Raw genomic sequence first — 144,179 nt, 5'->3', positions numbered from 1 at the left:
AGCCTGCCGTGAGGCAAGGCCAGTGATGGGGTCCCGAGGCCGGGATAAGAACCTACTGAGGGGTTAGGCTGGTGTCAGGGCCAAGGGCCAGCATTGGAGCCTGCCATGAGGTAAGGCCGTTACTGAGGCCTCCGAGGTTGGATCGGAGCCTGCCAAGGGGTTAGGCCAGTGCTGGGGTACCAAGGCCGGCATCGGAGCCTGCTGTGAGGCAAGGCTGCTACTGGGGCCCCTGAGGTTGGGATCGAAGCCTGCCAAGGGGTTAGGCTGATGTCAATGCCAGCGACCAGCATCAGAGCCTGCCATGAGGCAAGGCCAGTGCTGGGGCCTCGGAGGCCGGGATCGGAGACTGCCGAGGGGTAGGCCAGTGCCGGGGCCAGGAAGGCTGGGATCGGAGCTCACTGTGAGGCAAGGCCAGTGCTGGGGCCTCTGAGGCCAGCATTGGAGCCTGCCATGAGACAAGGCCGGTGCTGGCCTCCAAGGCCAGGATAAGAACCAGCCGAGGGGTTAGGCGGGTGCCAGGGCCAATGGCTGGCATTGGAGCCTGCTGTGAGGCAAGGCTGGTACTGGGGCCTCTGAGGCTGGTGTTAGAGCCTGCCGAGGGGTTAGGCCGATGCTGGGGCCAGCGGCCAGCATCGGAGCCTGCCATGAGGCAAGGCCGGTGATGGGGCCTCCGAAGCCGGGATAAGTGCCTGCCGAGGGGTTAGGCTGGTGCCAGGGCCTATGGCCAGTATTGGAGCCTGCCATGAGGCAAGGCCGGTGCTGAGACCTCCGAGGCCGGGATTGGAGCCTGCCGAGGGGTTAGACCGAGGCTGGGGCCAGTGAGGCTGTCATCAGAGCCTGCCGTGAGGCAAGGCCAGTGCTGGGGCCTCCGAGGCCGGGATAGGAGCCTGCTGAGCAGTTAGGCCAGGGCTGGGGCCAGCGAGGCCATCATCGGAGACTGCCATGAGGCAAGGCCGGTGCTGGGGCCTCCAAGGCCAGGATAAGAGGCTGCCGAGGGGTTAGGCCAGTGCTGGGACCAGCGAGGCCGGCATTGGAGCCTGCCATGAGGCAAGGCTGGTGCTGTGGCCTCCGAGGCCAGGATAAGAGCCAGCCGAGGGGTTAGGCTGGTGCTGGGGCCAATGGCTGGCATTGGAGCCTGCCGTGAGGCAAGGCCGGTACTGGGGTCTCCGAGGCTGGGGTTGGAGCCTGCCAAGGGGTTAGGCCGATGCCGGGGCCAGCAGCCAGCATCGGAGCCTGCTGTGAGGCAAGGCCGGAGATGGGGCCTCTGAGGCCGAGATAAGAGCCTGCCGAGGGGTTAGGCCAGTGCCGGGGCCAATGGCCGGCATTGGAGCCTGCTGTAAGGCAAGGCCGTTACTGTGGCCTCCGAGGCTGGGATCGGAGCTTGCCAAGGGGTTAGGCCAATGCCAGGGCCATTGGCCAGCATCGGAGCCTGCTGTGAGGCAAAGCTGGTGCTGGGGCCTCCGAGGCCGGGATTGGAGCCTGCCGAGGGGTTAGGCCAGTACCGGGACCAGCAGCAGGCATAGGAGTCTTCCATGAGGCAAGGCCACTACTGAGGTATCTGAGGCTGGATCAGAGCCTGCCGAGAGGTTAGACCGGGGCTGGGGCCAGTGAGGCTGTTATCAGAGCCTGTCGTGAGGCTAGGCCGGTGCTGGGGCCTCCGAGGCCGGGATCGGAGCCTGCTGAGGGGTTAGACCAGTGCCGGGACCAGTAGCAGACATCGGAGTCTTCCATGAGACAAGGCCACTACTGAGGCCTCCAAGGCTGGATCAGAGCCTGCCGAGGGGTTAGACCGGGGCTGGGGCCAGCTAGGCCATCATTAGAGCCTACCATGAGGCAAGGCCGGTGATGGGACCTCCGAGGCCGGGATCGGAGACTGCTGAGGCGTTAGGCTGGTGTCGGGGCCAGCGAGACCCGAATCGGGGCCTCCCATGAGGCAAGGCTGCTGCTTGAGCTAGTGAGGTCTGGATCAGTCCACCGGGTAGCCAGGCCACTACTGGGGCCATCAAGAGTGGGATTGGTACTTGCAACGCGGCATGCACAGTGAAATATCGCAGAAAATATAAATCAGATGCTTCCCCTAATCAGCGATAACTAGGAGGAAAGGGGCAACAGGAAGTGGTCGAGCTATAGAAAGGGCCCTATAGTGAAGCAACTAAGGTGACCAATCAGAGGGTATGGAATAGGGGAGGATGGAGCCTCTTTAAAACGCAGGAGGTACATAAACATATGTATCAAAGTTAATCACCAAACAAGCATGGGATCCAGGGAGGGGGAGGGAATGGGATGGGGGCTGCATGAGGGCTAATTGGATGATGTGTGCTTGTATATCCTCTAAAGTCTTGTACTCCACTGTGATTGATATATGACTACAATGCACCAATTAAAAATAAGTAAATAAATAAATTTACAAGCAAACAAAATAAGGGTGGTGGGTGCAGCTCAGAGGCAGAATGCTTGTGGATTCAATCTGCAGTAACACACACACACACACACACACACACACACACACACACACCTGTAATTTCAGAATTTGCAAACAACCCCTGTCCTGTTCCTTCTACAAAATAGACAACCAGGCTTAAGTCCCATCAAAAAACCTAATCTTGTGGTGCATTCAACATTATTCTTTGATACACCAGTTAATTTATCTCAGAGATACATCGGCTTTAGTAAAAAGCTATCAATGTGAAATAGATTAAATGCAAAAGAAAATGTATAATCATGTCAATAGGTTACAAGAACACATCTGACTGAATTCAATACATTTCCCGAAAACAAAGAAAACCAAACAGAAAAAAAAAAAAGTCATAGGTCCTCCCTCAATAAACTAGACATGACATAAATTTCCAGAAAAGGTTTATCCACTGATTGTCTTGGCCAAAAATTCAAACCAAGAACCCTGCTTAGATTTTTTTTCTTAATGGTATTAGGGATTGAATTCAGGGGACATTCTACCTTTAGGATATATCTTCAACCCTATTTTATTTATTATTTATTTATTTATTAATTAATTATGTTGAAACATGATTCCGCTAAGTTGCCGAAGCTGGCCTCAAACCTGCAACTCTTCAGTCTCAGCTTCCCAAGCGTGGGTATTACGGGCCTGTGCCACTATGCCCTGCTTCTCTTGTGCGTGGGCTTTGGTTTTCACTGACATTTAGAATGGTCATTAAAAATCAAGGAATACAACTTCACCCCCAGCCTCCTGTCTGGAAGGTCATCTCTATTTTACCAAGAACCACCTCTGTTTTCTTTCACCAGGAACATCTGGGCCAATCCCAGGTCTTGCCGTACTGCTTCCAATTTTCTTCTATTGGGAATCTCCCATCTTAGCCTGATACCAAACTGAGATCTCAGACTGGCCTCTGCTGGGCACCACTCTTCCCTGGGAACTGACCGAATCATCAGAGAGAATACCACACCATTTCCCAGAAACTGCAAAGGAAATATAGCGTGTGAAGAAATCTCCAGTCACACCTGGGATTAAAAGTGTACACCAGAAGGAGGCAAGATGGCGGCCGCCGAATAGGACATGCATTCCTCTGAGAAGCCCTGGACATCAGATTTTGGTTTAATATCTGATTGGGACAACTTAAGGAGACATTTCCAGCCGTGACTTTTTATCTAGAATACAGGAGAGAGAATGGATAATGGCAGAATTAGAAGCAAGATGACAAGGAGGCGCCCGCCACGCAAGAAAAGTGATTTTTGGAAGAACATCCCAGAAGAGATTAGAGAAAAGACCGCTTCAGCCGCGTGTGCTGGGGAACTCAGTGCAGCTGGCCGCCGCGTTCCTCTATGCTGCGCTTGGGACCTTGGTGCGCTCGGAACAGAAGATCCTTCTCTACGTGGTGAGGCTGTGGGCCTCCACTCTTGGAGGGGAGATAAATTCCACTGCTGCTAAGTGCTCGATCTCACAACCTCTTCAAAAGACACATACTGTCTTCTTTTATTAAAAAATATCGAAGAGAGGTCAAGATGGCGGCGGCAGCAGCCAGTATTCAGGAGATGCAGACAAATCCTATCCAATCCACCTTGAACTTTTGAAAAAATCTCCGTGAAGGGGGGCTGCTCCTGCCGCACATGCTTAGGAATTCTGGACAATATACTGCGTGGGAAATTTGTTTGGGAGAGAACTGAGATGGTGGCGGCGGCCAGTATTTGGGAGAGGCAGAGATCCGATCCCATCCACCTTGAACTTTTAAAGAAATCTCCCCAAAGGTAAACTGCGACCACTGCGCATGCTCAGGAATTCTGGAAACATGCTACGTGGTAAAAGTGTTTGGAGAGTGTCAGAGGGAGCCCCTCATAGCCGAATTGGGCCGCCCTGCAATGCAGTGTCCACAGGGAGATATCACAGAAAATAAAAAATCAGATGCTTTGCCTAATATGCAAAAACTAGGAAGAAATGGGTAATAGGAAATCTAGTTGAAGAAAGGGCCCTATGGAGGAGCAATTAAGGTGACCTATCTGAGGGGATGGGAGGGGGGAAGATGGAATCTCTTTTTTTTTTTTGGTGGTACTGGGGTGGAACCCAGAGGCTTTTCTACCTTCGGGCTATACTCCCAGACCTTTTTTTTATATTTTATTTAGAAACAGGGTCTCACTAAGTTGCTGAGAGCCTCACTAAGTAGCTGAGGCTGGCTTCGAACCCGTGCAATCCTCCTGTCTCAGCCTCCCAAGAGCGGGGATTACAAGCGTGCGCCACCACGCCCGGCTGGAATCTCTTTAAAGCACATGATGTACTGAAACAAATATATCAAAGTCAATCACTAAATCAAGCATGGGATCGAGATGGGGGGCAGTGGGATGGGGACTGGATAAGGGCTAATTGGGTGATGTGTGCTTATGTATCCTCACAAGTCTTGTATTCCACTGAGATGTTTGAGTACAAAGCACCAATAAAAATATATTTTAAAAAATGGTGCGCCACTATGCCTCGCTCTCTATATATAGTGTTTTTCCTTTTCTTGATGTCACGGTTGAATTAGGTAGGCAGACTGGGACCCAGAGCCCAGATACTCAGAAAGGTAAAAGGGCAGGACCTTGGGCATCTCTTCCTCCCATAGATAATTCTACTTTCTCCTAAATAATTGCTATATTCCAATAGTATAAACTATAAGAATTGTCAAATTGTTATCTAGTTTAGAACGTATTCTTATCATGATAGAGCGTGGAATATAGAAAACTCCTTAACAGAAAATCCCAAATTAGACTCATCCATCTATCTATCTATCTATCTATCCATCCATCCACGTAATCTATTAGTGCATTATAATCTCCCATCATAATGAGGTTCTGAGTGATAGGGACAGATATGCACACAGCACTTGGCGAGCTTCCCCAGCTCACTCCCCACGCCCTCCCTTGCTGTACATGGTCCTGAGCTGGCACTGGTCATTTCACAGACATACATGATGTAGGTGGAAGTGTTGCCTTCATAACTTCTCCCTCCCTGCCACCCTCTCTCTCCTACTAGCCCCCTCCCTGGCTCCACTGGGGTTTCTCCTCTGTTATCCTAAGACCCTCTTGTATCCAATTACGCTCTACCTTCTGCCTATGAGAGACTCTGTGACCAGCTGATTCCACTTAAGGGCATGTTCCCCAGGTTTCCCCATTTTCCTGCAAAATGGCATTCTCTTACTCTTCTTAATGGCTGAGTAGACTTGTGTTGTGTGTATCTCCCGTACTTTCGTAATCCATTCATCTGTTGATGGATATCTAGTCTGGCTGCAAGATTTGGTTACTGTAAAGTATTTTGCATAGATATGAAAACATAGATATGCAGATAACACGATTCTGTTCTGGTTGCAGTTACTTTGGAAAGATACCCAGGAGTGGTATAGCTGTCGGAGCTCATTGTGGCCCAAGCCAGTTTCTCTGTTACCAACAGAACAATAATATTCTCCCTCGAGTTCTGTGTTGGGAACACTGTAAGAGCAGCATTTTGTTTACTCTTTGAGTTTTCATAATTCTCAGACAGCGGTGCCTTGAACCATTTTTGTTATTAAATAGATCAGAGATGCAGGGCCTAATTTAAAAACTGTCACTCACGTGGATTTTAATTATGTGTAAATTAAAACAAAAAGGAAAACTGTTATTCTCCCTCCCCTGACGATAATTCTTGACATTAGTAACATCTTTCAAAACCTGACATATTTCACAAGTCTCGGTGGAAGGGGTCTAACTCTAGGAGCCTCAGGGGCCTGCTCCTTGAAGAATAGGGTCTCCGAGGCTGTGACATGTCCGCTCACTGAATTTATGTCTCCCAGCTCCCCTGACACACATTCCTGCTGGGGGGTTGTGGATTCCAGGAGCTTTCTCCCGTTTGCTACACGTCTTGTTGCTCCTCTTCCTTCCTTCCTCCTTCTTCCTTGCCTCTGAGTAGATGTGCCTCAGGACAGAATGGCAAGGGATGGGAGCAGAAGAGGGGACAACCAGCATCTTCTCTCCCTCCCTCTGCTATAGGCATCAGCAGAAGACAAGACCAACACCAATACTGATTTTACTTATTCATTTATTTATTTATTGTGGGTCTGGGGATGGAACCCAGAGGCATTTGACCTCCGAGCTACACCCCCTGCCCTATATTTTTTTCTTTATTTTGAAACCGGGTCTCACCGAGTTGCAGAGGGCCTCACTAAGAGGCTGAGGCTGTCTGTGAACTGCGATCCTCCGGGCTCAGCCTCCCAAATGCTGGGATTACCAGCGCGCGCCACCATGCCCGGCTTTATTTTATTTTATTATCTTATTATTTATTTATTTATTTTTGCGGGTCTGGGGATAGAACTCAGGGGCATCCGACCTCCGAGGTATACCCACTGCCCTGTTTTTTATTGTTTATTTCGAAACCTGGTCTCACTAAGATGCGGAGGACCTCACTAAGTAGCTGAGGCTGACCACGAACCACAATCTTCTGGTCTCAGCCTCCCGAATGCTGGGATTACAAGCGTGCGCCACCAAGCCCGGCTCCAATACTGATTTTAGAAAGAAATGATCAAGCTGGGCCTGGTGGGGCACATATGTTATCCCATTACTTGGGAGGCTGAGACAGGAGGATCGCAGGTTTGAAGCCAAACTCAGCCACTTAGTGAGGCTCTTAGCTACTTAGATAGTCCCTGTTTCCTAATAAAAAATAAAATAGAGGTAGGGGTATATCCTGGAGGTAAAAGGCCTCTGGGTTCCATTCCTCGTACCCATTAAAAAAAAGAAAGGGAGGAAGGGAGAAAGAAAAAAGGAAAGAAAGAGAGAGAGAGAGAGAGAGAGAGAGAGAGAGAGAGAGAAAGGAAGGAAGGAAGGAAGGAAGGAAGGAAGGAAGGAAGGAAGGAAGGAAAAATGAATTACGTTGGGCATAGTGGTGCACACCTGTTATCCCAGTGCTTGGGGTGCTGAGACAGAAGGGTCGCAGGTTTGAGGACAGCCGCATCAACTGTAGTGAGACTTTTAGTAATCTAGTGAGACCCTATTTCAAAATAAAAAAATAAAATTGGACTGGGGTTGTAACTTGAAGGGAGAGCATCCCTGGGTTCAATCCCAGCACCACACACACAGGGGAGGAAGGAAGAAAGGCAGGCAATACAATTGAAGCCAGCAAATTCCTCCTCCTCCAACTCTACAACCCTTGATTCTACTTGGCAATGGCCACTTTTCTCAATCTAGTTTAGCATTCTTGGCGGCTACCCAGTTTGGTGGCTACCTAGTATGGACAACATAAAAACTTAATCAGGCCATCTACAGAGCAAAGCGTATGCGCAGGGAGGAAAATTTGCCTGTGGACTCAGATGTACCAGCCCTAATGTTACCATTACTTCTTTAAAAAATTAAAGCAACCCTTCGTTTCATTCTGTTTTACGTTACTTAGCCCAATAAATCATCTGCCACCACCAGTGTTGAATCACTTAACAGACTTCATCATACAAACTGGTCAATCTTAAATTGTTCAAACATTATTTATTCTAACTTTGGAAACCGGCCTAGTAACTACTTCTCTACTGCCCTTCTTTCAAAAACTCCATCCTTATAATTACCATCGATTTCCAACGTGACAAGGTATTTAATTCTATCAAGTGGCGAGGCTTGCCAAACACATAAAAATGAATTTGCCTCTAATTACTGGTTTTGATAATTCCCAACTCCATCCATCGCTCTCCAGTGGCAGAGCCGTGCCAGGCACACTTTAACAAGATCAAAGAATTAAAGGGAAATTAGCTGCGTGCTCAGAGAGAGAATCGGAATGCGGACGGGGTTCATGGGAAGCTGTGAGTTAAATTCACACCTTTTTCATTCAGCAGAGAAATATCAATTTTCGGTCTTTGTCTTCTGTCTACACCGGTCTCAGTAACCTTTGGGCAAAGAACTTCAGTTTCTATTCAAGAAACATTAGATGTTTTGTTTGTGTGGTTCTGAGGATTGAACACAGGGGCATTCTACCTCTGAGCTACACCCCAGAACTATTTTATTTTTTAAATTTTGAAACAAGGTCTCTCGCTAGGTTCTGAGGGTCTTGATATGTTGCTGAGGCTGTCCTTGAACCTACGATCCAATTGTCTCAGGCTCCCAAGGGATCACAAGAATGTGCCACCACACCTGGCTGCATCAGACAGTTTTAACCACTAGAGTCTAAGCTTTCTGAGGGTGGATATTTGGGGTTTATGAACTATGGTGGGTTCTGGCCATTTCTTCTAGCTGGAGCAGCCCTATCTGGAGTCATATTCTGAAGCTGTAGTAACCCAGACAGAGGTTCCAATGTGAGCCGCTAGGGGGCACTGCACTTCTTTAAATTTTCCTGCAAACATCTAAAATACTTGACTGTCCTAACCAGCTCCCAGGAAAACATTCATTTATTCCTCAGAGAACATCGGAGCATTTCCTTTGGAAAACATTTGAAAATGAGAGCCCAGTATTCCTCTCTGGAAGAGAGAATGCAGACTGCAGGGATATTTCCTTCAGAGAAGCATTGTTTTTCAGTAATTGAGAGACACAATGCTTCGTTTGGCAATGACTCAATCCAACAGCACTGAAGTTTTAAAACGTGTTTTCATAGTTGAAGGTCGCCAGATGCTTTAATCAGATTGTTCAGACCTAGGCTGAACAGAGAAACACCCCTGCATGCCCACTGACTCTTCAAGCATCTCTCCCAGTTCCAAAAGACCCACCTATACTACAGCCCCATTGCTGGGGGAGGGGTATTGACTTGGAAATGGTATGCATTAGCACAACAGAGGCAGCCTCTCTTTCATTACAATGGGGCTAACAATGGGTACTGATTTCCAATTGACAGGTGGAATGAGAGTCCCCATAAAAAAGGTCCTGGGCTAGGGCTAGGGTCTCTGTCCAAGGCCAGGTGTCTAGGAGGTGCTGTATCCAGAAGCAGGTGCTTCTGGCTCCAAGGGCAGAGGGACTGAGCAGCTGTCACTTGACCTGATAAGTCAAGGTCCAGCTCCAGGCTGAAGGTCCAGGGGAGACGTAATCCAGCCTTATCTTCTACCCTTTTCGGTTTTGTGACTATACAGAGTTTTGTTTTTTGTGCCCTCGTCTGGGGAAGGAGAGCTCTAGTTTCTCCCCTTTCTTATTATTAGAACAGTATGCCCAATGTGGGGGTCTTTGTCCTCAAGACTCTCCCAAAACCTATTACCTCCCAGGGACCCCACCTCCTGACCCCACCCCATAAGGGCTTCAACCCACCAAGTCAGAAGGAACCTAGCACGCAGCCTGTAGCAATGCACACAGTTAATATATGGCTGGTTGCGTCTACCTGTGGTGTGTGTGTGTGTGTGTGTGTGTGTGTGTGTGTGTGTACCTGTGTGGACCCATATAAGAAAAACCCAGAACAAGGTACAGAAACCACAGAAAACGTTTCCAACATTTCAAGTGATTTTGCATTTAAAAAATCAGACACGAGATTCTTCACATCTGTCCAAATAAGGCTGGAGATACCGTTAGGAATGTCTGATTGTCTCAACACCGTTGCTTCGTGTGTAGACGAATATTTATTCATAGTAAACTACATTTTTATTTTGCTAAGCTAGGGAGCCTGATTTTTATGTTTGTTTGTTTGTTTACTTACTTATATATTGTGGTGCTGAGGATTGAACCCAGGGGTATTCTATCTCTGAGGAACGCCTCCAACCCTATTTTATTTTCCTTATTTATTTTTTCAGTGATACTGGGGTTCCTGGAAACCCTTCTACCTCCGGGCTACTATCCCAGACCTATTTTATATTTTTATTTGGAAACAGGGTCTGTTAAGCCAGCTAGGCTGGCTTCTAACCTGCGCGATCCTCCTGTCTCCGCCTCCCTGGGGGTGGAACCCAGGGGCCTTCTACCTCCAGGCTACACCTCCCCGACCTATTTTACATTTTATTTGGAAACAGGGTTTCTGAAGCCACCCTACGCGATCCTCCTGAGGGAGAGGGGGAGAGAGGAAGGAGAGAGAGAGAGAGAGAGAGAGAGAGAGAGAGAGAGAGAGAGAACACATCTCAACACTTTGTTCTTGTGGTTACTCCTGATCCTTCATGGGGCTGGCCTACAGGCTTGCAGCATCTGAGGGTCCCTGCCCTTGTTCAGTGATTTTGGACTTATCTTCCTGTTCTGCCCTCTATCCTCACACCCCGGTCCCCACATCCCCCTGGCCTTAGGTTCCTAGGGTGTGTCACTGCATAATCCTTCCCTTCTACTTCCTGTTTTTCCCAAGTTCTTGGAGATGTCATTCTACAGCAAAGAAGCCACAAAGGGAAGAATATATATAGTACTGAGGATGGAACCCAGGGACCTTCTACCTCTGGGTTACACTCCCAGACCTCTCTATTTTATATTTATTTGGAAACAGGGTCTCTTAAGCCAACGAGGCTGGCTTCGAACCTGCGTGATCCTCCTGTCTCCGCCTCCCAAGCAGGGGGTGGGGGTTACAAGCTTGTGCCACCATGCCCGGCGGGAAGAGAATTTTAAACAACCTCCTCTTAAAACTGTCATCTGTCACCTTTAATCTTAAAGAAAAATAAATCAAACATGAGGCTTATGTAGAACCCAAACCGCAGTGCAAAATCAGTTATTTAATAAATGTCAGCTTCGAAGACTAGAATTTTTAAGGAGGTAACATAAATACTTTATGTTCCTATGAATGGTGTTTTCAAACATTTCAAGTCAGTATAGGATGTAAATAAAGTGTAAATGAAGTAGACTAATATTGGGGAACTAAGTAACCAAGAAATACTTTTTTTTTTGCTAGTAGGGTTTGAACTCAGAGGTATTTTACCTCTGAGCTACACCCCAGCCCCATGTTAATTTTTTGTTTGTTTTCAAACAGAGTCTTGCTAGGTTGCCGAGAGGTTTGCTAAGTTGCTGAGGCTAGTCTTGTATCTGCAATCATCCTGTCTCATCCTCCCAAGTACTGGGATTCCATGCATGCACCACTATGCCCGACCAGAAATACTTCTGAATAGGACTCCCTTATAAACATAAATAAAGCCGGGCGTGGTGGCGCACACTTATAATCCCAGCATTCAGGAGGCTGAGACAGGAGGATCGCAGTTTGTGGACAGCCTCAGCTACTTAGTGAGATCCTTTGCAACTCAGTGAGACCCTTTTTCAAAAAACAAAAACTAGGGCTGGGGGTATAGCTCAGAGGTAGAATGCCCCTGGGTTTCATTCCCAGTACTACAAAAAATAAAATATAAATATAAATAAAGGTGATCACTATGTATTTTCAAAGGTATAGAATTTTGTGGTGGGCATGGGGTTTTTTAATGCCATTATGTATTATGGGGGGATGGTACTGGAGATGGAACCCAGGGGTCTTCTACCTCCAGGCTACACCTCTAGCCCTCTTTTATTTTTTTATTTGGAAACAGGGTCTCACTAAGTTTGCGGAAGACTTTGAGAAATCGTTGAGCCTGGCCGAGAGCCTACGATCCTCCTGTCTTAGCCTCCCAAGTACTGGGATTATAGGCATGTGCCGCCTGCCCTGCTCTCTATGTAGCTTTAAGGAGATTTCCAAAGGCGACCAAATTAAATCAAAGAAAATAAATCATTATAATTACACTGAACAAAAATAATTTGAAAAAGAGCTTGCCTTTCGCCACGCACACTGCTAACATGTTTTATCAGTGTAATCAGCTCATGGATTCCCTGGGCCTAATTTTCCGTAGGACAATTATTTATGTGAAAGAATCCTTCTCCATTCAATTGAAAGAAGGCCTGCCACACACCTGCTAATTGCCTACAGCTATTTTTTCTCTGGAGGAAATTGTGCAGAGTTCAGTAGGAAGATGGAGGTCAAAACGTGCTTCTCAGGTATGCCACAGGTATGAACAGCCTTCTGCCAATCATCGCTGACAAGTCAAGGGGCTCTCAGGATGGGGAAAATGAACAGGCAGGACACAGCACGGAGGAGCTAGAGTGTACAGAACACATTTTAGTAAGCGACAGTGAGCAGGAATAAGGCCTGTGAGAGGCAAGATGGACCATTGCCCAGCCTGTGGCCACACACAGCAAACCCTAATCAGTATGATTGACTGGATGGCCAAAGTGGGACCAGCAAAGACCTTTCCAGGAGATGAAGAAGGCTGGGGAGTCTCCCCCGGAGACATGGATGATGATTCCTGAGCAAATCGTATGTCGATGGCAGCAGGGATGCACCCTCAGATTCGCTGGGAAGGATTTGGAGGGTTTTATTCTGACTTCTTAGAGGGAATACAAGACACATCAAGACATTGCATGTGTTGTGGGGAAAGAGGGGCATTCAGATTCCTCCTGCTTTCCTCTTACTGCTGTGACTTCTTGTACCCAGGAACCAAATATCGAATGGGCCTTGCCGCCATCTGACTGCGCACTAGCATGAGGTGACCAGGAAAACTAGCTCCCTCCGTCCTTCATGGGGTAAGAAGAAAAGTGTGTTCTTAGGCTAAAGCTACAGGAGAGGAGCAGATTCAGTGACATCCAACCTGCCGAAGGCACGTGCTGGGGACAGAGAAATGTTTGCACATCGTGGAAAGAAAGCCTGAAAAGTCAGATAGAAAGGCTTTGGAAAATGTCTCTGGATAAAGTCATGTAACAAGGGAAGAAAGGTTTCGGAGAAAAGCAGCTCCAGAGCGCAGCACGGTGCAGAAAAAACTACAAATGAATAAAAGAATCGAAGTCTGGCCTAGCAGGGCATGCCCATAATCCCAGTACTTGGGAGGCTGAGATAGCTGGATCGAAGGTTCAAGGCCAACCTCAGCAACCTTGTGAGCCCCTCCACAACTTCGTAAGAGCCTCTTTTCAGATAAAACAGAAAACCAGGTTGGGGGTGTAGCTTGGAGATAGAATGCCTCTGGGTTCAATTCCTAGTTCCATAAAATAAATACAATTCAATAATTGGTAATCCCCATGACATCACGTGTGCACGTGAGCGCGCGCGTGCACACACACACACACATCGCACTTTGTTCCCCATACCCAAGCTGCAAATATAGAGCCTTCTTTGAAAGGATGAGAAACGGCTAAAACAAAGTTATTAAAAAGAACCTAACACACTTCTAGAAAATGTAACAGAATAGCTCTTTTTTTTTTTTAATTTTTTGGTGGTACTGGGGGTGGAACCCAGGGGCTTTTCTACCTCCGGGCTATACTCCCGGACCTATTTTATACTTTATTTGGAAACAGGGTCTCACTAAGTTGCTGAGAGCCTCACTCAGTAGCTGAGGCTGGCTTCGAACCTGTGCGATCCTCCTGTCTCAGCCTCCCAAGCACGGGGATGACAAGCGTGCGCCACCACGCCCGGCGAATGGCTCATTTTTAATCAGGAGCAAGATAAATGCTTCCTGCCATGATCTGGCAGCTCTTCCTTGTTGAGGTGTGTAGAATTCTCCAGATGGATGCTGTTGGTTGCTTTATTTTATTTTGCCTTTTGTTTTGATTTTCTTTTCTGGTACTAAGGGTTGAACACAGAAGTGTTCCATTTCTAAGCTACACTCTCAGCCCTTCTTATTTTTACTTTTTTACTTGAAAACAGGGTCTTACTAAAGTTAAGTTTAGTGAGGCTACCTCACTAAATTGCTGAAGTTGGCCTCCAACCTGTGCTCCTCCTGTCTCAGCCTCCCAAGTACTGGGATTATAGGTGACCGCCACCACAACCGTGTCCTGTTTTTAAACCTGAAATGAATTTAGGCCCTGTTCAACATGGTCAGTTTCTCTGCTGTGTAGATGACATAAAACCCCAGAAAGAGACTAGAATAAAGGAACAGCATAAAAGGTGATAGAATAGCTCAAAGGAATACTACTTTGCCTTGAAGGTAAGGTCAAAGAAACACGGCTCCAGTCCAAGACACGCTCGTCCTTTCTGGAAGGTACAGCCAGCTGTTCTGGCTACAGAATCCAGTGGATCCAGTCATTGGCGATGTCTTTCCTGCCTTGGCTACCCCACTTGCTGAAGTCAGAGACAATCCGGTAGATCGGAGACAATCTGATAGAAGGGTCCTCTCTCTGCGATACCATGATTCTATGTCAAAAACGGAAGGGATCAGCCGGGTGTGGTGGCGCACGCTTGTAATCCCTGCGCTTGGGAGGCTGAGACAGGAGGATTGCATGGGTTCGAAGCCAGCCTCAGCTACCTAGCGAGGCTTTCAGCAACTTAGTGAGACCCTGTTTCCAAATAAAGTATATATTTTAAAAAAAAAAAGGTCTGGAAGTATAGCCCGGAGGTAGAAAAGCCTCTGGGTTCCACCCCAGTGCCACCAAAACAAACAAACAAACAACAAAAAAAAAACCCGGAAGGGATCACTTCCAGAAACAAATTCCTAATGGAAGAGAAATTGGAGCTGTATTGAAAGTCAAGAGCAGAGAGGAAACCCGTTCAGAACACGATGTCTAGAGCCAGAATTCTAAGAATGGAATCTGTGAGTTTATTGTATGAAAATGTTAGGAGGAAAAAAAAATAAAGAAAAGCAACTCTCTCAGCTTGGAGTGAGTGGGAATGAGTTAACTAGCAAATCTGAGAGACAGAAATGACTTCTGGAATTATGAGGCCCCGGCAGCTACAGTGGAGAGTTGTACTACCACAGCAATTTAAAAAATGACATCTAATTTTCTGTGTCATTTCTTGCTGCTTCTAAAAACTAGAAGAGTGGGTGGAGCTGGGGACAGTCTTTCTGGCTTTCTTAAAAGTCCACGGAGATAGTGCAAATTCCACCCAAGCAACAGACGGCTGGTGTGACTCACCAATTCCTGCCTGGGGATGCTGACAGACACCCAGATGTGTGACATCCTGGCAGACACAGGTAGCTGGGGGACCCTGCAGGCTGAGGGTGGTCGGTCTCACCCTCGGCCTGTGTCCAGACGGGTGGTGACCAGTCTTCTCTGTGTTCATCCCTCTTAGAGATCCGGAGCTAGCCCTAACTCTAAAGAAGTGACCCCTATAAAATAGAGGCAGAGCTCTGATTTTCTGCTAATGTGCAAAAGATAATTCCTAGCAAAATCAAGTTAAGGTTGTGGCATTCGACAAAGGGCAAGGCTGATGGAGATAAATTTGTGTGATTTGGAATAGCAAAAAAAAAAAAATTGAATACGAAACGGGAAGAGATGACCGCTTTATAGTTCACGGTGAATTATCTGTGGATGGTGGCAAGTTTTTTGTGCTTTGGTTTGCTTTCTCTGTATCTCCCTTCTAAACCTTTTATAAAAGACAATAACAGCTAGAGGGTACGTTTTCCAAAATGCAGTTAAGAAAGAAACATGTCCTTCTGTAGCGTCCTTGATATTTTGTCAATAGAAAGAATATCATTACGTATGTGGAATTCATTTAGTGTTAAGCCTTCAGATTATACCAGAAATTTACTGCTGTGCAGGAACAGATCATTTTACCTGAACTCAACGACAGCTAATAAATAGGATGAGATAATAAATAGGGGCAAAAGTAGTAAAACACAGGTAAAATGCCACAGGAGCCACAGGACACAGTCATCATTGGAAATGTCAGGGTGAAAAGATCATGTTGTAGCCAGATCATGGGGTACTTGCCTGTAATCCCGGTCCTCGGGAGACTAAGGAGAATCACAGCTTTGAGGCCAGCCTCTCCAATTTAGTCAGGCCCTCAGCAACTTAATGAGACCCTGTTTTGGAAAAATGAATAAATGAATAAATGGATACATTAATAAATAAATAAACAATAGGGCTGAGGGTATAGCTCGGAGGTAGTAATGCTCCTGAATTCAATCCCCAGTACCAAAACAAACAACACAAAAAGATTATAGGGTTATATTGTCATCAATACACATTCAGAAGTCCCTTTTGTCTACTTGCTGAGTAAATTCTACACAGAAGAGGCCATTTTTACCTATCTTTCATTCAGGGTCATTAATCTTAACAAGATGTTAGCACGTTGAGACCCAGGGATTAATTATCACCAGCTCAGCCCGGAATCCCATTCAAAATCAGTGAAAATTCAGAAGGGACCATAAACATTTTCAACATGTTCTGACCTCTGCCCCCGCCATATTGGACACAGTTGTAAAGGTTTCTTGATTTAGACAAAGCTCGTTTTAAAGCTAAGGCTCACTGAGAGACACACTTGCAGCCTGGGCTGAGGAAAAAGTTCACAAGGTCTTTGTTTTCTTGCTTGACCTTTTTATTTTTTCCATAGTCTCTATCTCTCTGTCTCTGTCTCTGTCTCTGTCTGTCTCTCTCTCTCTCTCTCTCTCTCTCTCTCTCTCTCTCTCACACACACACACACACACATACACATCAAATAAAAACTCTTTTATTCAAACTGTGCCCAACTGAGGGCATTAAAGTTGCCCTTTGTCATCATAAATAGATAGGGTTGACTTTTTATGTCTTCTTGAGACTGATTAGGTATCACCAATAGTGGGAGACTCCACAAGCAGGGCTAGCCCAGAGAATCTGACAATAAATTCAGTGATGAGTAATTTATGTGATAGGTCGGGTCCCTCCCTTCCCCCGCGGGACCCTGCGGCAGGGACAGGATGCAGAATCCCGGAAGCCAGAAGCAGAGATATCACGAGAATCCAGGTGCCTCGAGACTCCAGGCATCGCGAGGCAGAACCCAGAAGTTGCGAGACTACAGCTGTTGTAAGAGGACTTGCGTTCTAGCCTCATCCCAAGACCCAGCTATATAGTACCCTGACTTCTTCTCCGCCATGCGACTCTGCTGGCCAACAGGGACTACACGCGACTCTTTGGACCGCGTGTGGCTCGTGGGTCCCTTCCCCCATGGCTGGCAGACCTCGCCCAAAGGCGCTGGGTTTGATTGAAGCAGCAGTTTTTGATAGCCTGGCTGGTGTTTACCTCCTTTGCGACCCCCAGCTCAATTTTAACATTACACTACGAGGTGAACTGGCTCACAGGAACATTTTGCAGGAGATTATAGGTGGTCTCTAGGAGCCCAATTATCCAGACGTTTCCCCCAGGTTCGGGAGACCTGCATTTGGAAAAGATGGCAGTATGGACATGGGTAACAATTTTCACTTTGTCCTCAAACATCACTAATAGTTTATTTACTTATTTTTGCTCTTGCCGTGTCTTAACTTTAATTTTTAAATTTAATTTTGTGAAAATCTGAAACAATTTCAAAAAAGGTCCAGGCAGCATCCAAGTGTCTTCTGTAACTTGAAGGATTAAAAAATAGCATGCTTCATGAGGCTTTGAAATCCTCAAATACAACGTGGATATCCCTTTACATAGCTTGATCTGTGCTTTTAAAAAAATCAGAAAGTTGGCACCAATTTGTTACCCTCCATTACTCCTCTTAAGACACGTCTGTGAAAACTGGCAGAAAAAGATAAGTTGAACATTGGCCTCTGGAGAAAAAGAAAAGGTCATTATAATTGGCAGTTAAGAGAAGGTCGAAATATAATATCAGAAAGTTTATAAGCCGGGCATGGTGGTTCATGCTTGTAATCCCAGCATTTGGGAGGATGATGAAAGAAACAGTAGGATCATGGTTCGAGTACTTAGTGAGGCCTTTTGCAACTCAGTGAGACCCTGTTTCAAAATAAAGAATTAAAAAAGGTAGGGCTGGGGGTGTAGCTCAGAGGTAGAATGTCCTTAGGTTCTATCCCCAGTACCGCAAAAAAAAAAAAAAAAAAATGTTTATACTAGAGACACATACAGAGTGAGAAAGATATTTATAAAGAGAGAGAGAGGAGAGAGAGAGAGAGAGAGAGAGAGAGAGAGAGAGAGAGAGAGAGAGAAGGAATAGATAGAGAAAGGGCACAGGAAAAGAAGAGAGTAGTGTAAGATTGAGAGTGAAATTAAAGTTTATTAAAAAGCCAACTAGAAGCCGGGCATGGTGGCGCATGCTTGTAATCCCCACGCTTGGGAGGCGGAGACAGGATGATCGGGCAGGTTTGTAGTCAGCCATGCTGGCTTAAGAGACCCCGTTTCCAAATAAATAAAAAATATAAAATAGGTTTGGGAGTGTAGCCCGGAGGTAGAAGGGCTTCCAGGAACCCCAGTACCACCACCACCACCACCACAACTACTACTACTACTACTACTACTACTAATAATAATAATAATAATAATAATGATAATTTAAAAAGCCAACTAGGAAACAGAGCTGGTATACACTGTAAATCTGGGCATCTTCATGAAAATCTTTTTTTATTTTTCCCCGAGGAATAGGTTCCATGACATGAGATGCAGGATCCATGAGGCCAGCCCCTCTGAAATATCAGCAGTACTACTGCTGAGATACTATAGTTATAACTGAAATCATTCTATTTAGATTGTAAATTATATGGATCAGTGGGCTTTGATAAAGAAAATTGTTCTAAAAGCATATACTGGGTGAGGAGAGAAAACCATTTCTAAACCAACCAATAGAAAATCAGATTTCCTAACTGTAGGGAGTTGGTAGAGGACACACTTTGGATCTGGGCTGGGAGGTTATATAACGTCAGAGCAGATGACCTATGCCAGGCACTGACCATTGAAAAACACTTCCTTCTGACCACACAAGGCAAAACAGAAATGAAAGATTACTAGTCTGCACATGGAAAGGCTTTAGAAAGAAAAAAAAGAGCAGGTTTTCTAAAAGAGCCAAAGTTCATAATAGAAAGTGAGATAATTGAGAGAGAATTGAGAGTATGATTTTTCTTTTCTTTCTTTCTTTTTTTTTTTTTTTTTCAGTACACCTGATGGAACCCAGGGTCATTCTACCTCCAAGCAACAGCACCAGTCCTATTTTTTATTCTTTATTTTGAAACAGGAGCTCACTGAGTTGCAAAGGGCCTCACTAAGTAGCTGAGGCTGGCTTTGAACCTGCACAATACCCCTGTTTCAGCCTCCTGAATGCTGGGATTACAAGCGTGCACCATCACACCTGGTGAGAGTATGTTTTTCAAACTCAAGGAATGTCTCCCTTCTTTTGCAAAGGTCAAACGGTGTTTTGGAATTCCAAGACCATTTTTCAGATGAGAAATCTTGGAGACACCAGCTGGCGTGTATTGTCAGTTAAAGCAGGAACCTCCCAGCCCAATTAGGTGAGCAGGGTCCCTCACCACAGGACCCTGACCGGCTGATGACGTGCCAATCCCAGGTGCCAGTGTACACCTGCTACATAAATGCTCTTATTTCATCAGGTGGGTGTGTGGACTGTTTTGAAATTTTTTCAAGAGACATCATAAATCAATTATGTGAAATTTCTGAAATCTTAAATTTTGCAACTATTCCAATTATTTTTATTATGTGGTTCAGGCCTAATTAAAGACCTCCTGTCCTGCTGAATATGGCCTGATTACAAATTATATGCTTCATCTTTGTCACCTGTGAGGTCTTCAATACAAATGCTCCAGGGCTCTGAGGTCAGGAAATTACAGACTTAAGAAGGGGTAGTATGGGCCCGTGGGCTTAACACAATGATATTTTATTTCTTGCCCAAGTTTTCATCGAAGGCAGGGGATTGGGGAGATTCTCCTCTGGGAATTTACTCAGGACCAGGTACTCTGGATCCTTCTGTCTAGGATCCTTCTCTCTTTGTACGCTCTGTAATTAAGCACCGAGAGGAAACGAGAGGTGATGTGGAGTTTGCGTTTAACTCTCTCAGTCACTTCCGTTCTGCCTCTGTCTCTCAAAGATCCAGTGGTTTTATTTTAACTGTTTTCCATTTTGCAATGCTGGCATCGTAACCACTTGGCTTCCAAGTTACTGAGAGAAGCGTAAGACGCTAAGCCATCAACCTCAAAGAGATTTGGAGACCAGACTTAGAAGAAATGAGCATCAATTTGTCCCTATTCCTCTGGTCAGAACAGGGCATGTAGTATCACCCAAACTGAGAAAAATTTATAGTCCCACTAAGCGCCTATGATTAAGAGCCAATTTATGCTATAAACAGAAAAGTGAAGAAGCCTGCATCTTTAATAACTAGAGATGCCATTAATGGCCCTTGACTATTGGTCTCTGCCCTTCAACATAGGTGAAAATAAACTTCAGCAATCCTTGAGGGCTAATAAAACTCAAAGTATACTTACTTCTCAGTGATAAGTTGGGTCCCTCCCCACGTGATCCCTCTGCGGAACCCCGGAAGCCAAAAGCGGAGATAATCGTGAGACCCCAGGTGCCTCGAGCCTCCAAACATCGCAAGACTACAGATGTCGCGAGAGAACCGGCATGGCTATAAAACAGCGGTGCCTCCGATCCCCCACGTGACTCAGCCGGCCAATCAGGACTATGGACAACTCTCCAGACCTGTGGCCCATTGGTCCCCCCCCACCCTTGCTGGCTGACTCTCCAGAGGGTGCCGGATCCGAATAAAACAGCAGTCTCTGATAACCCGGTTGGTGTTTTTACCTCCCTCCTAAACCCCCTAACTCTATTTTGAACTTAACACTCAGCAGTTTTAAGGGAATAAAAACTGGCATTTTTTGGTCCAGAAGAAGAGAACTGGCTTTTACACCAGTTCTTTTGTTTTCAAGATGGCACCACACGGCAATAGCCCTGAGATAAAAAGGGGGCTTGGATCCCACCATCACCCCAAGAACACTCAGACTCAAGTACGATCATCCTCAAGGTGTAAAGATTTTAATGAAACTCTCAGTGGCAACTGACAATCTGGCCGTGTTTCTGCAGAACTTCCACACACGTATCCAGGCATATTCTATATAATGACTCCCAGGTTTGGTTCTTGTCTACACAATCCTGTTATTTATTTTTTTCTCTGCATCTTATGACCAATAAAGAGGACCCTGATGGTATCACAGAGGATTGTAGAACCATAAAGTGAGAGGTTCCCTGAGTCAGTCTGTGGAGCAGAGAATCCAGCCTCCCGTGCCGCCATCTTACCATGGGAACCATAACAAGGGACCTATCTGGTCCTATAGCTAAACACTAAGATATCGTTCCCCAAATTTAAAATACACTAAAACATACTCTCAGGGGTGAATTAAAATGCTTACCTCTAAGTAATGAGCAAACAAAACACAACACAACCAGATACAAAGCCAAGTATGTAACTCCAGACATTTAAAAAGATTATTCTAGGGCCGGGCGTGATGGCGCACGCTTGTAATCCCTGCGCTTGGGAGGTGGAGGCAGGAGGATCGCGCAGGTTCAAAGCCAGCCTCAGCTGGCTTAAGAGACCCTGTTTCCACATAAAAAAGTATAAAATAGGTCTGGGAGTGTAGCCCGGAGGTAGAAGGGCTTCCAGGAACCCCAGTACCACCAAAAATAAAAAAGATTATTCTAATACCCCTTCTCCTCAAATTCTGGTCATCAAAGTTTAAAACTTAACTGTGAAGATGCCAGTGTTACGTAGTGTAAATAAGTAAAAACAAAGGTTGTAGGAACTGATAAAAAACAAAATTCTTAATATTACATACCAGTTAAAATTTTCATAAATGCCTTTATGAACCCTCTTTTTCTTTCAGTACTGGGGATGGAACCAGGGGCATTCTACCTCCAAGTTACATCCTCAGCCCTATTTTTTATTCCTTATTTTGAAACAGGGTCTCACTGAGTTGCAGAGGTTCTCACTAATAAGCTGAGGCTGGCCGCAAATGGCGATCCTCCTTTCTCAGCCTCCTGAATGCTGGGATGACAAGCGTGCACCACCGCACCAGGCTATGAACCCTCTTTCAAGGAAAATGCACTAATCATCATTTATTGTCTGCCCTGGTATGTGGAAATTGCAATGTTTGAATATTTAAAGTTTCTTGTGAAAATGTTTTGTGTGGGTATTTTACTCCTTTTAAGCTACAAGGAGAAAATGACCTGTCCCATTAACTCAGAACCAAAATATGTCTCTTCTACAAGCTCCCACCCTTTATAATTGGTGCTCCCCAACTGAAGCTAGTAATTCAGCTCCTCTCTCTAATGTTCTCCAAATGCCAATCACTTACTATCTTTTCATACACTGTGAAATGTCACAGGAGGTTAAAATATGTTGATGGTTATTAACTATTCAATTGATAAATTTTCTAAAATGGGATCAAATGCAATTTAGCAAAGCCTTAGATCTGAGTAGCCTTGACCTTGTATTTCCTAATGCCTGTGTCTCATCGTAAGAGAAGGAGAGGAGAATGTCTTTTTTTTTTTTTTTTTCTTTCTTGTGGTATTGGGAATTGAATGCAGGCACATTCTATCTCTGAGAAACACACTCAGCCTTATTTTATTCTTTTTTTTTTTTTTTTTTTTTTGGTGGTACTAGGGTTTCTGGAAGCCCTTCTACCTTCAGGCTACACTCCCAGACCTATTTTATATTTTTATTTGGAAACAGGGTCTCTTAAGCCAGTACAGCTGGCTTTGAACCAACGCGATCCTACCAGCACGATCCTACCAGCGCGATCCTCCTGTCTCCGCCTCCCAAGCGCCAGGATTACAAGCCTGCGCCACCACACCCGGCCTTATTCTTTATTTTGAAACAGGGTCTTACTAAGTTGCAGAGGGCCTCACTAAGTTGCTGGGGCCGGCTGAAAACCTGAGATCTTCCTGTTTCAGCTTCACAAATACAGGAATTACAGGCGGGTGCTGCCACAACTGGCTGGGAAATGATGTTTGTACTTACGTTAGATGATATCCAGGTTTGGCAGGTCGTGTATGTTGACAAGAAGATATGTACATCTTGGATTCTTTGCTATCTGCAGTGAGACCTTGGGGAAATCCATTGTCCTTCACTAAGCCTGCCTTTCTTCATTTACAAAAAGGTAATACTTTTAATAATGTGTGACTACCAATGGTGTCAACGAGATGCAATATACATCTTGATGGTTTCAATGAGATGAAATATACAATGGCTGGGATATAGTGCTTGTATCATACACCAATATTAGATAGCTTGCAAATATCTCTGTGTACTTAAACAGCTCCATGTGTGTATATCTACAGGAGAAACAATTATTGGAGCACTCTAGCTTCCTCCATCAGTTGCAAGGAAACAAGAGCTTATTTTCTTGTAAAGAAGGTGAGAACTTGCTGCTGCACAGCTCTCTGGGAAATAAGATGGTGCCCTGCGGCAACAGCCATGGACGACAACAGGGTTTATATGATACATTCCCTTGTTTCATCCCTTCTACAGATATATTGAATGTCCACCGAGTGCCAAGATCTGACAGTAAAACAAAAATACCTAACTTTTCTCCCGTCTCCAAACAGTGGCTTGAAGAGGTGGGGAGGGAGAAATTCCCCATGTAGATGTCTCCTTCTATTGAAATTTTAAGAATCAAATGAAACTTGTCTTTAGATGAATTTTACATAGCTTCTAAAATTTTAAAGACTTGTCAATGTGCTTCCCACCCAGGGGAATTTGCCAGGCAGAGGGTGGTGGAATGTTCCAGAAACATAGCATGAGTTTAAGACATGACCCAGATGGTAAAGGCTGGTGGGGTTAAACAGAGCACAGGCTGCAGACGTAACTCAGATGGCATCCCCAGCAAAGGAACACAGCTTGCTGCTAATCTGACTGTGTTTTAGACGTATCTTCTATTTATATCCCTCCTTTTCTTTATTTCTAGAAAACATTTCAGGAGGAAGAGGGTGAATGAAGAATTGTGTAGATTTAAATGGGTTTCTTTATTTCAGGACTTTTCAGAATCATTGATGTATTATTTTGGTGGTACTGGAAATTGAATGCAGGGACAGTCTACCTCTGAGCTCCACCCTCAGCCATATTTTATTTTGTAGTTTGAAAAAAAAAATCTTGCTAGGTTGCTGACGGTCTCGCTGCATTGCTGAGGCTGTCCTCCAAATTGCAATTGTATCAACCCCCCCAGTTACTGAGATGACAAGTGTGCATCAAGCCGGGCGTGGTGGCACACACTTGTAATCCCAGCATTCGGGAGGCTGAGACCGGAGGATCACGAGGACAGCCTCAGCTACTTAGTGAGGCCACCCGCAACTCAGTGAGACCCTGTTTCAAAATAAAGAATAAAAAAATAGGGCAGGGGTATAGCTCGGAGGTCGAATGCCCCTGGGTTCCATCCCCAGACTCGCCAAAAAACAAACAAACAAGTGTGCATCGCCAACACCACCCATCATCGATATGTTATAACACTTAACCAAGCTGGAGAGGGGGATATAGCTTAAAGCATCTTCAGTGCTGATGGGGAAGAGTGTGGGTTTTCCCAGGATTCTGATACAAAGGTCACACAAGCAGGTGGGGGACCCGGGTCTCCACAGCCCTCTGTTTCACTGTTGAGGAAAACAGGATCCCAGAGGAGGAAAGATACTTAATCCCTCTTCTGCGATGCAGGGTAAGATGTGGAAACCATTCTTGTCTGCATTTAATATGTTATTTATTTTGTAGCTCTACCAATCTCAGAAATATCCAACTTCACCTACAAGGTCTTGTCGCCTAAAATAAGAAAAATAGGACCCATCTCTTACTTGATCTTGGTCAGAATGCCCTGCCTAAGAAAGCCATTCCCCAAGGATGGTCCTTTTCCAGTTATGTGATTCGACACCGGGGACAACTGTTTTTCACAACTTGACAGTGGAGGGGAAAACAGCTGTTTCTCTGATCACACTTGAAGTCACTCTGGTGGTTGTTTCATAATGAATGTTCTGTTCATGTCAAGCTCAGTGTTTCGTGTCTTCTTTTGGGATGGAAGAGGAGACAATACTCAAACAAATATATAAATACATATATAATTTTTTCTTCCCGGCACAGGAATAAACAAAAAGCATCTGGGACCTAAGAACGTAAATTAGAATTTTGTACACAAAGACTCACTCTGGGTGCTCTCTGGGGGCAAAAAGAGGAGGCGTTCACAATAGTATAAATTGATAATCCAACATGAAAGTCTTCCATTATTTATGATCTCTGAAACGACGCCCTGGATTTAAGGGCTGTAATTAATTATGGGCAATGATGAATGGTCACAGAAGAGCCAGTGGCGTGGCCCCGGTGGTGACAGTCGACTGTGATTTGAGGACATCTTGTCACATCCCAGCTGCTAATTTATTAGCATTCCGTCTCACCCCATTGATCTTCCGAAGAGAAACGACTACAGATGTGCAACAACTTCAGAGAAATCCATCCCAGGGAGATGAAAAGCCAGAAACAATGATCACAAACTGTGGATTTTACAAGTTTGAGGGCTCTCAGGCCATTGCTTCCCTCAGATTTTGAACACTTTAGGGGATGATCTGGGGCGTGGCATGTCCTTACAGCCACACACAAAGCCAAGCTCGGGGATAGACATCAATTAATTTGAAATAATTCTTTGAAGGAACGGAGCTAGGTAGGATGTAATTAAGTGTAGGGAAAAGTGCCAGACAGATGTGATGGTACACGCCTATAATCCCAGTATTTGGGAGACGAGACAGGAAGATCTGAGGTTCATGGCCAGCCTCAGAGTTTAGCAAGGCCCTCTGCAACCTAGTGAAACCTTGTTTCAAAATAAAAAATAAAGATAAAATAGTGCTAGGGGTGTAGTCCGGAGGCAGAGCACCCCTGGGGTCAATCCCCAGAACCTACACACACATATGCACACACAGAGTACAGAAAGCAGCGGTCCCCAAATCCTAGGGTGAAAGCCACGCTCCCATTTTGAGCTGATCAGTGCACAATTGTTTAGCTTAGAAATGTTGACGCAGAAGTGGAACCGGGCAGGTGGGTGTGGAACGGATCGCCTAAAAGATCATATATTCCACAGAGTTCATGCTCACTGTAGAATCTGAGAGCCAGAGTAGGAAAGGATTGTTTCTCATTTGATTTTGAAGAAGAGCACAGAGATCTCCCGCAGGATGTGATGTCCCTCTTAAAGCTCAAGGAACGGCTTCTGAGAAAAATCCTTATTTACCTGTAATTTTTAAGGATGGAACTGTCACCTTCATTTGTGTTGAGAGATGTGACGGACAAGGTGGCCCGTTTGTCCATCCTCTTGGGTCCGCCCGAGCTTAAGTAGCTTCTCTGTTCCTTGAACCTAAGATTGTGCAAAAGACAAAAACAAAGATGGCAGCTTTGGCACCGGAAGAATTACCTGGTGAAATCCTCCTGAAGACCAATGTCAAAGACAGGGTTCAAACTGAGGCTCTTCTAACTATGGAGGGGCAATCACACACTTTGAGTAATTAATTGCAAGTGGAGACTTGCAATGAACTCAAGTTTTCACTCTGACTTGATCTAGCCACAGCCATTTGGGAAGCAGGACACTGACCAATGAGAATTTGCGGGTGAGGGTCTAAACATAAGTTGGGTAGGCAGGCTCCACACCAGGGGAGGACCCTCCTCTTCTCCCTTATGCTTGAGAGTCTCCCTTATCCTGCATCCTGGTACAAAGGTTGGCAAAGGGAAGGAAGATGTGACCTGGGATACGCACTTCCCAAATAAATGGTAGAGCCAGCAAGTAGCGTTGACAATGAAGTATAATCAGCCATAAGTGAGGGCGCCAACTCCATTTCTGATACCACCGGGCTCAGCAGAAGTCCACGCAACTGAGGTGTTCTGCACATCCTATGAAAATGAGCCCTCGAACAGCACCCCCAGCTACATCTAGATGAATAAAATGCCCAGTAGAAGCAAGAAACACTCACCCAGGGCAGTCAGTGGCTAGCACCGTGTCAGGAGCTGAGATCCTAGATGGGAGAGGAAGATCAGGTTAAGGTTAGAGTCAGGATCTAAGGAGATTCCCTTGCATGCTGAAAGTTTAATTTTCCATCTAGTCATGTAGGCAGCTCTGGTGCAATTAGGCATCAATTAAGCAGATTCTGATAATGACGATAATAATAACGATGATGCAATCATTATTCCTGCTCCAGAGCAGTGAAATGCATGCAAACTGTTTACAAAATCACCTGCAGGAGCCCAGATACGCCACGGCTCCCCGTCAAACTTCAAACCAGTGATCATCATCATTAGTAATTTTGCAAATTTTGTAAAGCCACATTAATTTTGAATCCACTATTGGCACAGAATGTGTGGATGATTGTCTTCACCTGGAATGGGCTGGACCTTCATCACCTCTGAGATAAGAGGGTTTCCGGGACCAGCGACTGAACCATGGAAGAATTAAGGTGAAAACATGTTGGAGAATGGCGTGTTATTTGTGTATAAATACTCATTATAACTATAGAACCTCGTGGTCCTGCCAATCTTCCTCTCTCAAAACATCGCCAAGTTCTCTGCCTGGACGGCACTTTGTAAATCTTCATGTCCATCCAGAGTTGACATCCCAAAGTTCCCAATGTGTGTTTCCTTGTGCGACTTTTCATTAATGCCAGGGGGCCTTTTGATTTCATTATTCTGCATTTGGTTCTGACAGTCCCATCTCCTGGAAGAGAAGTTCATGGCAGTAGTGAAGGTCCTGGGATCCCTTAGCCTGGAGCCAGGGACAGGTCCTGCCTTTTCCTATTGGCTCTGTGAACTGGAACCACATGATGAAAGTCTCTGGGGCTTACCATCTTCCTTTGTCTCTGGGGCTCACCATCTTCCTTTTTCCAAATGAGAATGGTAATACCATGCCCAGCCAAGAGCTTGCTGGGATTCCTAAATGAGCCACTGTTGAGAAGCACAGTCACTGCCCTGAATCAAAAAAAAAAAGCTCATTATTAAAATTAATTCCATTTTATTTGCATTCTTGGTCATGAAGATGCTGTTAATGGCTGTTCTCCTGGTCTATCTGCCAATGAAATACCTTATTATATCATTTGCTCCTCTTAGAGACTATTTTCATTTGCTACTGCTGCTGGAGCAACCAGCTTAGTGGCTTAATGACAACATAAATGTATTCCTTTAAGAAGACTGGAAGCCCTGAGGTCATGGTGCAGGCAGGCAAGGCAGTTTCCTGCTGGAAGCTCACAGTGATGGGTGGTTTCCTGTTCTCCAGATTCTATAGACATGGCTTTGGTTCTTTTCACATTGTGACCTCAGCATCCATTGTCATACCTCTTTCTCTTGAGTGACCCTTTCACCTCTGTCTGATAGAAACCTTGTGAGTTACTGGCTCCACCCAGATGCCCCAGGACCATCTTCCCACCCCAAGTTTCCAGACTTCTGCACATCAACAAGGTTCCATCTCCCATATAAAGTGGCATATCTGCAGGTTCTAGGATCAGGAAATAGATATCTTTATGGTGCCAGTAAATAATCACATACCCTTGCCATTCTCTGCCCTTAATTTCATCCCATTCTGCTAAACCTGCTTCTCCAGTTCTCATCCTAGAGAATAGCAGCAGCTTTAAAAAATGCATTTTAATTACAAAAAGAAAAAAATGGCCGTAACTCTAATACATTTCCCAAGTCATGGCAACCTTGATTGGCATTTCTAAAAAAAACTTGCCTATTAAGCAAACGCACATTAAAAAAAAATAGGGGAATAAACAGATGTCTCTCATTAGCAAAATAAGGGGTTTTATTTTTACCCAACTTCACTTTTCTTTCTTAATGCTCATCCATAAATGAGCTAAAATGAAAGCCTGAGATAAATAATTTAAAAAATTAAGTTTTAAGACATGGAGAACTCTGAAGAGCTGAGACAAAGTAGCTTGGCCAGTCTTTGGACAAGGAGGCAGCACCATATTTCACTTGCTCTGGGGTTTCATAAACTTCTGACATCATATCCAAGTGCAAGGATGTCCCTGAAAAAGACGGCATCCCTCCAACCAGGATTTGAAGTGTCCCAAGAGCAAGCGAGGTCCAGCTTGACCTTGAGGCCACCACCATCTCTACACCTGACTCCATAGCTCAAAGGATTTGCGGCGTCCCTGGGCATCTCACTGCCAAAGACTCCCCAGGTCCTTGAGGGAGTGATGGAAACCCAGTGAGGCTTACTGGGGAACTTCCTCTGGATCATATTTTTCATTTGCATGATAAATACTTTCCCAAATAAAGGTGAGCTTTCTCACTTCCCTTAGACATTGCTGGCTCTCTGATTCTATCTTTTGTTTACCCACTTTGGATAAAGGCACAATTTCTGTAAAAACTCCTCTTAACTCTGTGTCTACACCTCCCGCTGGTCCCTCATCCTCTCACCCTATGGGCAATGAGTGGGATGTGGGGCTATGCATTAATTGAGGTTCTCTCTGCAAAAGTAGCTCAGCCTGCATTGCACACTTTGGCTGGCTTCTGGGCAGGAACAGGAGGCCGTGGTCACCAGAGCTTCCATTCTCAAAAAAAAAAAAAAAAAGATGGGAACCTGCATCTTTATCCAACATCTCTGATGCAAAGGCCTTGAGGTAGGAACGAGGTTGACTTGTAGGATGAATAGCCCTGAGGCCCTGAGGTTCAAGAGCAGTTACAGAATAAGAAAGGTCACAGAGTGCCCAAAATGTGGTACCTGCTCCAATTTTCCAGGTCAAATAATTGGGACAAGACTTTGGGGAAAAGAAAATAATTTTATGGATTTGCAAGAAAATCGGAGGAACCAGTGAACCTACATTCCATACCAAAAAAAAAAAAAAAAAAAAAACAAGAAAAAAAACTGGATTTCCCCCCAAAAGGACAGGGAAATTTTCTTTTACATCCACCAACAGATGAATGGATTACAAAACCATGGGATATGTAAGCAATGGAATTTTACTCAGCCATAAAGAAGAACAGAATGACATCATTTAAAGAGAAATGGATGGAACTGGAGAGCATTATGCCAAGTGAGGTTAGTCAGTCACAAAAGGTAAGAAATCAAATGCTTCCCCCAGTATGTGGAAGCTAGGGAGAAAAAGGGTCATAGGAGAAACTCTAGATGAGGAAAGAGAAGCCACAGGTGAGCAAATAAGGCGACCTAACTGAGGGGAATGGGAAGGAAAGAGGGAAATTTCCTAATGTACATGACGCACATTCACAAACATATCGAAGTCCATCATTAAACTAAACATGAGAAGGAGGGAGAGGGAGGGAATGGGGTGGGAACTGGGGAAGGGCTAAATGAGTGATGTGTGCGTGTGTGCCTCTACCATCTTGTGCTCCATCAAGATGTATGACTACAATGCACAAATAATAATAATGATGATAATAATAACAACAACAATAATATTAAAGAGATCTCTTCAGGGTCCCACTGGTAGATGTATAAGAAAGACATATTTAGCGCCGGACATGGTGGCACACGCTTGTAATCCCCATGCTTGGGAGGCAGAGACAGGAGGACCACGGAGGTTCAACACATTTATGTGTATGTCATCCTTGAGTTGATTATTTTTCAGACCCATAGGTGCCAGCCCTCCATTCTGTTGGTCTGTAAACTATTTGTTCACAGTGGGAGAAGGTAGGACCAACGAGGGGAAGGAGGAAAAATATCAGTTTTGAAATAGGCCAACAGTTAGCTGCCAGGGTTAGAATCTGCAAAGTGGGTCCCCTTTACCCTGGAGAAGAATACCCCAGCCATTTCCACTATTGACCATGAAACCTACCCGAAATGAGGACAGAGGCCTGGGAAATTGAGTCTGCAAGAACCAGCCGCTTTTGTAGGGACCAGAAGAGAAGAACAAAGGTCAGTTGCTACCTGCTCACATCCACAGGCTGGTCAAATTTAAGCTATTTCTTTTGCTTACTCCAGGGTCATCTATCTTCTGCTCCACCAAGGAGGGATGTTCTGCAATCCCTGTCCCCGGAAAGAATGTCTGTTCTCTCCATCCCTGGGTTTGCAGGCCGTGTGGACATCTCTAGAGTGTGTTGGTAAATGGTTGGACGTGGTGCAGAAGGGTGAGAGTGGAGGGAAAATCCTGAGATTCTGGGGATGCAGCCAAAACACACCGTGGCACATAACTGTGTATTTCTCCACTCTCCTCAGTGAAGCAAGGCTGGGGTCCAGGATGCACATGGGAAGAGCTCACACACACACACACACACACACACACACACACACACACACACTCACACACACTCTGGGTTTTCAGGATACCTCTAGGGCTGACATTATTCTCAGGCTGAGAGCGGTAACAGTTTGCACCAACAGTGTGCTTCCGCATTTGAACGTGACCCTTGAGAACTAAAAACCACCAAATAATAATAACACGGGAGTAGCAAATCCTTCACAGTCAGGACAAACACCCGCCAAATTATTGATCTTTTAGGAGGGACCATAAATTCTCTGGTAGTAAAGTTTATCAAGGTTATCCACTCTCATCAAATTACACGAGTGATAATTTAATGCACATCAGAAAGAAAGAAATCAGCCAGGAATAGGGCCATTGGGTGCCACATAAAAAAAGCTAGAAGCCTGCTACCTTTCTTTACTCTGTGGAACGCCATGAGGATGTTTGCTATGCTACCCAGGAAAATTCCATGTGCTCCAAATACTCTCTTGACAGCAACTATTGGATAAAAGATAAGCAAACTCATGTGAAGCACGCTATTGGCACATTATTGAAGATGAGAAGAAAGCTGGGTGTGGTGGTCCAGGTCTGTAATCCCAGTACTTGGGAGGCCGAGACAGGAGGATTGCAGGTGAGGCCAGCCTCGGCAGCTTAGCCTGACTCTTAGCAAAATAGTGGGACCCTGTTTCAAAATAAAAAATAAAAAGGGCTGTAGTATAGCTTGGAGGGAGAATGCCGCTGGGTTAAATCCCCAGTACAAAAGAGAATGACAATGAAAAGTCTCCATCTCTACTCTTTGTGACTCCTGGATTCACCTTATGAGATTTGAGTCAATAACTGGTGTTTCCTCTTCTCTCTGTCAGGCAAAACACTGATTTAAATTCCATGCACAGTTTTGCAGCCATGTGAAGGCCCATGCCCATCACCCCGGAGGCACAGTGGTTGACAGATGCCAGGCGGCTGGTCCCAGTGCCTCCCCTTAACACCACTGTGGATGTGAAGAAAAACATTACTGGGAGCATTTGTAATTCCCAGCAAATGTCCTCAAAATGCCCCCTAGGATCACATATGGATTTACTAACTGCCTTTCCAAGCGCGCAGAGTAAGTAACTGAAATGTTTATCTCCAGTTATAAATTAACTTGGGGAGTTTGGAAATATCCCACAATATCTGCGAGTTGGAGATAATCTGTGCGTTTCAATCTGTCGATAGTCACAGATAATTCTGAAGCTTTTAAGAGACACAGAATCAGGAGCTCCGGACATCTGGTCTACCAGCCATACTCCCTCTGGCTCGGAGGCTGGGGGCTGTGGTGATCTCAGACGGGGAGCGCGTTCTGCTGCCTGAGTCGAACCCATTTAACGCGATCAATGGAGTTATTGTTCTGAGGCCCCAGCGTCCCCATCGCATATCCTCACTTCACCATCTCTTATTATACAAGTGTGATATTAATTTCTAGCTCTGAGTGGCAGAGGCCTCCCTGCACGATAAATAAGATAGAAGAAGTAAGAGGAAGTCAGCCCAGGGCTCCTCAGACACCTCTTCTCTCTTCACCCACCACACCACTGCACCAAAACAAATATCACAGGCTTGTGTATAGCTCTGTACCTAACCCAATAACTGGCCAGATCTGTCTGTCTCCTGCAACTTTTACATAGTGAGGGACAGGAAGTATTTCCTGATGCTCATTCCTCAATTCTTTGTGCCACTGAGACACAAAAATAAAAGCCTTGAGCCAGTCGTGGTGATATATGTCTGTGATTCTAGAACTTAGAAGGCTGAGACAGTAGAACCACAGGTTCAACTTTTTTCCTCTTCCTCTTCTCTTTTTTGCTTCATTATCCAGCCCTTCCAACCTCCAGCTACAAGAGATTAGACAGACTCTGCGCCTGAAGAGTCCAAAGAAGATTTCTGAACAGTGAACACCCACAAAAGCATTGCACTTTTATTACAGGTTCAAGGCCAGCTTCAGCACTTTATGAGCGCCTCAGTAAGAGTGAGACACTGTTTCAAATAAAGTGGAGCCAGGCATGGTGTTGCATGTTTGTCATCCCAGCATTTGGGAGGCAGAGACCGGAGGATCTCAGTTCATAGACAGCCTCAGCTACTAAGCGAGGCCCTTCACAACTGAGTGAGACCCTGTTTTGAAAATAGAATAGCCAGGCGTGGTGGTGCAAGCTTGTAATCCCCGCCCTTGGGAGGTGGAGACAGGAGGATCGCGCAGGTTTGAAGCCAGCCGTGCTGGTTTAAGAGACCCTGTTTCCAAATAAAGTATAAAATAGGTGTCTGGGAGTGTAGCCCGGAGGTAGAAGGGTTTCTAGGAAGCCCAGTACCACAAAAACAAACAAACAAACAAACAAACAAACAAACAAAAAACAAAAATAGAATAAAAATAGGGCTGGGGTGTCGCTCAGAGGTAGAATGCCCCTGGGTTCCATTCCTGGTACAGCAAAAATTAAAAAGAGTAAAGTATGCTGGGGGTGCAGCTCTGAGGTAGAATGTTCTTGGGATCAACCCTCAGCACCAAATAAATAAACCAAAATGAAGTTTGGAGTCCAGTTCAGAGCTGGTTTTGCCACCAACAGCCTAGAATCCCGCCATCTTTCTGAGCCTCCCTTTCAGAATACTCTCTAAAATAGGATAGAGGACAGAGGAAAAACACAAGTGTTCCCACATCACAATTATCAGAGGAAAATATTTCCCAGAAGGTGCCAGAAGACATGTCCTAGTATCTAACTGGTCAAAACTGGGTCAGATGTTCTAGGTCCTGACCATTCACTAACAAGCAAATGGGATTACTTCATTTAGATTAGGCCAATCATGATTGGTCCCCTGGAATGTGGGAGGGTCTAGTGCTACTGGCTAATGTTGGCTTCCAACATTATTTTATTCCAACATTGCTCAGCCTCAGGGGGCATCCTAACCTCTGGGGAGAGGATTCTAGGTGGCTTAAAAGTACAGCTTAACTTATACTAAAGCACACTGTGAACAAGCCATTTTGTTTGCATCAGCCTTTGGGCTTTTCTGGCGACGTCAAGAAGTGGTCTGTCAAATGGTTTTATCTCTTCATATATACAAATCTTCTGTTCTCCAATACTCCTTCCTGACAGAAAGGAAAATCTCAGGCTCAAGATGGAAGCAGGAGGCAGCCGCTAGGTAGGGATATTGTGTGTTTATCTGTTGCATTTATCCAGTTTTCATCAGTGCTTTTATCGGTGCGTCGTGGTCTCAGGTCAAACGCAGTTCAGAGGGACGGGGACAGAATGCATGCAGCCCTTGGCGAGCTTCCTCGCTCCCTGCCCACTCTCTACTGTTCTCTCTACATGATGTTGAGGTTGGCATTGGTAATTTCAAGTATGTACATCACTTCAGTGGAAGTGTTTCTTTAATTTTCCCTCCCTCCTATGCCCTCCCTTTCCCCCTCCCTCACTCCAATGAACGTTCTCCCCCACTAACTAAAGTCCCTCTTGTATCCAATTACTCCCTAGATTCTGCGTATGGGAGAATACATAGGACCCTTCACTTTCTGTGATGGCCAATCTCCCTTAACATCAGGTTTTCCAGATTCATACATGTTCCTGAAAATGACAACATTTTGTTCTTCTTGATTGATGAGTAGAATTCCATTGTGTGTGCATATCCCATTTCATAATACGTTCATCTATCTTCATGTGTTAAAATCATTAACTCATTATTTATTTATTTATTTATTTTGGTGGTACTGGGGCTCCTGGAAACCCATCTACCTCCAGGCTACACTCCCAGACCTATTTATAAATAAATTATATATATATATATTTGGAAACAGGGTCTCTTAAGCCAGTGAGGCTGGCTTCGAGCCTGCACGATCCTCCTGTCTCTGCCTCCCAAGCGCGGGGATTACAAGCGTGCGCCACCACGCCTGGCAACTATATTAATTATTTAGATGAACCTTTTTTCTGGGACATTTCTGTACGTGCATGTATGGTATTTTTTTAAGGATGTATCGTGTTTACTTCCATAATTACATCCTGTTCTTAACAAGTGATAAGGTGCCGTTCGTAGTACCGAGGTAATTTTAAATGTCTTTTCCAAATAAATTTAAGTAAATAAGACTTTTGAAATAAATATTAAGAAGATAATAGTAGAATTACAGTAATTATGGGGAAAATTGTCAGAAATGTTCAACCGAAGACTAAAAACAGGAAAGAGCCCGTAAGGAATAGCGGGAGAAGAAATGGTACATCCTAGGCCTATAATGTGGCTGGGTTCATAAAAAACAACCCTGAAACTGTCTCTAGACTAACCCGTAAATTCAATAATATCAACACGTAAGCCTTGTTCCAGCTCTTTCTTCTCTCAGACAGCATCTTGCTACCCCCCACTATAAATCTCCAAACACACAAATTGTTGTGATTTTAATCAGAAAAATACTGGCTTGTAGCAAGGTGTGGTAGCACACACCTTGGAGGGTTGAAACAGAAAGATTGTCTTACCAGAAAGACATTCAATCAATTCAGGCCAGATGGTTTAGGATCTCTGCATCTTAGGCACAGTTTTGCATCGGAGGTGGCAGTTAGCATGCAAGGTGCTAATGGTCAACTGTACCCCCGGCAAGTCACCGTGCGGGAGCTCACCGTCATACTTGGGAGAGGCTGGTACACATCTTTTTTATTTTTTCCTGGTTTGGATTTTCTCATATTTGGCCTGAGATGGCATGCAGAAGGAGAAGAATCTGCTGTTCTAGAAGAATGGGCAAGTCCCAGGGTTAGCAGAGTAGGACCAACTGCTGGCTATCTTCCTGCAGAAGAAGCAGCTTCCTTTTCATGTATTTTTTACTTTTTCTTCTTTTCAAAGAAACCTCTATTGAGAATTAGGGTTAGAAGCACAGAAAATTTTATACTATGCTAATTGGTGATACATTAATTCCCCATTAGTCATAATTTGAATTTATTAAACATTTGAGACCAAATGTAAAATAATAACTATCAAATATGATACCTAGTATATTTCAGAGACAATTAAGAAATACAACACCACATTTATTTTTTCCTAAACCTTGTTAACAACTGGATAATATAAAATTGTCATTATCTTATCAGGTCAATGTAAATAAACAGAGCTTGCCTATGTATACCTTGAATTTGGCTGTGCTATTTCAGTATTTTTATATTGTATTTATTAATTTAGAAATATTTTCATTGCTTATGATTTTTCTTAATATTTACCTTACCAAGTCAAGCACGTTTGAATAGGTGAAGTTTATGGATCATGAAGGACTTTTTGAGAACAAAAGATGCTTTAATCAGGTCTAGGTATGCAAAGAAAACTTTTTTATTGTATATCCTCAGTCTACTTTTTTGTTTCTGCTGGTAGAAATCACTAATCTGTTTTTCTTCCTTTCTTTCTTCTTTCTTCCTCTTTCTTTCTTTCCTCCTTTATTTCCTTCCTTCCTTCCCTCCCTCCCTTTCCTCCTTTCCTTCCTTCCTTCCTTCTTCTTTCTTTCTTTCTTTCCTTTCTCTCTTTTTCTTTCTTTCTTCCTTGCTTCCCTTCTTTCTTTCTTTCTTTCTTTCTTTCCTTCCTTCTTTTTCTTTCTTTCTTTCTTTCTTTCTTTCTTTCTTTCTTTCTTTCTTTCTTTCTTTCTTTCCTTCTTTCTCTTTTTCTTTATTTCTTCCTTGCTTCTCTCCTTTCTTTCTTTCCTTCATTCCTTCTTTCTTTCTTTCTCCTTTCTTTCTTTCTTTCTTTCTTTCTTTCTTTCTTTCTTTCTTTCATTCTTTTTCTCTTTCTTTTCTTTCTTTTCTTTCTTCTTTCTCTTGCCTGCTGGTGAACTCACTAACATAGGAGGCTTTCTGATCTCTACCAATGGCAGTTGACTGGATCGCCATCAGAGGTACCTGTGGGGAAATCTCCCTGGCCACTTCCCTAAAGACATTCTTCCATAGTTGATGAGAATGACGTGTAGAAACCTGATTTTGTCCTTCTGACGAGTACAGTTGTGCTGGAATGTGATGATGGAAACTGATGCCATTTGGGGCAAAAGTAACAAACAGATCAAGCCAGTAGGAAGAAGACTCTAAAACAGAAGGATGAGGAAAAAAAAGAAAAATAAAGCCTGGACTCTAACACCACAGTATTTTGAAATATCTCATAAGAAAATATAAAATATCTCATAAGAAGACTTTTTATCAGTTGATAAGTGACCTTGTAAAAAAAAAATCCCTAAAAGAGGAAGAGATCTGTGCTTGTGCAGCTATGGAAACCCAGTTGTCTAAGATGACAGAGCCCTGTTTTGTAATAGAACCGTCCACTGGATATTTACTTGTTATCACAGCTACAAGGCTGTATTGGGAAATTTCCGATGAAACTGAGTTCATGGTCATCTTTGGTCACTTGGTGGCCCCTTAGCAATTTAGCGAAACTGTTTCAAATTTAAAAAATTAAAAATAAGCCGGGGTGGTGGCGCAGGCTTGTAATCCCAGCATTCAGGGGGCTGAGACAGGAGGATCAGGGTTCGTGGCCAGCCTCAGCTACTTAGTGAGGCCCTTTGCAACTCAGTGAGACCCTGTTTCAAAATAAAGAATAAAAAATAGGGCTGGGGGTGTAGCTCGGTGGTATAATGTCCCTGGGTTCTATCTCTAGTAACTGCAAAATTCTTTTAATTAAAAAGAAACCATGCTAGGGGCTGTAACTCAGAGGCAGCGTGTCCCTGTGTTCCATCCCCGACATGACCAAATAATAATTGATTAATTAAAAATAAATAATGACAAATAAATATGTAGACCATCTCCCACTCTGCTGATACCACATCGACCTTACATAGCACAACTACCCTCTCCTGGCCGGCGCAAATTCCGCCGTTGGGGTATTTGGAAAGCAACTGAATGAAGAAATATACACAGGTGTGTTCTTCTTCACGGTCTCCAAACATAATCTTAACCTATTTCCGAACGTCCCCATGCACACCTGAGTGTTAACTCATTGACGCATCTCATGGGTGAGCTCTGGCCTAGGTGTGTGTGTGTGTGATACTGGGGTCTGAATCCTGGGGCATTCTACCTCTGAGCTAAACCCAGAGCCCGATTTTATTACTATCTATTGATGTTGAAACAGGGTCTTGCTAAGTTGATGAGGCTAGTCTCAAAACTGCAAACCTCCTGTCTCACCCTCCCAAGTACTGAGATTACAAGTGTGCCTCACCACGCCCAGCTAGGCCAGGAGTTTTAATAAGAAAAGATTGATAAATGTAGTCAAGACCACAGAGATTGGGAATTGAGGAATGGGGGTAAGAGATCTGCTTGCCTGTCCTCCCTTCCTTCCTTCCTTCCTTCCTTCCTTCCTTCCTTCCTTCCTTCCTTCTGTGATGCTGAGGATTGGACCCAGGGGCATTCTACTTCCAAGCTCCATCCCCAGTCTGATTTTATTTCATCTGATTTGATTTTATTTTTATTTGGAGACAGGGTCTCACTAAGTTGCCGAGGCTGGCCTCCTGTGTTTCTCTCATCTCAGCTCCCCAAGTTCCGGGGTTCCAGGCCTGTGCCGCCGCCACACCCAGCCTGGTTTCTTTCCATTTTCAGTGTAGGCACAACTTTCCCACGCCACGCTGTTTTGAACGCTCTCATAAGAAAAACATAAAAAGCACATTTCCTTTTGACAGTTTGCTAAGTGGCCTTATAAAAAAATCCCCAAGCTCCTTTAGCAGGCGGAAAATATGAAAATTATTTTTTAGTTCTGACTATATCAATTCTTCTCCCAAGAAAACAAAAAATATATATAAAAACAAAGCCAAAATAAGCCGAAGCTGAGCCCCTTCCATATTCTCCAGCATCTTACTGAGCTTATAAAAAGTTGGGTGTTATGAAACTGTAAGACCACGGCAGATGGAAAAAGTATAATTTAGGGAGATAAACGAGCTGGATGTTATATGCCTCTGGTATTTAAGGCATCGAAAAATATCAAAATAATTAGAAAATGATGCACTATGGGCCGTGGGCTATTTTTCAGCTGAACAGCTAATAATCACTCCTCACAATGTTCCAGATGTTCGTGTTTCCTCTAATAATTGGGAAGTTAAAAATAACACTTCTAATTCTTCCCGCAAATGATGACGGGCAGGCGGCCGCCACCAGGCCTGCCACAGGAAGGCGTACGCGGGTCTCTCCGCTCTGGCTCCATGGTAAACTCAATAAGCACGTCCTTGGCGCTATTCAAATGCGATCTTAATTACTGCAGAGCTGGCCCCAAACTTTTCCAAGTCAGCTCATGGTGATAATGAGCTGCTGGGCTTTTGTCTTCCAGCTCACGCTGTCCCGTTAAATGGGCTGCAAACTGGACAGGCTGCTTGGAGGAGAGTCCTGGGCCTTTGTTGGCTCCGGGGCTCCAGGATTTCTGAGTTTAGCGCCTACCTCGACTTCTCCTCCCAGCCAGGAGCGGCCCCTTTCATCCATCTGTATGGGGTGGGGTGGGTAATAGATGGGTGCGGCGCTGTGCTGATATCTTTTTATCACAGATGATTCACTTTAGAGATTTTTTGTGTGCGGGGTGTGTATGTGAGAAAGAGAAAGAGAAAGAGAAAGGAAGAGAGAGAGAGAGAGAGAGAGAGAGAGAGAGAGAGAGAGACATGTTAAGCTGGCCTCAAACCTGCGATCCTCCTGTCTCAGCCTCCCGAGTATGGAGATTACTGATATGTGTTATCATGCCTGTGTGTGTGTGTGTGTGTGTGTGTGTGTGTGTGTGTGCGTGTGTGTGGTACTGGGGATCGAGCCCAGAAGTATTTTAGCTCTTAGCTACACCCTCGGCCCTATTTTATTTTTATTTTGAAATCGGGTCTTGCTAGGTTGACGAGAGCCTCACTACGTGCTGAGGCTGTCCTCCAACCTGGAATCCTCCGGCATCAGCCTCCCAAGTACTGGGATTACAGGCGTGCACCACCTCGCCCAGCTTGATTTTCCTGTTCTCTTTTCACCCCTCAGACTCTTAATGATTTGTGAACTTGATATTCTGAGCAGCGATTTGGAGGAAAATAAAGGGGATGGGAAGGGGGCTTCCTCAAGCCATGTGGTGAAAAAATCCATACTCTGAACTCAGCGCGTGGGGCCACCAAAGGCTCTCTGCTGGCTGGGATCAATTTCTTCACCATTCGCGGCCGAGACGAAACCTCTAGTGGACCAGTGGCCACGAGCCTCTGCTTTGTAGCTGTGGAGATCTCTTTCCTACTCTCCTTCCATTTGTGGCTTTGTCTACGTAGACCAGTTATCAGGCAGCGCCCTGGGGAACTTACCTTCGCATTGTTGCAAACCCGATTCAGCCAAGGAGCTCAGAACGTAGCCATTGCTCTGAGACTGTCATCTGCAGCGAGGACCCAGACCGATCCACACATTTATTTGTGAGAATCCATCATGCTGTATAAACACATATGACGAATAGTCAGTGCTGCCAGCCTTAACTCCCTGTTGTTTTGGCATAAATGTCTTTCCTTTCACGATGCTGGCAGTTTTATTTATTATGTCCTTTATAATATTAAATAATGCGAACTGCTGTGTCCCCACAGTGTTTGATAACCACTTTTTCCCCTCCTAGATGTGATTGTTTCTTTTACTTAATTCTTTACTTCCAGCACACACCTTCTCTGTGTCCTGGTCTCCGCCCATACCTTCAGAGGTATATAAGACCATAACCAGTGTCGGACCTTAGATTTGCTTCTGAGTACTCGGGAGGCCGAGACAAGAGGATGGCAGGTTCAAGGCCAGCCTCAGAAAACTTAGTGAGGGCCTCTGCCATGTAGCGAGACCCTGTTTAAAAAAAATATATTAGGGCTCAAAGGATGTCCCTAGATTCAATCCCCAGCACAGTACACGCACACACACACACACACACACACACAAACACACACACACACACACACACACACACACACACACACCACAATAATAAATAGATAAATAGATAAATAAATACAATAATTTGCTTCTGGAATTCAAGGTGTAAATTGCAGCGATGAGGTTGGAAATTAGGCTCCCCGTGGAGGCTAACTGTACAGGCTATGGGGACAGGAGGCATGGCACAGGCTGCCCACGCTGTAATTTCAGGTCTTCTGATAAGAGGAACCATCTTGGTCCTTCCATCGACCAATACCTGCATCTTTGGGGTATGATCGGGCTGCCCCAGGCTGGCACCGTAGACCCCTGCAATCAGCTGTGAAGCAGTCGGCTCAATGTCATCATATAGACGGGTCCCTGGAATCTTTTATTATTATTTTTTATTGGTGCATTGTAGCCCTACATCTCAATGGGGGTACAAGATGGCGGAGGCACACATGCACACATCACTCAATCCGCCCTTCCCCGGTTCCCACCCCGTTCCCTCCGCTCCCTCCTGCTCAGGTCTGGCTCAGTGATGGACTTTTATCTGCATGTACGTCACGCGCATTAGGGATTTCCCTCTTCCTCCCGCCCATCCCTCTCAGTTGGTACCTTCTTTGCTCACCTGTGGTGCAGAAGGTAGGGAGAAAAATGGGTCCTTGGAAACTTGAGGGGCAGAAGACTGACGCAGGAGCGAGTCCCGGGGGCTGCAGCCCCGCAGAAGCCGACTCTGCTCCCCCTCACCCACCCAGATGTCACACGCAGCAGCAGACGGGCCACGGGGCCAGAGAGACTGTGGCCTTGACCTAAAGGTGGGAGGAGAGCCTCTTACCTGCTGGGAAAGCAAGCGAGAGCTGAATCCAGTGCACCAGGCAGGCGGTGTTCACACTGGAAGCTTTTTTTCTTTTATTTCACGAAGGGAATCCGTTTTCGGCGTAAAGGTAAGGGGTTGTTCAGCTCTAAACTTGTCATGAAATGGTAAAATTTTAAAGTTCGCCAATTTTATTTTTTACACGATGTCAGACCAGAGAAGTAAAAGTGACAGCGTCGGATCAACTGTGGTGTCAGATATCCTAAAGAGCAGAACACTAGCAGCCTGAGACAGGAGGATGGCAGATTTGAGGCTAGCCTCAGCCACGTAGTGAGGCCTTCAGCCACTTAGTTAGACCATATTTCATAAAATAAAATAAAATAAAATAAAATAAAATAGGGCTGGGCTGGGCTGGGGTGTAGTTTTGAGACAGAGTGCCAGTCCCAGTACCAGGAAAGAAAGTACCCAGAATAAAAGAAGAAAAGGAAGAAAAAGAGGAAGGAAAGGAGGGGGAGGAAGGGAGGAAAAGAAAGAGAGGGAGAAAGAAAGAGAGAACCAAACATGAGCAGGAGGAAGGGGAGGGATGGGGTGGGAATTGGGGAAGGGCTGACTGAGTGATGTGTGCCTCCGCCATCTTGTACCCCATGGAGATGTAGGACTACAGTGCACCAGTAAAACATAAAAAAGAAAGAGAAAAAGCCAGCCTCACACAAATCCCACATTTTAAAACAATCATCTTATTGGAGAGTCTTTTAAAAAGTTTGGCTCTACTCTCAGCCTCTGATATATCTAAAAAGAAAACTCCCAAACTAGAAAAAAAAAAAAAAAAAAAAACTAAACGAAGGTTCAGACCGACAATTAGAGCCAGAAATACTTAAAGCTCTCCTAAAACACAAGGAGTGGCTCGTTCTGTCCATGGACAGCATCTCAGCCTTCTCTGAGAGAAAGGACAATTTCCCCAGTGGGTGCTAAAGCCCTTGTCTTATTCCTTCCCGTCTGGATAGTAAGGGCCTCTCCATCTCCAGCAGGGGAGAGTTTATATTACACTCTTCTCTGAGCCTTCCTATATATTTTTTTCTTTAAAAAAAAAAAACTAACTAAAAAAATCTCACTACAACCCACATAAATTCAGGAAGAAATCTCCAGCAGGTGCTAAGAATTTCAAGACCAAAAAAATTTTAATGGAGCGCTTGCACTTTGGAAATAGACTTGTAAATAAAAATGTTTTTCTTCTCTGAACTTCGTTTCAAACCTTTTGTGTTTTTCTTTTTTTTTTTTTCGAGTCAATTATACTAACAGTTTCATACATACATGGAGATGTGCAAAAAACTCTGGGGACTGGCAGTGTGGCTCCCCTGTTTTTCGTTAAAAACAGAGCTGAATGAAGTTATAAGGTAAAAGGGTTAGTTTTTTTTAAGTGGAGAGAGTAACGCTGACGTGGAAGAATATACTTGTAAATATGAAAAAGACATTGTGTTGGGTTTTTTTTTTGTGTGTGTGTATTACCGGGGATTGAAACTAGAGGCATTCTACAACTAAGCTACCCCAAGCCTTATTTTATTTTTTATTTTTGAAACAGGGTCTCACTAAGTTGCAGAGGGCCTCACTAAGTTGCTGAGGCTAGCCTCCAACCTATGATCCTCCAGTCTCAGCCCCTTCCTAGTACTGGGATTACAGGTATGCACCAGCATGTCTGATTGGAAGAACATTTATTTATTTATTTATTTATTTATTTATTTATTTATTTATTTATTTTGCGGGTCTGGGGATGGAACCCAGGGGCATTCGACCTCCGAGCTACACCCCCTGCCCTATATTTTACTCTTTATTTTGAAACGGGGTCTCACTGAGTTGCAGAGGGCCTCACTAAGTAGCTGAGGCTGTCTGTGAACTGCCATCCTCCAGTCTCAGCCTCCCGAATGCTGGGATGACAAGCGTACGCCACCACGCCTGGCTACATTTTGACTCTTATGATACCAACTTTATGAAGAATGAAAACAGGCGTTACAGACTATATATCTTTATCTGTTTGCTCGAAGGTGGCCTGTGAGGTTTGGAGAAAGAGCAGAGCTGGTCAGTGGACTTGTGAAGGCGCATGGGATCATTTAAGCCCTGGGTGGCCAAGGGCTTGTATCCCAGTGACTCCCCATTCCACACATATTAAAGAAAGCATGGGACCCTTCACTCTCTGCGACTGGCTAATCTCACTTAACATAATGTTCTTCAAGTCCTTCCATTTTCTTGTAATTGATGTAACCTTATTTTTCTTTATTGCTGAGTAGAATTCTGTTGTGTGAGTTTCCCATAATTTTGTAACCCATTCATGTGTCGATGGACACCTAGGCCGGTTCAGTACTTTGGCTATTGTGAATCGCGGTGCTACAAACATGGGTATGACTTCCGGGGAGCCAGGAAGGAGATGGGAGGGTAGGGCTGGAGAAAGACTGAGGTTCCGGAATGGAAATACTACCACAGACTATGTGTAAAATTGTGCATATATACACATGTTAAATTGGGCACTCTCTATCGGGAGGGAGGGAAATGGGGAGGGGGTACCAAGAGCGTGTGCATAGATGTCACTGTCAACATGATTTACATGGTGTGGGACTCTAATGCACCAATGAAAGCACACAAAAATAGTAAAATTGTTTTCTGTAAAAAAAAAAAATGTAGGGATGGGTAACAGAGGGTCGGTGGGGTCTTGGCCAACACACTCACCCATCTTTCAGGTGAAATATCTGTAGAATCTTCCAGAGAGAAAAGCAGGCTGGGTGTGGTGGTGCACACCTGTAATCCCAGTACTTGGGAGGCTGAGACAGGAGGATCTTACGTTCAATGCCAGCCTCAGAAACTTAGCAAGGTCCTCAAAGGTCCTCAGTCTCAAGTTAGTGAGACTCTATATCCAATATGCAAGGGAAAATAGGGCTGGGGGTATAGCTCAGACGTAGAATGGCCCTGGGTTCAATCTCCAGTGAGAGAAGAGAGAGAGAGAGAGAGAGAGAGAGAGAGAGAGAGAGAGAGAGAGAGAAGAAGAAGAAGAAGAAGAAGAAGAAGAAGAAGAAGAAGAAGAAGAAGAAAAAGAGAAGAAGAAGAAGAAGAAGAAGAAGAAGAAGAAGAAGAAGAAGAAGAGGAGGAGGAGGAGGAGGAGGAGGAGGAGGAGGAGGAGGAGGAGGAGGAGGAGGAGGAGGAGGAGGAGGAGAAGAAGAAGAAGAAGAAGAAGAAGAAGAAGAAGAAGAAGAAAAGAAGGAGGAGAAGAAGAAGAAGAAGAAGAAGAAGAAGAAGAAGAAGAAGAAGAAGAAGAAGAGAGAGGAGAGAGAGGGAGATAGAGAAGAGAGAGGGAGAGAGAGAAGAGAGGAGAGAGAGAGAGAGAGAGAGAGAGAGAGAGAGAGAGAGAGAGAGAAGCAAAAATCCCAGCTGGACATGCTGGCACCTGCTTGTAATCCCAGTACTTGGAAGGCTGAGACAGGAAGATTATTGGTTCACGGCCAGCCTCAACTACTTAGTGAGGCCCCTCGCATTTTATTGAGACCCTGATTCAAAATAAATAGATAAAAAATAGGACTAGAAGTGTAGCTTGAAGGTAGAATGCCCTTGGGTTCAATTCCTAGTAGTACTGCAATAAAGCAAAACAAAAAAAGCAGAAGCCCTGGTGTGTGTGTGTGTGTGTGTGTGTGTGTGTGTGTGTGCGCGCGTGCACGTGCGTGTTGTCCGTTTTAGAGAATAAGCACCATGGGAAATATACTCATCTAACTCCTCCAACCTGCATATGTACACACACACACACACACACACACACACACACACACACGTTTATATACATAAGTAAGTACACACACATGCACACGTAAATATAGAAACACATATATATGGATACATACCATCATCACACATAAGCACATGAGTGTGTGCATAAACACAACCTCACACATAAACACACAAAACACACCAAACACCTGCATCTTTCCTGGCATACACAGGGGCACACACGAACATCCCGGTATTAACAGAGACGGCGCAAAGACCCACGGCCACCCCACAGGCCTGGAATGTTCACGTGAGCCCCGACGTCCAGGGGGTGGCTTGGTTCCTGAGCTGAAATGGAGCGTTCTGAGTTCTTCCTAGTCTTTCGCACACTGGGACGTCGATCGGCAAACAATTTACCCTAGATGCCAGAAGAACAGACAGTTTGCTTCTTAATGAAGATATTTCCTTGTGACCTTCAGACTTTGAAGGTTCACAGTTGCCTTCTCAGATTTGCTAAAAATGTCAAAGGGTTTGGCTGGAAATGTGGTCAAGTCATGGAGGTTGTAGGTTCAAGGCCAGCCTCAGCAACTTAGCAAGACCCTCGGCAATTCAGTGAGATCCTGTTTCCAAATTCAACCTTACTGGGGGTGATGGGAAGAGGAAGGAGGTAAATTCCCTGATGTACAGGACGTACATTTATAAACATATCAAAATCAATCAGTAAGCCAAACGTGAGAAGGAGGGAGGGGGAGGGATTGGGTTGGGAACTGGGGAAGGGCTAAATGAGTGATGTGTGCATGTGTGCCTCCACCATCTTGTACCCCGTTATGATGTATGACCACATTGCAATAAACAAATTAAAAATAGACTAAAATAGGCTGGAAGTGTGACTGAAAGGCAGAACGTTCCTGATTTAATCCCCAGTGCACTCTTCAACCCCCCACACCCCCAAATTACACTTTGCAGGCTTTTTCTTTCAATATACTATTCCGGTATAACTTCTTTTACTTTAACAAGCTATGTGTCTGGGGAACATTTATTTGGTAGTCAATATTTTAGCAAGACTTTCCACCATCCTTTCAGACGGCTTCTCTTTGTAAAATAGAAAGTGCATATTGTGTTAGACAGGTGAGGCGTGACTAGAGAGGGGACAGGCTAGTTTAGAGGGCAGCGTTTGCACAGAGTAGAGAACCGAGGGTGTTCAGGAGAGGAGACAGGGGCTTCGGGGCCGCAGAGAGTTGAAGGAGACCATTTCTCTTTGCTATTGCTGGTGGAATTGGTCGACCCAGACGGGCCCAAGCTGCACTTTTGCTTTCTCTTGTTATTTTATTTCCCTTTTATTATTAAGGTCTAATTGGCAGAGAAGTTTTTGGCCATTGGTCTGAGCAATGATTCCTTTTTTAGATATGACTCCAAAAAAGAACTGGCAATAAAAGTCAAAAGTAGGTCAATGGGATTGCAGCCATTTAGAAAGCTTTTGCATGACAAAGGACCTCGTCAACAGAGCGAGACAGACTGGACCCAGAGGAGCCAGGGGAAGCACTTTCAAGGCAGGATGTGCTTCGCGCCACCTGGCTTCGGAGGCCTTCTGGGAGAGGGCCGGCGGGCACCCGGCACAAAGGGGAGACCTCCGCAATCAACTGGAGGGAGCCGCAGGTACGTCTCTCCCCCTGGCTGTTCCCAAAACGTTCTGGCTAATTTCCCAACGAGTACACTCTGGAGACTTACTCCAAGCTGTTTGCAAAATAACAGGAGGTCCGCTTCCCCTTCTCTCTGTGCCCACGGCGGTTTCTGGCATTCGCAAGGTGCCGTTAATTTTTTCTGTCCCGCTCCCAAGCACCGACTGTTTTGTCTCTCTGGTTTCTATCAACTTAACGCACCATTATGGTCTGGGGCATTGTACCCAGGAGTACTCTGCCACTGAGCTATACCCCCAGCCCTTTTTATTTTTTTTATTTTGAAACAGGGTCTTGCTAAGTTAGCCTGAACTGGCCTGCTAATATATTGTGCACTGGCCTGCAAATGATCCTCCTGTCCCAACCTCCCCAGTTGTGCTGAGATTATGGGCATGCGCCTCTGAGCCTGCACATTTGTGTTTAAACTCCAGCTCCTTTCTGTGGCCACTGTTTCCGCCTTCCTGTGTTTTGGCTTCTAAAGCAGAGAATGAAGATCCTGTAAGCAGACAGCCTAGACCGCTGAGGCGCCCAATGTCTGTGCTTCAAAGCGCTGCCCATGCTGAGGCTTTCTCTGAAGAACCCCCGTGCCTGCCTCAGGATGCGCGCGGGCTCCCTCCATCCCGAAACAAAGGGAGATTCCCCTCTGCCTGGTTGTGTTTTTGCAGTTTGCTTTTTGTAGACCAACTACTTGGATATCTCACCCATTCAACCCGTTCTTCGTTCAGGCACATACCATATGCACACCCCCTGTGCTTTCCTGCCCAGGGAGCAGCACTTCAGATTCTAAGCATCCTTATTAATTTTTCCATTCTGGTTTCTGCTTTGTGGGGGTGCGATACCTGCCTCATATCTGGAAAACCAGGATGAGTAAACCTCGTGACTTATAATTAGCAAGAAATATTCAGGGCATGAAGACACGGATTAAATGTTGCTAAGCTGCTAAGGGTCAACGGCAAATCCGAGAAAAATTAAGAATGATGCTACAAGGAGCCTCGGCCCTTTGGTTTTCTACTCTGAGCGGGATGGGTTTTGGCTGGCTGCCTTCCCGACACACAGTGCAAACCCCCAGCCCGATCCCTCCCTTTCCAGATGGACTGGTCGGCTCTGCTGACTGTGTATGATTCATCCCGTAATTGAGTTTAGATGCTCCGGGTTCAGAAATGAATTCCCATTAAGCCCAGGCCAAAAGTTAAGCATCAGAATGTAGAGAACATTGCAAGTACCTCTGAGAAAGAGAGCCTTCATTTGAATAATGATGTTTGAATTAGCAAGCTCTTCTCTCTGCAACAAGGGGTGGTCTCCCCGTGGAATGCTGGAGAGGGTCTGTAGAGTTATCTTCGGTCTGGCAAAGGCACTCCGCAGATACGTGCCAGCCATCTTTTTAGAGAATTTTACAGCCAATGACTGGGGTCTCTTGGCTTCAATCTTTAGTTGAACCAAGCGAAAAAGAGAATCAAATTTCAGCAGGCTGGCTTCTGCTTCTCAGACCTAGTTAAAATATACACAGGGTTCACTGAACACCAACCAGCTCCTGGGCATAGACCCTCATCGCCGATGACTAATACTCAGCCCACACCACGCTCTAGTCCTGTGGACTAAAGATGCATGAGGAATCTCTGGCTGCCGTGTAATGAGCCGGAGCAGAAGCTGGCTGGTGAAGCCTCATCCAGGGACCTTTGGGTGGCTGTGCCATTAGTCATTAAAGAGATGGAGCTGCCCTCGTAACCCCTGCAGGTCTTTGACGTCTGCGACTTGAGATTCTACTTCTTAGCTGGGCATGGTGGTGGTGCATGCCTGTAATCCTGTACCTGGGAGGCTGATACAAGAGGGTCGCAGGTTCAAGGCCAGCCTCAATAATATAACAAGACCCTCAACAATGTAGTAGGGTCCTGTTTAAAAATATAAAATAGGCCGGGCATGGTGGCGCACTCTTGTAATCCCCGTGCTTGGGAGGCAGAGACAGGAGGATCGCGCAGGTTCGAAGCCAGACTCTCTGGCTTAAGAGACCCTGTTTCCAAACAAAAACATAAAAATAGGTCTGCAAGTATAGCCCGGAGGTAGAGGGGCTTCCAGGAACCACAGTACCACCAAAAAACAAAACAAAGAAACAAAATATAAAATAGGCCTAGGGTATAGCTCAGAAGTAGAAAGCCCCTAATTTCAATCCCTAGTACCACACATGCACACACACACACACACACACACACACACACACACACACACACACACACAAGGTTCTATTAGAGAAAACACAGCTTAATCTCCATTAACTTTTCTGGGCCATTCTATAGCCAAGCATCTAGACCATCATAATAAATAAAGATACTTGCATTTTTGCTTTGCTTTAAGAACATTTCTGTGGTTAATTTAGAAACAGCTTATATTTTAAGAGTGATTTAGAGCCAGGTGTGGTGGCACACGCCTATAATCCCAGTGATGGCCAGTATCAACAACTTAGCGAGGGGACATGGCTTAGAGATAGAATGCCCCTGAGTCCAAACCACAGTATTATATATATATATATATATATATATATATATATATATATATATATATATTGGTGATACTGGGATTCCTGGAAGCCCTTCTACCTCCAGGCTCCACTCTCAGACCTATTTTATACTTTTTTTTTTTTTTTAATTTTTGGAAACAGGGTCTCTTAAGCCAGCACGGCTGGCTTCGAACCTGCACGATCGTCCTATCTCTGCCTCCCAAGCGTGGGGATTACAAGTGTGCGCCACCACGCCCGGCAATAAATATTTTTTAAAGGGTGATTTAGGGCACACCTGGAATCCGAGTATTTGGGAGGCTGAGGCAGGAAGAGCTCCCATTCAAGCCCAGCCTCAGCAACTTAATGGGACCAAAAAATAAAAAGGGCTGGGAATGTAGCTCAGAGGCAGAATGCTCCTGGGTTCAATCATCAGTCACAAACACACAAGCACACAAAAGCACGTACACACACGTGATTTAGGAATCATGAAAAGTTGTCTGCTTTGCGCTTGGACTGGGTATCGGTGTTTTGCCTACAGTTGCCTCTATACCTTTGGAATAGCCATTTTCTTTTGTGATTTTTTTTTTTAAGAACTCGCATGCATGGCTATTCTCCTTCAGTGAATACACCATGAATGTTTCATTTATCACAGAAAAACAATCGTTAATATTTTCTGGTCACTTTGTAGGTGGGTTCCAGCACACTGATGAATCAAAACGTTACTCTATTGGAAAGCCTCATCTGCAGAGGTTCCCCAGGAAGATTCCTTTGTGTGTGTATAAGCACTCTTCCTAGATTTCATACCTGGTGTCAAAACGTGCTGCTCACAGCTGCCAAGAACAAAGGCCGTATCTCCCATTCCCTGGCAAACAAATGCACTATTGCCTCGCGCGTCCATTGCTTCTCTGAGATTCCCACGAGTGTATTTGGGGAGAAGCTTCGAGAACAAGCTGAGGAGCGCCTATCCTTCTATGAGACTGGAGAGATTCCACGAAAGAGTCTAGATGTCATGAAGGAAGCAATGGTTCAGGCAGAGGAAGCTGCTGCTGAGATCGCCAGGAAGCTAGAGAAACCGGAGAAGAAACGCTAAAGAAGGGAAAGAAACGGCTGGCCGCGCTTGCCCTGGCATCTTCAGGAAACGGCAGTAGTACTCCAGAGGAGTGCGAGGAGGCGCAGGAAAAACGCAAAAAGAAGAAAAACCAAAGGCCCAGGAGCTTCCTCAGGAGAATGGAATGGAAGACCCACCTGTCTGTCTCCCCAACCCCCCCAAAAAAGAGATCGTTTTCCAAGGAGGAATTGGTTAGTAGTGATCTTGAGGAGACAGCTGGTTGCAACACGAGTCTCCCCAAGAGGGAGAAATCTTCACCCTAAGTAGAGACGCCAACTGATGCGGATCCTGAAGAGGCCAGCAGCAGGAGTGTCCCCGAGAAAAAGAGGAGGTTCTATTCCAAGGAGGGGCCAGTCAGCGGTGGACCCGAAGAGGTTGCTAGCCACAAAACCACCAAGAAAAAGAGGAAGTTCCAGAAAACTCCCCAGGAAGATTAGAACGGACATTCTCTGGGGGAAGGGCATGCCCCAAGGTGACACCGCCCTCGCATCCCAAACCTCAATAAAAACAGACTCAAAAGTTAAAAAAAAAATGTGCTGCTCACAAGATGCTAGAATGCATAACAATAAGTGTAGTTTTTTTTTGTGTGTGTGTGTGGTGGTACTGGGGTTCCTGGAAGCCCTTCTACCTCTGGGCTCCACTCCCAGATACCTATTTTGTATTTTTATTTGGAAACAGGGTCTCTTAAGCCAGCGCGGCTGGCTTCGAACCTGCGTGATCCTCCTGTCTCTGCCTCGCAAGCGCGGGGATTACAAGCGTGCGCCACCACGCCCGGCTCAATAAGTATAGTTTAACGGAGAGATATATGCCCCAAATACATCACATTGGCTCTACACGCGTAATAGCAGCCAGAGAGAAAAAACAAAATAAAATGAAACATGTTTATAGTCCTCAGTGATGCCCCAAACTTCCAATAAAAAACATATACTAAATGGTATTCTTCTGTTGTACACGCATATATTAACTAAACCGTTTTACTCAGTTGAGATGCAAAGATTTCAATAAGGAAACCTAGGGAAAGCCGAGTGGGGATATGAACCTAGGTTTTGCCTCTAAACATTGAAAAATGAGAAATGGCAGAGAAAACCTACACCAAACATGGACATCCATCCAGTGATGGGACACTATGAATCTCAGTAGATTTCACTTACATGTCACTAAAACACATATTGAAGAAAATGCTGGGTTTTCACTCCCTCCTACTTATCCTTCCAAAACAATTCCATGGGGGGAAGAACAGCTATTAGCCTGGCATGGTGACACACACCTGTAAGCCTAGTACTTGGGAGGCTCAGATGGGAGAATCGCAGGTTCAAGACCAGCCTCAGAAATTTAGCAAGGTTCTCAGTAACTTAGTAAGACTGACCCTGTTTCAAAATAAAAAATAAGCCGGGCGTGGTGGCGCACGCTTGTAATCCCCGCGCTTGGGAGGCAGAAACAGGAGGATCACGCAGGTTCGAAGCTAGCCGCGCGCGCTGGCTTAGGAGACCCTGTTTCCAAATAAAAAAAATATAAAAATAGGTCTGGGAGTGTAGCCCGGAGATAGAAGGGCTTCCAGGAACCCCAGTACCACAAAAAAATTAATAATAATAAAATAAATAAATAAATAAATAAAAAATAAAAAAGGAAAGGGTGGTATCTCAGAAGTAGAATATATGTGGGTCCAATTCCCAGTACCAAAAAGAAAAAAAAAAGATAAAAAAGAAACTAGCTGTCAATGCAGGGAGAGAAGATGATGGGAATAGGCTGCCAGGACCCTCATATCACAAGATTCTCCTCTCTGTGGCATGCACCATGCATCTCAGGTACCCTATGTTATATAGAACATGCCCTGGGCATTTTGGAAACTTTTTTCACCTGTTCACTAAAATAAGAGCAGTGATCATTGCAAAGAAATGTGCCTACATTCAATTATCTTTTGTACATACCTACTTGCAAGCCAAGGACCAGTTATATCCACTGGGCTTTACAAACAGCCAAGTAGAGAAAAGTCAATTCTCAAATTGTTTCTGATTTCGAGTAGCTGTTTATCTTCTGCTGTAGTCTACATTTTTCATCGATGTGACCAAAGTACCTGACAAGCACAACTTAGAGTGAGAAAAAGTTCACTTGGGCTCCTGGTTTCAGAGGTTCAGTCCACTGTTGGTCACCTCCAAGGCAGAAACATCACGGTAGAAGAAAGACCACTCAGTTCATGGAAGCCAGAAGCAGAGAAAGCAAGAGGAGACAGTCCCCAAGGCCACACACCCACAGTGACTCACCTCATCCAGTTGTGCCTCTGAAATTTCCTGCATGGGGACCACACTTTGAATACATGAACTTTCTGGGGAGATTCTAGACCAAAATTATAAGCCAAATTATAACATTTTCCTAAGGAAAATGAAGCCAAAGAAGAAAAATATACACAAATATCATTGCCTATAAAATATTTTTTCAAGATACAGATGAAGGTAAACTCCTATGTTTTAAAATCTGGAAATGGGTCTGTTCTACATCAAAATGGCATTAATAATGTGCTGTAGCTATCTCCAAGTCCGTCAGTCCCCTGGAGGTCATGGTGAGGTTGCTGGGGTTACTGGTTTCCAGCACCTTCCCCTGAGTGGGGAAGCTGGTGAAGGCGTCCGCCCCGCCTCTCGGGAGCTTCCTGTCCTTCCCCCCCATGGGAAGAGTTGGCGCTGTGCTCTTGTCGGTCCTCTCCTCTTGGCCAACAGGGGCGCCATGCTGGGGCCACTCCTGCACAGCTCGCTCCTGGCTTCCTTCCCGCTACAGGGAGTTGCTGAGGTGCTCTTTGTATTCCCGGCGGATGCCCTCGATGTCATTGCCGCCTCCTCGGTGGCCACCGGTACCCGGTTCAAATCTCACCCGGACGTTTCCCTTGCCCACGGCGAGGACGCTCTTCCTCTTGGTCTTCTGGCAAGGTTCGCTGATCATCATCTCTAACTTGATCAACGGCCCTTGCCCTTCGCCCTCTGCAACCACAACTGGCCACCTGGACTCGGAGTGGGGCTGGACGGACACCACCATTTCATCCAGGGACGAGACTGTGATGGAGAAGTCCTTGGGATCATAAATGTCTGAGGGCATCACCGAGCCATCGCTGAACAAGATCCAGAAGCTGACTCTTGCTTCTTAGGGACAATTAAACCAAGGAAGAATGTTATAACTGAGTTCCTTCATATTTGCAAGCACATACACAGATGTGGTTTACTATAAAGTATGTTTTCAAGATACAGAGTGAGATAAATAAACCCCATGTGTTTAAAAATCTGGAATATGGTCTATTCTGTAGCAAAATGGCACCAATAATGTGTCATAGCCCAGTGGCGTGGGGAACAAGCAAAATACCTTAAAGAACATAGTCACGTGTACATTAACTGAATGAATGTCACATAACAGAATTTCACTTGATGTTTCTAAAAAGAAGTTTGAAAAAATCACGTTAGGCATCCGAATCAATTTCAGGTGCAACTAATCAGACTACTACTGGAGCTAACACGCCATCAAGCATTCTCTATTAGGAAAACAGACTCAGCCTGAGGAATCTGGGGGAAGCTGACTTGCGGTGGATTGGCATTCTTGAGAGATGCAGCGACCTTGGTTTCATTTAGGTGGATTTGCTATAAGTTTAAAGACGGAACAGAGGTGTAGAGCTGCCAACAATGGAGATAAGCCAGCGAAAACTATGTGCCTATTAGCTATAGTTGTTTAGGTAGCTGGACTAGTATTTCCAAGTATCAGATATTATTTGTTTCATCAAAATGGAAACATGGTCCTTTGGTTACAGTAGACTATCAGACACATAAAACTGCTGGAAACCAAATGGCATGTGGACATGTCAGGGTATAGAAACAACAGGAGGAAAACATACCCAGAACTTCCTTTCTGGATCAAATGCAGGAGAAAGTTTTCAGAACCATGGGGATCTCCTTGCCTCCTGTATGGAACCCAGAGAGGAGCCGACTCTGGAGACCAGGGGGACCAGGGCACAGAGCCTCCAGGGCTCTCACCTGCTCTCATGCTTGAAGAATGTCCTGCGCAGCCCTGTCTACAATGTGTGGCTGCAGAGAAAGAGACAAGCCAGCCACCAGCTGCATGCCCAGCTCTGTGATGTTGACACAGTCATCCAGGATGGTCACAATCTTCTCATCTAGGATGATGTCAGAGGGCAGGGAGAGGACCCGAGGGAAAAAAAGAGAGAGAAAACTTATGTCTCTGTCCCAGTAGATGCTTTTAAATTTCTTAACTGATGGGGCTGCCAGAGGTCTGGCCAGGTAGGACAGTTAGGAGCTATGCTTTTGTTCAAATGTCAGACTTCTTATATAGTCCAAAACCTGCAAAATTAAACAGTTAGATTTCACTTAGAAAATAACCAGCATGCAAGATTCCTTTATTTAATGACACACTCAAGGTTGTCTTCTCTCAGGCAGGATTTCTCATCCTGAGCACTGCTACAGTTTGGGGGCAGACAGGGTTTTGTTTTGACTTGATGGGGATTCCCTCCTTTGTGTTTTATGGGAATAAGCACCATTTCAGATGACTAGAGACCAGAGGCCAATGTCAACACTCTTCCCAGTGTAACACTATTGATAATACACACACACACACACACACACACACACACACACACACACACACACACTTATGTGCACCATAGCAGCTCTGAACGGGCACTCACTACCTCACTCAGACCTCACAATGGTCAGGGAATAATGACCCACCTACCAGAAGTGTGGTCCACTGGGGGCAGTGGGCAGGCTTAATCAGATTTATATTTTGAACAAATTACTCTGGAGGTGACATAAAAGATTTTTTTTTCTTTTTTGGTTGAAATATGGATCTGAGAATAAGGAGCAGATCGGAAGATTCTTGGTGAAGCTTTGTGACAAGTCCTGAGAGTGGAAGAGTGATGAGCCCAACCCTGAAAGTCAACGGACAAGTGTCGATGCCGAGATGCCATAACACGTGTGTGTCAGTTCCCAAATCTAGTGTTCCTTGAGACCCACTCACCCTGGGGCCATCTTTTTTTGTAATATGGTATATGAGACGATGGGTTATCTTTTGCATTTGTGGGACTGTTGTTTTCTTTTGAAGGAGATTGGCTTTGTTTACCTTTCAACCAACTTACTAAGGCATCTAGAATAATAAAAGAGTGTCACATATAACAGGAGTTTTATCTCCCTCCCTCCCTCCCTTCCTCCCTTCCTTCCTTCCTTCCTTCCTTCCTTCCTTCCTTCCTTCCATCCTTCCATTTTCTCTATAAGGAATAAGCCCAGGGGCATTCTGCCTCTGAGCAACACCCTTAACCGCGTTTTATTTTTATTTTTAAACAGGTCTTCCTAGGTGAGTATCTTGCTAAGTTGCTGGGGTTTTTCTCTAACTTGCAATCCTCCTGTCTTAACCTCCCATCGACTAGGGTTACAGGCATGCGTCAGGCTAATTTCTTAATGAAATCAGCAATTCTAGGCATTTAGAATCAGCTTAGGGCATTCCCTGTGTTAGACTCTGCTCTTCTACCCTTTTAAAAATCTGAGCATTTTCCAAGTAGGGAGATGGGCAGAATGGCCATTAGTAGTGAGTCCTGTCTTCTCAAAAAATTCTATCCACTCAAAAGGCTGTTAGACTTTATAGGACATAAACGGTTTCCTCTCTAATTCACTTTCTGTTTACACAACAGAATAGGCACTTTATCCCCCTCATTCCGGCTTTTCTTTTCTGCCTCAAAAATCAGATATTCAGCCCCAGGCAGTTATAGTTTTCTCATTAGGACCCCATGCTGGGGAATCCATTGCCTCAAAAATGCTTGACTCCTTAGCTGATAACTCTTTCAAAGCAAAACAGCATCTACGACAAGAAAATCACTTATTTATGATGGCATTTGAGAAGGTTTTCTTTTCTTGTCCTGTTCCCCCAAACCCTCTGGGTATTTATGCTGTGTCTCTTTATAGACTCTGCATTGGAGATAGTGAGAGCTATTTTAAAAGGAGATTGTGTGGCTATAATTTTCGTGTGGTGTTGCTTGCAATACAGGAGCTGCACATAACCCCGCTCTAATCTGGGCCGCCTTGCTTCTCCATCAGGCATTTGAATAAAGAAAATGCCCACGTGCAGCTTCTAAAACAGCAACCAGGGAATCAATGGCTGAACCAGGTGGTCTAGCACCGTATCTTGCTCCAAGCCACTGCACTTGGTACTTTGGTTTCTGCGCCAGTACCTATAAGAATATTTCACTGTAAGAAAGAAACCACTTTTCAGTTAGAAACAAGTATAACCACAAGGGAATGCTGGTCCAGCCTCTCTAAGACTCTGGATTTTACGTAGAAGCAGCAGATTCAGGTTTTAGGTAGAAAAAAACTATCCATTTTCAACATTGGCCACTAACAGAAAATAAGAAAACCCATTGCTATTAAAACAGGATGATGAGTCCTGGGACTGTATTTACCTTGGGCTCTGTCATTTTTGACTTCAGCATAATACTTCCCTTGACAGTGAGATTACAACACCAGGAGGAAGAAATTGGCATTGGTTAATTGTTTGTATGTTTTTATTGTTTTTTAAGGTGTCAAACCATCTGGTGCAAGCCTGTAAGCTTGTGCCTCGTGGATATCATTTCCTGGTTATTATTAAGCTTCCAGGATCTCTGTAGACTCTAACATGAATGGGATGCAGGTATCATCAGAGTTGTCCGTGCAAAGCAATTCAGAGAGGCTGATCCAGGAACTTGTCCCCTAGGAGAAGGAATCTGGGCTCTGGAAAGAGGTGTGCTGAGGTTGATTAGTGATGTCTTTTGTGGATAGGTGCTAAAGACTTGTGATGTGCATGCTGACTTCTAGCATCCTGGGTGTAATAGGTTGGATTTAGAATACCCCCTTAACCCTCATGAAAACAAGGCAGCAGTGTTGGAAGCAGGGCTCGGTTGCCAAGCAGGGGTCCCTGAGGATGTGGTCTAAGTATTATAGATGTGTCTTTTCTCTCTTTGCTCACTCTCTGCTTCTGGCCTCCATGATATGAGAGCAGAGCTTTGCACTCTCCTTCTCTCTGCTTCTGGCGGCCATGTCCTGAGCTCTGCAGGCCTGGCCTCACATGGACTGAACCTCTAAGTCTCCAAATCCGTGAGCAAATAAATATCCTTTCCCCTAAGTTGTGTGGTCAGTTGTTTTAGATAACTGCAGTGAGAATACTGATGGAGCCAGTGGGCTAGGGATTCAAGTCTAAAATCCGTAGCACGTTCTAAAGGTTTACAAATCCAATCTCTATAGCATTTTTTCTACCACCAGTGATACATATGTCATGTCTAGGAAACACAGACTTAGAGGTTTGTTTCTGGAAAATTGCATGCCTAGTTAAAAAGGGTCCATTTGAAGATGCTGCTGAAGGTCTTTATCGTCATAGGTGCCACAATTAAATAGAAGCTCCATCTGGACAGCATTGCCTATTCACCGTATATTATTTCTATAACTCAACACAGAGGCTGGGACAGGATTATCTGCTCTAAACATCAACCTGTAACTCATATTATGTAGCAGAGATTTTTTTTAAACCATCATGGGCTGCCAAAGTTTTTTTTTGTCTTTTATATGTTGAATTGGCTATCTGACTTTCACAGTGGGACATGATGCAAAATTTCAATAACCATTTTTAATATACAGACAGCCACTGCAGCCAGTTCACAAATAAAGGTAGTCAACGTAGACTGCAAACCAAGCTTATGACAAAGAGGTCCATGTCCAATTACATACCATATGGGCAGGTGGTCTAGTTGCCATTCAGGGGTTCAGAATACTCTGTGGGACACACACAGGTAGAGATTTCTTTGGAAACTAGATTTAAGTCTTTTGTTTGGACTTCTGAGCAGGAGGATCTGTGTGCTGAGCAGCTAACCCATTGTGATCCCATTCACCACCTTTGTGGGGATCCCAGAATTCATCTGTGGACATCTGCTAGCTGTGTAGTCCTGAGGTCACTTCTGTTCTTCTGCATAGTAGGGTTCACATGTCACAACAATAGTCAAAATTTAAATAAAAGAAACCTATCAAGATTAGTAGATTTTGATCTATTTCTTCATTAGAATGTCCTATACATGGCCTTGATGGTCCCCAAACCTGAAGCACTTTATGTAACATCCATGATATTTTTGTTGTGTGAGAATACCATCTATAATATTACTGAGTCTCTAAAATTTATACCACACATCTAAAGTTACTGAATTATGGCTTTTGGCTCTCAGATAGCTCTCTGAAAAGGGCAGATGATTATCTGTAGACCCATTGCACCAGCAGTGAGGCTGAAATAGACAGGTAGACATTTGTTGTTTGGTGGATGAACTGGACAGGTAGACATTTGTAGCCTAAAGTTTGAAACAGGTAGGTAGACATTTGTACTTTGGAAGACCACCATCTTCCAGGGTATTCCGATAGGAAAATTCTCCCTGAAGCTCAGGTCTGATGAATGTATGCAACTTGACTGGTCAATCAGCTTGCTCAGGTCTGATGAAAGAAGAGGTGGGACTTGACTGGCCAATCAGCTTGCTCCAGCATCCTGTCAGTGGTGATTGGCTCTGGAATAAGTCAGGTGGTCCAAGTTGGGCCAATAAAGTATAACAAGACCAGGTTCTCTTCAGCTCTCCTTTGCAGGTGCCTAGAGCCTCTGGATTATGACGTCTATGGATGAGTTTTGGCTGACCCATGGGAAGTAGCCTGAGGAGGAGGCAGAGGATGCAGAGGATGCAGAGAAGCTCTTATTGAAAAACAAACTATTGCTGGGCGTGGTGGTGCACACTTGTAATCCCCCCCTTGGGAGGCTGAGACAGGAAGATCGCACGGGTTCGAAGCCAGCCTCAGCTACTTAGTGAGGCTCTCAGCAACTTCGTGAGACCCTGTTTCCAAATAAAATATAAAAAAGGTCTGGGAGTATAGCCCGGAGGTAGAAAACCTCCTCTGGGTTCCACCTTCAGTACCACCAAAAAAAAAAAAAAAAAAAAAAGAAAGAAAGAAAGAAAGAAAGAAAGAAAGAAAGAAAGAAAGAAAAACAAACTGTTGGTGTAGCAATATAAGCTTTTAAATTTTATTATTTATTTATCTATTGGTATAGGGGATAGAACCCAGGGGCATTCTACCTCTGAGCTACACCTCTGGTCTTTTTTGTTCATTTATTCTTTTATTTTGAAACAGGGTCTTGCTAAAGTTGGTGGAGGTCACACTAAGTTGTTGAGGCTTGGCTTGACTCTGTGATCCTCCTATCTCAGCCTCCCAATTAACGGGATTATAGGCGTGTGCCACTATGCCTGGCTGGCTCGGTACTATAATTTTGACTGAGACCATACATACCTCAGGGTTAATGTTATTCTAGGACCCCGGCTGTGTAATCCAAACACTTTGTGTTTGTGATTTAAGCAATGGTGAGCTATTGCATACCCTGCATCTATAAGCATCATAATGGGCTCAGGATCTGTGTAGACCAGAGAGTGTATCTCTGCCAATGATAATTATTTCAAGCTTGGGGAAATCCTAAGCATTCTGAAAAAGGGCACATATGGTGCAGCTAATGAAGGAGTCATTGTGGCTTAGGTCTCAATTTAACCACCATTTCCTTCCTAAGAAAGATAAGATCGGGATCCAGAACAGAGCCCAAAACATTTCGGGGCCCATGGATTAGTGATGTTATTACATACATGCAAGAAATATTTTGAAAAGGCGAAGAACTCACACTCTGAAAATATTAAGCAACTTGCTAAGGTCACAGAAATCGGAGCGGTGTCACATTCATGCGGTGTGGCTCCAGACTCCGCCTTCCGCCGTGTAGACATCCGTGTTGTACATTTACCCAACTAAGGTCACGGTCAGAATGGAAGTTTGGAATGCATCATCAGCAACATAAAACAGAAGGCAACAAACTGTCTCCATTCCACAGTGGGACAGACGTGTGAGCGCAGCATTAGAGAGGAAACCCAGCCAGGGAGCAGTGCTGTGGATAAGGTGACAGGAGTGAGGTTGGAACATGCACAACATTTATTAAACTATAAAAATGCACTAGGAGCGAGGTGTGGTGGTATAATACCAGTACCTGGGAGGCTGAGACAGGAGAATTGCAGATTTGGGGCCAGCCTCGGCAACTTAGGCTCTCGGCAACTTAGCAAAGCTTGCTCACCAATACAAAAATAAAATCAGTCTGGGGGTGTAGCTTGGAGGTAGAATGCTTCTGTGTTTAATCCCTAGCACCATACACACACACACACACACACACACACACACACACACACACACACACACGGACAATCAATAAAAAGCCCTGGGCGACTCCATTTGAGCAAGAAGTTCAAGAAAGGAATCAGGCCCCTCCTGGAACGGGGAGGAATACTGATGCGCACACAGGGCTAACATTTACTCATCCGCTGGGCAGCTGCCCATCCCTGCCCATCCCTTGGCCAAGTTTAGCAAGGAGCAAGGTGTAGGTAGGCTGCGCTCACGATTACCGGGGAGGGGAGATTCTTCCCTCAGAGAACGCCAGCTTCCCGCACACATCTCTGTCCACACCTTGCTATCTGTTCCATAAAACCAAGCAGGATATCCAAAGACTTTATAGCAAGATCAGCGCTCTGAGATGGAGGAGAGGCTGTGGGCGGCGGTGGGGGACCAAGTTCCACCAAGCATCTGCAAAGAAAGGTCATCAGAGCTTCGTCTGCCGCAACTGAGCAGGGGCAGAGAGGCAGTAACCAAAATAAGGCAGGGCAGTCTGCCTCCGAGTGACGTCCAAATGTCACTTCGTACCGGAACAACGGTCACACACACACAAAAGAATTGGACAACCGCGGTAACTGTGAGTAATAGCAGCTTACAGCACAGGGAGCCCAGTCAGGGCCGAACACAGATTAGCAAGTCATCGCGTCCCTAAGGCTCTGACCAGTACAGCCTAGGGAAGAAACAAACGAACGCCGACTCTGTTGATGAAGCTACTTCCTCTTTTAATGCTCCTTCTCAATAATGCTGCTGCTGCTGCTGCTGCTGCTTATGCGCACAGCAGGCAAATATATATCAGTCTCATAACCCCTCCCTCATCACTCCACCAACCCCAAGCTTCCCACAGCTAGGGCATGCGCATTTCTAACCCTCTCATAGGCGGGCTGGTGGTAGCACGAGGCGCTGCGTCACTGATCATCCGTAGGACGCCTGATAGGGCTCACTGCGCAGGCTCAGGGCACCGCCAGCCTCGTGAGCCTTGTGACTTGGCTGCAAGCCTAGGCACCATCTTGAGTCCACGCTGGCAACAAGCCTGGGTGCCATCTCGGTCCAGCCGCGTGGGCCCTGACAGCAAGGCACTTACTGAGCAGTCCCAGGGGCAGGGCCGTCCCTCTGTCCTCAGCACACCCAGGGAGTAATCACACTTAGTACTTCAATCTCCAGAGAGAACTGCCAGATAAAATAGCAAATTATTCTCAGGAGAGATAATAAGAATGATGATGATAATAATACTACATCATTTTTTATGGTTCACATATTTTTATGTGTGGTATTAAGGCTTGAACCCAGAGGTATCCTAACTTTGAGGTATACTCCCCAGTCTACTGAAATTTTTGTTGTTGTCGTTTTGAAACAGGGCCTCGCTAGGATGCCGAGAGTCTCACTAAGTGGCTGAGGCTGGTCTCAAACCTGGGATCCTTCCATCTCAGCCTCCCAAGTACTGGGATTACAGGCCTGCACCAGTACACCCAGCTTATGGTTTGTATTTTACCGATGGCTAAATGTATGACTCACACTAGTCACCTTAGAGTCCCATTTTGCTTAAAGAAGGGCCTTCCCAAAACGTAAATGTGTGTCGATTCACCCACTAAGAAATCATGACATTGCATCCTATTTATGTGAGAGCAGTACTTGAGAGGTGACCTGAGCTTATCTTTTCTGCTAAGTGGCAGAAACCCAGGTGCCCAGAGTTGAACTGTCCAATGAAGGATTTAGGGGCCAGGGAGAAAAGTTCAGGTCTCTCAGAAGCAGATCAGAGCATCTGTGACGGGCTTAGGCATCGGAACAACAGATGAAAGACAGACATCCCAGTCCACCCTGTCACCTAAACTCTGCCTTAACCACCTCCTGTCTCCACTTACGTTCTTTTCTTGGTGGGGGGCAGGGTTACCGTGAGAGACTCCGATAGGTTCAGACAGCTTTTTAAAAATTTCTTTCACAGGAGCAAAGAGCTTTATACTTGGTGTCCAGAGGCAAAAGAACAACACACAGATTACAGAGAAAGGGCAGACTGTGCTCTCTCCTAGACATTCCAAGTGTTCATCTGTAATCTTAGTACGTGGGAGGCTGAGATGGGAGGATCGCAGGTTTGAGGCCAGCCACAGCACCTTAGGCAGATTCTCAGCAATCTAGTGAGACCTTGTTTGAGAAATAGATAAAAAAATAAAAAGAACTGGAAGTGTATCTTGGAAAAAGAATGCCTTTGAATTAAGTTTCCAGTCCCCCCTCCCCCCGTCCACACACACACGAAATTTAGCTGACTGTCCCAGCATAGCCTTCTCTGTCAACAGTGGCTTTGTGTCATCTAACATACCACTTCTCTAGGTAACAGGTTGGCATCACCTTGTAGAGGCTGGCAGATGCAGACTCAGGTTGTGGGCCTATCCTTAGGACACCATCTTCATTCCTTACAAGGTCAGAGAGATAACTAAGCCATGCCACGCCCGGTGCTGTGGTCAGATGTAGAATGTCCTCTGACGAGCTCATGGACTAATGTTCAGTGTTGATGTAATTAAGTCATGAGGATTGTAATCGCATCAGTGGATAAATCCAAAGCGGGAGATTTGCTGGGTGGTCACCTAGAAAGGTTACTTGTGGCTGGAGAAGGTGGATTCCTGGAAGTGTTATCTTAGGGACTGTGCTTTTGTCTTGGAATATCCTTGCTTTCTAGCCCTCTCTCTGCTCCGGCCTCCATGATGTGAGAGCAGAGCCCTCTCCCTCTCCCTCTCTCTGCTTCCTGATACCATGATCCCAAATCTTCAGGCCCAAGCCTCACATGGATCGAAGCCCCAAATTTCCAAGAAAACTGTGAGCTAATAAACCTTCCTCTAAGTTGTGTGGTCAGTTGTTTTGGATTATAGCAAAGAGAATGTTGACTGAGCCACCCAGTAACTAGCAATGATACCCAAGGCAGCTTGCATGCCCAGAAGATACAGCCACCTCCCTGCAGAAGTGAGCCAGTTCTCTCAAAGCTGTCACTCAAATGAAATATTGAACAGCCCTCAGGGGAGATCTAGCTGCAAGCTCAGATTGGACGTAAAATCGCAGGGAGGCTGTGTCTCAGAAAATTAGATCGGGTTCTGTCCCATTAGGTTTTCTACTGCCCGGGAAACTCCTTGTGCTGAGTAACTGCTGCCATCTGCAAGCTCCAGCCCCCTGGAGAGAGATCGGGACCTTATAATCATTGCTATGAATGAGCTGCCTCGTCAGCCAAAGACAAACATGTTCCAGAGGTGCGGGATTCTGAGGAGAGCAGGAAAAGAAACCAAGATGGTCTCAGGATCCAAAGTGGCCCTTTTCTTGGGCTTTTTCCATATGACTTGTTCTTTTTCTGCTCTCTGTTAAAAACTACAGTTTTCTTCACCTCTTTTTTTTTTTTTTTTGTGGTCCTAGGGATGGAACCCGGAGGCATTCCACCTCAGCCCTATTTTTCATTCTTTATTTTGAAACAGGCTCTTACTGAGTTGCAAAGGGCCTCACTAAGTAGCTGAGGCTGTCTGTGAACTGCGATCCTCCTGTCTCAGCCTCTCAAATACTGGGATTATAAATGTGCACCACCACGCCTGGCTCCCTAATCTTGAATAAGCTGATTTTCCCTAATTGCATTTGTGTTTTAAGCTTGCTGTGCAATCATGAGGCAAAATCCATAGTAGATTGCAGTCAACAAAATAGCCTCCTACTACTTGGGAGGCTGAGACAGGAGGGACGCAGGTTTGAGGCTAGCCTCAGCAACTTAGAGAGACCCTGTTTTAAGATTAAAAAAAAAGTAAAAAAGGTTGGGGAAGCATAGTCAGAGGTAGAATGCCTCGGGTTCAATTCCTAGTACCACACACACAAATAAAAAGTAAAACTGACTGCAGTGAGTTTGGTCCTATATGGTCCTATAACTCTGGGCATACCAAAACCCACCGAGCTGTACACTTTCATTTTAATGGTAGATTTTAAGACGGATATCTTTATATATCTATACATATAATAAACACATGTATGCAGGTGTGATTGTGTGTGTAAAAATAAATATGGCTTTTTATCTGTTAAAGATATGTGGTAGAGAAAAAGAGCTTAAACACAATATAAGATGTTTTCTTGAAAGTAGACTTTAAGCTGGGTGTGATGGTGCATGCTTATAATTCTAGCATTCAGGAGGCAGAGACCGGAGAATTGTGGTTTGCAGATGACCCAGCTGCTTAGCAAGGCCCTTTGCAACTCATTGAGATCCTGTTTAAAAAAATAAAAAGACTGAAAAACAGGGGTTGGGGTATAGCTCAGGGTTCCATCCCCGGTATCACAAAAAAAAAAAAAAAAAGAAAAAAAAAGAAAAGAAGGAAGGAAGGAAAGGAGAAGGACAGAAGGAAGGAAAGAAGGTAAGTAGACTTTAATAAAAGCCATTTTAAACATCAGCTGAGCATGGTGGCACATGCTCATAATCCTAGTACTTAGGAGGGTAAGACTGAAGGACCACAGGTTTGAGGCCAGCCTCAGCAACTTAGTGAGGTCTTCTGCAACTTTGTGAGACCATGCTTCAAAATAAAAAACAAAAATAGGGCTGGGGGGCTGTAGCTGAGAGGTAGAGTGCCTCTGGATTCAACTCTCAATATATATAAACAAAACATTATAATCAAGAATATTATTTTAAAGAAGTGTATAGCAGCCTGTTGCCCCATCTCTGGTGGGCAGAGTGGTTCACAACACTTTGGTGTGCGTCACTCTGCCCACCAAGCATGGTCACAACTAGCCCGTGTCTTTGAACTAGTGGTCAATCCTCCTGACATTTTCCTGCTACATATCCTGAATATAATTCTTTTCTTAAATCCCTCTCCTCTTTCTTATTTTGTGTGTCAAGCACACAAGCTGGAAATAAATGAAGTAGTTTTCTTTGCTCTCTTACCATGCACTAAGAATTTTGTTAATTATATGCTTTCAGTCTTCAAACAGCCCCCGACGTGGTATCAACGGTAGGATTTATTTTACCCTTTCATTGGTGAAGTTGCTAAGGTCACTTCATCCTAGAAAATGCCCTCAGCCACACTGCTGGCCAGTGAAAGGCTGGAATCTGAGCTCACACCTGGGAAGATATTGCATTCTAATGCCTCTGGAGAAATGGAAAGATAAAATGAACTTATGGCTACATCCATCTTCTGCATCCTCAGTGGAGAAGCCAAGTGATGTTGACGGCAAGGAGGATGCCTTGGCATTCCCAAACAGGCCGTGCAGGCTGGAAGGAGGCGGAGGGTCAGCCCTGAGCAATGCTCCGTCTGTCTCCTGTAGCCAACTCTGTATTCATGACGCCAGGCTGCAGACCACAGCCACCTCGCCCAAGCATGACGAGTGCCGAGTTTCCCAAGGAGAATGTTACCGTGTGAGCACCCAGTATCTTGCATCAGTGACCACCCATGTGCGGAAGGGTGAGGGAGACGCTACAGAACAGGAGCCCACTCGCCATCCCTCCTCCTTCTCCCCCGGCATTCAGCACTCATCACTCAACCAAGTAGAACGATTCCGGTTCACGAGTCACCTTGGATGGGGCCGCAACGTTGCTTTTAAAGCATATCATAAATATTAACGGCATTGACAGAATCTTAAAAATTTGTGGTGCCACAAAAACATTCAGAATTCTCTTCATGACTGATGAGCAGTGATCTCTCCCATGGATTTGTTCAACTGGGTCTGTTTTTCCCAATCCACCTTAAGAAACGGCGCATGAGTGAGGGATTTTCTAAAGAGAGGCAGGTCGCTTGAAGCAAATTCCTTGTAGTTTATTTCTCTCCATCTTTATATTTGGCAGGCTCTGGTCTGCTCTCTGGGATCAGTCCTTTTGTACATCTCTATTTTCGTGTCTGTGCGAGGAAATGGCAGAGCATATAAGCCTTGTTTCCTAGCTGTTGCGGTAATAAGTTTACTGAGGATTCTTGTTGGCATCAGAGGCCGTAATAACACCCTGCCGTGGAGAGCTGATGTGGGTCCGCACCTCGGAATTACGGCCACTCACCCCACAGAAAGTACAGACGGTGGTGTTTGCAAAGTGCCTGGCTTTAATCTTGGCCACAAAGAATATTTCTGGACAGGTGAGCAGTGTAATCACAGCTCACACATTCTCCTAGAGGACTGTAATTGCCTCCCTCAGCTGGGGACAGGATGGATCAACCCGTTAAAACCATTTGTACATAACCCAGAAAGCAGCTGTTTGCGAAACATCTTGCTTATTCTAGTTTACACAAAAGCATGATAGGTCCATTTGCCTCGAATTTATTCTGAAAGCTAACAACCATGCAGCGAAATGCTCTCTGGCACACAGCCTCAAACAAACACTGACGCACTGGCTTTGGGAGGCAGATCTGCAAAATCATATGACCTGAGAGGTAATTACAGGTAGGTTTTGAGTAAGGCATGGTGGCACACACCTGTAATCCCAGTACTTGTGAGGCTGAGACAGGAGAATATAAGATTTGAGGCCAGCCTCAGCAACTTTGAGAGACTCTTGGCAACCTAGCAAGACCTTGTTCTGAAACAAAAAATAAAAAGGGGTGGAGTTGTACCGCAGAGGTAGAATGACCTTGGGTTTGACCCAGTACCCCCCCACACACAATTATCTTTTGAAGATATAGAAACTATTTCTTGTTCTGATAAAAAAGTAATTACCCTCCTAATAAAAAAATGTATTGTCATTGATCATTATAAAGACACATTAATCATTCGGAGTGAGGATTCAATATTTTGGAGCTTGCTGGAAACTTGGAAGGTTTTGTAATTTTGGCTAAACCTATCATACGGCCCAGATCCAGAAAAGGAAGTCCAGGAAATACTTGGTATCTACTCTGCTCCTGCACCTGAGGCAGACATTGTTAATCAATCATGGCATGATGTTCAGTGGAAGCCAGATTTGTCTTCAAGACCCTAGTAGTCTTGTGATAACTCTACTTAGCTTGTGATATAAAACCAGTTTTCCACCTTTAGAGAGGTCTTGAAAAACTATAATGGGGATTTAAAGTTGGGAATATAAATAACCTAAAAGTTTATCAAGATTAAAAAGTCTAAATACTTATGGCTATTAAACATTTACCAAAAGAAAAAGGCTAAACAAATATGACTATTGTTTCTTACTGGGGGACAATAGTATTTTTCAAAAGTATTAGGAATGATTCTTTCACTATCTTGGAAAATACTCCAAGACATATTGCTGAGTATAAAAATAATGCATAAAGAATAATATTCTAAAGACAAAACCATATTTAAAATAATTTCATCTTAAAACATATACATATTTAAAATAATTCCATGTATTTTCTGTATCTACATATATAGGTAGAAAAATAGATAGCTAGATAGATAAATAGATAAAATTTTTGAATAAAAATGTCCAAATGCTACCAGTGGTTAATCTCACAAATTAACAAGTCTTATTTGTTAATTATGCTTCAACACAAATGGGAAAATATGCATGAAGAAAATAGTTTCTTATTTACATACTCACATATTTTTATGATTTTATTTTTTGCAAAATGTTGAGTCAGGCAGCCCACCACAGGTCAACCAAGTAAGAAAATTCTAGTGTTGAATAAAAAGAAATTTCAGGATATTATGAGGCTTAGGATGGGTAGAGCTCAAATTAATCTCAGTGGATTAGTGTCCATTGACAGCCTTGAAGCGATATTATATACTTCATGTTCATCTGCTTGCAGAATGACATCCAAACTCAAGAGTCCCTACAAGAAGCAGAAACACGTATAACATAGCTTAAAGATAAATGATAAGAAAATTATTTGCCTGTGAGGAAAAATCAAAGAAAGGAATTTGTAGCACCCAAGAGGTAAGGACCAGGGAGGGAAAAGACATGGTTTCATCTCATCTCACAGAGAGCTGGAAGACATGAAGGAGGTGCTTCATGTCTTCATGAACAACAGCTGTATTTAGAAGCAAAAGGAGATGGGGCAAAAGCTGGGCGTGGTGGCACACATCTGGAGTACTTGAAAGGCTGAGCCTGGAGGATTGCAGGTTCAAGGTCAGCTTTACAACTTAGCAAGACCCTCAAGAGCCTGTTTCCAAATTAAAATATAAAATAGGACTGGAGGTGTAGCTCAGAAGTAGAATGCCCCTGGGTTCAAACCCCAGCAACACACACACACACACACACACACACACACACACACACACACACGGAAGAGGAGCCCTGCACTCTCCCTTTCCACACTCTGCCCCCTGCAGTGTCTACACTGGCTGAATCCCACACACAGCCATCAAGAATGGCACCCAGGCCAGCAGGGTGTGGACCAGCCCTGAAGCCACACGCAGGGCAGTGCACGTCACATGGGGGTTTCATGTTGGGGAAGTGACTCCCAGGGATAGTGTTTAAGGAACTCTTTTTCTTACCTTGAGCCTCAAAATGTTGCCCCAGAAGAAAAACAAAATCAGATTGTGGAATATTTATGCACACACATAGACACACATATTCAGATTGTAGAATATGTGTGTGTATTCTATAACTTGAATATATGTATATGTATACGTATATGTATATATAACTAAAAAGACAAATCGGGTGAAGTAAAAAAACACGTACTCTCACTTGAATAATTTTTTCAGAATTCTAATAAGTCAAGAGAGGACATCGAGTGAGAAAATGGGAATATATACCATAAATCAGAATAATTACATTATTCTACTATCTCTTTGACTCAGTCCTTCTAACATTTTCTAATTAGCAAGAGATCGATCATTCTTTTTTGCATTTAAAAGCATTCTATAATATGGGCAGGTGGCTTTAAATAATAGTAAAATATGGATTGCTCTAAAAAGGATTCAAGTTTGACTCCAAACTGGAGGAGAAATATGGAGTGGAGGCTTTTATGTTGTCAATTATCATGAATGGGGGTTTGAGGAGACTTCTTATCATATGGATGATAAATCAGAATGAGAAAAGTTTTCTGAGTCTGGATATAGGCTGGCAGTCCTCCTCTTCTCAGATACACTCAACATTTAGACAGTAAATTCTAATCCTCCAAGAACTATAAATTTGGGAGAAGAGAAAATTTACATTTTATTGTATTCCACACAAATCATGTCCAAACCCTAGAATAGTTCCGGTAATTAGTTTAGATTCTCAGAGTTCTTTCCAACCAACGAGGACGATGTTTGGGAGGAAATCAAGCGTTACAGAGCAATGGAACCTAGCCGCGGGTGGGTCCACCAACACGGGGACTTGTGTAGTAAGCTATTAATACTTGTAACTCCTTTAAAAGCAGGATTCTTTCTTTCCTCTTCCTTAAACAACATAAGTGCATATTATCACCTCAGTTTTTGTACTTCATTTTTATTGCTTGCTTGCTCTCCCTCCAAATGTCAATTCATACGCACTGTTTAAATGCCAAGGTGTACTGAATATATATGATATTCTTATATTATCGACGTCAAACAAGAATCAAGTCAATTTACAGGCATTTCGCCTTTAAGATTTGGGGGAAGAAGTTTAATTGAATGGCTCAAGTAAAATCACAATGCTTTGAAGATATTTTATTCCAACCCTCTGCTTGGTCTCATTATCACAAAGAAAGTTTCATTATCACAAAGAAAGATACAGGGGGAGTTAAAACTCATCTTTAGTCTTTCTTCTTGGCCTGACACATATTTAAAATAACCCCGCTCTTTGATTTCTTGATGATTGCCATTCTGTGTTGGCAAAGACGTGGGGAAACGGGAACTCCCCTACACTCTTGGTGGGATTGTAAATTGGTACGGCTACTCCGGAGATCAGTGTGGAGATTCCTAAAAAAATTGGAAATGGATCCACCATATGATACATCTATCCCACTCCTGGGTATCTTTCCAAAGGGACTGAAATCAGAATATTATGGTAATTTATGCATATCCATGTTTATAGTAGCACAATTGTTATTAACCAAATCATGGAACCAACCTAGGTGTCCACCAATGGATGAATGGATTAAAAATTATCGGATATACACACCACGGAACTCTACTCAGAAATAAAGAAGAACAAAATACGTCATTTGGAAGAAAACGTTAGGATCTGGAGTGCATTGTGCTAGCTGAGATAAGCCAGTCACAGAAAGTAAAGGGCCCTATGTTTTATCTCATAGGTGGAAGCTTAGGGAGTAATCTGGGTATCAGAGGGGCTCCTGATAATGGGGGAGGAACTTCAGTGGAGCCGGGGAGGGGGTCTAGGGGAACGAGAGGAGAGCGGGAGGATCAAGGAAAGAACCACTTCCATTGAGATTATGCACATACGTGAGAACACCAATGCCAATCTTAATATTCTACATGGGGGGGGGGAGAAATGGCAAGGGAGCTAGGGGGAAAATAAATAAAACAATTTCAAGGCAGTTTTAAAAATATAAAATAACTCTGCAACTTTGTTGACAAAGCATTGTTGAAATACAAAATATTTAACATTTAATAATGTAACTAAGGATCAGACTGTGTGGAGCCCATAGCAAGATGCCCAGTCCCTCAACACTCCCTCTTTCTCACAGACAATAGGGGAGTCATAGCCTCCCCAAACCTAGAACTGCCCTGCCTGTGTCTATTTGCTTTTGCTTAGTTACTCTGAGTGCAACAGAGAACAGTGGGATTTTCACTCCATGTACATATTTGGACAAGAAGCTCTATGCCACACAATGGACACATCACATTTGGGTGGCAGATGAATGAACAAATGGTAGGTAGATAGATAGATAATTGATTTTTAGATTGATGAAGAGATAAATAGATTGATTAAATTGAGCCCACCAGAAGGGCTTTATTTTTACAAAGATGAAGCTGGTCTTTGTCCATGAGATGGCAGTCTAAAATAGAGATGTGGATTGTTTGTTAAGCTCATTCTGCGAGTGTGAGCATGCTGAGAAGACAGAAACTCTGTCTTTTAATTATTGATCTATCCCAGCCACAGACATGTCCATTTAGCTCCACTTCAGAGCCACATCAAGTCACTAGGCAGCACCGTATAACAGACTGCGATTTGCTTAATCAGCACTTATTGAGCGTCAACTGTAGGCCAAGCATGCGTCTGGATGCTGATGATACCGCAGCAAGGAAAAGCAACAGCGTTATCCGCTCCTGGAATGAGACAGACTACAACTAAAATCAATACGCAGTCTATCAGGTGGTCATAAACGCAACGAAGCCAAATAAAGCAGTGTAGAAGAATAGGAGATGAAGAGGCGGTTGTCATCGTTTAAGTGGGGTGCTCAGGGAGGGCTTTGCCTGCAAGGCATCCTGGGAGCAGAGGACTGACTATGGTGGTGAAGAAGACACAAACGGCAGGGATATTGACGGAAGCCAGCGCTGTTGTTACTGTTCCACTGGACAGGCACAGATAGCATAATCCTTATGACAACTCTGAGAAGTTGATTCTGGTATTATTTCCTATTTTCAAAGAGCGCAAATGTTGAATTTGCTTTTTCGAGGTCACCCAACCAGAGACTGGCAGATTGTGCAGTGGATTAGGGTCATTGTCCTTCTGTGGCCTTGACCTTGTGGAGGCGGGGCTGGAGAGAGCCCTCACTGTGTGATGGAGAATGAAGGACCTGATTCCTGCAACAAAGTCTTTGAAAAGAAGCATCTCCCTCCCACCCCAAGGCTCTGTTCTTCTGCTGCCAGCCTTGGGTATCCACACATTCCCAAAAGGCCCTCATTAACACCACCAAGAAGGACTCCCTGTCCTTCTCCACAGCTCTTTGCTGAGCTCAGCCTACACAGGGGGCCAAGGCATACACATATGTGGATCTGGATTCATAGGGCTTGAGGAATTTTTAGTTTGGGGAATCCATTTTCAAAAGAAAAAAAAAAGAGTGCAAAACTATAAATACAAAATTGGGTGTTTAAATGAATACTTATTTAGAAATCACCAAATAGGGGTTGAACATTCATTCCTTATCTAATAATCCGAAACTGAAGATGCTCTGAAATTTAAATATTATGGGGGACTGACAGGAGATTGCAAAAATGTCCATAGGCGATCTCAGTCACCTGATGGGTCACAGTCACAGCACAGGTGCACTCAAAATATCATATAGATTATTTTCACTACCAGTCTCACTCACGTGTGTGGGAGGAAGGAGGGAAACAGTGGAGTGTGCAAAGGAACACACCAAGTGATATGAGCACGTATGTCCGTATCACTTTGAACCTACGGTGTGTAAATCCAATGGACCAGTGACAATACAAGAATATACGAAAGTTATTTTCAGGCTAGTACAAATGTATATGAACCATGAACTTAATGTCTGAACTGGGGTCCACTTTTTAAGTTCTCCCTTTCTGTGTGCGTGTGTGTGTGTGTGTGTGTGTGTGTGTGTGTGTGGACACGCAAGCATGTATGTGTGTGTGAGTAAATATTAAAAAGAAAATCCTAAAGCACAAGGATTTCAGATGACAAATATCCGGCCTATAATACCTCTTTAAAACATAATACTACAAAGATCACATTTTTAAAAATATACTTTGATGCCTTAGCTATTAACTAGTTTATTCGTGTAGAGTCTTGGCTTTTAACTGTACATTCTGATCTTATTTTAGATTTATAGTTTATGATGGTGGAGAGCAGAGGAAGGGAGAGACCAAGGGCTCTGCTCTCAGATCACTGAGACTAGAAGCCAAAGACAGCAATCAAACAAAGGGGTTCAAAAGCAAAAGCAGAGTCCCTAAAGCCACACCCATAGAGATCCACCTTCTCCAGTCGCCCATCACCTGCCTAGGTGACCTTCCAATGAATCCATTACAATGGATTTATTACCTAATGAGACGAATCCTCATAGATTAATAGGATCAGCTACAAATCTTAACACATAAGCTCTTCGGGAGATATTCTCTATAACATCCACCAACTGGTCACACTTGGAAACTGGCAAAGGACTAGGGTGTATGTTAGGTTAAAAATTGGTGAAAAGGAGCCCTAGGCATCTGGCAGGGAAAGTCATAAACATAATCACAAACATCTACTTCATGACAAGACAGCTTGGCGAATGCTAAGCCTAGATAAGGTCAGTCTGATATTTGGCAGTAGGTAACCTAGGATACTACACAGGGCATGCCATTCTGAAATGCTAAGAACAGAAATCATTGAAAATTATAGTTGAAGACAATTTAAGAAATTAACATGCTCCCACATCAGGAACATGTTTTATTCCCTCAGCCTGGAATATATTTAGCCCAAGATATCTAAAACTGAGTATGCTTCATCATTCAAATTGCTAACAGGCTTTTCCTGACCTGCCTCCCAAAGCTGCCACCCCAGGCCACTTGAGTATACTACGTGGTTGTATTTGTAACATTCACGCCTCTCTCCTTTATGTTACTCACTTATTTATCTGGATATTTGGTGCATGTTTCGTTATATTATAGTCACATAGAGAGTAGGAACCTTGTTAACTAGGCCAGGTTTTTCATGCTGTAATCTCAGTACTAGGGAGGCTGAGTCAGGAAAATCACTGATTTCAGGGCAGCCTTAGCAACTTAGTGAGGCTCTCAGAAACTTAGCAAGACTCTTTTTCCCCCGCCAAAAAAATATGTCTGGGGATGTATGTAGCTCAGAGGTAGAATGTTTTCCTGGGTTTGACCCCTAGAAAAGAGAGAGACAGAGGAGGAGAGAGAGGGAGAGGGAGGGAGAGAGGGAGGGAAGGAGGGAGGGAGAAGAGAGAGAGAGAGAGAGAGAGAGAGAGAGAGAGAGAGAGAGAGAGAGAGAAGAAACTTTGTTTATTTCCATAATATTTAACACACAGTTATACTCAATGTATGGCCGCTTGTCTACAGATCAAGAAACAATACACCACCCTGTGCACCATCTGAGGGCAAGCTAAAACTTACGGCTGAAATCCATGGCTCTTGAATTCAGCTTCCGAGGCCCTGGTGAAGCAATTCCTAATATTTGGCCACATAATGGTGGGCATTATTCTGAATGCTGATGTGTTGGGAACGTGCAGATATGAGAAAAATAGTTTTTTGTTTTGTTTTGTTTGTGTAGTCAAGACTTGCCACCCGGGAGAAGTCATTTAGACTTTTCTGGAGCGCACACATTTCACCTCTAGAAGGGAATCTGGATATGTTTTTTCTGCCACAAATGAAATTCGTAATTTAGAAAATGATTTGAAACAAAAAGGCATTTCACACTCTTGCCAATAATAGTTAGTAAATCTCATTAACGGGATGTACTAACTTAGAAATTACTGCAATTCTATTTTGCAGTGAATCTATTGTTATTAAGTCAAAGCGTGTTTGTGTTATTTAGGGAAATAAGTAATTATGCTATGTTCTTAAGGGGCATTGCTAATTTGGCACAGGGAGTGGATAATCTTGCAGCCTCGTCTGGAACTGAATTTGAGAGTTGTGTTCCTCAGACTACACTCAGGGCAAATGGCTTTCTCCCACACAAACACACTACCATCTCAACAACTCTGCCCCATGAACTGAGGGTGTCGCAGAAGGCTAACGTTAGATGTGTATTCAGATTGTGTTTAACTGCATGTGTGCTGAGTCCAACTAGCTAATACAAGTTTTCCAGGTAAACTTAAATCAAGATTACAGCACCATCAGATGGCTGAATACAGGCACTTGGATGAAGCCAACGTCCCCAGATTGAGCAGATATTTCCTCCCATACAAGCAGGGGAGCAGAACTTAACTACTTGAACGGTAACCTAATCAACCAGACTCTTTCCGAGGGGAAGTTAAAAATAGGCTTCACTCCAGAGAATGGGTAAGCTATCCAGATGGTAAAAAAAAAAATTAGAGAAAACTCTGTGTGTGCGTGTGTGTGTGTGTGTATACATACTTGTGCATGTTTCTGTATACATGAATGCATTGCAGAAAAACACAACAAAATCAGTCAAATGTGAAATAAAAACTGCACCAAGAGAGCTTAATAAGATCACAACAGAATGGGATGTTTTCTGGCTCCTTTATATATTTTTCCCAAGATGTAAATAAGCAGATTTCTCTAGGCCTAAAATATTTTAGCATCTGAGCTCTAAGCAAGAACTTTCTTATTTTAACTTCTTTATTGGACATAGGTACCTGAAAAAAATTAATTGATGGGCGTGCCAAGCTTAGGGCTGACACCTGTCCCCTGACACGGGGGGCTCTCCCTTCTAAAGCCTGAGCATTCAGGGGAAGTAGACAGTGAGAAAGATCATGCTACTGCCCCATTATTCTTACCTTCCTTTGTTTATTTTTGCAGAACAGCTGCCAGCCATAAACTCAAAAAGGAAAACTGACAAGAGAGAGTAGAAAGGATGTAGACGGTGAGTTCATTGAGAACTTTTTTCATATATGTACACACACGTACACACATATGTGCACACACATGTACACACATATGTACGCACACATATAATTTTCATTTTTATTGGATGTTTTGTCATTTTACATCACATTGGAGTGCAGAGTGTCAGAAAAATACATGCACACAACTCTTGCTGCCCTCCCCACTGGGTCCTCCCCATCACCCTCACTCCACAAGTCTTTGAGATTGGAATCTGCAATTTTGCAGGTGTTCGTGACGTTATTTCTACGATTGCATTCTTTGTGACTCGTCCCGTCCCTCTGTTTCCTAGCCCCCTTCAGTCACTTCCCGGGAGTCTCTGTTCATCTACCTGTCATTGCCTTTACTTCCAAATATTTCTCGAGCTTCCACATATAAAAGAGAGCTTACAACTACTCAGTCTTGGGGACTGGCAAATGGTGTGATTTTTTCCTTCTTCTTTATGGCTAAGTAAACCCCCATTTTGTGTACGTACCAAAGGTTGTGATCTGCTCATCCACTGGGGCACTGTGGTCTCACATCATAACGCAGCGCAGTGATGGAGGCAGACATGCACACAACACTTGGTGAGCATCCTTCCAACTCCCTCCCAACTCGTCACTGAGGATTTCCTGTTCTTTTATCTTAGATGTTGGGCCAAAAGTAGGTGTGTGTGTGTGTGTGTGTGTGTGTGTGTGTGTGTGTGTGTTGAATCCAGGGGTGTTCCACCTCCAGCCTTTTATTTTACTATCTTTTTTTCCCCATTTTGAAACAGGGTCTCAGCAAGCTGCTGAGGTCCTCCCTAACTTGCTGAGGCTAGCCTTGAACTTGGGATACTCCTGTCTCAGCCTCCCAAATACTGGGATTATAGGCATGCACCACCATGCCTGGTTCAACAGTGGGTTTCTTATATGGATCCCTTAATGATACTTCATTATCCCTACCATATTTTACACAAATCACTAAATGTCGCTAGGGACCCTCTACCCATACTGAAAATCCTCTCTGCAAGTGATAAGCCCTCCTTGCACCTGAGAAATGTGGTCATACATGAATCTTGGAGCCCATTCTGGATCAGGTAAGACACACACCAGTGCTGTCCATCTTGTGGCCTACTTCTTCACAACTCAGAACAAATTGACAGTGTCTAAGACAGAAACTAAAACACTACCGGACCCAGACCTACAATGTGCTACTTTAGTCCTAAGTGACAAGGTTAAAATCTCGATAAGCTGCCAACCTTTTAAAATACAAAGATTTTTATACAGAAGTGCTCATTACCAGTTGTCAGAAGCTCTGCCCCTGGCTCTTAACTTAAAAGGTAAATAATGCTCTTACACTTGTTGGCCAAACGTTGACAACAAAGGGAAGCACTCCTTTTCATCCGGCTTCTGTGAGGTAGAGTAGCTCGGGACTTGCTCCTGGATTAGTGAGATGTCAGCTATTTCCACAGAAAACAGCCTTTGCATTTTTCCTTTCATGTCACTAAAGACCATTAATTGGATGTTTTCTCTCTTTCCTTGCATTATACAAAACCTTTAAAAATAAATGAACTTGATTAATACAACAGGCTATATAGAGCGGTAGGGCTCAGAAAAGTGGAGTCACCCCAGACCCCAAAGGTAGAACCTGAACCCAGATCTGTTTGAATGCAGAAAATACTCGTATCTGTCCGTTTTTCAGGACTAACTCATCTCCCAAGTCTTCTGCAGAGCTGAAATTTGGACAGCTCCTTACTTGTTCCCATTTATGCCATGATATTTCTTTGCCCAGTTATTTTTACAGTATTCTTCTTTCCCCAGATTCATTCTCCTGTCCAAATTTTCTGTGATAGTCAATAATGTAGGCTACACAAACCTCTGGAAATTCTGTCTCTCATTGTTGACTTCCAAACAAGTAGAGGAGTGGGACACAAAACAGATTCTGGTAAGTAAAGCAAAATGGAGGATGAAACTTGAAATGAAAAGATCATTCCATCCTCAGCTTTCAGACAGAAACAGTGCCAGGTGCACAAGTTCAGGTAGGGAAGAAATCTCACAGAACACACATGTGGGTTCAAGTTTGCTGCAGGGTGTCAGATCAGGATGAACCTTACATTCTAAGGAAGGTGTGTTACCATGTGGCTCCCACAGGACCTGGAATAAAGGCTGAGGAATCCCAGTTTTATTGTTCGTTCATTCATTCATTCATTCATTCATTCATTGTGGTGCTTGGGATTGAACCCAGGGGAATTCTACCTCTGAGCTACATCCCCAGGCTGATTTTTTTATTCTTTATTTTGAAACAAGGTCTCATTAAATTGCAGAAGTCCTCACTAAGTAGCTGAGGTTGGCTGTGAACCTGCCATGCTCCTGTCTCAGCCTCCCATGTACTAGGATTACGAGCATGCGCCACTATGCCAGGCTGTAATCCCTACTTTAAAGATGGGATGCCCACCTGGCTGAAATTGTCAGACAAAATGTGGAACTCTCAGTGAAATCCGAATTTTACACGGACCATGAATATCTCTAGTATAAGCTGCAAATGCACCATTTGTCAGTCTTTATTCTCTGGCCAGCACAGGCAGGGAGCTCCAGATGCCACCTAACCTGGGCTGTCCTTTCACTCTCTTAAAGGACCCTCAGTTCTTTTCCATCATTCTTTCCAGGATGAACTATGCTGACCAGCCTCCCCAGAAGCCAAATATTGATGGAGAACACCGTGATATTTACAATTTAAAATGGTGAGTCAAAAATGTAGCTCATTGGGGTAAAGTTAAAGGAAACATCACAGGGTTATCATTAACCTCAAAGTTTAGAAAACTATGTACAGACATCTGGCTATTGCCCAGACAAAATAAAACCACAGAGTTTTAGCATCTTGGTTACCCATTATAATCAACATCATCTCCTTATATAGAGAAATGTAGATGGCAACCGAGAAATATTTACTGCAACCTCACTTTAATGCTAATAATCAGAAGGTGAATTCAGGGTCCCAGAGTACTGAGTTCCCCTCTGCTTATACATTCTAATTTCCCTGAGCAGCCTCTACGGGTCTCATCTGTCTAATGGGGCATACACACCAAGTATCCCCTGCATTTTTGTGAGTCATAGACATATTAAAAAATGGAAAAAGGATTGTTTTTCTTATGTTTTTGTCTTTTTCTGGGGGGTGGAGAACTGGGTATTGACCTCAGGGTCATTCTATTTCTGAGCTATACTCTCAGCCCTTTTGTACATTTTATTTTGAAACAGGATCTTGCTAAGTTGTTGATGGTGTCACTAATTTGCTGAGACTGGTCTCAAACCTGTGATCTTACTGTCTCAGCTGAAAACCACGTGATCCTCCTCTTTACTCCCTCTCAGTGAAAATTCTCGAAAATATTTTAAATGAAGACCTTTGCTGCTCTTCTAACCCGGTGCACTGGGTCTCTGCATTCAACTGCTTTTAAAATTCTTATCACCGTATTTCAGGCAGTTTGTATTTTATATTCTATTAAAATGATTCTACCCCAGGTTGTCAAAATTCAGAGATTATAGCTTCCACGGGATGTTTTGTTAGGAATATATTCATATATTCACTTTGTTAGGCATCAAACACTTCCCACGAGCCTGTATTTAACATCTCATTTGGTACCGTAATTCAACAGAAAGAATAAAAAAGGAAGGGATATTATTTATATCATGAAATGGATTTTCCAGGGGTGTTAGATAAGCACAGACTATAATTCCAAAGCAGGTGTTTCTGTACTTCTAACACCACCAGCAAGGTCAGATAAGAGAAGGGGAATAATAGAAGGAAAAAGAAAGAGGCAGAGACATATGAGAATTTCACCTAATTGTATAACTCTGTTATATAAAAATTATTTGGCATTATGCTATCTTCCTAGTCTTTTCTAAAAATAATTCGAACATTATTCTCATAAGACAAAAGTGCTAATCACCATCTGCTCTTCCAAATTTAAAATGTCACTTTGTGGTCAAATGGCTTAAGAAAAATATGTGTCTCGTGTGAAAAATCCACAGGTATTGTATTGTGTTCTCAGAAGGTGGTTCCGGGGGCCACGGGGTCCAGAAACCCTCGTGGCCTTTTCCAGCACAAATCAGGGGCCCCAAAAGTGCAGTGACTGGAGCACAAGCCTATACACATCCCCATCCATGCACACAGCCTTCCTGGAGCCCCTGGGATACTCTGCCTACCTGAAGGCGGCTCTGCGTGATAGTCCTGTAGCTGGGACTTGATAAAGAGGCTTAATACTTGGCAGGCTGAAATAGGAGGATTGTAGGCTGGAGGCCAGCCTCAGCAACTTAGCAAGACTCTGCAATTTAGAGAGATCCTGTTTCAAAACAATAAATAAGAAAATAAAATGGAGTCGGTAGGAAAGAATAGCTCAGAGGTAGATAGAACCCTGAGTTAAATCGCTAGTACCACTCACGCACACACAGATGGGAAATAACTTGATCAAATTTATAAAACAAATTCACGGTGGAGCTGGAATCTAGGGTATCTGGCTCTCAGGTTCACCCTATGACCACTACACAAGAAAAGCTACATACACAGCAAGAAGGTAACCAGGGCAGGTGTTAAAGACAGGTGTGCTGCTTGTGATAGTGAGGCTACACTTCTCTTTCTCTCTTTCTTTCTCTGTCTCTCTCCCTCTCCCACCTCATTGATGGTACTGGGGATTGAACCCAGGAGCATTCTACCTCCAAGCTACACCCCAGCCCTCTTTTTATATTTTTATTTTAAAACAGGATCTAGCCAGGTTGCTGAGAGCCTCGCTAAGTTGCTGAGGCTATCCTGCAACCTGTGATCCTCCTGTCTCAGTCTCCCAAGTCCTGAGGTTACAAGCGTGCATTGCCACACCTGGCTTGTGACTATTTTCTTATAGGAAAACAATAATTGCAGCCAATTCACGATGCTATTGTAAGGAATTAATCAGAGAGCAGAATGCAAAGTGTTAGCGCAGGGCTGGCTAAGTCGCTGAGGCTGTCCTTGAACCTGCAATCGTTCTGTCTCAGCCTGATCCTAATCAATGCTAGGATTATAGGTGTGCCCCACTATGTCCAGCTACTTTTAAATATTTTGCTTTTTTCCATAAAGACTTCTGCAGAGCTACTTTAGACTTGTCTATTTTGCACCATTCCTAAAGCATTTGCATGCCGTGGAGTTACCAGAATTATCTTGGTTAAACTGTCCCTTCACACCCACCTCCACATGGCTTGAGGACAGTTAATTCTACTCTTGTATATGTGCCAGGGTGGCTTGAAGAGACTGTGCTTTGTAGCACCCCCAATACTAAGCATATTCCCTTGAGAACCTGTGCTATGCCTTATATAGGGGAAGGCGTAACCATGTGTGAATGAACCATCTATGAGATGCTGGCTCTCTGAACTTTCTCTGAATCTATGGCTTGGGTGACCAGTGCCAAAGCCAGGAGTTCTTAAGATGCACGATTTTATTCAGGCATGGTGGCACAGGCCTATAATCCCAGTACGAGTATGAGGCTCAGACAGGAGGGTCTTGGGTTCTAGGACAGCATCAACAACTTAGTGAGAACCTGTTTGGTTTTTTTTGGTTTTTTTTGGTGGTACTGGGGGTGGAACCCAGAGGCTTTCTACCTCCGGGCTATACTCCCAGACCTTTTTTATATTTTATTTGGAAACAGGGTCTCACTAAGTTGCTGAAAGCCTCACTAAGTAGCTGAGGCTGGCTTCGAACCCATGTGATCCTCCTGTCTCAGCCTCCCAAGCGCAGGGATTACAAGCATGCGCCACCACGCCCGGCAAGCCTGTTTTAAAATAAAAAGTAAACACAGATAAGAAGGGCTGGAGGTGTAGCTCAGAAGTAGAACACCCCTGGGTTCAATCCCTAGTCACATACAGACACACACCGAGACACACATACAATGTAATATTGTCATTGCTTCATAGGCAAGCCAGAGAACAAAGTCATCTATGTGATCTTAAGGGTTGGTCAGAGTCCCCCTATAACTACTATGGCCAGAGCAGGGGGACATTTAGATGCAACCAGGACTGATCAAGCTTTCAGGCATTCCTGAGTCACTAGGCAAACTTGTGAAGTACATCAACCTCTGGATTCCGCCCCAGAGGTTCCGATTGCGATTGCCTCTAGGCAGAGGTGAGATTCTGCACCTGTGAATGCGCTAAGATGAAATTCCAACAAGTCAGGGGCCCTCTCACCAGGTTCTGACAAAAAGAGGAACCCAGGCTACCATCTGGCATTCGTCAGATATTCTGAGATACTCCCAGCCCTGGGAAGCAAAGTGCTTTCAGGAAGTGATTAATGACAACTGTAAAGACGCTTCTCATTGAGATTCCTCAGCAGTTCACCTTCTCTGTGATAAATTAACCACAAGGAGAGAGACAGAGGCATGTGGCTCCCCTGGGCAGCTGAGTGGCTGGAGAAGGCTCCCTCCACGGGAAAGGGGAGCTTGTTTCAAAACGAGACACAAATAAGGCACAGGGAAGATTCCAGAGAAAGAAACGGTGAGGATACTACATCCTGGAGGGGCCTCACGTCCACAGAGCAAGAGGACAGGACATCTCCCTCCCCCCCTGCCAGCCTGAAACACAGTCACCTGCCCAGAGGACATAACTTGTTTTGGTTTCTGAAATATGAACTGCAATCCATTTTTTTTTAGTATATATACCTTGCGAGCCATGGTGGCACACACTTGTAATCCCCGCGCTTGGGAGGCGGAGACAGGAGGGTTGCGCAGGTTCGAAGCCAGCTGCGCTGTTTCTAAATAAAAAAGTATAAGATAGGTATAAAAAAGTGTAAAATACTCCCACTTATACTCAAGAGCAGGGAAGTATTGAAATTGCATGAGCTACAGAAGGCAGAAACCATTGGCAGTCACCACTTGGGGTCTCTCCATCATATATATAAAATGCTATTTTATCACTTCCCATGACAGGGTACCAGGCTGTCCTCAGAGTCTATGGACCACCTCTTGGATCTGGGTTCTGAGGATAAGGTCAGTGAGCATTAAGCCGGGCACTGTCCAGGTTGCTGAGTCTGAGGATGAGTTCTTTCCCCTCTTATATGTTATCATGGTTCTGATGGTCTGGCGAGGAACTCGGGCAATAGATACATAAATACATTATAAAAATAAAATTAGGGTTATTTTCAGATTGGCATGATGTTCTCCCACTGGATAACGGGGCAGGAAGTAACTGGAGTGGTATTGTCTTCAGCATGGACAGACGTGTTCCTCAAAGCCATAATACTCAAGGTGAGACATGAGAAGCAAGTAGGGGTCAGCTAGAAAGCATGGTAAAAGAGAGCTCTCTAGCCAAAGTCAACAAAGAAGAAAGGGGTGAGGTAAAAGATGCCACTGGCTTTCAAGGGACCAGCTGGTGCCTGACTCTGAAATAGAAAGAGGCATAAATGAAAGAGAGAAATAGAAGAACGCATGAGAGTTTTGAAGAAACCCGTGTTTTGGTGACCAGCCTATAAATTTTACTCATATGAAGAGTGAGTTCCTCAACTCACAGGTAAGATTCCTGCAAATATCTAGAGAAGAATAACGTCCCCCTAGGTTTTTACTCACTATGAATTATAAGTAAGGTGTGCAAACTGTCAATGGTATAAATATGTAATAGTATAGATTTGTATTCTAGATATATGATTTCACTAACCAGTAGATTTCAATTATGAAAATTGTAGAAGCTAGCCAAGATACTCACCTTAAGAACCAACCTCTTCTCTTGGGCACAGTGGCAAACACCTGTAATCTCAGTACTCGGGAGGCTGAGCGAGGAGGACCACAAGTTAAAAGTCAGCCTTGGAAACTTAGCGAGACCCTATCTCATAAAAAAAATAATTTTAAAAGCCTAGGAATGTAGCTCAGTGGTAGAATATCCCTGGTTTCAATCCTCATTAAAAATAGTCTTCAACCTCTACACAAAGGCAGGATTAGAAGTCCCTGCAGACAGGACCGAGAATTCCCTTAGAAAGCAATTCTTAAAAGTCATTGAAATGCTGTACAATTAAGTGCAATAATGAATAAATTCCCAGGTGTTATGAGAGCAGCGAGGTGGATTGGCTAATGAGCTGGATAAAATTTAGAGAACACTTCATAGATGAAACAACCCTTGCACTGAATCCTGAGGATTAAGGAGGATTTGCCAGGCAGAGAAAGGGCAGCAGGGTGATTTTTCCAGGATGCTGTGAGGATCTATTCCTCCCTAATAAAAATAGAAACTGTACTGAAGGTCAGCTCAGGTATATTTCTTGCCCTGATGTAGGCTTTTATTTTTTACTTGCAAATAAACTTAATGGTTGGTCGTATGCCTTGGTACTGGGGATTGAAGCTAGGGATATTCTACTTCTGAGCTACACCCCTCTCAGCCTCATTTTATTTTGTTGTTATTTTTTATTTTGCCACTGGGTCTTGATGAGTTGCTCAGGGTCTTGCTAAATTGCTAAGGATGGCTTCCAACCTGGGATCCTGCAGTCTCTACCTCTCGACTCCTGGGATAATAAGCATGAGCCACTGCATCCAGGTAATTCTAAATACGCTGAGATTGCTACATGTCCTAAATATTTTCAGATTGCCTTATGTCCCAAAGCACATTATTTTACATAATAAAGGCCTATAGCTGGCGTGGAGTATTGGGAAACTCTTGGCTTTGTATGTGAAGACCCACTTGACTCTTGATGGTTTCCTTATAGAGAGAGGAGGTTTCTGCACACCTCATATGGCAACTCTCAGGTAGATAATGTCCTGGTGATGAAAGTCTTTGTATGCTGATGATAACCTTCTAGTGTTCAATCACTAATACGGGAGAAAAAAAATACCAAATTATTATTAATAATGGAGCCAAGCATGATGGTACACACCTGTAATTCCAGTACTTGGGAAACTGAATTAAAAAGATTACAGGTGTGGGGCCAGCCTCAGCAATGTAGCGAGACTCTCAACAACCTAGCAAGACCTTGTTTCAAAGTAAAAATAAAAAGAGATGGGGGTGTAGCTTGGAGGTAGACTTCTTCTGGGTTTGACCCCCAGTATCTCACAAATACACACACACACACACACACACACACACACACACACACACATTTTTAATGGGACCCATGGGAAGTTATTTAGGTCAACAAGCAGAGCAGTATAAATTTTGTTTGAAATGTCATAGTCCTCTGGGAGTTGCCCATAAAAAGACACTAAAAGATCCAGAAATAATTAACCCTGATAAAAGTAACCAAGTTGCAAATGAATGTAAGGTATAAGTTATCTGCTTGAAGAAAATCTTGAAGCTGGGCAGAGTGGCTCACACTTGTAATCCCAGTATTTGGGATGTTGAGACAGGAAGATGGCAGGTTTGTGGACAGCCTCACCAAGTAGTTAGACTCTCATGAACCTAGTGAGACTTGTTTCAAAATAAAAATAAAGTTGGGGTGTAGCTCAGAGACAGAGTGCCCAGTCTTCCATCCACAGACCACACACACACACACACACAACCTTGTAGAGCCTTGTAGTGTATTTAAATTGCTTTGTTCTTCCCTGTCTGTCACTCAGTTTACTCTCTGTGAGCAGCCATGACCCAGGACTTGCTCCTCTCCATTTCATATTCCTTTCCCTCTCCTCTTCCCATAGGTAAATTTGCTGAGGAACACAAATCTCCGCTTCACTGAGGCCTTGCGTCTCTTGGGCTGTGAACCCAGGGTCCATAAAAACTCAAGTGTGAACTTCTGACTCACAGAATGACCTAGATATGTCTCAAAGCATGTTTTGGAGTAAAAGGAGCTAGAAAAATGTGTGATTCTGCCTATATGATATTCTAGGGGAGGCAAATGAATCTGATCTAGATAGACAAAAAGACAGGTTGTGTGTCTTTCAGTCAGCATGCTCATGGCTCTAATCCAAAATACCTGAGGAGCCGGGCGTGGTGGCGCACACTTGTAATCCCCGCGCTTGGGAGGTGGAGACAGAAGGATCCTGTAGGTTCGAAGCCAGCTGCTCTGGCTTAAGAGACCCTGTTTCCAAATAAAAAGTATAAAAAAAAATAGGTCTGGGAGTGTAGTCCGGAGGTAGAAGAATATATATATTCACAATGTAGAGAAAGATTTATTGGCTAATTGTTCTGGAGATTTCAGAGGTTTCAGTCCATGTTAGGTCAGATAAAGTTTGTGGAGCTCAGTACATGGTGGAAGAAAGAAGAGAAGACGAGAAAGGGAGGAAGAGAGAGAGAGAGAGAGAGAGAGAGAGAGAGAGAGAGAGAGAGAGAGAGATGAGACAAACCAGCAAACTAGAAAAGGAACTCTGCTCTTACTTAGTTTCCAAGGCCACATCTCAGGGACTTCTTCCTAGCAAATAAGCCCTGCCTCCAATTTAGCTAAAGGCAGAGGTAAAAGAGATGCAACCAATGGGTTTCAAGATGAAAATGACTCTGGGTCAAGAAAGCAATCTACGGCAGCTAGAAAAAGTCAAGGAAATGGGTTTTTACCCTTGAAGCCTCCAGGAAGATCCAGCCCTGCTAAAACCTTGAATTTAGTCTCATGATATCATTTCGCACTTCCAACATTTTGGACAATAACAGTGAACTTGCATTGTTTTAAGACATCGAGTTTGTGATCATTTGTGAGAGTGGCCAGAAGAAACAGATATACATGAGAACAGCTATTTTATTCTACTTTTCTTAGGCTCTGACAATCCAAGTAGCTAAGGAGTTTGCGTACCTAGACCACTGAATTCTTGTGCACCTCTTAATAGTCACTGATTTTAAAAGAGAGATACAAATAAAATATCTGGTAAAGGTGAGATAGCTGAGCACTTGTACTGACACAATGATAATTTCCCCTAATGTAGTGTGAAATGGCTCACCTTAGTCACTGGATTACAGTTGGCAAATGGTTCCCTAACCTTGTATCACTGGTTTCACCCTTTGACGACTGCTGCTAAAAAATAAAATAAAATAACAAATAACTCCTATTTTCTTATGCAAAAGTTAAGTTCTAAACAAATCCGCATGCAAATCAAAATAACGCGGGCTTTTGAGGTTGGAGGGAGAAATATTGGTTTATGGCTATTCTCTTTACCACTGATTTACATGAACTGAAATTTGTGGTACGTTCTGAGGTGAATTCTCTCCCATATTAATTTGATAAGCATTGTTTCCTCTCTTAAACAGTTCTTATAAGAGCCACGGAGGCTGGCCCTTGGTCTTTGTGGCACAGATAGCTCCCTGGCATAGTTCCAAGCAAGGAACCGAGAGCCTCCGGATTGGGACAAGTTTTGGAAAATCAAAGCATTAGTGATCTGTGTCTTCATCCTAAAACATTCACTGCAGGCGTATGATTTATTAGATGCCGAGCGAGACTGTTGCATCAGTTAGTTTGAATCTGTAGCACTTATGGAATAAGATAGTTTTTATAGGAGCTGGCATGGTGGCACGCACCTGTAATCCCAGGAGTTTAGGAGACTAAGACAGGGACATCGCAGTTTGCAACCAGCCTCAGCAACTTAGCAAGACCTTCTGCAACTTAGTGGGGATCTGTTTCCAAACAAAAAATAAAATAGGGCTTGGGGTGTATCTCAGAGGTAGTATAGCCCTGGATTAAATCCCCAGTGCCACACACAAAAAATGATCATTATAGGAATAAGATTGTTACAGCTATGAGTGGAGCCAACAATTGAGGGACAGGAAAGGGAGGTTGGGAGTTGAGATGTTTTCTGGTAAGACCTAGGCATTGAGTTGTGCATCAGAAAAAGGAGTTTTCAGGGGCACAAGTTGGACGATTAAGGGAAGTAGGAAATTAGGCACACCAACATGCCAGAATGGGCCAGGGAAAGGAGGTGCTAGAAAATACTAGAACAGTCAGTTCTTCTTCTATGTTTGGGGCTGTTGCTGATCAAAGCGGTAGACCTGAGATCAAAACCGAGTGTCTGCCCCACGGAATGTGAGGTCAACTGAGATGTCGCTGTTACTTCATCGTCTTGGTGAACTTCCTAGTCTAGAAGGCTGCTTCTTCACTCTGCCTTACTAAGGATATTAGGATATTCTCTTTCTCCTGGCTCCAGCCTAGCAACGACAGGGCCAGGGACTGTGGGAAAGGAAGTCTCATCTCGCCCAAGGCGACACAGGACTAATAGCCACTGCTGAGATGTTGAGACATGGCGGCTCTCTGCATTCCTCTGAAATATGAAGGCTGCGTGGAAGATTCCTGGTGTTTCAAGAAATAAGCTAAATATGGGCTGACTCGGAGGCTTTGGTTTGTAATGATAAAGTTATGGTAAAGATTAAGATATCTTTCCCGTAAATTCTCAGAATGCTCTTGAAGAGCAAGATGGAGTCCAGCAACACCTAATCAAGAGCACAGAAGCCACACATAGCCAAGTTAAGGATATAGACTAGGAGATCAGGATGATAATAATGAGGGAAGGATGCTCTGGTGGCTGTAAACAGCCTGAGGACCTTGCTTTCCACCAGGAATTATCTCCAGTGTCCCCAGGCGCCAGAGCCGATGCCAGATGTGGTGCTCACAGTTCTTCATTGCGGACAGATGGTATCACAGGAATGTGAATCTCAGGGGAGAAAATAATTATTTAAAAAATCTGATTGTGTTGCCAACTGCCATGTATTTAGCCTCACAGAAGAAAAAGGATAGACACTGGTCATTTGCAGTGTACCTGTGAAAGGCATTAACCATCTGATAGATGCACCGTTTTAGCTGGTAATAAACACCAGGGTCAGTTTGTGGTCTAAGATGCCATCAAGAGGTGCAGCTCAGAATCATGAGTGATGTTTCATGGGTCAGATGGCATCAAAATCATAAGAACACTTTGGCTCAAAAAATTAAAAAACTGGAAAAATTGATGAAAAAATAACAAGAAACCAGGAGATGTTCATGGTTATGATTAGAAGTTCAAAGGTCAGTTATTGGGTATGGGATAAAATAAGATATTTTTATAATAGTCTTTAAAACAACAGCAGAAAGGGGTTGTTCTTACCTCTACATCTTATCAGCTATGCAACATAGAGGAAGAACCCTAAACTATGCCTGACTGCTGCAACTCTCAGATGGAGGATACTGGGATCACAGTCTCTTGAGGCAGACGTGGGCACTAAATGAGATGATTGTGCAGAGCATTTCATATGTAGCACAAGAGGAGATGCTTTTTAAGTGTCAGAGAATACGACTATTGCTCTGAGCACCTTTCATATATATATATATATATATATATATATATATTTTTTTTTTTTTTTTTTTTTTTTTTTTTCCATTCTCCTCTTCAAAGTTCCGGACGAAATGCCTATCAACACCACATCTGCATTATCAATTTACTTGGATGTCAGAGTGAGTCCGGGAACTTTTTAATCAGGGGGATGAGTTCAGGTGCTCCCTAGAAAGAATGTATGACAACTATATAATATTTACTGGGGAAGAAACTTGTGAGAGATAAATGAGACCCAAGAGGATAGAGGTGATCTTTGGAACGGCATGCAGGGCTAATGTTTACGGGAGGAAGAGGAGGCAGGGGGACATGGAACTGGGCAGAAAGCATTTAAGTCAGCTAGGCAGGATATACTCAACGTTTTTTTCTTCATCCCTGTTAGCAGAAGTAGACATGCATTCACACAGTAACTTGCTCCTCCATGGTTTGGGAGCAGGTCCGGGAAGCATGGTCTCTGTAGACTAATGGGCAGACCCAGAGGGCAGAACATTTGGAATCCACACAGATCTGCCTCTACATTCAATGAGGGAGGTCCAGAAGTCTAGCCCATGGGTGTAGCTACCTATCTCAAGTATAGTGGTTTGGATTTAGAATGTCCCCCTATCACTCAAAAAATCAAGGTGGCAATGTTGGAAGCAGAGCTTGGTGGCTGAAGAGCCTCCGGGGATTATGTGGTCTCTCCCTTCTCTTCCTGTGCTTTTGGCCTCCATGATGGGAGAGTGGAGGCTCGTGACTCCTTCTCTCTGCTCTCCTCCCCCACACTCGGCTCTGCAGACCTGACCAGACATGAACTGAACTTCTGTCATCTCCCCAAACTGTGAGCAAATAACTCTTCCTTCCTCTACATATTGCCGTTGACCGAGAGAGAGTGTTGGCTGAGACCCCACGGCAATGCTCTAAGGAACCATGGTTTTCTATCCCACGTGAGTACAAAGATGTCTGATACGCACGTGCATCTGCATGTGTGGTCATGTGCGTCCTCCGAGGGTCACGAAGGATTTGTTCAGTGGTGTAAACCAAGTTGAAAACGTGATGCTACACCTCTAGAGCCTGTAGAAAGCAAAAGAATCCTTGAACTTTGGGGTGTTTGCATCTTTAACTTTCAGAGCTGCCAGATTGCTTCCTAAGGTGGTGGCGCCATTTGAAAAGTTGCCTGTGAGTTTGGGAGACTTCCCGACTTTCTGAAATAAGAGGACATTCCCGCAGCTCGTCCTTGTATATCTCAGTTAGGGGTGACACACTTCTGCCCTGGTTTTATAGTGCTGCTGCCGGCGCTTTGTTTTCCAGAGAAACACTCCTCTTTATGGCTCACCATTTAATTTCCCCGCTGTCAAGAGGCAGAATTAAGTTATCCCTCTTTTTTAAAGAATGATATAAGCAGGAATAATGAATGCAAAGTGCCGTAGTTAAACATTGGCAGATCAGCTGATGGATCGGCTGTCACTTCGATGACGCTATAAATGGAAAAGAAGTGATATTTAATCATTTGTAAAAAAAAAAAAAAACAGAGGTGATGGATTTGTTGTACTTAGATGCTGAGTGACTCATTATAGCAAATTGTTATTTTCCAGTTAATAGAGGAATAAAAAGGGTAAGGCAGAGAAAAGCTATGGCTTTCAAGAGCGTGCCGTGTCTCCTGACCTGTTTAAAGATATGACCAATTTAGCCTGGCATGCTGATGCATACCTGTAATACCACCACTTAGGAGGCTGAGACAGGAGGATTGCAGATTTGAGGCCAGACTCAGCAACTTATAACTTTGGTAATTTAGCATGATTCTGTTTCAAAATTAAAATAATAAAATAGGGCTGGGGCTGTAGTTCAGAGGCAGAATGTCCCTGGGTTCAATCCCCAGTACCAAAAAGGATAAAGAAAAGTACAACACCTTATCTGAGCTGGGATGCTAGAGGGTGCTGCTCTGTGGCCCTTTCTTCTCATCATGAGTAAAATCATAGTATGTCTTAGACACAGAGTGGAGTTTATGAGTACTGGAGGTGCCGTTTTTATGACATGTATAATTTAAGATTTGACAAGTCCTGGACAGGCCAAGTAAAGCAGATCAGACGGTCAGGGGTGGCTTCTGGTTGCCATTTAGCAATGTTTAGCACTGGTCAGTGTCGATTTGCTGAGAGCACATAGATTTTGTCGCTGATAACTTTTCCAGAAAGAGGCCTGCCCTTTATCCTCGGCTTCTAGGAGGTAACCTATGCCACGCCTGATAAGCATGTCTTTGTTTAGGTCTGCAGGTAGTGTATCTGAAGATGATACCACATCTGAGTCTTATGATTAGCCATGAAGAAAGGCCAGCTATGTGATTAGTGAAGGCTTTGGGTTCTAGGGTATTATTCCCCACGATGGTAAGAAGATCTCCACACACTGAAGCACAGGTACATTTCCCTGGTTGCCAATATTTCAAGCAAATTGTCATACCTTGAGACTGCGAGCATCAACTACCCTGAATCCTCAGGAGAAGACAAGAGAGGTGCACAGGGAATCTTCCCAAGATTCTGACATAATCTGGTGTGTGTGTGTGTGTGTGTGTGTGTGTGTGTGTTTGGGTGTGTGTGTGTGGTGCTTAGGATTGAACTCAGGGGCACTCTACATTCAGGCTACACCCACAGCCCCTTTTAAAAATAGTTTTCTTTTGAAACAGTCCCACTAGGTTGCCGAGAGTCTTGCTGCATCGATGAGGTTGGCCTTCAACCTGCAATCCTCAGCCTCCTAGGTACTGAGATTCCAGGTTTGTGCCACCATGCCCAGATGGTTGCTTTTGATGTATACTGTTTCCTGCCAATGACCTAGTTACTAAGGTAATTACGCACGAGCAGAAGAGCTTCATTGCGTTTTGATTTCCTAACCAAATGACTGAATCTGAGAGGGGTTCGGGGAAAACCCTGAGCTTGCAGGAGATGTTTGGTGAGGTTATGTGGTCTTGTGCGGGACCATGTGCCCCTAAAACTCGATTTTGTACTCTGCATGGATGCATGCCTGACTCTAGGTTCAGGCCAAGTGGTAGACAAAGCTCTCCAGCTTCTCCTCATCCCAGGATATATCAGCATCTTGAATCTCATGGTTGGGGTGGTGTCCTTCCTTGCTGAGAATGTCACCCTGAGAGTAAGCAGTCCCTGAGCGGCCATTCAGAGTACTGTCTGCCCTGGAGGATACAGCCTGAGACAATTCAATCATTTTTTTTTCTGAAAGTCACAGCATGGGTTTTGGTTGGCTGGTTTGTTGGTTGGTTGGTTATTAATTAATTAATTTATGTATTTATTTATTTGGTGCCGGGGATTATACTCAGGAGCATTCTACATCCAAGCTACACCTCTAGCCCTGTTTTATTTTATTTACTTTTTATTCGGAAACAGGGTCTCGGTAAATTGCAGAGGGCTTCACGATGTTGTTGAGGCTGGCCCCAAACCTGTGATCTCCCTGTCTCTGCCTCAAGTACTGCGATTCTAGGTGGGAACGCACTACCAGACTTGGTTTTTTTTTTTTTTTTCTTTTATTTAAACATACGCCAGGCGTGGTGGCGCACACTTGTAATCCCCGCGCTTGGGAGGCAGAGACAGGAGGATCGCGCAGGTTCGAAGCCAGCCGCGCTGGCATAAGAGACCCTGTTTCAAAAATATAAAATAGGTCTGGGAGTATAGCCCGGAGGTAGAAGGGCTTCCAGGAACCCCAGTACCACCAAAAATAAATAAATAAATAAATAAATAAATAAATAAATATAATAAGATGCCCAGGTGTGAAGTGACCCTCAAGAGAAGACCATTATTGTCAACTGTCATGGCAGGGAAGACTGGGCCAGTGGTGCTGTCCATCTGATAGTGGAACGCTTAAGGGCTTCCTTTGGCTCTCAACTCAATTTGCCATAGCCTGGCGTCTTTCTCTGAGAACTCTGGGTAAGCCAGAGAACTTTGTGAGGATGGGAGGGAGAGTGATGTGCTGATTCTGTTTCTTTGGGGATTACATGTCAGCCTCTGAGTTACATTTAAGTGGTGGTTATGGGAGTTTTGCTGAGAAGAGCCAGCGTGGCTGTCCATGTCAGGGGGCTCTAGGAAGCTGGGCACTACCCGCCTCTCTCGAGTCATTTCCTCTAAGTGTTTAGGTAGTAGTTTTTTTTTTTCTTAACATGGTATGGGGATGAATTTTAAATTTGCAGGCAAATACATTATAATTAAGGATTTGCAGGTAAAGCATCGTTGGCACCAAGGGGCCTGTGTGCTTCCTGCTGAACAGGTGCCATGGCACTAAAAACGAAAGAAAAAAAGATCTATTATCTGCTGATAATGGCATCTTTATTCCATTTGCTTTCTGGTGCCCTGGTGACAATAAAATAGAAGACAATCAAGCTCTGTGAAATTGAGCCGAATTGGGAAGGGCAGGGTTCATGAAAAAGCATTTCCCCTTTGTACCTGCTCTGGGGCTGTCTTTTCTTCAGCTGGAAAACATTTCCTCTATTTGTGCTTCTTGCCGGTTTGGAGAAATATCTTCCCTCTTGCTAAAAACACTCTTACCTCCTTCCTCTTGAAAAAGAAGTGAGGTAATTACTCTCATTTTATATACGAATCTTTAGTGTATATCTGAACCAAACACTTCCATTTATGGATATAGTACCCTATTCTTAAATGTGCTTGGGTTTTTTCTTTCTTCTTCATTTTACTTGTCTAATTTTATTTTATTTTATTTTATTTTTTGGTGGTACTGGGATTCCTAGAAACCCTTCTACCTCCGGGATACACTCTCAGACCTATTTTATACTTTTTTATTTTTGGAAACAGGGTCTCTTAAGCCAGCGCGGCTGGCTTCGAACCTGCACCATCCTCCTGTCCCCGCCTCCCGAGCGCGGGGATGACAAGCGTGCGCCACCACGCCCGGCCTACTTGTCTAATTTTAAAAGGAATACAGAACACCAGATGACCCAGGAATTATATTATTATTTACTCAAGGGAAATGAAAACTTACATGTATGTACATATGCACACACACACACACACACACACACACTCCAATATGTGAAAACATACAGCATCTTTATTCAGATGGCAACAGAGTTAAATGGCGTGCAAAATGTTGTGTTTGGACATTTGAGACAGACAGAAAACAAGAATGAGTGACACTTCCTAGGTGTTTGGTTTTTGTCCCCCCCAAAAAAAAACCTTTTTGACTTTTAGAAGAAAATGATAAATCGATAAAGCTGAGAAATGAATAAAAGTTTTAGCTGACTGTAAGATGAAAAACCTAGCCCAATTGTATTTTAAGTGGCATCATAGTTACTCTGACGGGAGTGAACTAGAAAAGAAAAGCTCGCACACGCAGTATTTTCTGCGTATAGTTTTGGTCTCTGTAGGTTAATTGAAGGTCACGTTTTTAATGCTCTGAAACTATTCTGGAATATAATGGGCTGAGCAGGAGAAACCCAGGTCCTCTCTGCTGGCTTGTAGGGAGCCAAGTCCTCTCTAACGAAGGAGATAAGGACACGCTGATGTGTGTCCGGGGAAGAGCCCCCATCTGAGTACACTGTAACTTGGGGTTTTGTCATAAACTCATAATTTCCAAAATATATACTTGTCTGAATATATATGAACATGTGCGTAGGTGTGCATATAAACTTTGTGACTCAGAGAAAACTTTTTGCCCCCTGGCCCTTATGATAAAGTCACAGGTACACCGGTGTCAAGGAGCCGGTAGACAAGGGGTGAGGGTCATGGAAGTGTCTCCACCACCCTCGTCTCCTGTCCCTACCTCCCTACCTCCCCCAAGATCCTCTTTTTCCTCCTAATTTTGTTTGGCTTGAAAGTTTCTTTCCAACTCATCTTTGCCAAGTAAATATTAACAGTTTAGGTCCTACAAATATGTCACTTGCAGGGAAATGGCCGTAACCGGAGAACATTATACTAAGTGAGATTATTTAGTCACATAAAGTGAAAAATTGGATGCTTTTCTGATGTGTGGAAGCTAGGAAGAAAATGAATCACAGGAGGAACTCTAGACAAAGAAGGAGAAACCTCAGATGAGCAGCTAAGGCGATCCAGCTGATGGGGATGGCAGAGGGGAGAGGGAACTTCCCTGATGCACGTGATGCACATTCACAAACATATCAAAGTCAGTCGCTAAGCCAAAATGAGAAGGGTGGGGGTGAGGAAAGAAAGTGGGGATTGGGGAAGGGCTAGATGAGTGATGTGTGCATGTGTGCCTCCACCATCTTGTACCCTAGGAAGATGTATGACTATAATGTACCAATAAAAATAAATTTAAAAAACTGGAGTAGAGGATAAATTTGTCTCCTGTCCTCAGATTTGGAATAGAGAATAGATATCTGTTTTCTAGAATTCCTCAAATACCCATTTTTCGGTACTGGGAATTGCATACAGTGATATTCTACCTCTGAGCCATACCTCCTACCCTTTTTATTTTGTAACAGGGTCTTACTAAGTGCTGAGGCTGGCCTCTAACCTGTGATCCTCTTGTCTCAGCCTCCTGGGACAAGACAGGCATGTGCCACAAGGCCCAGCTTCTCGAATTCTTTGAGTCAAGGCCCAGCTTCTTGAATTCTTTGCAGCTCATCTGGGCTTCATTTAGTCCAGCCAGAGTGCAAACACTTAGTCTTGGTGGGATCCTCACAGGGCCTGGAGAAATGGGAAGAATAAGACACATTTCCCGCTGTCTGCGGCAAGTGATATGCAGGGAGAGATTAGGGAGAAGAGGGAGCGATCGGTTTGACTCGGGAGATGGTTATTCAGGCGACAGAGAAGCTGTCGGGGATGCTCCAAGACGGGCTTGACTGGAGGAGGAGCATCGTCAGGCCGAGGAACATGTGGAGCAAAGTCTCACAGACAGCACGCGAATGCCAAGTGACTACAGGCCCTCAGTGTGGCACGTCCAGGTGGGCGCTGTGCAAAGGTCTGCAGTGCGCATATCTATGTGAGTATTTTGCAACAACCTACAGTGTGCATGTCCAGGTGAGCACTGTCTGAAGGCCTTCAGGTGTGCGTGTCCAGGTGAGCACTGCACAAAGGTCTACAGGTGTGCGTGTCCAGGTGAGCACTGCACAAAGGTCTACAGGTGTGCATGTCCAGGTGAACATTTTGCAACAGTCTGCAGGGTGCATGTCCAGTTGAGCACTGAAAAAAGGTCTTCAGGTGTGCGTGTCCAGGTGAGCCTTGTGCAAAGGTCTACAGGTGTGCGTGTCCAGGTGAGCACTGTAGAAAGGTCTTCAGGTGTGCGTGTCCAGGTGAGCACTGTAGTACGGTCTTCAGGCGTGTGTGTCCAGGTGAGCCTTGTACAAAGGTCTACAGGTGTGTGTGTCCAGGTGAGCCTTGTACAAAGGTCTACAGGTGTGCGTGTCCAGGTGAGCACTGTAGAATGGTCTTCAGGTGTGCATGTCCAGGTGAGCACTGCACAAAGGTCTTCAGTTGTGCGTGTCCAGGTGAGCACTGTAGAAAGGTCTCCAGGTGTGCGTGTCCAGGTGAGCACTGCACAAAGGTCTACAGATGTGCATGTCCAGGTGAGCACTGCACAAAGGTCTACAGGTGTGCGTGTCCAGGTGAGCACTGTAGTACAGTCTTCAGGCGTGTGTGTCCAGGTGAGCCTTGTACAAAGGTCTACAGGTGTGTGTGTCCAGGTGAGCCTTATACAAAGATCTACAGGTGTGTGTGTCCAGGTGAGCACTGCACAAAGGTCTACAGGTGTGCATGTCCAGGTGAGCCTTGTACAAAGGTCTACAGGTGTGCGTGTCCAGGTGAGCACTGCACAAAGGTCTTCAGGTGTGCGTGTCCAGGTGAGCACTGCAGGCTGTGTCTTGTCTCGTCACCCTGGAGGTGGTGGGTGGCAAGACTCCGAGCTGTTTGCTCCTCACAGCTACTCATTCCAGGGTCAGGAGGGGCTGTTCATTCTAGGGTCTTTCTGACCCAGACTAGTGTTTCAAAGCTGCTGAGCACACGTCTTGACTTCTTGCCATCAAATCAAATGCATCGTCTCTCCTCCAGTTCCACCCTCCTCACTCTCAGACAGTACTACTCAACCACTTGAGGTTCCCATTAAGGGCTTCTTTTCTTTTTTTTTTAGGGGAGGAATTATCATGGTTCTCAGTTTGTAGCTTAGTGTCAAGAGGATGGAGTAAAACTGGGTTGATTCCAGATCATGGGAACTAATATCATTAGCATGTGTCAATAGAACAGCACTGGAAGACAACCATTTCTTTTGAGGACTAGCTACTGGCTACTCATCCCAACGGATTAACCTAGAAAAGGCTGAAGAAGCTATTCCCACAAAATCTAATCTTAGCCATTCCCTGGGAGCTTTTAGTTCTGTTTATTTTTTCTCCTGAAGATCATCTAAAATAATGTTTATATTCATTCTGAAAATATTTTTTAAAGCTCATTAAAATTCTGCCTCTCCCCACACGTTATTCTTGTCTCTTTTTTTTTCTTGCATGTCTTGTACTTTTCAATAATAAAACAAGAGGAAGGGTGTGGCTCTTTACCCCAGTGAGATGGTCTGAGTTATGAAAACATTTATTGCAAAGGGCTGCCTGACACGTTTGATGAATAAAGACATTCCAGAAGGTGATCTCAGTGAGAAATAATTAATATCAGCATGAGAATAGGATACTCAGTGGGTGAGCTGCAGTTCATGCTCGGGACGGTCCAACCTGGGTGAGCTAGAACCCCTCTGAGGATGCGCTGTGGATCCTCCCTCTGAGGATGCGCTGTGGATCCTCCCTCTGAATGCAGAGACCCATCCATAGTCCGAGGATACGGTGATGGGAAGAGATGGCTGTCAGCCAGGGCCAAGCCTGAAGATGCCCAACTGAGGAGTGGACATCACCCAAAAGAAGGGTCAGAGACATGGAGATAGCTAGACATTTTTTAGGCTTAATACCCTCATCGCTAGAGGGTGTCAGATTGTCCACCAGCATGGATTCAGTTTCTTTACAGACTTTTTTTTTTTTTTGAGGTACTGGGGATGGAACTCAGGGGCATTCTACCTCCGAGCTACACCCCAGCCCTATTTTTTATTCTTTATTTTGAGTCAGGGTCTCATTGAGTTGCAAAGGGCCTTACTAAGTAGCTGAGACTGTCCGAGAACCATGATCCTTCTGTCTCAACCTCCCAAATGCTGGGATTACAAGTGTGTGCCACCCCACGGCTTAGAGACTTTTATATCAAAAAAATTTGTGGACATTTTTCAGAGAATGGTAATCAACCGTGTAGTTTTATTTTCTCCGAAAAGAAAAATGGAATTTTTAAAAAAATGTTTAACTTATGCAAGTCTGGTTATGTGGTTGTAGCTATCTGCTCAGACTACCGTAACATAGTACCACAAAATGGCTGCCTTAAACCACAGAAATGTGTTTCTCTAATTCTGGAGCTGAGAGTCCAAGGTCAAGATGCCATCAAAGTTAGGTCCAGCTACTCTAGCTGAAGGCGCCATAGCCTCCTGGCTCCTCACAGAACCTTCCCTTGGTGTATGCTCAGAGGGAGAACTCTGGTGTTTCATCCCCTTCTTATCAGGGCACCCGTCGTATTGGGTCAGGGCCTGAACATTCTACCCTCATTTAATCTTTATAATCTTCTCCCAGGCCCTGTCTACAATGACAGTCACATCAAGAGTGAAAGTTACAACAGATGAGATTTTGTTGAAAATAGAAACAGCCAATCCACAGCAGCTCTAGATAACGATATATGCATTACTTTTTGCTATTGAGCAATGCACAAGACCTCATACTCAAGACCCAAGGGCTTTGACTAATGAGACGACTATCTAAGCTTATGGATGGAGTTAAGAAGCCAAAAAATAAAAAAAAGGAAGTTTTCCTCTGTAAGCTAACTGGTCCCAGCTGACTGAAACTTCCAACTGCCTTAATGTTGGCAGGGGAAGGATTTATCTTCCAAATATGAAGCACACTGAAACCAATCGAAATGTACCTCCTGAGCTCAATAAAGCTCCCACTTGATCCTCCTGGTCCTCTCCTGACCCATGCGGCTTCACTCAAATCCTACTTGTGAGGCAAATGGGTTTTCATTAGTGGCAGGATATTTTTAAAGCACAGTATTCATAGTGCTCCATTAGCTGGCTGTCCCTGGAGGCCAGAGAGGGAATTCACGTTGCATTCTCTCGGTTTTTTTATTGATACGGTAGGAGCGAGTGGTAAGAGGAGGCATTCACGGTGTGCATTCTAGAGGCAAATGTCTTCCAGTGTGCAATGGGCACCGTGAGTGTTTATAGATCTCTCCCCCTTTGCGATGAGAGCTTTTGATATTTCTGATTTGTAAAATCGATATTCACTTATGTGGCTTTTTTATATATTTATGATTGTGATTGCCTATTCTTGGAAAATCCATGACTGTGCACTTGGAGATAAATTAAGAAGAGATCTGTTAGTGGCTGGGCAGAGTCCCTGGAATCTCACGGTCTTGAGTTACCAGGAGGCTCTGGTTTAGGACCCATCCTTCTCTCCTTTTTGCTGGGAGAGAAATGGAGAGGGAGGCAGATGGATAAAAGGCAGCTCATCCCTTTTCTCCTTGTTCCAGGGAAGCCCCTTCCAATGCTCGTCTATTTAGGAGGGCACCCAAAGTTGGTGGTAAAACTCTCACCTGGAGCCAGCTGAAGTCCCCGGCCAGGGCCACCTCTGCTTGGAGCAGGACACCAGTGAGCCTCGGGCATCTGTGGCCGCCTGGACTCTGTAGGCATTTCTCTGCTTGGATGCAGAAGGTCTGATGTCTGTTTGGGACCAGACATCTTTACCTCCCTCTTTAGCTTCTGCGCTGGGGAAAGGGCAGGAAGTAGCCATAGCTCTCTTCTGCATCCCTGGATCTGGCTTTAAGGTTTGATGATTGAAACTATTGCAAGCCTTGCTGATGAAGACAGCAATATTGCCACCACTCCAGTTGACTCTATGCTTCATAGCAAATGTCCTTACGTGGACCTAGGAGCTTCTCTGAGACAGAGCTGGTGTCATCCGGTAGCCACAGCATGTTCAGCAGGGCCCAGCAGGTGGCCGGCCGCTGTTGGAGCGGCTTCCTGTTCCCCGTCATGAACACCAAGGCCAGTGTGCTCAGCCGTCTCATGTGCAGAGGGGCCTGCGGCACCCAGGCTGCTCGGAGGTAGTCCTGTAATCTCTCTGTGCAAGGTACTCACCTGCTCCAAGCGTGAGTTCTGGAACTGACTCCCAACCAGTTGGCAAGAGCATCAGCTCAGTGTGCAAGGTACTCACTTACCCCAAGCCTGAGCTCTGGATTTGATGCTCAAGTAGTCAGCAAGAGCCTCAGCCCAGTGCTCGAATTAGCAACCAGCCTCCAGGGCAATTATTTATTTTGATAAATAACGCACACCACATGCTGGTTTAATTACGGTCATTTTTTTGTGTGTGGGAAAGATGAGTGGTGTTTCTCTATCAGAGCTTCTCATCTATGGGCATCTGATGATCTTTATTAACAATACTTGATAGTGTTCTGGCCCTGTGGTTTGAATTTGCTAAATTGCTAATGGTCATTGGCAAAATAAATAAGTAAATAAATAGAACAAATTTCAGCTCTCTTCTGGAAGTTGCATATTTATGGTTCCAAAAAGCTTTTGTGTTTGTATCTACTAAGTTAAAGACTTGGTTGTAAGGAATAGATTATATTTGCCTTTTTTTTTTTTTTCGGTACTAGGGATTGACCCAGCCCTATTTTATTTTTAATTTTGAAACAAGGTCTTGCTAAGTTGCTGAAGGGCTCATTAAGTTGCTGAAACTGGTCTCTAGCCTGCAATCCTCATGTCTCAGTCTTCCAGGTTCTGGGATTACAGATGTGAACCACCATCTTTTTCATCTTTGTGCATCTCCAAATCACCAGACTTTGGGTTACTCCCAGGATCAAGATTCCTGTGTGCCAGAATCCGAGCAACCTGGATGCACCAACCACTTGGTATTCTACCAGTGAGTGCCAGATCTGCTACTAGGGGGCTGGGTGGCCATGGAGAGGCCTCAGTTTACTAATCTATAAATTAAGTTGGTTCATCATTTTATTCAAATATAAGTATTTGATAGGGACTGCTGGACATGTTAAGAATACAGCAAAAAGTTGAGCATGTTGGCGCACACCTGCATTCCCCGTACTTGGGAGGCTAAGAGGACCACAGGTTGGAAACCAGCCTCGGCGACTTAGAGAGGCCCTCCCCAGCTTAGTGAGACCCTGTTTCAAGATTAAAAAGTAATACAATATGGGTATGTTGGGGGTGTAACTCAGAGATAGAATGCCTGTGGGTTTAATCCACCACACTACAAAAATAATATAGAAAAAAATAGAATTCGACACAATTTCAGATCAGCAGGAGTCTATATTCCGGCGCCAAAGACAAACAGTAGGTACTCGAATGAATGAAACAGGTAATTTTTTGTGAAATACTATGATATCAATAAAGATGGAATTTAGTGTGTGTGTGTGTGTGTGTGTGTGTGTGTGTGTGTGTGTGTAGGGAGGGTGGTGGCCAGAAGGACTCAGGGAAAGCTATTCTGAGGATGGATATGTGCCATGAAGATTAAACATACAGAAGGAGCCAGATCTGCACACGTTGGCAGGAGCTTTGCGGGCAGAAGGAAGGGCAAGCAGTCACCTGTGCAGTGGGTCCTGATGATCACCTAGATGGCTGCCCAGCCCTAAAACCCAGAGATTTATACACCAGACACTTCAAGTTATGCCCTGCAGCCCTTCCAGAGCAGCATGCATTATCTTGGCTTATTTATTCTCTAGGGTCTTATTATGAGCCCTTACAGAGGCTTGCCTTTTGTCCTACGTGGCTTATTGTTGATTGGCGGTAACCTCCAGCCCCCTTTGGCTTCATGAAATATGTTTCCACCCTGTGAGATTCAGCCTGGGATTCAACTGTCCAGTCCCTGCCTGTTACCTGGCATTACTGGCCAGGTGATACCAACATGGGAGAGGAGTAGGCAAATCCTTCTGCATAGACAAGCAAGGCTCATGCTTCTTACTGAGCTCCCCATGATCACCCATTGTATATGTATATATGTATATTGCATATGCATATCTATGTACACACGTGTGATATTATATATGCAGAATTGCGACTTGGTATGTCTGGGAAATAGATGCAAGCTGGTGTTGGAATTCACCCATTGTGAAGTCACATAAGGAAAAGTTCTGGCACTTGTAACTAGCAGTGATATATCTGAAACGGATAGAGACCACCAGGAAAATAAGACAGCTGCTCCGTGGTTAACACTCGTGCATGCGCGACACCAGCCGCCAAGAAACACACGGTCCCTCTGCGTGTCCTCTGGTATCTGGGGAGGATTCCTCAGCAAGATGAGCGTCTTACTCCATCACTGTTGGAACGTGGACCCAAGAGGGTCTCAGGGTCCAGTTCTCCTCACCCTTGACCAGTAGACTCTGCAACTGCTGGACCATGCTGCTCAGCACTCGTCTGACCTCAGGAAGCGGCTCGGAGATCATCCTTAGAAATCTTGGCTAGGCTGTTCCTACCTCGGTCACGTGATCAATGTTACCTCTAAAGAGATATGTAGTCCCCAAGGCCACACTCGCAGTAACCGACCTCCTTTAGCCACATTCTACCTGCTACCTGACTACCTAATAAACCCATGACTGGACCAATGGATTTGTCCATTGATGTGACTGAAACCCTCATGACTCAAACATGTCACTTGGAACATTTTGCCCTGTCAAGCCATGAGCTCTCCCAGGAAATGTTCTAGATCCAAACCAAAAACAACAAGGAGGGATGGAGCGTGGGCTCTGCTAGGGGATGAGCAGGCTGAGGCCAGTGAGATGCTGCTGCAGCGAGAGCCGGGGTGAAACCACCTGCCCCTAATTTTGCACATTCCTGATGTTTTTCTGACTTCATTCTTTTGATAACGAACTAACATGTAGTGGGGAGAGAGGAGATACAAGTCACCCAGTCTCACTTCATTCATTTAATGAAATGCACGGTCTGCGTTAGCTTAATAAAAAAATTTTGAAAAACAGAGCTTATAGAGGGAACTCTAGACTAAGAAGAAGAAACCAAAGATGAACAAATAAGAAGACCTAGTGAAGAGGGGTGGGAGGAGGGAGAGAGAAATTCCCTACTGTGTGTAACATACATTCACAGACATGTCAAAGTCAATCACCAAGCCTAACATGACAAGGAGGGAGGTGGGGGAACAAGGTGGGAATTGGGGAAAGGCTAAGTGAGTGGTGTGTGCATGTATACCTCTGCCATCTTGTACCCCATTAAGATGGACGACTGCAATGCACCAATAAAAAAAAACTTCTATAAAAATATAATTAAATTTAATTACTCCCACTTTGAAGAGGCAGGACAGAGGTGGCAGCTGTGGCCCGTCCCCATCTCAGGCCCTCATTCTTGTTTGTTTCTGGGATGGAAATCCAGGTGTGAAGTGGCTTTTCAAACACCCTGAGGTAGACTCATAAATGTCTTTGTCATGAAAAGTAGTATCATCAGAAGACTATTAACTTCCTTCTCATCCGTATTACCAGATGAACACGCTAAAGGAGGCTTATCCTTCAAGGTAATTAAGATTCAGAATTAGCTTCCTTTTGTTTGTTTCTTAAGTATTGGGTTAGAACGTTGTTGAATTTTCACAAATATCTAAAAGTCCTGGATCCTGACTCATTTATTCTCATTCTCTTTCTCTCTCTATTCTCTCTCCCCTTCCCTCCCTCCATCTTCCTTTCTCTCTTTTCCTCCCCCTCTCTCTTTCTCTCTCTCTCTATCTCTCTCTGTCTCTTTCCTCTGTCCTTCTTCTTCTCCATTCTCTTACTGCCTTTTATAAATTGGATGCCTTTGCCTCTGTTTAAGGATCCTGTTATAATCCTGGCCCCTGTGTGGCGTGCGGGAGGTGGTGGGCTCTTTAAGAGTAGAAGAGTGGTTAGGTCATAAAGAGCCACCTTCAAAAGGAATCAATGCTGTCCCCAAGGAGTGGGTGAGCTCTCCTTATCCCGAGCAAGCTCGGCCATCTCCAGCTTCCTGCTTTGCAACATGAGCCCCCCTCCCCCTCATGTCACCACGGTAACGTCACCTGCCCTGGAGCCCTTGCCAGGTCCCAGCAGGCGCTGCACCCACCTTGCTCTCCATTCCCCTGAACTGCAAGCTAAACAAGACTCTTTTCTATATAAAGTATCCAGCTTCAGCTATTTCGGCATAGCAACAGAAAATAAACTGTGGCAAAGGTTTCTCTGGGCCATGGGGCACATATCCCTGCGGTTTAGCAGAGGGTCAAATGCATAGGAGGCACTGGGTAAATGCTCACAGATTCAAGGAATGAGTGGGTATTTAAACATTGAAGGCCATAGAGAAGGAAGGGATTCAGGACATCGATTTCAGCGTACTCAAGATGGAAAGCAAATTGAGGCAGAGCGATGTCTCGAGTGTGGCTTGTGAAGATGTTAGGTGCTTGGTGAGAATCTGCAGTTGCCGTTTGTGTAGACAGGTTAGGGTGCCATGACTACCTGCCACCTACAGATATGTGATAAGGAAGCTCCTGTTCGTGAACTTTGATGTCGAGTCTTCTCATCGCCATTTGGGGCTGGAAGAGTTTCATCAGAACCTCATTCTGGGACCAGCAGCGGACTAAACTGCTCTGCGCAGGATCTGAATGTCGGTGGCCCCCAGATTCATGTCTTGAGACTCTATTCCCCACATGATGGAATTTGGAGGTGCAGCTTTTCGGAGGTGGTTAGGGGCTCTTCTGTAAAGTGAAAATAACCTCCCCAAGGCCTGGGGAAGGGGGCTGGATGTAGCAGAGACCCCTGAGAGCTTGTTCCGTCCTCTGCCAGGAAGGATGCTGCAAGAAGACACTACCAGTGAGGAGTGAGCCTTGCCAGACAGCGGCGCCTTGTGCTTGGACTTCCAGCCGCCAGCTCTGTGTGCGATGTTTCTGTGGTTTATAAATGACTCTGCGAAATGGTGATTTGTCGTAGCAGCACAACTTCTCCTGAACTTTGATGCCGGGAAAACACATTGAGCTGGAGTCTCCTTGTGTTTTTCTATTTAGTTAAGTTAGAAAACTTCTCTTTCTTCGGAGACAATGTCACACATTCTTCTATGGCTGGCTGCTCCCTGGGCCTGTCTCCAGGCTGGACACCCGTCCTTTACTCTGTCTTCCAGATACACTGGCCAACTCTTTGGTTTCCCTTTATATCCTGCTGATTTCCACATCGGGGCCTTAGCAGCTGTTGTCCTGCCCCTAGCCAGGGATGCCCTTTCTCCTCTCTTTTCCTGTTAACCCCAACTCCATTTATAAGTCTTAGCTCCTCAGATACTTCTCCAAAAGCATCCCCCCATTAACTTCCTTAAATATCCTCTTTTTAAGTACTAGGGATTAAAACCAGGGGTTCTCTGCTAATGAGCTATACCCCACTCTACTCTTTTTGAGACAGAATCTCCTTAGATTGCCTAGGATGTCCTCTAACTCGCAATCCTCCTGTCTCGGCCTCCCAAAGAGCTGGGGTTACAAGCGTGCACCCCCGTACCTGGCTTTTCCTGAGTATTCTCTTATATTTGCATTGCACCTGTCATTTTTGTGATTGTATGTTGCTAATACATGTGATGTACTTTAACAAACAGATCAATATCAATCACCAACAAACATGAGCAGGAGGGAGTGGGAAGGTGGGAATTAGGTAAGGGCTAATTGGGTGATGTGTGCATGTATGTCTTTGCCATCCTGTATCCCATTAAGATGTATGACTACAATGCACCAATATAAAAATAAAAAGAAGAAACAGTCCCTAATTATTTCAGCAGTTTTACAAAGATAGAGTATATGCTCACTTTGGTACTAAATCTGCAGCAATGCTTAATGTATATGGCCTCAGTAGGGACCTAATACATGTTGGGTGACCCTCATAGGTCACAGGTCACAGGTTGACCCTTGTGTGACAGGCAGCTATAGATCCCACTTCTGACACCACAGAGAAGACAGAGTAGGTGCTCAGGGCCTGGTTGCTGGTTGCTAGGTGTGAATGGAGTTCACTACAGGGTTCTAAGAGCTCCTGGCCATGTAGTCTGCTGGTATGAGTGTTTCTGGGAAATATTTCTCAGTGGATCTGATAAAATGCTTCGGAAGAAAAGAAATGTCAGTTAGCTTGGCTACTGAGAACAGAGCCAATATAATATAGTGCAAGACATATCTGCAACCTCTAGACTATTTTAATGTAGTTATATTTTGGAAGAAAAAACATCATTTCAAGGCTTTAGAATAAAGTTTGTTGTATATTTCCTTTACCTTTGTGGTTTTTGTCTTCTCAAGACTTATTGCTTTGGGGCGGAGGTACCGGGGATTGAATCTAGGGATATTCTACCTCCAAGCACCCTAGCTCTGTTTTTTTTTTTTAATTTTGAAACAGGGTCTTGCTAATTTGCTGAAGCTGGCCTTGAACCTGAGATCCTCCTGTCTCAGCCTCCCAAAGTACTTGGATTATAGGCATGCAACACCATGCCTGGCTAGGCCCATTGTATTTTAAACTAATGACATACTGAGAAGATAGTCATTTTTTTTTTTTTCTGCAGGCAGGAAGCTGTTTTGATGAGAAGGCTGGAGAACAATTAGAATAACTGTTAGATTAATTCAAGAAACAATAACAATTAGAATAATTAGAAGAACAATAACCGGTGATTTAATTTAGATAGGAATATTAGGAGTGGAAGGTTTAGTGTTTCTCTTTTAAACATTATTATTTAGGAATTGTTCCTCATGTGTATTGGAACTTTTTTTTGGACTGGAAGAAAAAAAGCACAGAAAATCTGCTGGTGTCATTTAAAAGTGCCCAATTAACCCAGAGAACAGTGTGTAGCATTCCTTGATTTCTAAAATGTTTGGTCAGTTTAAGGGTAATTTTTGGCTGAAGGCATTTAATCATGTTGTCAATGGGCTTATTAACCTGCACTAGATATACATGGTTTTCCAGCAGAGAAATGGCTTATATATATGTATATATACAATATATACGGTCATATATATGTATATATGATAAATTATATGCAATGTTATCTATGCATATACATATAACTTATATATGTATATTATACATGCATCATTCCAACTAATATGCCCTGTCTTTTTTCCTGTTTTTTTTTTTTTTTTTTGTGGTACTGGGGCTCCTGGAAACCCTTCTACCTCCGGGCTACACTCCCAGACACCTATTTTTTTATATTTTTATTTGGAAACAGGGTCTCCTAAGCCAGCGCGGCTGGCCTCGAACCTCCGCGATCCTCTTGTCTCCGCCTCCCAAGCGCAGGGATTACAAGCGTGCCCACCACGCCCGGCTCATTTTTTTTTTTTCCTAAACCAGCCATACTCACTCTGTGACATAAGGTCTCAGAAGGCATAAATCAGCAATCATTCTCTTAAGATACTCAATACTCAGAGGCTAGTTGGCCCTGGGCCTACTTTAGAAACTCATAGCCCATTGAGGGCACCAAAGTGAGTATACTCATTAGAACCATCCCAGGAAGAAAATATGGTCAATCTGTCACCAGAACTCTGGGATAGATGAATATTGCTTTGTCTTCAAAATCCCCTGAGACATTTTGTGAGCACTTGGAGAGAACCTATTCTGAACTCCTGCCAGATAGAGATGTTTCCTTGTGTTCTACAACCTCAAAGGCAGAAATATTAGGTTTATGTTGCTTAATTTCCCCGTTATTTTCTATTTTACCATTTTTGAAAGAGCACACGGAAGCCTGTGTGTGACCTCAAAGTGATCTTGTCCCGAATTTGGAAAGGGTTTAAAAGGATTGCTCTGCGAATCTTTCTGATCCATGGGCGGTGTTGTTCAGTGAGAGCGTTATGTGAAAGAATTCAAAATCAGGATTTTATGGGTTATTTTAAAACCCTTCAATATTTTTTTATTTCATTATAAATTGGACAGGAGATTGTAGAATTGCAAAGACTTGAAGAAACTCACCTGTCCAAAGAGGAAACACTAATTATTGTGAGATGTTAGCTAAAAGATACAGCAGCCTTGCACACTAAAGGGTAAAGGAAAACATCAGCTAGAGCAGATATTTTAGTCTTATTGTCCATTGCTGTGACCAAAATACCCAAGAAGCCCAACATAGAAGAGGGGAGGTTCATCTGGGCTCCCGGTTTCAGAGGTACAGTCTACAGTTGGCCAACTCCAAGGCAGACATTATGGCAGCAGTCAAGATGGACTCTTTTATTCTGTGTCAGCAAATAGCTCCCTGATTTAAAAAAATCCAAGATTTGTTTCTTATGCATCCTGAGTGTGCTGGGGTCACCTGAAAGGCTTTGAACACTGTGGTAACAAAAGAGTCTGAAGGACAGAACTGTCCCCTCCCGAGTCTGCCTGGAACTGTGCAGGGACAGGAGCTCGAGGTCTTGCACCAGGGCTGGAAAAATGGCACCAAACATCAGTGTATATTGTCCTTAATCAGAATGAGTCCTTTGGCTCTGCCCAGCTACACTTGGGACAGGACAGCAATCCTCTCCTTGTGAAGTCGGAGAGCTGGGACGATTTAGGAGGAAGCACTAACGGCTCCCATGTTTGCGATTTAATAATTGCCTCATTTGTTTTTCGTGTGCTTGCTAGCTGTCTTCTAGCTGCAGGAAAGCAGAGCAGGAACCTTGTCTCATTTACTCATCACTGTCTCTGAGCTGTGGAGAATAGAGCTTACACACGGTAACTGCTAGAAAAATATATACCGCGTGTTTTAATGGATTAAGAACATCTGAAACACAGTCAGTCAGCAGAGGAGTGGGGGTTTGTTACACTCTGTAAATTAGAGATCGTCTACCTACTGTTGTATGACTCTATTTTCTCCTTGTATCAGCGTCGGCGGGCTAAACTGCATTTTATAAGAATTTCTAGCTCTGAATAGTTCCTATAAGGACCCCACTATTACCAAACCCATGTTTTGAATCTGGTTTCAGACATTTTGAATCTGGATTCAGACATTTTGGTTCTTGGACTCCCTGCAGGATTAGGATTGGTATGTCAACCTGGACCCGAGGGGACCCATATGATCTCCACTGGACCCAGCAGAGCTCTCAAAGGGACAAGCTTCGTAGACTCTGAACTTGCAGGTTCTGAGCAGAAGTTGAAATTCCATCTTTGTACAGGGCTTTGCTCCCAGCATGTACTGGTTGTCCCAAGGGGCAGTGGGTTGGGGGTCATGTTAGTGACACCAAAGATCAGTCTCTGGACATTGCATCTCCCAGAGTCCCTCAATTAGTGCACAGGGGAAGAAACAAGCTGGCCCCCATTATCCTGGGTCAATTGGTGGTTCTGTCCCACGGGATGCGGATCCGATGCTCACTGACACCTGGCCTCGTCATTATCACACTTCAAGTTCATTTCTTTAGAGTTCACCAATGGCCCCGTGTCTCTAAATGAGGCGTGTTAGTACTGCGAGTCTGCAGTGAGCATCAGGAAAGTTTACAAAGTCTAGCACCTCAACCAAGTACGCTATTTTATACTTCAATATTTTTAAGAATTAAGTCCTTGCTAGGCTTCTTTTAGAACATTTCAGAGAACTCTACATAGGCAAGAGCTCAGGGAGTGTGTATGGGGCCACCTTTAGTCGATGGAAGATTTGTGAGTTTTCTTTTGGCTAGTGTTTCCTTCCTATTGCCTTAGATTTTGCTTTCTTCTTCTTCTTCTTCTTTTTTTTTTCTTTGCTCTCATGATGCTGGAGTACTTCTTTAGGTCAAAGGGTGCCGGTGATGAGTGACTCCAGTGGGTACTTAGTCTTCTCTGAGCTAGCTAGCTGTCACTTCAATTTTGCAATTTCTTCTCTTTCCACACATATTGCTGAGTCCTTTGAAACCTTACCTACCTGAAAGACTTTAGCTCTCCTGAGTCTATTTCTGCCAATGGATGAGTGGCTTCTTTCAGGTTAAGGCTACACACACACACACACACACACACACACACACAAATAAGCTTTCAGAAGGCAGAGGAGGGTGAACAAAATATTATGACCAAGACTTAGAACTACAAAGGACTTAGAATATATAAAACAAATTCTTGAAAAAAAGCAACAAACAATATAGCTCACACAATATAATATTAAAACTTATGAAACTACAGGAATCCATACAGGGTGATATCAGCTTACGGATATGCAAATAGATGAATGGAACACAATTGTGAGCATAGTAATATATGCTCACAGTTATAATGTGAACATATATTGACTGGTGTTCAAGGAGATGACGAGCCAAAGATGGAAAAAGAAATATCTGTTAGACGTGTATCTGATACAAGACTTATATGTAGACTATATAATCCAATGATAAGAAGTACTTATAATATGTCTTGATCAACATTCTCACTGTTGTAATTCAAAACAACTGACCGCACAAACTAAAGGAAAGAAAATTTATTTTCTCACAGCTTTTGAAGAATTTGAGCTCAGTCCATGTGATACTGGGTCTGTGGAGCTCAGAGCATGATGATGAGAAGCAGAAAGAAGGAGAGAAAAAGGGCTCTGCTCTCACATCATGGAACCCAGAGGCAAGGGAGTATGTAAGCAAGGGGGTCCAAAGACTGAAACACAGTCCCTGAGGCCACAGTCCCAGGGAGACACCTTCTTCAGCGACATCTCACCTGCCTCGTTTACCACCTAGCGAATCCACTACAATGAGTTTATCCACTGATGAGATTACAACTTCGTGACTTAATGACACCAACTTTGAACATCAATACATTAACTTGTCAGAGGACATTTATATCTAACCATGACATAATGCAACGTGTTGAGCATGGGAAGTTGGGAAGGGAGAAGGACTGGGGTGGGAACGTGTGCATGCGTGCTTCTCTCACCTTGAACTTCATCGAGATGTACGATTACAATGCACCAGTTAAAAAAAATCACAATCCATTTAACCTATATCTGATATATCACGAATATGTCGACTACACAATACAATGAGAAGAAGTACTTATGATGCAATGCTGAAAAATCAATCCATTTTTTAAATGACCAGAATATTAGCACCGTTACTATAACAGAGATGATTCGTGAATAACTCCTACATAAAAGTATGGTCACTATAACTACTCGGTAGAGGTATGTCACTTAAAGCTACAATGAGATATTGCCGCACATCCATTAAAGAGGATAAAATTAACCAGACAGTACCAAGTGCTGTCTAAGACTTGAAGTAATTGGATCCTTACAATTGCTCATGGGAATTTAAACAAACAGAGGCCATTCTGGAGAACAGTCTGGTAGTTTCTTATACAGTTGACCTTAGGACCCAATAATCTCACTCATACGTGTTTACTCAAAATATGAAAACATGATGTCTATGCACAGACTGGCCCACGGACACTATTGCTTCTTGTTTTATTAAAGATCCAAACTTGAGGCAACATTACTGTCCATGAACTGATAAACTGGTAAGAATTGTAAGTACTATTCAATATGAAAAAATAATAATATGTAATGGATGAAAGTGTATGGTTGAATCTCGAAAGAATGATCTAACTTGAAAAGCACACCCATGATTACATGCTTTATAATTCAACATATGGAATTTTTGAAACGACAACAGTATGGAGAAGGAATGCCAGGGACTATGAGGGTTGGGAGATGCAGGAAGAAGATCATCTCTTGTGGACAATTGGAAGCTGTTAGTGGGATAGAAATATCCCATCATTCCATGACTCTACACCTCTGGCATCATGCATTGAAATGTAAACTTAATCTTGGAGAGTTTATTGTACTTAGATTACAACTCATATGGTTCAGTAACATAGTAAATTTCTGTGCTGGGTGCAGTGACATATGCCTGTAATCCTAGTACTTAGGAGGCTGAGACAGGAGGAGCAGAGGTTCAAGGACAGCCTCAGCAATGTAGCAAGACCCTCGGCAACTTAGTGAAACCCTGTTTCAAGGTAAAAGCTTCCTGCTCTCAAAAGAGGCTGGAGGTATAGTTTTGAAGTAGAGGTAGAATTCCCCTGGATTCAATCCCCAGTACTAAAATTTAAAAAATCAATGGATTAGAGCTACATTCAATGTCTCTCCACTCTCTAGCATAAACCTGGAGTCAGATATATAGTGAATCCTGGAAGCACCAACTCATAGCCCTGTGACATGCCTCTTCCAGGCATATCTATCTATCACCATCACCCCTGGACTGGGCTTGCAGGACAGTCACCTTTGCTGACCCTGCAGTAGATGAAGCCAAGAGACCTTTTATGGTAGTGTCCCTCCAGGCCAGTTCACTCCTCAGTCAGTGAGCTGGAGCCCCACAATCTCTTGTCCTCTGGGTCAGAAAGAACATGCTCTAAATGCAGAACAGAAGGAATAAAGCACACCCTTCATGTAAAACCACTCAAAGAGGTGCACACTGAAACCTGCAGATGCACGGGGCAGACCTGGATGGTGGAGAAGGGAAATGACAAATTGGTTGAGAGTTTCAGAAGCAATGAGGAAAGATTTTCATTGCCTTATACTTTTCAAATTTGAATCCTGGACATATTATATATATATATATATATATATATATATATATATATATATATATTTGTGGTACTAGGGTCCGGGGAACCCTTCTACCTCTGGGCTACACTCACAGACCAATTTTTTATATATATATATTTTTATTTGGAAACAGGGTCTCCTAAGCCAGCGCAGCTGGCTTCGAACCTGCGCCATCCTCCTGTCTCCGCCTCCCAAGTGCGGGGATTACAAGCGTGCGCCACCACGCCCCGCTCATATTATGTATTTGAAAACTGACATATTGTACAAATAAAGATACAAATTCCAGCCTGGCATGGTGGCCCACACCTGTCATCTGAGTATCCGGAAGGCTGAGACAAGAGAATCGCAAGTTCAAGGCTAGCCTCAACGATTTGGTGGGTTCTCTACAACTTAGTAGAGCCTGTTTTAAAATTTAAAAAAAAATTAAAATAAAATAGGGCTGAGGGTGTAGCTCAGAGGTAGAATGCCCCTGCATTCAAGCCCTGGTATCACAAAAATAAAGAGATGATAGATAGATAGATAGATAGATAGATGATAGATAGATGATAAATAGATAGATATGGATGGATGAAATAAGCAACCCCATTCAGCTGCATGCTTGGACAAACACACAAACGCCAATGAGTATCCGCCCCCAAATCTTCACCCTGGGGCTGTCAGGCAGAGAGAAGGTGATCCAACAGTCCTACTAAATCACCCAGACAAGGTTGTCTTCCTTATTTATGGGAATTTTTAATAGATATGAATTCCATAAATCATTTTGCATGATAATTGTTCTTATCAAAGGTACTTTTAGGATGAAGCAGAAAAGAGGGACGACTCCTACCACACGCAATTAGGGAGTTAGTTTATAATGATTCTCAGCCATCCCTTCCTAGAAGAATTTTGGGATATTGTCAGAAAGATACAGGCAAAGAAAAAAAAATATGGCAATTGTCTTCACTGTTTCCAGGCTTGTCATGGCGATGCTGATAAAATCAACCAAGCTGGGAGAGAGGGCAAGCCGTTAGCGTGAGCAATCGTCCTGCGTTTGGCAGTTGAGAAAATGGAGGTGCCCCAAGTATTTTGCTCATTACAAAGATTTATTGTTTCCAGCTCTGGAAAAGTGTTGGCTAAGCACAAATAAGGCCAGTCACACCAGTCTGCAAGGTAGATTTTACTAAGAAAAATACTAAAGTGGGAAGAAAACGGAGGAGGGGAGGGAAGGGAGACCATTCTCCTGATATTCAGAAGTAGGGCAATGGGTTAGCCTGCTAGATGCTGATTAAGGAGTCTCGTGGGGAATAACTTTGAATGTTTATGCTGGCAAAGTATATTTTGGATAGGAGTAGCAATAGCAGAATTCAGCAAACAAGGTGTGGATGAAAGCTTTTAATTAAAAAAAGTATATATATAATTTGAATATCATTCTTTATGTTTTATAAATGCTTGAATATATATAATCTTTCCATTCTTTTTGTCTCTCTGGAGATCTCTTGACTAATACACCAAAATAGTCATTATAACTCCCATGCATGTGTTTATAGGTTTCTGCATAATTATGAGTCTATAAACCACCTTATAGAATTGCTACACACATTTTAATGCATTTATTATCAGTATTTTCTGCACCAAACATTCTCAATTTCTCCCCACTTCTTTCTTTTATTTTTTATTAACCCAACAATATGACTACAGAAAAGGAAATTTAACTGTAATGTGATATTTACTTTTTATGAACATAACACATTGTGCCAATTCATTCTCCTGTTGATAGATATTCAGATTTATTCCAACATTTTCTGAATACATGGGATGGTTAGTTTTATACCTATTTTTGTAACATTGTTGAGCCTTCTGCCTCTCTCTCTCTCTCTCTCTCTCTCTCAATATTCCTCTCTCTCCCTCTTTCTCTTTCTCTCTCACACACATACAAGAGTGCACATACACAGCCACACATGTCAACATGAAAGTGCTTATTTCTACAAGTATACCTCCAACTTCACAAGACTATTAGATTATTCTCTAAGAATAAATATACTAGTCCAGGGTGATGGTGCAGGCCTGTAATCTCAGCATTTGGGAGGCTGAGACAGAGGATCTCAGATTTGAGACCATGTTTCAAAACAAAAACAAACCCATTTGGGCTGGGGGTAAAGCTCAGAGATAGAATTCCCCTGGGTCTATTTCCAGTACCTCCCATAAGAACAAATATTCCAGTACACATTCCCATAAGCAATGTATGTGCGCGCATGTATCCATCACCTTGCATTCCATTAAGATGTCTGAATACAATGGATCAATAACAATTTTAAAAATGTATGGTATTTCTGTGTTTTGTGTCTCCTCCAAGAATTTGGTAGGGTCATCTTCTTAATAATGTTTAAGTAAATAATAAATTTTGAAGTGCTGGTCAATGTTTGAAATGTTGATTTATATTTCACAGATTACTAATGAATTTGAGGATCATTCTTTATGTTTTATAAATGCTTGAATGTCCATTTTTTTTTCCTCCTGAAGTACTTGGAATTGAACCCAAGGACATTCTACCTCTGATCTACATCCAAGCCCTATTTTACTTTTTATTTTGAAACAAGGTCTCCCTATGTCTCCTTAGGTTGCCAAGGCTGTCCCCAACCTGTGATCCTCCTGTCTCAGCCTCCCAAGTCCTGGGATTAGAGGCCTGTGACATTGTGCCCAGCTAGTTGAGTTCCTTCTGATATGAATTCTTGATTCTTGTATTAACACTTTTATGGAGTTCATGTCTTTTCTTGCTTTCCAAGAGATATCCATCACTGTTTTGGAAAAGATGATTCTCTATGCTTGACTCTGGACCTTGGGTGACATTCAGTCATATCCCTCTCTGTGGATTAATTTTCGAGTAATCTGGATCCAGCAATCCATTCATCTTTATGCCAATCCCATGCCGTCAATGTTATTTGAAATCACTTTTATGATCAGATGGAATTAGACCTTCAAAGTTGTATGTTTTTTCCAAAGCTGTTTTGACTATCTTGCCTTTCTATGAGAAGTTTAGAATCAATTTGTCAATCTCTACAAAAAGGCCCCTTGGGACTGTGAGTCAGATCGCATTCTGAATGATGCATGTTTGTGTGACGAACAAATTTTGGGAAAAGGTTGGTCCCTATTTCTTCTAATAGTTTTTCTGTCTCTGCAATGTGTGTGTGTGTGTGTGTGTGTGTGTGTGTGTGTGTGTGTGTGTGTGTGGTGTGCTGAGGCTTGAACCCAGGCGCTGTCTACATCTGAACTATAACCCCAACTTTATTTTATTTTATTTACTTTTGGGGGTGGGAGCGAAACAGGGTGTAGCTAGGTTGATGAGTCTCACTACTTGGTGAGGCTGTCCTCAAACCTGTAATCTTCCTGTCTCATCCTCCCAAGTACTGGGACTACAGGCATACACCACTACTCGTGGCTTACATTTTATATTGTAATCAATATTCCTCCGCTTTGTTGAATGCATTTGTTACCTAAACATTCCTTGCTGTTTTCTGGTCTCTTTAAAGGATTTCTCGGTGGGGATCAGGACTACCTTTAATTAAGGTCTCACTTTCCCCCCCTAACAAGACCAAGTTATTTGAGTAGCCTACACAACCGCGGCAGAAGGACTCCACGGTGACCTGGCGATCCTAAGCTCTCCCCTCAAGCGTGTGCAGAGTGCTGATTCACTTTTGTCTCTTATAATATGGCAAATGGGATGAGCCACTGCCTTCACGATGGAGAAGAAGCAACGGCGAAGGAATGGGATTAGACGGAATTAGAAGGTCCGTCCAGTTTTCTTTAAGCTAATGGAAAGGAGAACTTGGTTGGCCCTGGCTTCAGCGGTGAGTTCCCAGATCATAGGTTCTAAGCAGCTTGCTGTGTCTCTCTGTTGGCTTTGGAGGAGGAACTGCACTAATTCTGCAAAAGGAAGACCATGAGTTCTGGCAAGTCGAGAGAACTTGGGAGGAGACACTTCCCTGTTGGTGCTTCTGATGGAAGAGAGGCTGGAGAACATTTGACCTGTCTCGGGAGTCCCTGGTGCACACAGATCACAAGAGAGTCAAGGGGCATTGCGCACACTCTGTGGGCTGACTTGGCACGCCGCTCTGAGGATGAATCCAATAGTGAGGTCGCCCAGTGTAACCAAGGTCCAATTGTGTACCTTTTCTCTGTTCACGTGGCTCTTTCTCCACCATGGGTTTGTTCTCTCATCTGTGTGCAACAGCACTCTTTGGAATACACAATAGAAATCCTGCCAGGCATAGTGGCTCATGCCCATTACCAAGGACCTGGCAGGCAGAGACAGGAGGACTGCAGGTTCGAGACTAGCCTCAGAAACTTAGCAAGATGTTTCACAACTTAGAAGACTCTGTTTCAATATGAGAAATAAAAATGGGTAGGAGTGGAGATTGAGAGGTAGAATGTCCCTGAGTACAATCTCATCACAGAGAGAGAGAGAGAGAGAGAGAGAGAGAGAGGGAGGGAGGGAGGGAGGGAGGGAGGGAGGGAGAGAGAGAGAGAGAGAGAGAGAGAGAGAGAGAGAGAGAGAGAGGAAAAGGAGGAATCCTCTGCTGGTCTTTAGGGTTCTTTTTTTCTTTTTTTTGTGCTATTACTGGTGCATTATAGTCCCACATCATAATGTAAATCATGTTAACCATGGCATCCATGCACCTGCTCTTGGTGCCCCACTCCCCATTTCCCTTCCCCCAAATACAGAATATTGATTGGCGTTGATGTATATTCACATGCGCACACCTAGACCATAGCAGTATTTCTATTAATGAACCTCAGTCTTCCTTCTCCTCTACCCTCATATCTCCTCCCTGGCTCGCCTGAGGTTTCACCTCATCATCTGGAGTCTCTCTTGTATCCAATTACGTCCTATCCTACACATATTAAGGAAAACCTAGGAACCTTTACTCTCTGTGATTGGCTAATATCACATAATATAATGTCCTCCAGGTCCTTCCATTTTCTTGCAAATGATGTGATTTTTCTTTATTGCTGAGGGTTCTATGTCTATAATGTTCTCTCCTATTTTAGCTCCCTGACCTTTGAACTTTAGCCCCAGTATACTTCTGGGATTATCATTTCTATCTGATCTACTCAGGGCACCACCGGTCACTGTCAGGGCTCCCTCTTCCTGCACCATATCTGAGCACCCCAAAGGGGGATGCTAGGTGCTCAATCCTGAGTGACTTGCATGCTAATAACAGACTCTGGTAATGCAAAAACTTCAATTTCAGTGCAGAGTTCTCAGCCTCAGAAATATTAATATATTGGGCTAGAAAACCATGGTGGAGTAGGCAGACCTCTTACATATCATAGAATACTAAACAGTATCTATGGCTCCTACCCAGGAGAGGCCATTGTACCATCCTAGTCATGATGGCCAAATTCATCTCCCCGCATTGTCAAGTATTCCCTGGGGTGCACTTGCCCTCAGTGTAAAAATAAAGTTCTAACAGGGAAAAGGGGTGCATCTTCTGGGAAATTAAGTGGATATAAATACATTCACCAGCCAGACATGAGACTGTGCCTCAAAACTCAATCGATGGTTAGTTCTTGTCTCCCAGAATAAAAATTACACCCTGGAATGTTACAGGGTGTCCTGCCAGTAAATTCAGTACTTTTAGTCAATTAAATACACACACTGATTGAACTCCTGCCATTTCCAGGCATCAGGCTGGCTGCTCCAAGTGTAGCAGGGAACAGTACAGGCATGGCTTAACCCCATGGAAAGACTAGTAGTCTATGGGTTTTATATTCTATCTTAAGGATAGGTATCTTTGAGTAAGTAAAGTCAAGGGTATCTGGAAATCCTTGGCAGACAGATTCACCTGGTCTGAGACATCAAGTAGAAGGATTTAGGAAAGATGGGCTGATGACTTACATCAGAGTGTTTTTGAGATATTAGCATCACAATATTTAAGTTAAAGACCGGATTTCAAAACAGCTAAGAAAACTTGGGTGTGGTGGTACATGCCCATGATCCTAGTACTGAAGAAGCTGAGGCAGAAGGATCACAGGTTTAAGGACAGCCTCAGCAATTTAGTGAATCTCTCAGTAACCTACTGAGTCTCTGCGTCAAAACAAAAAATAAAATAGGGATGAGGTTATAGGTCGGAGATAGAATTCTCCTGGGATTATCCCTCAGTACTAAAAGAAAAAAGAAAGAGAGAAAGAGACAGGGACAGAAAAGGAAGAAGAAAAAGTAACCTGTCAAGTGAACTACATACTGGAGGATTTCATACAGGAGCTGGCCATCTCTGAGATCCCTCTCAGATGGACAGGCTTCACAGGCATCACTTCTCTTGCACTGATGGGAAACTGGGGCTCCTGGAAAGGTGTCACCGAGCTGCCCTTGCCTGTATTTCAGATCTAAAGGAACAGGAAGCATTTTTTTAATGTACCATTTTCCAAGTGCCCAATAAAGTTGTTTAAATACGGAATGCAGTCCAATTGCATTTCATTTACCTGCTTTCTGTAATGGCTCCTGGAGACCATTTCAAGTCCACCGTGGGAATCCCTGTTCATTTATGGAGACTGCAAAATGGTTTCCCGGGGAGTCCTCATCCTTTATTGCCCCCGTCTGTGTGCACATCAGGACAGAGTGCTGCACGGAGGAAAGTCGGTTTTGTTGAAGCTCATTGGGGTGTCTGATGGGGACAGCAGCTCTGCATGCCCCCCATGGGCAGCCCCTTGTCAATCAACTTTGCCCAAGAGTCCCCAGGTGGCCTGGGGATTGGCAAGCTCTAGAATGCACATGGACCAAAAGAGCCTTGTTGGGAACTGACCAGCTGAGCCTGGACAAGGGCCCAGAGCCCATTAAACTAACAGAGCTTCTGCTTCCATGGGCTGGAGGTGACTGGAATCCTTCCCTAGAGCTTGGCTGAAGCTTGGTTCATAACTCTGAGAAGGTTCTAGAAGCTAAAACTGACACCAGTGCTTTTTTTTTTTTTTAGAGAGAGGGAGGGCCTTGGGAATGATCAATCCACAAGAATGTCTCCAAAGAAGTGGACCTACCACAGACCACAAGCCACACAAGACCACAGGCTGCAGGTGACATGAAACTTGTCAGAACACCTCATGATCTTCCTGGAACATGAGGATGGTAGTCTAGGAAGAGGCATGCTGAGACCATCTGCCATCCTCCTCCCTGCCTGTCCTGGGAGGGCCCACAGGGAGATGCTCATTGCCTGCCTGGATGGATGAGACACGTGGTTTCTGTGCAGTCCCCTCAGAAAGGAGATGTGCATGTATCCATGACTCGCAGCAAGGTCATCTGACTCTCATCTCATGTCACCCTTTGGGCATGTGAGGAAAAGACCATGATGGTGAGCCAGACCCTCTGGCTATCGATCCTTTCTTTGTCTAAGTTTTAGAAAAGCTGTCTGAGTCTCATGGTGGCTGAGCTGGGTGTGTCTTACTCTGGGCTTGTCTTGTGCGTGCTTGAAAATGTCAATCCTCCCTTTTCTCCTCCTCCTCCACCTTTTCCTCTTCCTCTTCCTCTTCCATTTCTTCCTCCTCCTCCTCCTCCTCCTCCTCCTCCTCCTCCTCCTCCTTCTTCTTCTTCTTCTTCTTCTTCCTCTTCTCTTTCTTCCTATTCCTTTTCCTCTTCCTCTTCCTCTTCCATTTCTTCCTCCTCCTTCTCCTCCTCCTCCTCCTCCTCCTCCTCCTCCTCCTCCTCCTCCTCCTTCTTCTTCTTCTTCTTCTTCTTCTTCTTCTTCTTCTTCTTCTTCTTCTTCTTTTCTTCTTCCTCTTCTCTTTCTTCCTATTCCTTTTCCTCTTCCTCTTCCTCTTCCATTTCTTCCTCCTCCTCCTCCTCCTCCTCCTCCTCCTCCTCCTTCTTCTTCTTCTTCTTCTTCTTCTTCTTCTTCTTCTCCTTCTTCCTCTTCTCTTTCTTCCTATTCCTTTTCCTCTTCCTCTTCCTCTTCCATTTCTTCCTCCTCCTTCTCCTCCTCCTCCTCCTCCTCCTCCTCCTCCTCCTTCTTCTTCTTCTTCTTCTTCTTCTCCTTCTTCCTCTTCTCTTTCTTCCTATTCCTTTTCCTCTTCCTCTTCCATTTCTTCCTCCTCCTCCTCCTTCTTCCTCTTCTTTTCTTCCTATTCCTTTTCCTCTTCCTCTTCTTCATCTTCCTCTTCTACATACCTTTATTGGCGCATTATTATGGGGTCTGGGTGATAAGACCATACACACACATAGCACGTGGTGTGTTTCCCTTCAGGTCCCCACCTATTCCCTCTTTCCCTGCACGTAATTGAGATTGATATCAGCAACTTCATATATGCACATAGCATTATCGAAACAGTTACCTTCGTTGCATTTATAATACCTCTTCCCTTTCAGGAAATGCCCAAATGTGCTCTGTACTCCTGAGATCTAACACCCTGAAACTATAACGTTCTGGAGCTAAAACGTCAGGGCCCGAGAGCAATCTGTGGTTTTTGTCACCATCACCCAAAGTTGGATCCTGGAATCAAGATCCCTGAGGATGATCTTTTCTCCAATAAATTCTGCCTCGCTTGCTCTTTGCTCTTGACTCATCTCTTTGTTGGAAACATATATCCCTTAAGTTTTCATGTGCCTGGCTCTTTATCTTCATTCAGGATCTTTTCTGGACACCTTGACTCTAATAGGCACCCACATCCCTCCCCATCTTTTGCTGTCCTTCCGTCTAATTACCCGTTTGGGTTTAGCCTTCATCACCTCTCTTCTTCACTGTAGGTGAAATGAGCTGAGGTCTAGCTTGTTTTTGTTTATATTTCTTTCTCCAGTAGCCAGAATATGCCTGGCATTGCTAAAATTTGTCCAGTGGATGAATCAAATGCTTCAGCTCAAGCTACGGGGGGTCATCTAGTTCTTAGGTGAGACTCATGGATGTTGTCCCCACGTGACCCCAAACTGGCCATTTTTCAGCAAAGAATACTTAGAACCCAAGACATTCCCTAAATAAAAACCAGCCACTCATTAGCACCGAAGTGGGAGGGAATCAAGTAAGGGGTAATTGGGTGATGTGTGCATGTGTGGCTCCACCATCTTGTACTCCAATGAATAAATTGTACTACAGTGCACCAATAAAAAGTTAAAAAAAAAAGAAATAAAGTCTACACATTTCACACAAAACTGGCCACCACCAGTCTAGAAATTCATAAAGGAGAAACACCAGTGAACCCGTAGTGTCAGCCTGCGGGTGGGATGCTGGGGTTTATTTGATTCATCATAAGGAGGTTTTTTTTTGGGGGGGGCAGGAGATTGAACCCAGGAATGTTCTATCTCTTGAGCTATACACTCAGCACTATTTTTTTAAATTTATATTTTAAAACAGGATCTCACTAAGTTGCTGAGGATCTGGCTAAAAGAGGCTGGCCATGAACCTGTGATCCTCCTGTGTCAGCCTCCCAAGTACTGGGATTACAAGTGTGCACCACCACGCCTGGCTCATCAGGTAGTTTTGAGTCAACATAATCTAGGTTTTGGGCTGCTGGTCCAGCCTATCGGTTCACTCCTTTGGCCATACTGAGCCTCCTGCTGCAACAGCTGACCCATGCCCTGCCCCAGGTCACCTGGTTGCACAGACATGTTGGACAAATGACCAACAGTATCTACCTTTGCAGAGCTGTGTCAAAGCTCTGTGCATGTTGCAGATGCTGTCTGCAGTTGCCCTGATGTAGACAGTGCTTCCTGGAGGTGCATAATGTGATTCAGCTCTTCGTAGCTGACAGCACATTGCAGGGGCACCGGTGTGTGCTTTCAGTAAATCTACTGCCACTCCGTTCAGAACAGGGTTGAGATGTTATGCCGCTTCTAAATGCACAATCAGAAGTGCGTAAATATAAAGGGACTCGTCCCAGTGTGCAGGCAGGAGCCGTTTATACGCAAAAGAAAAAAGGGAAAGGCCCATTAAGATGTTCAGTTCTGTTGACCTGCATCTATGCTGTAAAAGTTTTGCTGATGTAAAATTTCTGGAGGTAAAAGGGAGATAATAGGTCCAGCTGAGCAAGTTCAGGAGAGAATTAGGTGGCTGTCGTTCAGGGAAACAAAGTGGTGGGATTCCAGGTGTTTTCCTGGCAGAGCTGTGACATGGAACATTTTTAAGGCTCTGTCAACAGCATTAATATTTATGACCTATCTCACAAAAAAGGCCGATCCCACAGCACATCCATCAAAGACTTCTGTCCTGTGATTGTTCTGTTTTTTTGGGCAATGAGCCCTGAATGGCAAAATGGAAAATGATTATGGGGAGAATTTTCTACCCTTGGGTTGCATTCCTGGCTAGGTGATCAAATAAGCAGGATTCTGTAGCAAGCATTTTTCTTCAAAGGAGCACCTTTACTGTAGACAGAGGAGCTGGATTACTTACTGAGACGTGGAGTCATAAACGTGCAAGTGTTCATCAGAGTCGAAAGACCTGAAGCTGCCCCAGAGCTCCACCTCAGTCTTTCTTAATTCTGAGATTCTGCTTAGAAACAACTGACCTCGACCTTAGTCTACAAAGGGTTCTCCGCTTCTGTGTGGCTTTGTAAAGAAGCGATCTTTTCCACAGCTGGAGCGATGTGGAAATACTTGCATTTAAGAGAGGTCAGGATCTCTTAATTTAAATCTTAACTCACTAGTTACTTGAGACTTATGATCTTAGTGCATGTATCAGCTGTACGGAGACTTGTAAAGGGGCCAGGAAAATTCTTGCTAGAATTACTTTGAGGATTAAATGAGGAAGAGGGAGAAAGTAGAGTTCTTATCACAAAGGATATGAGTGCCAGCGACTTCGACTTCTCCTTATTAGTATTCCGGAATGGTGAAAAGAAGATGAGGCCAGTGGTGAAATGGACATTATTTAATGACAGAGGGGTTGCAGTGGAGTTCTTACAGCCTCTTCCCACCTTGCCTCACCCCAGGACACGCCAGCTGTTGCCAGCCACCTGTAACACGCAGCTAAGAAATGTTCCGGAGCACCCTTTATACCCAGTTCCTGGCAGAGCCCACCCAGCTTTTTTCTAAAAGGTTCTGTTTTCACAAGTGACCAAGATGGCGCTGCTGGATCCATTTTTAACTCTCTTTTCCAAGGCAGGAGCTTGTGGGTGTCAGTCCCCGCCACTAGATGGCGCCCGAAGACCAGGTTGTGGCTGTAGGCGTGCCCTCCCCTCCCCCAAGGGCTCTCTGATCACCTGCCCAGGCCCTTTTCCTCTCCAGCAAACCTCTGCACCTGGAGCTCAGATTTCCAGAGACTCCCCGTTTCCCCTGAGCCTGGGCAATGGAGACCCCACCCGCAGCCTATCAGAGATGGAAAGAAAGATCCTGTACATCTCACTTCTATGCAGACTCAAAAAGTTGAACTTAGCCAGGCGTGGTGGTGCAGGCCTATCATCCCAGTTCTTGGGAGGCTGAGACAAGAGGATCACAGCCCGAGAGCAGCCTCAGCAATGTAGTGAGACCTTCAGCAACCTAGTGAGACACTCTTTCAAAATTCAAAATTCAAAATTCAAAAGATATGGGAGTGTAGCTCAGAGGTAGATTGGCCCTGGGTTTAATCTCCAGTCACACACACACACACACACACACACACACACACACACACACAGTCGAACTGAAAAAAAAATATTTAAAAAAATGACTGGATAAGTTGGCTTTGGGTGGAGAGAGGGAAGCTTTTGACCAAATGGTACAAAAAAAGTTGTAAGATGCGTGCGTTTTAGGAACCCAGTGTACAACACGGTGAGCACCGTGAATGGATTGTACACTTGAAATTTGCTAAAGAGAGCAGAGCTTAAGTATTCTCATTACACGCACAAAAAGAAAAATGTATCTCTATGCAGGATGGATATGTTAATTCGCTTGATTGCGCGATCATCCCACGATGAATGCAGAGACGCAAACATCACACTGTGCACCGCGGAGGAGCCTTGAATATACACAATTTGGTCAATTTTCCTTCAATAAAGCTGAAGAAAACAAGGAACAAAAGCATTAGCTGACAATAAGATGTTTTTATTTTTAAAATGCTCTGGTGTGGTTGAGAAAAAAAAGCTTAAATAAAAACACATCAAGTCAGGGAGCAATTGTGTTGACGGCTGATGCTGCAGCTGTTATGATCTCCACCACCTCAACCTCCAAATACTTCTGCCTCCGTATCCCTGTCGTGACAGTTTTAGGCAGTTGCATGGACTCTTTATTTCTTTTTTAATTAATTTCCGAGGGTATTTGGGACGGAACACAAGAACATCTTTGAGCTACACCTCAAGCCCTGTGTTTTTTTTTTTTTTAAACAAGGTTTTGCTACGTTGTTGAGGTTGGCCTCAAACCTGCCATCCTCCCTTCTCAGCCTCCCATGTGTTAGGATTACAGATGTGCACCACCGTTGTTCTTCCTACTTCTCCTTTTAGATATTATTTTTGTCAGAGTCTTGTAATCTGGTCCTCTACTATGGCTTAATGACACACCCTTGGCTGGAGTTTAGGGGCAGGGGGCAAAAATCAGCACATATATATCTGCTGGAAATAACCACACCCCAATACACCAGCTGTCTTCTGCTTTCAAATTTTCTAGAGCTGGGTGGATCCAGGCTTATTGATCCACAGGGCCCTGATCCATGAGTCCCCTTAAACACCTTACGTACAGCACTAAATTAAAATCATGAACTGAATGATTCAGTAGTGCTGCCATTAATACAATTCAAAAGTGAAGTAGGTATGAAAATTTAGGAATGATGTTGGACGTGGCACTGTGAGAACAGTTTTCAAAGCAAAATGGATAAGGATTTGAATTCTAACCTTGCTTGTCTCTATGTGACTGACCACAAGTCATTTCATAACTGAAGGACCGGTGTCTTGAATGGACAGAAAGGATGTCCCCACCAAGAGGATGGAAGGGTTTGTTTTTATCTCCAAAAGGGCCTCCAGGTTCCTTCATGAGAAAAAGAAAGGACCTTCCAATTTTCCTCTTCTCTTCTCTGCAGTAATCTTCCCTGTCACTTTGCATTATATATTAATACTCAGCTCATTTAAACCCCCATCTGATGAAATAACCGGTGCAATTTCCTCTTCAGGTGAAATGAGAGACAAATAATGAGTATTATATTAGATAATAGCACTGGGTTTGTAGCTGGCTTTAGTGCACCAGGGCAAATACAGACAAAGAAATCCTCTGCTCCCTGCTTGTAGAAAGCAAAGGTTTCAAGAGAGACCTGCTAGCCCAGCGAGGTGACACATGCCTGTAATCCTAGTGCTTGGGAGGCCGATACAGGAAGACTGGAGGCTGGAGGCCAGTCTCAGTAGCTTAGCAAGACCCTCTTAGCAAGGCCAGTCTAAGCAACTTATCAAGACCCCGTTTCAAATTAAAGATTAAAATGGGGTGGGAGATGTAGCTCAGAGATAGAATGCCCCTGAGTTCAATCTCCAGTATGGAAGGAAGGAAGAAAGGTAGGGAGGGAAGAGAAGAAAGGAGGAAGGGAGGAAAGGAGGAAGGAAGGAAAGAAGGAAGGAAGGAAAAAGGAAGGAAGGAAGGAAGGAAGGGAGGAAGGAAGGAAAGGAGGAAGGAAGGGAGGAAAGGAGGAAGGAAGGGAGGAAGGAAGGATGGATCACCTGGTTGTGCTTCTCTCCTGGGCTAATACAGTTTGTGGGTCCCTGAAGTTCTCAAGTCATGGTAAGTGATAGAATATTGTTCTCAGCAAAGACAGGGGGACAGTGGTAGGAGGTGTAGTGAGAGAAGGAGGAAAAGAGCCCACAGTCCAGCAGAGAAGGCCCGTGCCGACGCCATGGACACTCCTGATTGCATGACTACAGCCTGCTCTTTGGCAAGTCAGGGGGTCATGAGACGGATGGAGGGGTCTAAGCAGGGCTTCTGTGGCCCAGAGAAGCTCTGCAGGTGGACGAGGACCCTCCTAGCACTTGAGGTTGGAAGCTCAGGTGTAAGAGTCTGCAGGAGGGAGCCATGAAGGCTGAGGGCATCCATGGGGAAGGAGACAGAGCCCAAGGGTGCACTGAATCACACAGGGCTAGGGCTCCTGGCTAAATCATGGAGGGAGAGAAATCATTTTAATTCTCCACTAACCTTTCTGATGAGGTCTGATGGGGCCTCACTTGAAGTCTACTCTTTTTAAAAACTAATATTTTCTACTCTTCCTCATTTTTTCCCTTTGGTACTGAGGACTTTGAACCCAAACGCTAATCTGTCAATTCTTTATTTCAAAACAGGGCCTTACCAAGTTGCTGGGGCTGTCCTTGAACCTGTGATTTTCTTTTCCTTTCTCAGCCTCCAAAGTGCTGGAACAACAGGTGTGTACCACCATGCCCAGTTCCCCCCCCCCCCCCCTCTCTCTCTCTCTCTCTCTCTCTCTCTAATAGAGAAGCACCAGCCCTTTGGCCAGAGAGGAAAAATCTACCTTTTGCCTAAAGTTATTACAGTAAAGCTAGTTTTACTACTTACACACCAATAAAAAATAATGCTGATATTTATTACAAAATAGGGTGTCCCAGGAAAACTGGGGGAGATGCACAAGCATGCCCATGAAGGTCCTAAACAGGAATGAACACCTGCATGACCACCTGGGGTTGGGCAGAGGTCTTTGGAAGTTTTTCTCATGCACTAGAACATACGTGACTTGAATGTCCAGCAGGAACCATGGGCCAGAGTGTGGGGGCTTCCTTATTGGCTTGCTTGCTCTGAAGTGGGAGAAGAGTGACAAGGGAGAAGTGGGGCTTCATAAAATGTCAGGCTCTTCCGTCCTAGTACTAGTATATGTGAATGGACACAAGAATACTAATAAAATAATGTCCTCTCTCGTAAATATTGTATCTCCAAATCCCCACTGTTCAGTCCTGCCTAGGACCAAAGAACATAGGTTGGCCACTGGGGTACCTTATCTGAATCCAAAATAGCTGAACGCTTGGAAGGATCATGTTATAAGGATGCCATGTCTGTAATCCCAAGTACTTAGAGACTGAGACAGGAGGACCACAGGTTCAAGACCAGCCTCAGCAACTTAGTGAGGCTCTGTTTAAACTAAAGAAAAATAAAATAAAATAGGGGGGGTTTATAATTCAGAGGTTCAACACCCCTGGGTTCAATCCCTAGCATCAAAAAAGACGTCATCAACAGTCCATGGTTTGAAGGTCCATTTCCTGAATGCAGTGGTCAGGGGAGAACTGGCTTAGGGCGCGGTACACATCACCAAGGCCAGACCATGGACGTGAATGATCGCTCAGGCCCTCCCCACGTATGGACATGGTGACCTGCAGGAGAACCATGCTTGTCCAGAGGAGACTGGTCAATGCCGTTGCCAGCTGCAAGAAAAGATGGCCTGAGCTAATGTCCTGAGGATACAGGCAGTGGAAAGCCAAAGCCCCCAACTGCCTTTTGTGTGCGAAGGCTGGTCTCTTAGGGAGCTCATTGGGTCACAGAGCTCGGTTTAGAAAACTGCTGATTTCTCAGTTCCAGGGCGGAGTTGCCCCTGCGGCAGAGATGTCACGGGCAATGTCAAAAAGGGGAAAACTTTAATTAAATTCAACAGAGTTTACATGAGCCACTCTGAATAAAACAGAACAAGGCAAAGCAAAACAACAAGAAGACGATTCCGAGATCAGGCCGTCCCCTGAACCGTAGCAGTCTTAGAAAACTCCAACCAATAACGTGATCCGACAGTGTTTATAAGAAAAGGAAATGGAGAGTGGAGACAGCTTAATTGATTGCAGCAAAACTGGTTAATTGGTAACAGAGCCTCCTTGCAATTACCCAGAGCTCAGGGACTGTGGCTAAGCTCTTCATTTGATTGGTTTGTTTGGGCTCAGTCCAGGAGCTTAGACCAAATCAATGCCTCCCCACAGATTTTAAGTAACAGTAAATTAGAAGCATTTACTAAGTAGATCTCTATAAATATGACCAGGAGCAGGACCTATGAGGAAGAGATAAAGCGATACCATCAAAATAGCCAGTGTGACGTAGCTTGCATATTTATCCAGTACCTACTCTGGGTCAAGAAAGGGCTAAGACCTCTGCTCAGTCATGACAGTTCCTAGATTTATACTGTTGACCAGTCTCTGTTATGCATCCACCAGGTGCCCAACACTCTAAGTACTAAGGATGCGGTAGGCGGAAGGATGATGGCCTGACCTGAGGGAGCTGAGGTTCTGGTGGAAGAGACAAATGGCGACAGAGGTCGAGAGGGGACAAAATCAGAAGGCAAGGGCGGCAGAGAGAGGGCTCAGAGTGGATGGGCCGAAGATCCTAGAGAGGGAGTCTCAGGAAGTGGGGTTGGTGCTGAGACTGGCTCAGAGAGACACCAGGTATTCAAGATCTGGAGCAGGGTGTGCCAGGCAGAGGGACTTGCGAATGCACCGGCTCAGAGGAAGGGTGAGGAGGGTGTGTAGACTTTGGCATTTAATTCTTGCCTTAGGATAAGAATGTTAGTAGTGCAGGTCCCCTTTTATGATGATAAAATTACATCACTCGTCTAGTGGCTGTCCCAGAATTCCCGTGCAAGAGGGACTCCAAATCTATTTCCTGTGATCACAGTGCTATAATATATGCACAGTGTTTGGAAACAAAGTACATCTTACTTTAAGAGAAATTAAAAGAAATTATAATCATTCTCCATTAGAAATATTTACCTAGAAGTTAGAGGAGGCAGGTTCTTGCCCTGGGACAATTTTTAACTAGATCTGTGACCTTGAGCACCCAGAGGCCCCTCTTCACCCCATGAGCCTTGATTTTCCATTCTGCGTGGTGGGAATGGTGTCACCTTCCACACTTACCTCCCAGTGATGTTTAGTGGAGAAAGTGACAGCATCTATTTTTGTTTGTTTGATTGGTTGGTTGGCTGTTGGGTACTGGGGATGGAAGCCAAGAGCATTCTGCCACTAAGATACACCCTTGGCTCTGTTTTACTTATTTGTATACAGGTCTTTACTAAGTTGCTGAGGGTGTCTTCACGTCTGCAATCCAATCCTCCTTGCTCAGCCACCCAAGTACTGGCATCACAGGCATGTGCCATTATGTCCTGTCATTGAGACTCTTTTAACACAATCTTGAGGGGAGTGGGAAGGTGTGCTCATAAAAGGAGCCACAATTACTTCCAGGGGAGCGAGGGCAGTGGCAGGTATTGGCAGGTATAATTGGAGAGAACATCTTCTTTTATGCAAACAGGTGTTGGCGCTGGGCTCTGCTATGCACAGGAGTGTCGGTGTCTCCAGTTGAGAATGGCATCCTAAACGGCCATTCCTCTTTAATTAGGCAATAACTGCATTTGACTCAGTTCTTATTGACCGATTCTGAGTGTGTGAAAATTAGATAAGAGACAGAAATGTGTGGCTGTTCTGCCTGGAGGAGCCATTGACATTGACGCCCACCTTTTAAGACTTCCTAGTTTTTAGGCTAGGGATCCAGGTAAGTAAATATAAATAAGATAGTTTATTTTGTGATTTGAGTTTGTTGCTATAAAAATGGAAAACGAACTAGGCATGGTGGCACACGCTTGTAACCCTAGTACTTGGGAGATTGAGGTAGAAGGCTTGTACTCTTGAGGCCAGCCGTGGGAACTTAGTAAGACCCCCATTTCAAAATTTAAAAAAAAAAAATAGGGCTGTGGTGTATCTCAAAGGTAGAATGCTCCTGGGTTTAATATTACAAAAGGGAAAAGAAAAACAAAATGCTAGTTTTTCCAACATAATAAGATAACTGACAGGAGAAAAACTGAGATTTTTTGTAAATAAAGGAGAGATTCAAGCAGTTTTCCTTTTTCATGTTTGTTTATGAGCACGATCAAGGTCTGCCCTGCGAAATAGAGCTATCAGACTGTTTAAAGCGTTAGTTAAAAAAAAAAAGAAAAAAAAAAGACAACATTGCACTGGATGTTATGAGACAAAAATAGGTTTGAATCTGAAAGTTTTATTTGCAAGTATTTTATTCTTGGCATACTCTTACTTAGTACTGTCATTACTTTAAATTATTATAAATTACAAGTGCATACCCTTTATATATTAACTATAATAGATTTAGGCATAGTAAGATGAATATGAGCTGGGTATAGTGGCACACACTTGTAATCCCAGTACTTGGGAAGCTGAGACAGGAAGATTGCATGTTTGAGGTCAGCCTCAGCAACTGAGTGAAGCTCTCAGTAACTTAGCAAGACCCTGCTTCAAAATAAAAATAAACAAAATAAAACAGGTTTGAGGTTTAGCTCAGAAGTATAATGTCCCTGGATTCAGTCCCAAACAAAAAAACTAGCTATATAGATTCAAAACCATATCAAGAGAATTGTACACTATGACCAAGTTGGTTTCATCTCAGAAAACCAAGGCTGGTTCAACATATGCAAATCAGTACATTCTATTCACCACATAAATAGATCTGAGAACAAAAACCACATGATCATATCAATAGATGCTGAAAAAACACTCCACAAAATCCAACACCCATTCATGTTAAAAACACTGCAGAACATTGGAATAGAAAGAGTATATTCCAGCATCATTAAGGCAATATACAATAAATCCAAAGTCAACATCATATCAAATGGGGAAAAAATGCAAGAATTTTCTCTAAAATCAGGAACAAAACAAGGATGCCCACTATCACCACTCCTTTTCAATATAGTTCTCGAGACTCTTGCCACAGCAATAAAACAAGAGAAGGATATCAAAGGAATTAAAACAGGAAAAGAGGATTAAAATTATCCTTGTTTGCAGATGACATGATCCTTTATCTAGAAGACCCAAAGAACTCAGCCAAAAGACTACTGGAGCTGATTAACCAATTCAGCAAAGTTGCAGGATACAAAATCAACTGAAAGAAATCATTTGCTTTTCTATATGCCAACAATGAATCCACAATGAAAGAATAAAAGAAAATTTCATTCACAATAACTTCAAAACCAATACAATACATAGGAATAAACATAACCAAAGGCATAAAAGACCTCTACAATAAAAAACTATAAAACATTAAAGAAAGAAATTAAAGAAGACCTTGGAAGATAGATCTCCCTTGCTCATGGATAGGCAGAATAAATATCATCAAAATGGCCATTCTGCCAAAAATGATCTACAGATTCAATGCGATTCCTATCAAAATGCCAATGACATTCTTCATAGACTTAGAAAAATCAGTCATAAATTTTATATAAAGATCCAGAATAGCCAAAGCAACTCTCAGCAATAAGAACTATGCAGGAGGCATCACAATCCCTGACTTCAAATTATACTGCAGAGCAATAGTAGTTAAAACAACATGGCATCGCCACAACAACAGGCATACAGACCAGTGGAACAGAATAGAAGATACATTAAAAAATACACACATTTATAGTAAATTGATTTTTGACCAAGGGGCCAAACTCATATGCTGGAGAAAAAGACAGCCTTTTAACAAATGGTGCTGGGAGAACTGGCTATCATTTGTAGAAAGATGGAAATAAATCCTAACCTCTCACCATGCACATGAATCAACTCAAGATGGAGCAAAGACTTGGAAATTAGACCAGAGATTGTGAAGTTATTAGAGGAGGGCATAGGCTCAACACTGCAACATATAGGCACAGGCAGTAACTTTCTCAACAAGACCTCCAAAGCTCAGGGAATTAAAACAATTAACAAGTGGAATGGCATCAAACTAAAAAGTTTCTGCTCATCAAAGGGAACCATCAAGAACCTAAAGAGAAAGCCTACAGAATGGGAGAAGATCTTTACCAGCCACCGCTCAGATAGAGGGCCAGTATCAGAATATACAAAGAGCTCAAAAGACTCCACACTAGAAAAACAAGTAACTAAGTATTGGGCAATTGAATTGAATAGACATGTCACAAAAGAAAAGATACAAATGGCCAATAGATACATGAAAAGATGTTCAATATCATTAACCACCAGGGAGATGCAAATCAAAACTACACTGAGATTCCATCTAACCCCAATCAGAGTGGCAAGCATAACGGAGTCAAATAACAACTATTTAGAATGCATCCACCATACTATCTGGCCATACCACTCCTGGGTATCTTTCCAAAGGGGTTGAAATCAGAGAACTACAGCAACATATGCATACCCATGTTCATAGCAGCACAATTCATAACAGCCAAAATATGGAACCAACCTAGGTCTCCATCAACAGATGAATGGATTGCAAAATTATGGGAAATACACACAATAGACTTCTACTCAGCAATAAAGAACAAAGTCATGTCATTTGCAAGAAGATGGAAAGACCTGGAGAACATTATGTTAATTGAGACCAGCCAAGCACAGAAAGAGAAGGGACTTACGTTTTTTCTAATATGCCCAAACTAGGGACTATTAGGGATACCAGAGGGACTCCAGATAATGGAGGGGAAACCTCAGCAAAGCTAGAATGTAAGGGTAGAGGAGGTAGAAGGCTGAGGTTTATTAATAGAGGAGCTACATTCCAATATGTGTATATGTGTATTTAGTGTACCATAAAAATTTTTAGTAAAATAAAACAGGTTTGGGGTTTAGCTCAGAAGTACAATGTCCCTGGGTTCAATCCCTAGTACCACACTTACAAAATGATATAAGTGATGAATAATATAACTAAACAGAAAAGATCCATGTGATAACAGAAAAAATCCATGTGATAACATCTCATAACTTCTGTTTCTACTGGGATTGTTGAAAGAATGAATTTGATCTCCTTGTCATGATGTTGACACTGGCAGGTTTAATATGGAAGAAACAGAGATTGGGATTAATTTTTATTGCTCTCTGCTTTCAACTATTTCTGCCTTTTACAATGATGGAACTTCTAAAAGCGTTAAAGAAAAATGTACCTTTTCTGTAAGATGTGCCCACAAGGACATGTGAGCATTTTAGTTGATAGATTTTTTCACAAAATGTCTGAACTGGACACATTTTTCTGAGTAGAGTTTTAGTTCTTAGGGTGTGTGAGGGGTGCCTGGCCAGTCAAGACTCAAGGCCCCCAGGTAACATTCAGACCTCCTCATCTCTAATACGGTGACATCAGGATCATACTCTACTCATTTCCCTTAACACCACACAATTTAGTTAATAAGAAGTGTACGCTTACATTTGTTGTTTATAAGAAAAAATATCTTCATACAGGTAGTTTTGTGTGAATTATGTGAAACATATTTTTATACCTCTTGGGTAATTATCAAGGAGGCATTCCATTATCTGTCGAGGAGTTTGCTTCATTTTTATCTTGGTATCTTTTTTTTAAGACTTGTTAAGAATGATTTGGGGTTCACTTAAAAAATGAGCAGAGGGTACAGAAATTTTTCTATCTGCTTCCTATCCCCACACATGCACAGCCTCCCAACTATCAATATCACCCACAGAGTGGTACAATTGTTATGATTTTTTTTTTTTTTGGTGGTACTGGGGGTGGAACCCAGGGGCTTCTCTACCTCCAGGCTATTCTCCCAGACCTATTTTATATTTTATTTGGAAACAGGGTCTCACTAAGTTGCTAAGAGCCTCACTAAATAGCTGAGGCTGGCTTCGAACCTGTGCAATCCTCCTGTCTCAGCTTTCCAAGTGTTGGGATTACAAGTGTGAGCCACCACGCCCAGCTTGTTATAATTTTTTAAATTATTATTTTTATTGGGTACATTGAAAAATACATGCACACAACTCTTGTTGCCCTCTATATTGGTTCTCTCCTTCCTCACCATCACCCAGAAGTCTTTGAGGTTGAAATGGACAATTTTTAAAAATGTTCATGGCATTATTTCTACTATGTGTTCTTCATGACTTCATCTTCCTCCTCTCCTTTCCCTAGTCCCCCTCAGTCACTCCCTTGGAGAGACAGCTCATCTATCTGAAGCTGCTCTTATTTCCAAAAATCTCTCTAGTTTCTGTATATAAGGGGAAACACACATCTACTTGTTCTTTGGGACTGGGTGCATTCACCCTGCTCTTGGATATGCAGAATAAATATAGTCAAAATGGTCATTCTATCAAAAGCTATCTACACATTCAATGCAATTCCTATCAAAATACCATCAGCATTTTTTTAAAGACTTAGAAAAATTAGTTATAAAATTTATATTAAAAAACACCCGGAATAGCCAAAGCAATTATCAGTAATAAAAACCATGACAGAGGTATCAAAATCCCAGACTTCAAACTGTACCACAGAGCAAGAGTAACAAAGACAGCATTTTTTATATTTGATGAACCTAGATTGACACGTTGCCTCCCCAAGTCCACAGTTTATGTTAGCATTCACCTTGGTGTTGTCCTTTCTGTGGGCTTGGACAGATGTGTAATGAATGTGGCCACCACTGTACCATCATACAGCCCTAACATTTCTTTGTGCGTAGCCTTTTCACTCCTCCCTCCCACAAACCCGTGGCTACAACTACCGATCTCTTCACTGTTCCAGTTTTGCCTTTTCTTGAATATCACACCCTTGGAGTCATATTTTATGTAGCCTCTTTTCAGACCGGCTTTTAAAAAATCACCTAATAATATGCATTTAAGCTTTCCCAAGTGTTGGAGACGAGGCTGGACACCTCATTTCCTGTAGCGCTGAATACTATCCCATTGCTCAGAGGTACCGAAGTTCATTCGTCCATTCACTGAACGAAGGGCATCTTTGCTACTTCCAAGTTCTGGCAATTATAAACAGAACAGGCATAGCTATACCTGTTCAGGATTTTGTTCATGTGTAAAGTTTCAGGTCCTTGGGGTAAACGCCACGTCACAGCCATGGGTTCACACAGTTAACACTGTCAGATACACTCGACTGTCTTCCCAAGGACTGTGCCATTTTGAATTACCACCAACAATGAATGGAAGTTCCCATCAGTCCACATCCTCTTTAGAATCTGATGTTTTCAGGGTTTGGAATTTTTGATATCTCAATGAGTGCCACTTCTGTGTTCCTAAAGACTTAAGATGTGGAACGTCTCTTCATCTGCTTGTTTGTTCTCTATATCTCTTCTTTGGTGACATGTCTGCCAAGATTACCAGATCATTTTGTTGCAGTATTGGGGATGGAACCCAGGGGCGTTATCCCTCTGAGCAACACCCCCAGCCCTGTTTTTTATTCTTCATCTTGAAATGGCATCTAAGTATCTGAGGCTGGCCGCAAAATCTGTGTTCCTCCTGTCTTAGCTTTCTGAGTACTAGGATTACAAGTGTGTGCCACCACATCCCAGATTACCAGCTCATTTAAAAAATTTTTTTCATTTGTGCATTGTAGTCATACATCTTAATGGAGTACAAGATTGTAGAGGTATACATGCACACATCACTCAGCCCTTCCCCAATTCCCACCCCGTTTCCTCCCCTCTCCCTCCTTCTTGGTGATTGACTTCGATATGTTTGTGAATAGTTTTGTATTTTACATTTAGGTCTGTGACCAACTTTGAGTTAATTTTTGTAAAGGATGTGGACTCTATATGTAGTTAATTTTCACACATGAATGGCCCTTCTTCCAGCCAATTTGATTGAAAAAACTGTCTTTGCTGCATAACATGGCCTTGACTCCTTTCTTAAAAGTCAGTTGACTGTATTCATTTGAATCCCATTTTAGACTCTCTGTTCTATTCTATTCATCTATTTGTCCATTGTTTTTCTAATACCACACTGTCATCATTACTGTACCTTTATGGCAAGTTTTAAAGCCAGGTAGTATCGGTCTTTTTTTAATTGTGTTGGTGATTGTGGGCTTAAGGATGGAACCTAAGGTACTAAGGATTTTTTTTTTAAGGTACTAAGAATGGAATTGGAGGCATTCTACCTCTTAACTACACACCAGTTCTATTTTTTATTGTTTATTTTTAAACAAGGTCTCATTAAGTTGTAGAGGGCCTCACTAAGCTGAAGCTGTTCATTAACCTGCAATCCTCCTGTCTCAGTCTCCCAAGTACTGATATTACAAGCATGTACCACCACACCTGGATTGATTGTGGGCCTTTTGATTCTCCATGAAAACTTTAAAATTAGTTTATGTGTATCCATAAAATAACTTGTTGGGATTTTGACTGAGATCATGTTGTATCCAAAAATCAAGTTTATAAGAACTGGCATCTTGACAGTGTTGAGTCTTCTTCTCCATGAACATGGGATATCTCCCCATTGATCTAGTTCTTTGGTTGATTTCTTTCATCACTTTTGCACTTTTCCTCATATAGATTTTCTACATATTTTGTTAGATTTATACCTGAGCATTTCATTTCTGTGAGTTCTGATAAAAATGAGATTGTGTTTTAAATTTCGCATTTCTTTTGTTCACTGCTGGTATATAGGAAAGTAAATGATTGCAATATAACCTTATATCTTAAAATATGGTTATAGTTGCTTATGATTTCTAGGTTTTTGTTATTTTTATTTTTTCCCGTTATTTTATATTTTACATATACTCATGACATCAGTGAACAAATACAATTCGATTTCTTTCCCAATCTTATTTATTTCCTTTTTCTTCTCATTTTATTTTCTATGTATTTCACTATGAAGTCAAAAATCAGTGTTGAGAGGGGACAGTCTTGCCTTGTTCCTGTTTCTTGTAGAGATGCCTTGGTTTTCCCACCATTGACAATGCTATGCGTTGTAAGGTTTTTGATAGAGATAGATATTCTTATCAGGTTGGGGGAGTTTCCCTTTATTCCTAGTTTACCAACAGTTTTTAAAATGTTAAATCACAAGTAGGTATGGAGTATATCACATGCTTGTTCTGCATCTATTGGTAAGAGCATAGTGTTTTCTATTCATAGCTTGTTACAATAAATCATGTATTGCTTTTCAGATGTTGGACTGGCCTGTGTCCCACCTAGATGTTTGTAATTCTTTGGACACACTGCCTGGTTTGATTTGCTGTGTTGTCAAAGGTTTTCACATCTTTGTTCATGAGAGGTTTCAGTCCCCCGAGCCTGTGGCTCTCAGGAAGCATCCGTGAACCTGACAGTTGCAGCAGACCCATGACAGGTGCTTCGGGATGTGAGGAACACTCTTCCTGGTGCCTTGTCATTGTGAAAATGAGTCTCTGTGATGGGCTGCAGCTAGTGCGGCCCTGGCTGGGGGATTACAGAACACACTTGTCAACAGGATTTGACTGCTCCTGCCTTCCTACAGAAGTCACTGGGCCATTTAATTTACTCACAGCAGGGAGGCCCCTGACTTGAGGAATGAAGGCCTGTCTCTATCTCTTTATTCTGTCTTTCTTGCTGCCCCTCTGTTTTTCCATCTGCCACTCTTAGTCTGGCTGCTTCCGGATGCTGCCTCACATACCCGCCGCCTTTCTCTGTTTGCATTTCTCTAAACATCTTACCCTTATGTCTTTCTTCTGTTTGTTTCTCTGCTTCTCTTTGTTTCTGTCTCTTTCTGGCTTCGAGTTTCTTTATCTCACTTTTCTCTCTTCCTTTCTTTTTTTTCTCTTTCTCTTTTCTTCTTCTCTCCTCTCCAGTCTCCTCTCCTCTCCTTTTCTTCTTCTTCTTGTCCTCCTCCTCTCTTCTTCTATTTCTATCTTTACCTTTCTCCTCCACCCATCTTTGTTTCCTGCTCGAGGAATTGGGAATTAGCAAGTACCTCCTCGACACTGGAGGAGGAACCAGTTCATAATAAGACCTTGCAGAAGGGCCTACTCATACTCTTAAGGTCATTATTGTAGCCTTGAGTATAATGACTTTATCCTTTTCCTCTGGGCTTTCTCTCAGTGGTTTCATCTGATCATATTTAGATTTGGGGGTTTTGTTGCTTTGGTTCTTTTTGGTAGTGCTGGAGGTTGAATTCAAAGGCATTATACCTCTGAGATTCACCCTCAGCCTATTTTTATTTTATTATATCTTGAAACAAGATCTCACTATGTTGCAGACAGACCTTGCTACGTTGCTGAGGCTGGTCTTGAATCTGAGATCCTCCTGTCTCGTCCTCACAAGTACTGGGATTACAGGCATGTGCAACCATGACCAACTAGGTTTAGGTTTTAATTAAACAGCTGTAATTCATTGCTGGTTGTGTGTTGACCTGAGGCTTTACATTTTTTTTTAACTTAGGCCAAGATGCATGATGAGGTTTATTCCAGACAGGAAAATAGGAGAAGAGGCACTGGTGTTTGTTGGAAGAAAGGAATGAAGATATTTTAACAAGTCCTGAAACCACAGAGTCGAGCCACAGTTTGGCTTAAGGAAGCTCCTCACCTACTGTCTTGTTAGATGTAGTCCATGTGGCATGACATCACTGATGGAGAGAGGAGAGCTTGAGAGCGTGTTATCATAAGCTGTCCTGGAAAGCTGGGGATGGAGCTCTGAATGAATTATAATTTCATTTGAATAATGAGCACATCCTATTTATTTTCTTGTTGAGTTGCTCCAAGATATGCAAGAAGACTCTGGCCTGCAGAACACCTGGTGCAACAGGCTTGCCACTCAAAGGCAGGAAAAGCAAGGCTACGGTAATTATTGTTGCTGTGGTTGTTGTTATTACTATTAATATTACTACTACTACTAGTAGTAGTAATTAGGGGTACTAGGGATGAAACCCAGTGGCATTCTACCTCTGAGGAACACCTCCCAGCCCTTTCTATTTTGAAACACAGTTTTGCTAGGATACTGAGTCTCACTAAGTTGCTGGGGCTACCCTCAAACCTGCAATCCTCCTGTCTCAGCCTCCCAAGTACTGGGAGGTGCTATTTTTAACTCCCTGTTACTGGCCGTCCCACATGGACCCATTGTATTGAGAGGCAGAGGTGTGGGGAAAATGAGTCTTGTCCTACCTCACTAAGGACTCAGTCCCAGAGCTATGTTAAGTTGCCGAGGCTATCCTCAAAGCTGCAATCCTCCTGTCTCAGCCTCCCAACTACTAAAGTTGTAGTCATATGCCTCCATACTCATCTGGCTTAATAACTTTTACATTGAGGTATTGTTTATTGTAGCTGAATACATAATACAACCATAATGTCTCCGTACATATTTAGATTGTGCTTACCCTGTTTCTTTTTTTTTATTTTGCACAGACATCAGCAAATGGAAATAGGATAGGATGGAGTTAAAATATAGAAAAAGTGAAAAGAACAAAGAAATAACCTCTATTTCATATTTTTTCTTTCCTATTTCCATTTCTTTTCCAAACTTTAGTCTTTAGTGACATCAATTTCTCTACAGTTTCAGGAATACCTCAACAAAGAGAGAAGGGACAAAGAAGAGAATGTGGATGCATGCCTGTAGTACCAGTACTTGGGAGGATTACAGAGACAGGAGGATTACAGGTGTGAGGACAGCCTGAGCAACTTAGTGAGGCTCTCAGCAACCTGCAAGACTCTTTCAAAACAACAACAACAAAAAAAAAAAAAAAAAAGAAAAAAAAAAACAGAGCTGGGGGTAGGCTTGGAGGTAGAATGCTCCTGGGGTCAATCTCAGTCTCTCTCTCTCTCTCTCTCTCTCTCTCTCTCTCTCTCTCTCTCTCTCTCTCTCTCTCTCTCTCTCTCTCTCACACACACACACACACACACACACACACACAAATATAGAAGCAACAAAGTCAGTAACCCTGCAGTGCTGTGGACAAGAGCTGACGGAATTAAGATGTAATGAGGGATTTTGCCTTCCCACTTGAATTTAATCTCTCTCTTTCTTTGAAGGTAACCTGATCATGTTAGCAGAGCCTTGGCTCCTATCTCAATAATTATGTTTCAAGAACAAATACACCGCCCATTTGGATTTTATTTCTAGAACAGATTGTAGCAAAGGGCAAAGGTTTCCTCACTCCTTTCAAGATGAAAAGCAGAAACCAAATGTGAGCACTGCAAGCTGGGCATGGTGGTACATGCCTGTCATCCCAGTACATGGGAGGCTGAGACAGGAGGATAACAGGTTCAAAACTGGTCTCAACTACTTAGTGATATCCTGTTTTTAAAAAAAAAAGAAAGAAAGAAAATAGGGCTAGGGGTGTAGAATGCCATTGGGTTCAATCTGTAGACACACACACACACACACACACACACACACACACACATTGCACAATTGTGGGCCTTTCTTCAATTGCTAAAAAAGATGGTGATGAGGCATTAATCTTCTGTGAGGCTTGAAGTTTGCTTTGAAGGTCCTGAAGATTCACTTTAGTGATGCCCACATCACATATCTGTATTTATGTCCCAATTAGACTGGCAGCTGAGATAGCACCAGACACAGAAATTTCTCTTCCATAAAAGGAGAATGCATCTAATAAATTTCAAGTTCTTAAGGGTTTTTATTTTAACAGATTAATGGCACAAATAATGGTGGAGAAAACATGGGAAAAAAAATACAACCAATGAAAGAGTTGCCAGAGAGAAGAGATTCCTCTCATTTGCTGGGTTAGTTATAGAACTTAAAAGAGGACCAGGTGTGGTGGTGCAGGCTTGTAATCCCAGCATTTGGGAGGCTGAGACAGGAGGATCGCAGATCGTGGACAGCCTCAGCTACTTAGTGAGGTCCTTTGCAACTCAGTGAGACCCTGTTTCAAAATAAAGAATAAAAAATAAGGCAGGGGATATATCTTGGAGGGCGAATGCCCCTGAGTTCCATCCCCAGACCTGCAAAAAGAAAAGAAAAAAAAAAAGAGGACTATAATATTTTTTCTATGGCTTTGACATGATTGGTGAAATGGAAAGAAATATATATAGGAGGGTTTGGTAGACTTCCCTTTTAATTTTTCTATCTCCTTATAGCATTGGGTTAGAAAATTCTCCTACTTTAAGCTAGATTTTTTTTTTTGGTGGTATTGGGGTTCCTGGAAGCCTTCTACCTCCAGGCTACACTCCCAGACCTATTTTTACATTTTTATTTGGAAACACGGTCTCCTAAGCCAGCGTGTGCGGCTGGCTTCGAACCTGCGCGATCCTCCTGTCTCTGCCTCCCAAGTGCGGGGACAAGCGTGCGCCACCACGCCCGGCAAAGCTAGAAATTTATATTTACATTGAAGAATAAAAGGGAGGGTCTACAACAAAGATATTTTAGCATTGGGAGTATAACTCTTGGTAATTTCTGTGTGTGTGTGTGTGTGTGTGTGTGTGTGTGTGTGTGTGTGTGTTACTAGGGATTGAACTCAGGGGCCTTGTACCTTTGAGATATATTTTACTTTTTATTTTGAAACAGGGTCTCCCCTTGGTTACAGAGTGTTTTGCTAAGTTGCTGAGGCTGTCCTCCTACCTGTGATCCTTCTGTCTCAACCTCCTGAATTACAGGTGTGTGCCATCATCCCTGGCTCTCTTTGTAAATTTAAATGTGTGTTAATCAGGCAGAAGTCTCAAGTTTATTAGTTATTCACAGTTCCAAGAGGCAAACATAAGCTAGGGGGATGGCTGTGTTGAAGGCAGAGATGCTAGTACACGAGGTGTCCCAAACTCCTTGAGTCTGTGTATACTACAAGTCCTTATCTTTCATGTGAATAGTGATGGATGGAAAGGAATCAATAGCTTCAGTTCATAGGATCTGAGTTTCTTCCAAAGCTTCAAAGTTAATTTATAGCTGCAGACAGGGTTCTAACCATTCTTTACAGCTGGGAAGACAGCTAGCAAATTCATACATGGTCCCAAGGGCTGTCTTGGGGGCATTAGCTGAGAATTATAAATAGTTCTGATAATGTGTCTTTGCAGATTCAAAATAACCCTTCAGGGAATCACCTGGGAATATGCAGGCTCATGCCTATCCCACCACCTGCAGCAGATGCAAGAACCCTGCCAGAAGGGATGGCTTGTACCTGTGATCTCAGTACTTGGGAGGATGAGATCGGAGATCGGAGAATGGCAGGTTTGTGGCCAGCCTTAGCAACTTAGTGAGACCTTGTTTCAAAGTAAAAAAAAAAAAAAATTATATATATATATATATATATATATATATATATATATGGCTGTGGGTGCAGATCAGAGGTAGAATGTCCCCTGGGTTCAATCCTCAGAAACACACACACACACACACACACACACACACACACAGAGAGAGAGAGAGAGAGAGAGAGAGAAATATTTAAATGATTGAATTTGACTTTCTACATGAAAGTCATGTGAAAATTAAAATTAAAGCCCACGTGAAATTAAAATCAAGACTTTGCTTAAGAGAGAGGAAGAGAAAACACAGAGAGAATAAGATTGACATTTTCTATATCATTGGTAAAAAAAAAAAAAAAAAACAGTGGAAATTAGGATTTCCAGTCAATAGCAGTTCTCACGTCATATTGGACTGCTGCCCTCCACCAGAGGATATCTACTTTTTGTGTGTCATTCAGGGAAACTCCATCGACTTCCGTCTTTATTTCTGTTCCTTCTAAGGTGCTGGGGAGGGACACAGAGTTCAGGTTTCTAGTTACTAATGTTTGATGTTCAGTTCAGTGGGTGCTTTTAAGAAAGGGAGACACTCTAGGGGTCTTGAAAGGGGAAATAAAAAGTACATGTCTGAGGGGCTAGAAATAGATGTCGTGTGATATTTTAAGAGGCAGAGAAAGGATCTGTTCTCAGGCTTCCTCCCGGAGTATCTCTGGCCCCATTTAAACTGGCCCATTTCTTCTCGACAAATAGTCTCATCTATTGGCAGAAGCTAGAGACCAGGATGTGCTTCATGACCTCGTACTGGGTGGCACGCAGGAAGGCTGCATCGGAAAGTTTCTCTCTCTCTCTCTCTCTCTCTCTCTCTCTCTCTCTCTCTCTCTCTCTCTCTCTCTCCCACTCCCTCTCCCTCTCCCTCTCCCTCTCCCTCTCCCTCTCCCTCTCCTTCCCTTTCTCTTTCTCTCTCATATACAAGCTCAGGTGGCGCACGTTAAGGCTTCAGCAAGCACCAGGGACAAAGTCAGGTCCCTGAACATGGAGATAGCACATGCAGATTTCGAAAACTCATATGAAACCTTCAGATTTGTCCTGGATTCCACCAGAGAGGTCTAGGTGTGGCTTAACAAGGAGACCTTCCTGGCCAGCTCTGCTCTAACCTGCCCTGCACTGAACCACTTCTGTTCTGTTCAATCTAAGTTTTTCTTCCTTTTCTTTCTTTCTCCTTCCTCTTTCTTCCTCCCTCCCTCGAGTCATCTCCTCCTCCTCCTCCCCTTCTTCTTCTTCTTCTTCTTCTTCTTCTTCTTCTTCTTCTTCTTCTTCTTCTTCTTTGTCTCATTTTCTTCTCTCTTCTCTCTCTCTCTCTCTCTCTCTCTCTCTCTCTCTCTCTCTCTCTCTCCCACTCCCTCTCCCTCTCCCTCTCCCTCTCCCTCTCCCTCTCCCTCTCCCTCTCCTTCCCTTTCTCTTTCTCTCTCATATACAAGCTCAGGTGGCGCACGT

The sequence above is a fragment of the Muscardinus avellanarius genome, assembly GCF_963383645.1.
Source record: "Muscardinus avellanarius genome assembly, chromosome: 21".
In the NCBI taxonomy this organism is placed as follows: Eukaryota; Metazoa; Chordata; class Mammalia; order Rodentia; family Gliridae; genus Muscardinus; species Muscardinus avellanarius.
The sequence above is the reverse complement of the archived record's forward strand: the minus strand, read 5'-3'. Positions refer to the sequence as shown.